This window comes from Salvelinus fontinalis, chromosome 14 (genome assembly GCF_029448725.1).
Source record: "Salvelinus fontinalis isolate EN_2023a chromosome 14, ASM2944872v1, whole genome shotgun sequence".
NCBI lineage: Eukaryota > Metazoa > Chordata > Actinopteri > Salmoniformes > Salmonidae > Salvelinus > Salvelinus fontinalis.
Genome location: NC_074678.1, coordinates 34,734,450 through 34,878,628, shown reverse-complemented (window position 1 = coordinate 34,878,628; position 144,179 = coordinate 34,734,450). Strand labels below are relative to the sequence as shown.

At 44.9% G+C, this 144,179-nt stretch overlaps 6 protein-coding genes, 1 non-coding gene and 2 pseudogenes across 11 annotated transcripts in view; 5 read left to right on the top strand and 4 right to left on the bottom strand.

Moving 5' to 3' along the window:
- The first annotated feature begins 22,823 nt into the window (after positions 1-22,823).
- LOC129810732 (cilia- and flagella-associated protein 144-like) lies at positions 22,824-30,366 on the top strand (annotated as a pseudogene).
- On the bottom strand, positions 26,118-31,226 carry LOC129810731 (probable rRNA-processing protein EBP2). The gene is made up of 9 exons (XM_055861529.1): positions 31,017-31,226; positions 30,801-30,884; positions 30,483-30,658; positions 30,243-30,366; positions 28,277-28,366; positions 28,095-28,170; positions 27,832-27,961; positions 27,503-27,698; positions 26,118-27,348 (listed from the first exon to the last, which is right to left on the bottom strand). The coding sequence occupies exons 1-9, from the start codon at positions 31,143-31,145 to the stop codon at positions 27,301-27,303; spliced, it is 1,053 nt and encodes a 350-aa protein (XP_055717504.1). The 5' UTR covers positions 31,146-31,226; the 3' UTR covers positions 26,118-27,300.
- LOC129869317 (cilia- and flagella-associated protein 57-like) lies at positions 31,161-72,199 on the top strand (annotated as a pseudogene).
- LOC129810730 (uncharacterized) lies at positions 61,328-71,938 on the top strand. Its single transcript, XM_055861528.1, has 2 exons — positions 61,328-61,725; positions 63,804-71,938. The coding sequence occupies exon 2, from the start codon at positions 70,374-70,376 to the stop codon at positions 71,592-71,594; it is 1,221 nt and encodes a 406-aa protein (XP_055717503.1). The 5' UTR covers positions 61,328-61,725; positions 63,804-70,373; the 3' UTR covers positions 71,595-71,938.
- Positions 72,200-72,214: 15 nt separating the features above from the next.
- LOC129869316 (transmembrane protein 125) lies at positions 72,215-72,895 on the top strand. Its single transcript, XM_055943661.1, has one exon. It carries the CDS (start codon positions 72,215-72,217, stop codon positions 72,893-72,895), a length of 681 nt encoding a protein of 226 aa, XP_055799636.1.
- Positions 72,896-80,336: 7,441 nt separating this feature from the next.
- Positions 80,337-116,512, bottom strand: LOC129810729 (AP-1 complex subunit mu-2-like). The gene is made up of 12 exons (XM_055861527.1): positions 116,290-116,512; positions 106,648-106,804; positions 106,255-106,322; positions 102,861-102,991; positions 95,514-95,661; positions 93,697-93,823; positions 89,839-89,981; positions 89,686-89,757; positions 89,260-89,418; positions 85,715-85,840; positions 82,734-82,809; positions 80,337-82,282 (listed from the first exon to the last, which is right to left on the bottom strand). Exons 1-12 carry the CDS (start codon positions 116,329-116,331, stop codon positions 82,260-82,262), a joined length of 1,272 nt encoding a protein of 423 aa, XP_055717502.1. The 5' UTR covers positions 116,332-116,512; the 3' UTR covers positions 80,337-82,259.
- Positions 88,659-88,734, bottom strand: trnas-uga (transfer RNA serine (anticodon UGA)). Its single transcript has one exon. It is a non-coding gene; the product is annotated as a tRNA-Ser (tRNA).
- Positions 116,513-116,712: 200 nt separating the features above from the next.
- Positions 116,713-122,843, bottom strand: c14h1orf210 (chromosome 14 C1orf210 homolog). Of its 2 annotated transcripts, none has more exons than XM_055861525.1 (4): positions 122,701-122,843; positions 118,777-118,901; positions 117,759-118,269; positions 116,713-117,572 (listed from the first exon to the last, which is right to left on the bottom strand). In XM_055861525.1, the coding sequence occupies exons 2-4, from the start codon at positions 118,885-118,887 to the stop codon at positions 117,160-117,162; spliced, it is 1,035 nt and encodes a 344-aa protein (XP_055717500.1). In that variant the 5' UTR covers positions 118,888-118,901; positions 122,701-122,843; the 3' UTR covers positions 116,713-117,159. The 2 variants fall into 2 exon arrangements, with proteins under 2 accessions (XP_055717500.1, XP_055717501.1); XM_055861526.1 differs by lacking the exon at positions 122,701-122,843 and adding an exon at positions 122,346-122,630.
- A 16,709-nt stretch (positions 122,844-139,552) lies between these two features.
- LOC129810724 (tyrosine-protein kinase receptor Tie-1-like) overlaps positions 139,553-144,179 on the top strand; it is a 19,211-nt gene continuing 14,584 nt past the window's right edge. For all 4 annotated transcript variants that reach the window (XM_055861517.1, XM_055861516.1, XM_055861515.1 and 1 more), the window contains exons 1-4: positions 139,553-139,846; positions 143,061-143,369; positions 143,566-143,676; positions 143,815-143,970. In XM_055861517.1, the coding sequence (XP_055717492.1) occupies positions 139,804-139,846; positions 143,061-143,369; positions 143,566-143,676; positions 143,815-143,970 (619 nt within the window). In that variant the 5' untranslated portion in view covers positions 139,553-139,803. The remainder of the gene's footprint in view (positions 139,847-143,060; positions 143,370-143,565; positions 143,677-143,814; positions 143,971-144,179) is intronic.

Here is a 144,179-nt window from a genome sequence, read left to right as displayed (position 1 = left end):
TTGCTACTATTTTCATTGTATAACCACGTTTTTTTATGGCTAAATATGCACATTTTCGAACAAACTGTATATGTATGTTGTAATATGATGTTACAGGAGTGTCATCTGAAGAATTCTGAGAAGGTTAGTGAAAAAATTAATATATTTTGGCGATGATACGATATCGCTCTCTTTGGCTAGAATCAGTGCTCGGGTAACGTTTGCGTATGTGGTATGCTAATATAACGATTTATTGTGTTTTCGCCGTAAAACACTTAGAAAATCTGAAATGTTGTCTGAATTCACAATATCTGTGTCTGTCCATTGCTATGTGCTGTGTATTTTTAAGAAATGTTTTATGATGAGTAAATTGGTAATACACGTTGCTGTCTGTAGTAATTCTAGGAGCTTTGGTGAGATTTGTGATGCTGGCTGCAATGGCAAACTATGATTTATACCTGAAATATGCACATTTTTCTAACAAAACCTATCCTATACCATAAATATGTTATCAGACTGTCATCTGATGAGGTTTTTTCTTGGTTAGTGGCTATCAATATCTTAGTTTAGCCGAATTGGTGATAGCTACTGGTGTTGAGAGAAAATGGTGGACAAAGAAAAATGGTGATTTTTGCTAACGTGTTTAGCTAATAGATTTACATATTGTGTCTTCCCTGTAAAACATTTTAAAAATCTGAAATGGTGGCTTCATTCACAAGATCTGTATCTTTCATTAGGTGTCTTGGACTTGTGATTTAATGATATTTAGACGCTACTATTTAATTGTGACGCTATGCTAGCGATGCTAATCAGTGTGTGGGGGGGGGGGGGGGGTCCCGGATCCGGGGTAGAGGCTCGTTAGAGGCTAGACTAGACACTGCCCCATAAACATACAAAACCCCTAGACAATACAAAACACATACATCCCCATGTCACACCCTCACCTAACTAAAATAATAAAGAAAACAAAGATAACTAAGGCCAGGGCGTGACACCTAGTTACAGTTTTGACTTAAATCGGCTTGAAGATTTATGGCAAGACTTGAAAATGGCTGTCTAGCAATGGTCAACAGTCAACTTGACATAGCTTGAAGATTAAAAAAATAAACAATGCCAAATATTGTAAAATCCAGGTATGTAAAGCTCTTAGAGACTTACCCCAAAAGACTCACAGCTGTAATCGCCACTAAAGGTGCTTCTACAAAGTATTTACTCAGGGGTGTGAGTACTTCTGTAAATGAGATATTTCTGTATTTAATTTTCAATAAATTTGCAAACATTTCTAAAAACGTATTTTCATTTTGTCATTATGGGGTATAGTGTGTAGATGGGTGAGACAAAAAAGTACATTTAATCCATTTTAAATTCAGGCTGTAACACAATGTGGAATAAGGGTATGAATACTTTCTGAAGTAGAGAACACCCATGTGAAGAGAGTCAAGGCCATACAGTGCTCTGTAAGTCACCCTTTCAACCTTCATTCCCCGGGCTGCAACCCCTAAACCTCAGCTCCACTGTACCTTTTCAATAAGGAGAGAGAGAAGGAAAGAGAGATGGTATGGGAAAACAGAGGGGAGAAAGATAAATTGAGAAAGAGAGAGCCTGAAGGCCCCTGGCGTAACTCAATATACCCAGTGCAACATTTAAACCAACCTAACCTAAACACACCATCTCTCTCTCTCTCTCTGGCAGTAGCAGTATTAGCGCTGAGACCCCACAGACAGAAGTAGTCTTAAGAGGCAGAACGTGGCAGAACACATGCCTGAACAAAGCAGGCCACTTGAGCTGAGTGAGTCTGTAAGTGGAAGGGGATATTGCAGTAACGTGATCCTCCAAATGGGGTTATGAGAAGAGACAGGGAGTGAACGGCACCGTCTCCCTCCGCCTCCCCCCCCCCCCCCCACTCACTCCATCCCTCCCTTCCTCTGTCCCTCTCTCCCTCCGCCCCTCACTCCTTCCCCCCCACTCACTCACTCACTCACTCACTCACTCACTCACTCACTCACTCCATCCCTCCCTTCCTCTGTCCATCACTCCTTCCTCCCTTTCTCCCTCCCTTTCTCCCTCTCTCCCACCCTCGCTCCCTCTGTCTCAGGTAGAATCCATTTCTTTACCAAAGGAGGGATCTGTTCTTATCTCTCTGTTCCTGCAGTCGCCACCTCGGTTTGGGATCAGCTCAAACTGTCTCTGTTCTCTACACTCTCTATCTGTCTTTGTGTCAGGCTCCAGACATCACTACACAACTCTGGACAAACACAGCTGACTTCTACACACAGTTAACATGTACACACATGCACTCTTGCTGATAACAGGTCAGTGAGGCGCTGACTGGATGGCTTGTGCTCTGAAATGTTTGCATATTGCTATTCTGTGGCGTGCTGATGATTGGAAATATATTTGAAAAAGCATGTCATCATAATGTCCTTTTTGAACGTTTTGTTTGTTATGTAGTTATGTCTGCTGGGGTAGACCATCAACGATGACATCTGTTATATTGGCCATGTTCTTGGTCCAGCTTATATTGTGTTATGCATTATACAGAGGATTCAAACAGCAAGAGACTATTACACTTTACTGGACACTTTAAAAGAGATACAAGTCTGACATGTGAGACGCCTCTGATCCCTATATCTAGCCGTCTTTTGGACAGCACGACGGCTACTGCTGCCAATACAGCTGATCCCTGGCCCAAGTGGACTGGGACACAACACATGTACTGATAGAGCACATGGAGGGAGATGCATCTACAGAGCTGGTATGTACTGAGGGGCTCGAGATCACATGAACACTGAGATCTAGATGAAGGCTACTACTGTACTCTCCTTAGCAGATAACCAGCTGGCGACCGATGGCTCGTTGCCACTAAAATTCAAGGGGGAAAAACTAAAAACGAGCCGGGCCATGGCCACCTCTGATGCCTGCATCCAAGCTCACTTTACGAAAGAGTTCATTGCCAGCTAGTCATTTTCTGACACTTTTACAGGAGAGTTGTCAGGGGTCGCACTGCTAAGCCATGGCCAGGTGAAAAGTGTGATGATTGGTTGTTGGCAGTCGCCACGGCATCACAAGAGCTGGCTGCAGACCAGAGCTTCATGTAAAACCTTTCCTATTAGGAGTGTGTGTGTGTGTCCATGTGTGTCTGTGTGTGTGTGTGTGTGTGTGTGTGTGTGTGTGTGTGTGTGTGTGTGTGTGTGTGTGTGTGTGTGTGTGTGTGTGTGTGTGTGTGTGTGTGTGTGTGTGTGTGTGTGTGTGTGTGTGTGTGTGTGTGTGTGTGTGTGTGTGTTCATGCATGTTTCCCAATATGCTGTTCAGGAAATTGTGCCAGTCAGCACTTCCTTCCCAGTAGGAGTGTGATGAGGAACATGACCTAACAGCATGGCACTCCTCTCGTCTGCTTCCAACCCACACTAACACATACCCACGCACACATACCCACGCACACATACCCACGCACACATACCCACGCACACAACCCACGCACACATACCCACGCACACATACCCACGCACACATACCCACGCACACATACCCACGCACACATACCCACGCACACATACCCACGCACACATACCCACGCACACATACCCACGCACACATACCCACGCACACATACCCACGCACACATACCCACGCACACATACCCACACTAACACATACCCACACTAACACATACCCACGCACACATACCCACGCACACATACCCACGCACACATACCCACGCACACATACCCACGGACACATACCCACGGACACATACCCACGCACACATACCCACGCACACATACTCACGCACACATACCCACGGACACATACCCACGCATACATACCCACGCACACATACCCACATACTCATGCACACATACCCATGCACACATACCCATGCACACATACCCATGCACACATACCCATGCACACATACCCATGCACACATACCCATGCACACAGACCCATGCACACATACCCATGCACACATACCCATGCACACATACCCATGCACACATACCCACGCACACATACCCACGCACACATACTCATGCACACATACCCACGGACACATACCCACGCACACATACCCACGCATACATACCCACGCACACATACCCACATACTCATGCACACATACCCATGCACACATACCCATGCACACATACCCATGCACACATACCCATGCACACATACCCATGCACACAGACCCATGCACACATACCCATGCACACATACCCATGCACACATACCCATGCACACATACCCATGCACACATACCCATGCACACATACCCATGCACACAGACCCATGCACACATACCCATGCACACATACCCATGCACACATACCCATGCACACATACCCATGCACACAGAGCTGCTAGGAATTATACAACAGTGTTGGACTGAGATCTCTGAGATCTCAACAAGTTTGTACTATATAAAAGATTACAGTGGAATTAGATTGAAGATGAGTGTGTGTTTGTCTCCACACCATAGTTCTGACATCTGAAAGTGATGTTGCCAGGGGCTACAAAGCGAGATGAGCAGAGAGACAGTGTTGAAGACCATGAAGGCTGTGTGAAGATGACAGAGGGAGAGCAACCTACAACCCATCCTCGATATTCATCTGCTCAGATAACTGTATGATGGACAGGCTCCATTTTGATGTTTTGTGCTTGGCTTTTCAAGGCACACAGAGAGGACTGTATGTAGTTCTAATGAGGAGTCTGGGGGGCCGTTTTCAGTTAATAAGTACATCAATCTCTCTTTAATCTGCTCAGAAAGCAAACGAATCCAACAATAGCGGTGTTGCCATCCCTCACTCTACCCAGACACTTTATCGATAGGCCCTTTGATTGAAGTCCAAATGGTGTTTGTAGTTGTTATTCTCTCTCTGGCGTTTATTTTCAGTGCAGCCTCTGAAAACCCTCAAGGTTTTTCATCTTTTGGTCCTTTTGTTAGAGGGATGATCCTGGGATCCACCTCTCCACTCTCAGACTTCCCTCGCCTCCATTCCCTCCCTTCCACCCTCACCCCCTCACCCCATTAGAAACCGAGAGAGACCAGGTCAGGTCCCGACTGATTGTCAGCAAACACCCCCCTCCCTCTCAGAGGTAACTCTATCCCTCTTTTGTCACCTGCTGTAAGTGGTAGCTGCAGACAGACAGGCGTGACATCTAGTTGGCCTGTCACTGCGAGTCTCTGTGTGTGTGAGTCATTTTTCAACATCTTACATAAATTCAACTTTATTTAACGTGGTGGCTGCTTTCCAATCTCCTGCGAATGGAGGGCAAGCTTTTAAGAGATTACACACCTGGTGCTTAGGAGGAGAACAAAACAGAACCAGTTACAGCCAGAACAGGTAACTGCCAATATAAAGGAAACGCCAACATAAAGTGTCTTAATAGGGCGTTGGGCCACGAACCACTAGAACAGCTTCAATGCACCTTAGATTCTACCAGTGTCTGGAACTCTATTGGAGGGATGCGACACCATTCTTCTATGAGAAATTGTGGAAAACTGTCTCGGGCGCGTAACAATTACAAACACCATTTGGACTTCAATCAAATGCTAACTAGTAGTGTGTGTGTATTTATCTCAGTCTCCAGATGTAAACCCAATTGAACACTTATGGGAGATTCTGGAGCAGAGCCTGAGACAACGTTTTCCACCACCATCAACAAAACACCAAATGATAGAATTTCACTTATACACACACACACACACACACACTTAAACCCCCTATGCTCCTTTGAGACCTCTCTTTCAAAGTCACTGAGATCCCTACGCATGTGGGCTGTTAATTGTTTAATTATCTTCAGAACCACACCTGCGTTGAAGCACCTGCTTTCAATATCTTTTGTAACCTGCACACTGAAGTGTTTCCTCCTTCTCTCCTAGGTGAGAAGATCATCTGTCTCATAACTGGGTGAGTCACATTCCATGAGTCCTTTACTATATAATGTACTGTAGGTTTGCCAGCTACTAGTTAGCATCACTAACTAACTGAGCACTATCGCTGGATACATAATAGATATAGATCTCTCTCTCTCTCTCTCTCTCTGACCTCAGGGTTGTTTTCTGCTGTCCTGACTTCCTGTCACCTGTGAGGTATGCCAGGGCGTGTGGCCAGGACAGGGCAGGGCCCAACTGATGTGGATCCCCTACCCAAACAAAGACCACTCTGACTGGTCAGGAATGTGACATGGACGACGACCCTGTCCGTCTCTCATCAGCAGCACTATTCACGAGAGGAGAGGCATGGTGTCATTAGTCCAGAGTTAAAACAAATGGGAAAAAAACCTGAACAAATTCTCAGACACTCTTAGAAATTTGGAGCTTCAGTATACATTTAGTCTGAGAAACAATCAGTGTTGATTTAATGGGGGCTTGGGTAGTCATTAATATCATGAGAAGGATCATTCAATTTCCAAATGAACTGGATTCATGGGCCATCGCACTTTGTCAGGCTACATATAGCAATATCCTCAAAACACACATTTATAACATTCTTTTGACATCTTTTGAAATGGTAAAAGTAGCATGCTGCTTTTTGTCTGAAATAATCTGTTATTTTTGCTTCAAAGAATCTGATGAAAATTGGCACATAAAAAGTAATGTGACCTCATAGAGAGAGGATTGCTCTATGTTGTGTCAACATCTCTCCACAAGCTACTGGTTCCCAGTTGTGCTGCTACTGGTCTGGTCCGCAGCTGTGCTGCTACTGGTCCCCAGTTGTACTGCTACTGGTCCCCAGCTGTGCTGCTACTGGTCCCCAGCTGTGCTGCTACTGGTCCCCAGCTGTACTGCTACTGGTCCCCAGCTGTACTGCTACTGGTCCCCAGCTGTACTGCTACTGGTCCCCAGCTGTGCTGCTACTGGTCCCCAGCTGTACTGCTACTGGTCCCCAGCTGTACTGCTACTGGTCCCCAGTTGTACTGCTACTGGTCCCCAGTTGTACTGCTACTGGTCCCCAGTTGTACTGCTACTGGTCCCCAGTTGTACTGCTACTGGTCCCCAGTTGTACTGCTACTGGTCCCCAGTTGTACTGCTACTGGTCCCCAGTTGTACTGCTACTGGTCCCCAGTTGTACTGCTACTGGTCCCCAGCTGTACTGCTACTGGTCCCCAGTTGTGGTGCTACTGGTCCCCAGCTGTGCTGCTACTGGTCCGCAGCTGTACTGCTACTGGTCCGCAGCTGTACTGCTACTGGTCCCCAGTTGTACTGCTACTGGTCCCCAGCTGTACTGCTACTGGTCCCCAGCTGTACTGCTACTGGTCCCCAGCTGTACTGCTACTGGTCCCCAGCTGTACTGCTACTGGTCCCCAGTTGTACTGCTACTGTTCCCCAGCTGTACTGCTACTGGTCCCCAGTTGTGGTGCTACTGGTCCCCAGCTGTACTGCTACTGGTCCCCAGCTGTGCTGCTACTGGTCCGCAGCTGTACTGCTACTGGTCCGCAGCTGTACTGCTACTGGTCCCCAGCTGTACTGCTACTGGTCCCCAGTTGTACTGCTACTGGTCCCCAGCTGTACTGCTACTGGTCCCCAGTTGTACTGCTACTGGTCCCCAGTTGTACTGCTACTGGTCCCCAGTTGTGGTGCTACTGGTCTCCAGCTGTACTGCTACTGGTCCCCAGCTGTGCTGCTACTGGTCCGCAGCTGTACTGCTACTGGTCCGCAGCTGTACTGCTACTGGTCCCCAGTTGTACTGCTACTGGTCCCCAGTTGTACTGCTACTGGTCCCCAGCTGTACTGCTACTGGTCCCCAGCTGTACTGCTACTGGTCCCCAGTTGTACTGCTACTGGTCCCCAGCTGTACTGCTACTGGTCCCCAGCTGTACTGCTACTGGTCCCCAGCTGTACTGCTACTGGTCCCCAGCTGTACTGCTACTGGTCCCCAGTTGTACTGCTACTGTTCCCCAGCTGTACTGCTACTGGTCCCCAGTTGTACTGCTACTGGTCCACAGTTGTACTGCTACTGGTCCACAGTTGTACTGCTATGAGAACATTCAAAATATACATAATTTTTAGTCTCCCTCGGGCAGGCTTTCTGGGATATGAATTAATTTGGATGATGTTCTGCCAAACAAATGAAAAGGTAGGATATGCCTTCAACCCATTTCCAAAAGATTATGATCTGTGACCCATTCTCTCATTCTACACCTCCATCCCTCCCTCTCTACCTCCCTCCATCCATCCATTCCTACATCCTACCGTTCTCACTACCTACCTGCTTCCATCTCTCTCTCTCTCTCACACTCTCTCCCTTTCTGCCTCTCTCCCTCCCACTTTATCACTCTCTCTCCATCCCTCCTGCCCTCTCTCTCTCACAAAATGGATCCCTCCTGGACAGTAATCTGGAGTGCAGGCTGTTATGAGGACAATGAAGCCTCATGGAAGGGTGGGTTTAACTCCTGTCCTGGGTGGTGTTGTCTTCACCAGTCACTGAGACATTACAGAGGTGTTGTCTTCACCAGTCACTGAGACATTACAGAGGTGTTGTCTTCACCAGTCACTGAGACATTACAGAGGTGTTGTCTTCACCAGTCACTGAGACATTACAGAGGTGTTGTCTTCACCAGTCACTGAGACATTACAGAGGTGATGTCTTCACCAGTCACTGAGACATTACAGAGGTGTTGTCTTCACCAGTCACTGAGACATTACAGAGGTGTTGTCTTCACCAGTCACTGAGACATTACAGAGGTGTTGTCTTCACCAGTCACTGAGACATTACAGAGGTGTTGTCCTCACCAGTCACTGAGACATTACAGAGGTGTTGTCTTCACCAGTCACTGAGACATTAGAGGTGTTGTCTTCACCAGTCACTGAGACATTACAGAGGTGTTGTCTTCACCAGTCACTGAGACATTACAGAGGTGTTGTCCTCACCAGTCACTGAGACATTACAGAGGTGTTGTCTTCACCAGTCACTGAGACATTACAGAGGTGTTGTCCTCACCAGTCACTGAGACATTACAGAGGTGTTGTCTTCACCAGTCACTGAGACATTAGAGGTGTTGTCTTCACCAGTCACTGAGACATTACAAGGTGTTGTCTTCACCAGTCACTGAGACATTACAGAGGTGTTGTCTTCACCAGTCACTGAGACATTACAGAGGTGTTGTCCTCACCAGTCACTGAGACATTACAGAGGTGATGTCTTCACCAGTCACTGAGACATTACAGAGGTGATGTCTTCACCAGTCACTGAGACATTACAGAGGTGATGTCTTCACCAGTCACTGAGACATTACAGAGGTGATGTCTTCACCAGTCACTGAGACATTACAGAGGTGATGTCTTCACCAGTCACTGAGACATTACAGAGGTGTTGTCTTCACCAGTCACTGAGACATTAGAGGTGTTGTCTTCACCAGTCACTGAGACATTACAGAGGTGTTGTCCTCACCAGTCACTGAGACATTACAGAGGTGTTGTCCTCACTAGTCACTGAGACATTACAGAGGTGTTGTCTTCACCAGTCACTGAGACACTACAGAGGTGTTTTCTTCACCAGTCACTGAGACACTACAGAGGTGTTGTCTTCACCAGTCACTGAGACATTACAGAGGTGTTGTCTTCACCAGTCACTGAGACATTACAGAGGTGTTGTCCTCACCAGTCACTGAGACATTACAGAGGTGTTGTCCTCACTAGTCACTGAGACATTACAGAGGTGTTGTCTTCACCAGTCACTGAGACATTAGAGGTGTTGTCTTCACCAGTCACTGAGACATTACAGAGGTGATGTCTTCACCAGTCACTGAGACATTACAGAGGTGATGTCTTCACCAGTCACTGAGACATTACAGAGGTGTTGTCTTCACCAGTCACTGAGACATTACAGAGGTGTTGTCCTCACTAGTCACTGAGACATTAGAGGTGTTGTCCTCACCAGTCACTGAGACATTACAGAGGTGTTGTCCTCACCAGTCACTGAGACATTACAGAGGTGATGTCTTCACCAGTCACTGAGACATTACAGAGGTGTTGTCTTCACCAGTCACTGAGACATTAGAGAGGTGTTGTCCTCACCAGTCACTGAGACATTACAGAGGTGTTGTCTTCACCAGTCACTGAGACATTACATAGGTGTTGTCCTCACCAGTCACTGAGACATTACAGAGGTGTTGTCTTCACCAGTCACTGAGACATTACAGAGGTGATGTCTTCACCAGTCACTGAGACATTACAGAGGTGTTGTCTTCACCAGTCACTGAGACATTACAGAGGTGATGTCTTCACCAGTCACTGAGACATTAGAGGTGTTGTCTTCACCAGTCACTGAGACATTACAGAGGTGTTGTCTTCACCAGTCACTGAGACATTACAGAGGTGATGTCTTCACCAGTCACTGAGACATTACAGAGGTGTTGTCCTCAAAAACACAAACAAATTCTTTGCCAGTCACCGTCCGGAAATACATTATTGGTGCAGGTGGGAAGTGAGGTGTTAGAGCAGAGAGAGACGTTAACCGAATCGATGAGGTGCTCATGCAGTCATACACACACACACATCCTTGAGTGCCCTGTGTGTCCGGCTCTCTCCTCTGATGTGTCTAGCTAATCTTCTCTGATTGCAAGCGAGGCACAGAGAATCAGCAGCCTCCACACTCCCTGATTCACTCCATGAAGATGACAATGTGTAGTCAGGAGGGCAAATATGATTAAAACATGACTACATAGTGGAGGGCAGAGGACCACCCTGGACAGTACACCTGACTGAGTCAGCTCACATCCCCCACTACTGCCCCCCGGTGGAAGAACCATGCTACTAACCGTCAGCAACCAGACAGCCTCCAACATTTATGAAAGCACTTTTGCCTTTGTGACCAAAACATTTACTATAGTCTGCAAGGGAAGACTATAAAGTAACGTTGGTCAGATATCTATTCTACAACAAGGTCTGTCCTAATCTGTGCAGCTCTAATCTGCTGCATTCAAGCAGTGAGAAAGTCTGAGAAAGTCTACTACTACTGAGACACAACAGGGAGATTAGAGAGGAGCAGGGGTGACACAACACTAAGATGTGATCTGTGTAAAGCTTTCCCACGACAAGGGTGTCTCCACTGAACCTTAGGGATCACACAGCACCATCCGCTGTGTGTGTGTGTGTGTGTGTAAAGCTTTCCCACGACAAGGGTGTCTCCACTGAACCTTAGGGATCACACAGCACCATCCGCTGTGTGTGTGTGTGTGTGTGTAAAGCTTTCCCACGACAAGGGTGTCTCCACTGAACCTTAGGGATCACACAGCACCATCCGCTGTGTGTGTGTGTGTGTGTGTAAAGCTTTCCCACGACAAGGGTGTCTCCACTGAACCTTAGGGATCACACAGCACCATCCGCTGTGTGTGTGTGTGTGTAAAGCTTTCCCACGACAAGGGTGTCTCCACTGAACCTTAGGGATCACACAGCACCATCCGCTGTGTGTGTGTGTGTGTGTAAAGCTTTCCCACGACAAGGGTGTCTCCACTGAACCTTAGGGATCACACAGCACCATCCGCTGTGTGTGTGTGTGTGTGTGTAAAGCTTTCCCACGACAAGGGTGTCTCCACTGAACCTTAGGGATCACACAGCACCATCCGCTGTGTGTGTGTGTGTGTAAAGCTTTCCCACGACAAGGGTGTCTCCACTGAACCTTAGGGATCACACAGCACCATCCGCTGTGTGTGTGTGTGTGTAAAGCTTTCCCACGACAAGGGTGTCTCCACTGAACCTTAGGGATCACACAGCACCATCCGCTGTGTGTGTGTGTGTGTGTGTAAAGCTTTCCCACGACAAGGGTGTCTCCACTGAACCTTAGGGATCACACAGCACCATCCGCTGTGTGTGTGTGTGTGTGTGTAAAGCTTTCCCACGACAAGGGTGTCTCCACTGAACCTTAGGGATCACACAGCACCATCCGCTGTGTGTGTGTGTGTGTGTGTGTAAAGCTTTCCCACGACAAGGGTGTCTCCACTGAACCTTAGGGATCACACAGCACCATCCGCTGTGTGTGTGTGTGTGTGTGTAAAGCTTTCCCACGACAAGGGTGTCTCCACTGAACCTTAGGGATCACACAGCACCATCCGCTGTGTGTGTGTGTGTGTGTGTAAAGCTTTCCCACGACAAGGGTGTCTCCACTGAACCTTAGGGATCACACAGCACCATCCGCTGTGTGTGTGTGTGTGTAAAGCTTTCCCACGACAAGGGTGTCTCCACTGAACCTTAGGGATCACACAGCACCATCCGCTGTGTGTGTGTGTGTGTGTGTAAAGCTTTCCCACGACAAGGGTTTCTCCACTGAACCTTAGGGATCACACAGCACCATCCGTTGTGTGTGTGTGTGTGTGTGTAAAGCTTTCCCACGACAAGGGTGTCTCCACTGAACCTTAGGGATCACACAGCACCATCCGCTGTGTGTGTGTGTGTGTAAAGCTTTCCCACGACAAGGGTGTCTCCACTGAACCTTAGGGATCACACAGCACCATCCGCTGTGTGTGTGTGTGTGTGTGTAAAGCTTTCCCACGACAAGGGTGTCTCCACTGAACCTTAGGGATCACACAGCACCATCCGCTGTGTGTGTGTGTGTGTAAAGCTTTCCCACGACAAGGGTGTCTCCACTGAACCTTAGGGATCACACAGCACTATCCGCTGTGTGTGTGTGTGTGTGTGTAAAGCTTTCCCACGACAAGGGTGTCTCCACTGAACCTTAGGGATCACACGGCACCATCCGCTGTGTGTGTGTGTGTGTGTGTAAAGCTTTCCCACGACAAGGGTGTCTCCACTGAAACTTAGGGATCACACAGCACCATCCGCTGTGTGTGTGTGTGTGTGTGTAAAGCTTTCCCACGACAAGGGTGTCTCCACTGAACCTTAGGGATCACACAGCACCATCCGCTGTGTGTGTGTGTGTGTAAAGCTTTCCCACGACAAGGGTGTCTCCACTGAACCTTAGGGATCACACAGCACCATCCGCTGTGTGTGTGTGTGTGTAAAGCTTTCCCACGACAAGGGTGTCTCCACTGAAACTTAGGGATCACACAGCACCATCCGCTGTGTGTGTGTGTGTGTGTGTAAAGCTTTCCCACGACAAGGGTGTCTCCACTGAACCTTAGGGATCACACAGCACCATCCGCTGTGTGTGTGTGTGTGTGTGTAAAGCTTTCCCACGACAAGGGTGTCTCCACTGAACCTTAGGGATCACACAGCACCATCCGTTGTGTGTGTGTGTGTGTGTGTAAAGCTTTCCCACGACAAGGGTGTCTCCACTGAACCTTAGGGATCACACAGCACCATCCGCTGTGTGTGTGTGTGTGTAAAGCTTTCCCACGACAAGGGTGTCTCCACTGAACCTTAGGGATCACACAGCACCATCCGCTGTGTGTGTGTGTGTGTAAAGCTTTCCCACGACAAGGGTGTCTCCACTGAACCTTAGGGATCACACAGCACCATCCGCTGTGTGTGTGTGTGTGTGTAAAGCTTTCCCACGACAAGGGTGTCTCCACTGAACCTTAGGGATCACACAGCACCATCCGCTGTGTGTGTGTGTGTGTGTGTAAAGCTTTCCCACGACAAGGGTGTCTCCACTGAACCTTAGGGATCACACAGCACCATCCGCTGTGTGTGTGTGTGTGTAAAGCTTTCCCACGACAAGGGTGTCTCCACTGAACCTTAGGGATCACACAGCACCATCCGCTGTGTGTGTGTGTGTGTAAAGCTTTCCCACGACAAGGGTGTCTCCACTGAACCTTAGGGATCACACAGCACCATCCGCTGTGTGTGTGTGTGTGTGTGTAAAGCTTTCCCACGACAAGGGTGTCTCCACTGAACCTTAGGGATCACACAGCACCATCCGCTGTGTGTGTGTGTGTGTAAAGCTTTCCCACGACAAGGGTGTCTCCACTGAACCTTAGGGATCACACAGCACCATCCGCTGTGTGTGTGTGTGTGTGTGTAAAGCTTTCCCACGACAAGGGTGTCTCCACTGAACCTTAGGGATCACACGGCACCATCCGCTGTGTGTGTGTGTGTGTGTGTAAAGCTTTCCCACGACAAGGGTGTCTCCACTGAAACTTAGGGATCACACAGCACCATCCGCTGTGTGTGTGTGTGTGTGTGTAAAGCTTTCCCACGACAAGGGTGTCTCCACTGAACCTTAGGGATCACACAGCACCATCCGCTGTGTGTGTGTGTGTGTAAAGCTTTCCCACGACAAGGGTGTCTCCACTGAACCTTAGGGATCACACAGCACCATCCGCTGTGTGTGTGTGTGTGTAAAGCTTTCCCACGACAAGGGTGTCTCCACTGAAACTTAGGGATCACACAGCACCATCCGCTGTGTGTGTGTGTGTGTGTGTAAAGCTTTCCCACGACAAGGGTGTCTCCACTGAACCTTAGGGATCACACAGCACCATCCGCTGTGTGTGTGTGTGTGTGTGTAAAGCTTTCCCACGACAAGGGTGTCTCCACTGAACCTTAGGGATCACACAGCACCATCCGTTGTGTGTGTGTGTGTGTGTGTAAAGCTTTCCCACGACAAGGGTGTCTCCACTGAACCTTAGGGATCACACAGCACCATCCGCTGTGTGTGTGTGTGTGTGTGTGTAAAGCTTTCCCACGACAAGGGTGTCTCCACTGAACCTTAGGGATCACACAGCACCATCCGCTGTGTGTGTGTGTGTGTGTAAAGCTTTCCCACGACAAGGGTGTCTCCACTGAACCTTAGGGATCACACAGCACCATCCGCTGTGTGTGTGTGTGTGTGTGTAAAGCTTTCCCACGACAAGGGTGTCTCCACTGAACCTTAGGGATCACACAGCACCATCCGCTGTGTGTGTGTGTGTGTAAAGCTTTCCCACGACAAGGGTGTCTCCACTGAACCTTAGGGATCACACAGCACCATCCGCTGTGTGTGTGTGTGTGTAAAGCTTTCCCACGACAAGGGTGTCTCCACTGAACCTTAGGGATCACACGGCACCATCCGCTGCGTGTGTGTGTGTGTGTGTAAAGCTTTCCCACGACAAGGGTGTCTCCACTGAACCTTAGGGATCACACAGCACCATCCGCTGTGTGTGTGTGTGTGTGTGTGTGTGTAAAGCTTTCCCACGACAAGGGTGTCTCCACTGAACCTTAGGGATCACACAGCACCATCCGCTGTGTGTGTGTGTGTGTGTAAAGCTTTCCCACGACAAGGGTGTCTCCACTGAACCTTAGGGATCACACAGCACCATCCGCTGTGTGTGTGTGTGTGTGTGTAAAGCTTTCCCACGACAAGGGTGTCTCCACTGAACCTTAGGGATCACACAGCACCATCCGCTGTGTGTGTGTGTGTGTAAAGCTTTCCCACGACAAGGGTGTCTCCACTGAACCTTAGGGATCACACAGCACCATCCGCTGTGTGTGTGTGTGTGTGTGTAAAGCTTTCCCATGACAAGGGTGTCTCCACTGAACCTTAGGGATCACACAGCACCATCCGCTGTGTGTGTGTGTGTGTAAAGCTTTCCCACGACAAGGGTGTCTCCACTGAACCTTAGGGATCACACAGCACCATCCGCTGTGTGTGTGTGTGTGTAAAGATAAATGTACTTCTACTATCACCTGTCCTGCTGGCTCCAGTGTGAGGGTTGTATTTAGCTATAGATGGATATACCTGCATGGCACTGGATGTGTGGGTAGAGGTGCCCTGCTCTCCCTAACACAGGTAGAGAAGAGGGACTGGAAAATCACTCTCTCACTCAGCACACACACACTCACTGGGGTGGTAACACAGAGTGTATGTGGAGATGTGTGTGATAGAGCATTATCTTGGTGTATGTGGAGACAATAGAGCGTGAGAGGCAGGCTGTGTTCATAGTTATGTTCAGATTGGTGTTGTGGTTGACTGGCAGCCACAGACAGGGCTCAGCTCAGGGCTCCAGGTACACACAGAAATAACTTTATCACGGTCTTCACTGGAGACCATCTGTACAATACACTGTCCTGCATGGGCTCTCTTCTCCACTGGCTCATGAGTAGGGTTAGTTAGAATCTGTCAAGACATTTTTTTTAATGGTACCTTTACAGTGTCTGCATATTTATACGAGAAAAAATCTATTTGTGTTTTATGACAGCATTTGGTTGAATACATTTCTAAAGGCATTTTCTAAATGTCAATTGCCTGTAGATGTAGGTTGTAATGGATATAGCGCATAACATACTCCTATATTGTAATGAACACAAAGGGAGACAGAGAGCTGGTTTCAAGCGCAGGGCGCAGCAGGTGTTTGTTGTAAAGGACCACAGGAGGCAGGTAGCTGGGTCCAGGGGCAAGCAGAAGGTCATACACAGGAGGAGGCAGGTAGCTGGGTCCAGGGGCAGGCAGAAGGTCATACACAGGAGGAGGCAGGTAGCTGGGTCCAGGGGCAGGCAGAAGGTCAGACACAGGGGCAACAGTACAGGCAGGGAAAAGGCTAGTAACGTTGTCCGGGAGATCAGGCAATAGGTAGATAACTGGAAATCCGATAGGCTAAAGTACAGGCAGGGAATAGGCAAAAGGCGTCGTTAGTGAGGCAGGCAAAAAACTATCATACATGGGAGGAGTAAATCACAGGGGAAAAACCCAGAGCCCTGAAAGACGTGTGTCACAAAACAAACAATACCTCACAGTGATGGGGTGCAAAGAACTGAACTAAATAGTGTGTGATGATGACATACAGGTGTGTGAACAGGTGATTGGGACATGGAGTGAGCTGCTTTCAGGGGATCTAGTTGTTTGAGTGTGAGAGCTGGAAGCAGACGTTACATATATAACATAACATACAGTACTCCTATATAGCATAACATACCCCACTATAGCATAACATACCCCTCTATAGCATAACATACCCCGTAGCATAACATACCCTGTAGCATAACATACTCTGTAGCATAACATACCCCTCTATAGCATAACATACCCCTCTATAGCATAACATACCCCTCTATAGCATAACATACCCCTCTATAGCATAACATACTCTGTAGCATAACATACTCTGTAGCATAACATACTCTGTAGCATAACATACTCTGTAGCATAACATACCCTGTAGCATAACATACTCTGTAGCATAACATACCCTGTAGCATAACATACCCCTCTATAGCATAACATACCCCACTATAGCATAACATACCCCTCTATAGCATAACATACCCCGTAGCATAACATACCCTGTAGCATAACATACTCTGTAGCATAACATACCCCTCTATAGCATAACATACCCCTCTATAGCATAACATACCCCTCTATAGCATAACATACCCCTCTATAGCATAACATACCCCTCTATAGCATAACATACCCCTCTATAGCATAACATACCCCTCTATAGCATAACATACCCCTCTATAGCATAACATACTCTGTAGCATAACATACTCTGTAGCATAACATACTCCTCTATATTACAGAAAAAACATCCATTTATGAAAAAGAAAATCCATTTACGTTTCAAACATGCTATTTGATTAGATATTATTTTTTACCGTTCCCTTTGATTCTCATCCACAACCACTTATGTTCCAAAGGTCATGTTAGAGTAATTAAAAGTTACACAGGAAGTTCATTAAAATGTCCGTTCTAAATTCCATCTCTAGTGGATTCCTCTTCCCCCTCAGTTAGTAAATATCAGCAGAGTTCATTAGTGGTCATACCTAAGTGGATTAGATAGAGTGTGAAAGAATAAACACTGGTTCTTGTTTGTTCTGTGTTGGATTAATCAGAGAGAAAATGGCTGAATTATACATTGCGTGAAGTTTAATTAGCAGGCTAGTTGGAGGGAACTTTGTAATTAGAACTCAACCTCGTGAGGAAAGGTCAAAAGTCGTCGGTTGCCATGGCGCAGAGTAGGCCTGTCTACTACAGAAAGGTGCTGCGCCACGGCATCGGCAAGCTTCCTGAATATTCAGCTGTTATTGGCTTTGATACTGAGCCACGTTCAGGGGGAAAAACTCTCTCTATTTTGCTCACACACCAGTTCTAAAGGAATTATATGGTGTGTATAGTTGCCATAAAAATGTGATGTTCTTTTCCATGACCTTTCTGAATAATAACTATATTCAAACAAGGGAAAATCATTTGAAATGCTTCCATTATGGCCAGAGGATGTTTACTACATCAGAATGCTACCCTGACAACCTAAAAATGCCCTCTCTCTGTTCTCCAACCCAGAATGCAAAGGGGGAAGAAGTGTCTGTCTTGAAGTTAACGTGGTGGGACATTGTGATAGGAGACAGAGGGATATGATTGACATGATAAGCCCGGGGTTCCTCACACACACAGAGACAGTCGCACACGCGAGCTCGCACACACATGCACCAACGCACATTCACACACACACACACATACAGACACACAAACAAAATCACACACTGAAGCCTACTAACCTGCCTGTAGACATTCCCAATAACAACTCCACACACTAACACTAGCTGATACTCTGCAGGAAGCTATTCCATGTTATTACTTATTTTCTATTATTTTTCCTTAAATCAGGTTCCAACATGGGAAGGCAGAGTAGCAGAAGATCTCCAGCATTATTAACCTGTCTCTTTCCATGAGGGAGGCAGTGGCACGGCGCAGACAAGCGCAGAGACACACAATGCTCAGAAGTCGTCAGACGGGGAGAGGGGGAAACAAAATGATTGCCTCAGAGCAGGCCAGATGGGAGAGGAACGAACGAAGGAAGACTGGAGGAAGGGAAAAGAAGTGAAAGGGAAATGAAATAAAAGACCTTATGTGAGGAGACAAGTGCAGGTGCTCCACAGCAGTGAGATTGCCATCACTGCTTTCCCCAGGGAGCCACCCAATGAAATGTGCCATTTACAACGGGAAGCGTGTGTGTGTGTGTGTGTGTGTGTGTGTGTGTGTGTGTGTGTGTAAGTATACTTATTGGGACCAGAAGTCTCCAGAAGTATAGTAAACTAACAAAAATGGTAGGGTTAGGAGCTAGGTTTTGGGGTTAAAGTTAGGGAAAATAGGATTTTGAATGGGACTGAATTGTGTGTCCCCACAAGGTTAGTACATATGGCAGGCTAACTCAAGCCCAGTTCTGCACATTGTGAAAACCTCAATTCGGGTTTCTACAGCACTGTGCAGCCAGTTAGCAGTGACTGTACTCTCAAAGTTTCCATTACTGTTAAATATGCATATCTGTCAACCCAGTAGACGACATCAGCAACACAAAGACGCTCCCTTCAACAGATGGAGATGGGGAGTAGCTGAACACTAAAGTACTCCAAGTATCACCTGCCTGTGTCTGCCTGCCTGACAAATGTAAGAACATTCTGAAAAAGAAAGATTGATAACCACCCTCAAAACCTAGTAGGCCTATAACATAAACCCAAGACAAGACAAATGGCTCCCTATGAAAACCCTAAATCAATATATAACACTACAACAGCCTCAGAATTAAATCAACAGCAGTCCCAAAAATAAGAAAAAAAACTCAGACACAAATAATTATTGACCAAGCAATAATTTCAGGCTATTGCAGCCTGGTCGCATAGACTAGACGCAACATAGTAAATGTAAATTCGGGACATTCAAATTAGTATGATATGTTACGTTTGATATGGTTACATAAGACAGAAGGACAAACACAAATTAATACATACCATACAAAACATAACATATCATACTATGTAACATTTACCCAAGTCCAGGTTGGCTAAATGTACAGTTGAAGTTGGAAGTTTACATACACTTAGGTTGGAGTCATTAAAACTCGCTTTTCAACCACTCCACTAATTTCTTGTTAACTATAGTTTGTTTTGGCAAGTCGGTTAGGACATCTACTTTATACATGACAAGTAAGTTTTCCAAGAATTGTTTACAGACAGATTATTTCACTGTATCACAATTCCAGTGGGTCAGAAGTTAACATACACTAAGTTGACCATGCCATTAAACAGCTTGGAAAATTCCAGAAAATTGTGTCATGGCTTTAGAAGCATCTGATTATTTATTTTTATTTTTTAAATTTAACCTTTATTTAACCAGCTAGGCCAGTTGAGAACAAGTTCTCATTTACAACTGCCACCTGGCCAAGAAAAAGCAAAGCAGTGCGACACAAAGACAGAGTTACACATGGGATGAACAAAAGTACAGTCAATAGCAATAGAAAAAAGTCTATGTACAGTGTGTGCAAATGGCGTAAGGTGGTAAGGCAATAAATAGGCCATAGTAGCGAAGTAATTACAATTTAGCAAATGAACACTGGAGTGATAGACGTGCAGATGATGATGTGCAAGTAGAAATACTGGTGTGCAAAAGATAGGCTAATTGACATAATTTGAGTCAATTGGAGTTGTACCTGTGGATGTATTTCAAGGCCAACCATATGGACTCAGTGCCTCTTTGCTTGACGTCATGGGAAAATCAAAAGAAATCTGCTAAGACCTAAGAAAAAAAATTGTAGACCTCCACAAGTCTGGTTCATCCTTGGGAGCAATTTCCAAACGCCTGAAGGTACCACGTTCATCTGTACAAACAATAGTACGCAAGTATAAACACCATGGGACCACGCAGCCGTCATACCGCTCAGGAAGGAGACGCGTTCTGTCTCCTAGAGATGAACGTACTTTGGTGCGAAAAGTGCAAATCAATCCCAGAACAACAGCAAAGGACCTTGTGAAGATGCTGGAGGAAACAGGTACAAAAGTATCTATATCCACAGTAAAACGAGTCCAATATCGACATAACCTGAAAGGCCGCTCAGCAAGGAAGAAGAACGCCATAAAAAAGCCAGACTACGGTTTGCAACTGCACATGGGGACAAAGGTTGTACTTTTTGGAGAAATGTCCTCTGGTCTGATAGAAAAATAGAACTGTTTGGCCATAATGACCATGGTTATGTTTGGAGGAAAAAGGGGGATGCTTGCAAGCCGAAGAACACCATCCCAACCGTGAAGCACAGGGGTGGCAGCACCATGTTGTGGGGGTGCTTTGCTGCAGGAGGGGCTGGTGCACTTCACAAAATAGATGGCATCATGAGGGATGAAAATTATGTGGATATATTGAAGCATCATCTCAAGACATCAGTCAAGAAGTTTAAGCTTGGTTGCAAATGGGTCTTCCAAATGGACAATGACCCCAAGCACACTTCCAAAGTTGTGGCAAAATGGCTTAAGGACAACAAAGTCTAAGTATTGGAGTGGCCATCACAAAGCCCTGACCTCAATCCCATAGAAAATTTGTGGGCAGAACTGAAAAAGTGTGTGAGAGCAAGGAGGCCTACAAACCTGACTCAGTTACACCAGCTCTGCCAGGAGGAATGGGACAAAATTCCCCCAATTTATTGTGGGAAGCTTGTGGAAGGCTACCCAAGTAAAACAATTTAAAGGCAATGCTACCAAATACTAATTGAGTGTATGTAAACTTGTGACCCACTGGGAATGTGATGAAAGAAATAAAAGCTGAAATAACACACACACACTCTACTATTATTCTGACATTTTACATTCTTAAAATAAAGTGGTGATCTTAACTGACCTAAAACAGGGAATTTGTACTAGGATTAAATGTCACAAATTGTGAAAAACTGAGTTTAAATGTATTTGGCTAAGGTGTATGTAAATTTCCGACTTCAACTGTATATACATATATATTTTTTTGCGACTGCACTTGAGGAAATGTTCAAAGTTCTTGAAATGTTCCATATTGACAGACCTTATTGTCTTAAAGTAACGATGGACTGTCGTTTCTCTTTGCTTATTTGAGCTGTTCTTGCCATCATATGGACTTGGTCTTTTACCAAATAGGGCTATCTTCTGTATACCACCTCTACCTTGTCACAACACAACTGATTGTCTCAAGCGCATTAAGATGGAAAGAAGTGGATCATGTAAAGATTAAAACCCCAATAGCGTTTGATATAGTACCTCTAGCTAGATCTCAAACAAGCACACTTGGTTTAAATTGATCGGAAAACTTGTTCTCTGATGTTTTTCAATTGCCAACGGTGAAGTAAATTGGTTTAATGGAGGCCTACAAGCAGTGGTGTTGTGCTGCTGGAGTGCAAGGGAGCGCCTCAATTGTTATATTTTGAGAATAAAAGTAGCTGTTACAAATATTTCTGGAAAATGATTTCTGAAGCTGAATCATCACATAATGATGAATTGGTAGTTTACATAACAGAAGCAAATATAATAGCATAGCATAGTAGGCCTATAACGTTAACGTTACACCATCCACAGGGATGCTGGCCGATGTTGACCCTAATGCTTCCCACAGTTGTGTTAAGTTGGCTGGATGTCCTTTGAGTGGTGGACCATTCTTGATGAGCACGGGAAACTGTTGAGCGCAAAAAAAACAGCAGCGTTGCAGTTCTTGACACAAACTGGTGCGCTGGTACGGACTACCCCGTTCAAAGGCACATTTCACCGGTAAAACGTGAAGAACTATCATTCATGATTGACAGTGATGGCCTATTTTGAAATGAGGTACGCCTAACTTGGTGTTCGAGGTTATTAAAAATATATAATTTTCTTGAAACAATATGTGTGGGCTTAGACAGACGTTGCAATTGGAGGATGCATTTTATGCATATTCTATAATAATAGTAAATAGTTTACATCTGTCGGTACAACATTTTATTGAGAAATGCGGTCCTGCACCTAAAAAAATAGCATTACACCACAAGACAGAAATAATGTACTCTCTCCGCTATCAGGGCAAGAGCACAGTACTACAGCCCCTGGAGCTCTGCACAGATATAAAAGCAATTTAATTTCATCCATGGCTGTGACTGATATAAAATGAGTACTGTGCGCCCTCGTGTGGCCACTAAGTACCCGTACATTCTATCTGGGCTTCTGTTTATGGTTGCTAGGCAACGAGAACAAAATAATTTTTGCTAATGATACACTTTGTATTTCGTGTCGTGGGCTGGTTTGCTATAAAGCTGCACACTACGTATCGTCTCTCGTCTTTTTTCTGTATTGTATCCGAATTTATACAAACCAGGATGGCATCGGCTAAGCAGTCAAAAGAAAAGGATCCTGCGGATATTGTTAATCAGAACGCAATTCACATCGAGACCATAAAGAGAATAAGAGCCAAAAAGTGTACACGCTATTTAGCATCAACCCGTACAAAATATGTAAGCACATTCCACCTCTGTAGAAAGATGTGTGGACTAATGTGAACGAGGAGGAATTTCATGATGAATTATGTGAACGAGGAGGAATTTCATGAACAACCACTTTTTCTCATCTTTCACTTCTCAGTTCACATTTTGACTGACAAACCTGTGGCAGGCAACAAGACACACGACAAAGTGCAGGAGGACCGTAAGTATGCCTAATAGCTCTTCAATGTTATAAGATGCTGGCCAGTCTGTTAGATCAGGGTTTCCCAAACTGTCCTGGGGCCCTCCGTGTTCACGTTTTGATCTTTACCCAAGGACAGCTGATTAAAATAACCAACTCGATTATTTGAAATAGCTGTGTAGTGCGGGGGGAAAACAAAACGTGCACCCAGGACAGTTTGGGAATCACTGTCTAAGATTGTTTTATCCCCCAGCTGCTTTCCTAATGGCCCTCCACAGGGCTTGTTTAGGAGCCAACCAAGAAATACACCCCCCCCCCCCCCCCCCCCCAAACTGAGAGCCAGGAGATAGGCTGGATATCCAGACCTCTGGTAAGAAACCCCTCTTTGTGAGTGATGATCAGGAAAATAGCTACTTTTCAAAATGGTTTGGCAAGTTGTCCCCTTTACTCCCAGGTATTTGTTGTAACAAGTTGTCATGTCCCCTGTCTGAGTGTCCTAAGCCTGTTGTGGCACTGTTACAGCCCTCTAAATTAGCTTTTCTGCCCTGAGATTGTTTCAGATCGCAGCGATAGAAGACTGAACTGGTCACGGCAGAACTCCGAGATCACCAAGTACATGGATGCAGCATGGCGTCTGAAAGAACAGACCCAGAACCTGGGTTAGATCTACAGCCTACCAGACTGAATTGTGATAAGAGACCAATGAACCAGGTTTACTGGATACATTTTTTTATGGAAACACAGCTATGAAGAATATTACTTTACTGTCCAAAGGAAACACAATGTAACTGGTTGCAGGCAGACCTAATGTAATTAAGCAATAAGGCCCAAGGGGGTGTGGTATATGGACAATATACCACAGCTAAGGGCTGTTCTTGTGCACAACCTGTAGCCATGGTATATTGACCATGTACCACAAACCCCCAAGGTGCCTTAATAACCTCTACTTCATCACCCTCCCGGATCCGGGATTCTCCTCATCAAAAAAGCTGAGTAGCATAGCCTAGCCTAACCGGACAGGGATATCATATAATATAATTTCCATGAAATCACAAGTCCAATACAGCAAATGAAAGATAAACATCTTGTGAATCCAGCCATCATTTCCGATTTTTAAAATGTTTTACAGCGAAAACACAATATGTATTTCTATTAGCTAACCACAATAGCCAAACACAAAACCGCATATTTTCACCATGTTTCCACCGCATAGGTAGCTTTCACAAAACCGACAAATAGAGATAAAATTAATCACTAGTCACTAACCAAGAAACAACTTCATCAGATGACAGTCTTATAACATGTTATACAATACATTTATGTTTTGTTCGAAAATGTGCATATTTGAGGTATAAATCATAGTTTTACATTGCAGCCACCATCAAAAATAGCCCCAAAGCAGCCAGAATAATTACAGAGAGCAACATGAAATACATAAATACTCATCATAAAACATTTATGAAAAATACATGGTGTACAGCAAATGAAAGATAAACATCTTGTGAATCCAGACAATATTTCCGATTTTTTAAGTGTTTTACAGCGAAAACACAATATAGAATTATATTAGCTTATCACAATAGCCAAACACACAAACGCATTTATTCACTGCAAAGGTAGCTTTCGCAAAAAACAGCAATAGATATAAAATTAATCACTAACCTTTGGACAACTTCATCAGATGACAGTCTTATAACATCATGTTATACAATACATTTATGTTTTGTTCGAAAATTTACATATTTAGAGCTGCAAATCGTGGTTATACATTGTGAATACGTAGCAACATTTCCCCAGAATGTCCGGAGATATTTTGGACACTCACCTAATCTGACCAAAGAACACATCATAAACTTTACATAAAAATACTTGTTGTATGGCAAATGAAAGATACACTGGTTCTTAATGCAACCGCTGTGTTAGATTTTTTTAAATAACTTCACAACATACAGCTTGGTTTATTGTGAGACAGCGCTCACCAACACGGCGGAGAATAGACATCAACATATTACACAGAAATACGAAATAACATCATAAATGTTGTCTTACTTTTGCTGAGCTTCCATCAGAATGTTGTACAAGGAGTCTTATTTCCAGAATAAATCGTTGTTTGGTTTTAGAATGTCCATTTCTTGTCGAATTCGCACCACAATGCTAGCCAAGGCTGCTAACATTCCCATTCTCTCTTGGCCCAAAGAACGTAAAACTCCAAAAGTCCCAATAAACGTTGAATAAACTGATAAAACTCGGTTGAAAAAAACCTACTTTATGATGTTATTATCATATGTATCAAATAAAATCAGAGCCGGAGATATTCGCCGTGTATACCGAACGCTTTTCAGAAGACAATGTCGAGGTCCCTCGCGCGCCGTCGAAGACAAAGAAATACCGGACCTGTCACTTCAAAAGCTCTTGTTCGGCCTCAGATCAAGCTAGACACCCCATTCCACCTTCCACTGCCTGTTGACATCTAGTGGAAGGCGTATGAAGTGCATGCATATCGATAAATAAAAGCCAGTTGAATAGGCAGGCCCTGAAACAGAGCCTCGTTTTCAGATTTTTCACTTCCTGTATGGAAGTTTGCTGCTAAATGAGTTCTGTTTTACTCACAGATATAATTCAAACAGTTTTAGAAACGTGAGTGTTTTCTATCCAATAGTAATAATAATATGCATATTGTATGATCTAGAACAGAGTACGAGGCCGTTTCATTTGGGCACGATTTTTCCCAAGGTGAAAACAGCGCCCCCGTATTGACAAGAAGTTTGCTATTATAAACTGGTTACCAACATAATTAGAAGAGTGAAAATAAATAGTCACACCCGTGGTATATCAGACCGTATACCACGGCTTTCAGTCAATCAGAATCCAAGGCTCGAAACACCCAGTTTATAACAAACAAGAGAGAAACATGAAGCAGCATACTAATCAATTATTCAAGTTAAACAGATGCAGGTGTAGCCTGGTCCCAGATCTGTTTGTGCTCTTGCCATCTCCATCAGTTATTGTCAAGCAAAACTCAGCATGAAATTAGCTGGTATAATAGCACAAACAGACTGGCACTCAGGCTAGAGAAGGGGTTATTCTTGCCTAAAATGTGCCAACTATTGTCATACCGGCAACAAATGAAGAGAACCTGTTTGCAGAAGAAACATTTACCCAGATCTATAGAAAGTAACACATTGGCCCACTACACATTAATAATATTGATACATGGAAAAGGCCAAACATGACAGCTGTTCAATATTAGAAATGTCACATCACTAAAGGTAGTGAATCAGAGGGTCAATAAGCAGACCTGCAAAGTGTGCATTTTACAAAAACCTATCAAGTATTTACTCAAACTAGATGACATACATTTGTGGAAGTGGCTTCATCATCGTTTTCACTTTCAGCAAATCGTTTCACAAACGTAGACGCCTTAAAACAATGTATAAAGATCTCCTTTAAAAGATACATGGATTTATTTTACTGACGATAATAAAAATGTCATTGTACGTTGATGTCCATATTCATGTTAGGGGTTTAAACCATTAAAAAAAACATTGCATTTGGCATGTTTGGTACCGCTCTGTCCGGTTTTCATATGGAGACATTCTAAAGCTTACATGCAGCCATGTCCACATCTTGTAGCCTTGGTGATACTCTAGGAAGGACATGGTGTAGCCTTGGTGATACTCTAGGAAGGACATGGTGTAGCCTTGGTGATACTCTAGGAAGGACATGGTGTAGCCTTGGTGATACTCTAGGAAGGACATGGTGTAGCCTTGGTGATACTATAGGAAGGACATGGTGTAGCCTTGGTGATACTCTAGGAAGGACATGGTGTAGCCTTGGTGATACTCTAGGAAGGACATGGTGTAGCCTTGGTGATACTCTAGGAAGGACATCTTGGGAAATCATCACACAAAGGGCCTCCACATCAGTCCACTGCCCCAAGGGCTCCATGAAGGGTGGTGTGTGTGACCAAGAAGAGAAAGAGAGGACTTCTCTCTAATATTACTTCCGTCCAGAAGTTGGGATGCAGTGTGCAAAGACCGAAGACAACACACACCTCTTTAGGAGCGACCCTTCATCTTCTTGCGTGCATTCTTGCCCAGTCGTTTCTGAAGAAATAGAAGAGAAAAAACAAGGACCAAAATGACAAAATAACTAACTTTTTTCAATAACAAACAAAATGTACCAACACTATAAACACAATATTTGAATTCAAAATGTGATGTTGTATGACCCAATCATGGTTGTCTGTCAGTGACTTACAGTCCCTCCTTTGGCGGGGCCCCTTCCGCCTGGTCCTGCTTTGCCTCCTTTCCCTCCCTTTCCTCCTTTCCCATGAGCCACCTTGGCTCTGAACCCTGACACATCGTTGTGGCTGTCCTTGGTGTTCCACTTGGTTCCACTTTTCTTCCCGCCAAAGCCAAACCTCTGGTCTTTATACTTCCTCTTAGCATTGGGCCTGTCAAGTCAGAGACTTCAGTTTTAGTCCAAGTACATATAGATTTGGTATAAAAGCACTGAATACAATGAATATAGGTAGGTAGTTGAATAAGCATTGTGAACAACATTCCCATGTCTGTGCGGCATCTTACCCTTTCTTGTTCATGGCCTTTTTATCAGGTGTTTGGCCACCGGCCCCTTTCCCTGCACCTCCTTTAGCTGGAGCACCTCCTTTAGCAGTCTTCTGATCTCCTTCCAGGAAGTCCAGTTTGTCAGTCATGCCTACGAGAGGAGGGTGTTCACCGTTATGAATCACATTTAGCAGATGTCACCCAAATCAACTTACCAACCAAAATAGTGCAAACAAGATGGGTGACTTGGGTGGTGAACAAAACATGTGGAACTGAGGACCCACCTTTTTGATACCTCTTCACTGCAAACATCATGGCCTTCTTCTCCTTCTGTCTCTTCTGAATAACTTCTACTTGTACCTACAACACCAATTTCATAAGATCACATTCACCAAGAGGACATAATAAAATAGTCAAATTCCAGTGAGACCCCCACTGCTGTCGTATAAGATGAATGGAGACTGACCTTCTTGCCATACTTCCTTTGTTCTCTTAGTTTCTTGGCCTTTTCCGACTTCTCCATCATGATCTGCTTCGTGATGAGTTTCTTCCTGATCTGTAGGAAAAGATAAAGGATCGCAGTATTCATGACCACACCAGTGTTTCCGTGACAGTCAACCAGATTTGAAATTGCTGGACAAATGTGCATATTAAATAGAATCTCAGTTGGATGCCAGCCACGTGTAGGGTAAAGCGTAATTCATGGTCCACAGACAGTAGGAGTCGATAGTCCGCCGCCCCATTGTGACATACTTAGCTACACTGCTCTGAGACAAACAGCCGCGAGGGACGAACAGCCCGAATGTGCACATCCCTACAATTCCCACCAAATGCGTCTCCGGTACGCATCCTTTATTCATTAGAATGCATTGACAGTTGGACAAATTGCTTGAACTGCTCTGAGAATTAGAAAAGTATGAAAGCCAACAGTCCAATATTCTAGAACACCGCTGTGCGTAAGCATACACAATTTGGACTATGTTAAATTCGTAATGCTTTGTTAGGAGTGCCCACTGCCGATTCATTGTGACCGCCATGGAAATTACTGCAATTATAATACAAGAAATGATAGCCTACCAAGTGCATGTTGGCTCCTTGCACAAAGCATGTCTCCCTCCATCCATTTAGCGTGCCAATATCCTCTGCTGCGGAGTCAATTTATTTTTCCACTTGTCTGTGCCCCCATCCTTGGTAAAGTAGCTAGTTAGCTATCAAGCAAGCGTCACAGTTTTTAGCATTTTTAAGCCAACTACTCGACCAGGCATTAGATCAGTGCAATACTCCTCCTTGGTGGACTAGGTATGAAAAAGTTCTCTTTTATGAAGAGTAATATAACAAAACGTTATAAAATACCAAAACACTTCTCCCCTGTGTGCATACAGTTGTGTCCGTCAACATTGTGGTGATACTGATGGTTTCTCGGGACTGATTGCTTCTACGGTTGTGGCTACAAAGTACAACTATGGGAATAGTAGTGACTTTACGTAGTAGGTTAGGAGAATTAGGTCAAGGTTAGGGAAAGGGTTATGCTTAGCTAAAATACTGCAGCTGTACTCCATCTAGCAACAGCCTTAAAATCCATCTGTTCTGAGAATCCACCAGTATTACAACACCACTACCATGATACAATGTTGCAAGTTCCTTAGAGAGCACAAGTGCAAGACAGGTTGTCTTCTAATTGAATAATTGGTCTGAACCAACCTCCAACACATAGCCAATGTGATTTACAGAGGATATTTATTTTCATCACAATACCTTTTGCAAATCAATGTTTATTTGTTTTCATGCACGTATCTACCAAAAGCCTGCAAAAGCATTGACCACTCCCTTTGTTTTAAAACTGGCTGTTTATTATCTATGGTCACTTTACCTACATGTACAAATCACCTCGACTAACCTGTACCCCCTGTATATAGCCTCGTTATTGTTAATTTATTGTGTTAGTTTTAATTTTTTACTTCAGTTTATTGAGTAACTGTTTTCTTAACTCTATTTCTTGAACTGTAAGTTCTATTTCTTGAACTGTAAGTAAGCAGGTAGCGGCTTACTTACAATGGCTACCCGGGGCAGCAACCGAAAGGTTTGAAGATCGAATCCCCGAGCTGACCAGGTAAAAATCTGTCATTCTGCCCTTGAACAAGGCAGTTCCTAGGCCGTCTGACTTGCCTAGTTAAATAAATGTTTACACACACACACATATATATATATACACATACAAAAAACTTTCAGTGTAAGGTTGTTATACTCAGCAAATAAAAGTGACAAATAATATGTGATTTGAATTACTGGCTAAAGGAATAGCTGGACAACATTACTATTCAACAGTTTGGGTGTCAGAGAGATCAATCCAAACCTGATGCAATTCAGCCACATACATATAAAGACAGATGGCAAGATCTCTCTGGGAGTAAGGCCAGATCAGGACATCCTACCTTCTGCATTTGCTGGTCTGACTTGGCCATCTCTGCAAAGTAGTCCTCAGGTCTCTTGGTGGCTATCTTCAGCTTCAGTAGCCGGGGCATCGCTTCCAGAACAGCTTCTTGGGCTTGACGGTAACTGGAAGAGACCAATGAAAGAGAGGATATGTTTTACAATTGCTATGACTAGGACAGCACCATGACAACAAATGATCTGTCCACTGATATGAGCCTGTATGGACATTAGACACTCACAAGAACATCTCTCTCTGGAAGTCGTCATCTGGGTTGATGTCTTCGCTGGCCTTGTTGTCGAGTCTGCCCTCTGACTTGGCAACGACGTCATCAGCGGGGAGATTGACCATGTCCAGCCTCTCTATCCAGGGTAGTGTGTTCTTACGAAAGTCAGCTAGGCATTGTTTCAAACCCGCCTGTCCACAACCACGAATCAAATATGGATCATATTAGAACAGCCAATCATGTGTGACTTATGAGTCGAATAAAGCATGAATGAGAGAGAGATTGACAATGGTGGCTTTCTGGTCGCAGACACGTGCGCATGTCAACACTCACCACATTGTTGACAATCTTCTTTGGTTCTTGTGTTGTAAAGTTCAACCCAGGCTTTAACAATCCCTTTGCGAATGCATCTTGAAGCTAATGAAAACGAAAAACACAGCACAGTTACGCCTTGTAAAGCACCTACACAACGTTAACGGATACATTGTTAGTTAACTAGCTAGATAACCTGGCTAATGTTAGCTAGCACGCTATAAAGTACCCGGTTACCTCTCCGTCAGATAATTCGCTGTCCTCCTCAGACGTCTCACCTAACTGCTCGTCATCTTCAATAATATCCATGGTATTGTTAACGAGAATGATTGGATACAAACAGTGATTTTGTGGACCAAATACCATAAAATCCGTGCTCACATGGAGCTGTTCAAGTGAGAAGGAATTGGCCTCTGTAAAGGGTACACCGAAAATGTCTTCCGGTGAAACACCCGCCCCGAAGTAATCAAAGGTTCCTATCCGAAGTTTTATTTTGCAGTTTTTACAGCTCTCTCCACCCGTGGGCACAGGGAGAAAAAGACAACCTGGGGCTGAAAGAACTCCAAACAGATGTCACAAACACATTGTAAGAATGACCATATTGTACAGTTTTCAATTTAAAAAAATACTTTTTACAGTGCAAAGGGAAATGATGAAGAGTCCCTTCCTCAGTTGCCTCGGGTTACAGTCATCACAGTGTACTCCAAAGGCCTGCTCGGCCAGTCCTGGGACTGTGTGTCTGTTTGAGAGAACCGACGATAAGGACAACTACAGGAAGACCAGGGAGATAAGGGTAAGAAAGCTTTCACCTTGCTTTGTTTCCATCACTCTTTCCAGCAATATGTTGTATAGAACTAAGCTCATTATTTGTGTGTGTGTGTGTGTGTGTGTGTTTTATTTTAAGAGTTTTATTCCAAAACACTATATATCCATTTTCAGAAATGTTGGTAAATTTTATTTTATTGTTTAAAGAAATTATGAAAGAGATTGGTGTGCCTTTTCACTATCTAATCATGGCATGGGGTTGTTCAATGACAGACATGTATTTGTTTAAATCTATAATGGTGTATGGTTTCACTTCAGAGAGACAAATAATCATGTTTTTTGCTAAATGCTACATATTCGTCTCACTCTCAGAGAAATAAGTAGTACTGCTAGGTTTTACACAGTCAAATGTAACAAATAACTACATTTTTATTAATACATTTATATTATATTTGGCATTTTAGTCATTTAGCAGATGCTCTTATCCAGAGCGACTTACAGTAAGTGCATTCATCTTAAGATGGCTAGGTGAGACAAGCACATATCACAGTTAAATATACAGGATACGAACATTCCATTCCAGCTAAACAGTGGATACATAGTGTTTAGCAAAAATTTAAAAAAATCATACACATCTAAAATCTTGGAATTAAAATTCTGAGAACAGTAATACTTTACACACACATTAAGTTACCCATAAGCAAGCATTTCTGATGAAGAAACACAAATGGGAAAAATTGATGGACATAGCATTTTGGAAATAAACTGTCCCATCCAGATCCCCCCAGACCAGTGCAGCCACGAGCCCAGCCAGGCAGAGCAGCAGCAGATTGTCTCTCTGGTCATCAGTCCGTCAGAGGAGACTGTAGTGACCAGTACAGACCGGGGTCAGCTCTACATTATCACCCCCTGTCCTCTGCTGAGATGAGTAAGGTGGAGCAGGCTCAGTTTGAGTTCCTGTCCTATTCCTTCCACTCCTTGTCTATCACTGGTCTGTCCATATGTATCTGTAAGCCCTTCATCACTACCCGTTCCCTGGACCAGTCTGTACGCATCTGGAACTTCGAGACCAAGTAAGAGTTAGTCTCACTGGCCTCACTATCCCTTTAAGAAAATCTGGACTTGATGTCAAATCTGTGGGATCGTCTCAGATCTCAGCTTGTTTTCTATTCTCAATGGTAGTTATATCTGAGGACGTTTCTTTCATGTCTAGTGTTTTTTTTAGACTCTCAGCCCTTATTCAGGTCCGTCTCCCTCTCCCTCTCCCTTCCCCTTTAGCCTTTTATCAGGTCCGTCTCCCTCTCCCTTCCCCTTTAGCCTTTTATTGGGTCCGTCTCCCTCTCCCTTCCCCTTTAGCCTTATATCAGGTCCGTCTCCCTCTCCCTTCCCCCTTAGTCCTTTATCAGGCCCGTCTCCTTCTCCCTTCCCCTTTAGCTTTTTATCAGGCCCGTCTCTCTCTCCCTTCCCCCTTAGCCTTTTATCAGGCCCGTCTCCCTCTCCCTTCCCCCTTAGCCTTTTATCAGGTCCGCCTCCCTCTCCCTTCCCCCTTAGTCCTTTATCAGGTCCGTCTCCCTCTCCCTTCCCCCTTAGCCTTCTATCAGGTCAATCTCTCTCTCCGTTCCCTTCAGCACCCTGGAGCTGTTTAAGGAGTCCCAGGAGGAGGCGTTCAGCATTGCCCTGCACCCCTCTGGCCTGTTTGTCCTGGTGGAATTCTCTGACAAGCTGAGGCTCATGAACCTGCTCATAGACGACGTCAGGACCTTCAAGGAGTTCAACGTCCGAGGCTGTAGAGAGGTCAGAATTAAGAATTCTCAATGCCAACAGTTGCTCATTGTAGATAGCTGAACATCACTGGCACTCAAACATTCATTTCTAGCTATTCCTACTCTCACAGTGTACTGTATGCTTTGCCTTTCAGTGTGCCTTCAGTCACGGAGGACACCTGTTTGCTGCAGTGAATGGAAATGTCATTCATATCTACTCCAGCACCACCTTCGAGAACGTCCTCAACCTCAAGGGACACAAGGGGAAGGTGAGGGTCGCTGATGGTTTACTGCATGATTTATCATCAGAGTCAGGCTATTCATAATGACTGCCAACACTTCCAGTAAGCCTCGCCTCAGGCCAACAGTTCTAGGCCATGTGAGCTGGCCATGAAAAACCTTGGCCATAGTTATAGCTTTGAGTTTTTCCTTGTTAATTCTGTTGTTAATTTATCTATCTCGAAAAACTCAAGGTGGCAGAGATAACAGAGGTGACTGCGAGGATGGTATGTTAGAGTCCTACTTTATGTGTCTCCATCTTCAGGTGCACTCCATAGTCTGGAGTGGTGACGACAGCAGGCTGGTGTCGTGCGGGATGGAGGGGGCTGTGTACGAGTGGAACACCCTGACCAGCAAGTGGGAGTCTGACAGCGTCCTCAAGTCCTGCAGCTACACCGGTGTCACCGTCTCCCACGACGCCAAGACTATCTTCGCCGTGGGGACCGACTGTACCCTGAAAGAGATCCAGGACTGTCAAGTTAGACCTGAAAACAGTAGCATATGAAATGTTTCTTCCTTTTAGAAAGTTGTTTCTGGCCAATATGCTTCTGTTTCTGCTTGGACTTTTTGGTCAATTGCTGATGTAAAAAAAGAAGAAAAAGATGAACATTTGTTTGAAATATTACATGCTCTGACAACTGTGTATTAATTTTTAAATATAGTCAGTTAAATGTTGGTATAAACTTCTATGAGGACTTTCTTCCCGATAGCGATAATATAGTTTTAATAATTGAGGGGAGCAGTTAGATCTAATTAGCCAGTTTTCCTTATTCTCACTAGGCATATGTTTTCCTTGAAAGTGGTGTTGATGGTTTTGAGGGGATATTTTATTTCAAAAATCTTAATTTCATATTTTTTGTTGGTGTCAGTTTCCAGCTGTCTTATATGAAGTTCTGAAAGGGAAAGTATAAAAATAAGAACGCAACATGCAACAATTTCAAAGATTTTACTGAGTTGCAGGTCATGTAAGGAAATCAGTCAATTACAATAAATTCATTGGGCCCTAATCTATGGATTTCACATGACTGGGAATACAGATGATGCATCTGTTGGTCACATATACCTTTAAAAAAGAAGGTAGGTGCGTGGATCAGAAAACCAGTCAGTATCTGGTGTGACCACCATTTGCCTCATGCAGTTCGACACATTTCCTTCGCATAGAGTTGATCAGGCTGTTGATTGATCAGGCTGTTGATAGTGATCTGTGGAATGTTGTCCCACTTCTCCTCAATGGCTGTGCGAAGTTGCTGGATATTGGCGGGAACTGGACCACGCTGTCGTACACTTCGATCAAGAGCATCCCAAACATGTTCAACAAACATGTCTGGTGAGTACATGCAGGCCATGAAAGAACTGGGACCTTTTCAGCTTCCAGAAATTGTGTGCAGATCCTTGCGACATCGCAGTGCATTATCATACTGAAACATGAGGTGATGGCGGCGGATGAATGGCACAACAATGGGCCTCAGAATCTCGTCACGATATCTCTGTGCATTCAAATTGCCATCGATAAAATGCAATTGTGTTCATTGTCTGTAGCTTATGCCTGCCCATACCATAACCCCACCACCACCATGGGGCACTCTGTTCACAACGTTAACATCAGCAAACTGCTCGCCCACACACAACGCCGTACACGTTGTTTGCCATCTGCCCGGTATAGTTGAAAACGGGATTCATCCGTGAAGAGCACACTTTTCCAGCATGCCAGTGGCTATAGAAGGTGAGCATTTGCCCACTGAAGTCTGTTACAACGTCAAATTGTAGTCAGGTCAAGACCCTGGTGAGGAGGACGTCTTGAGAAGCATGCAGATGAGCTTCCCTGAGAAGGTTTCTGACAGTTTGTGAAGAAATTCTTTGGCTGTGCAAACCCACAGTTTCATCAGCTGTCTGGATCTCAGACGATCCCGCAGGTGAAGAAGCCAGATGTGGAGGTCCTGGGCTGGTGTGGTTACACGTGATCTATGGTTGTGAGGCCGGTTGGACGTACTGCCAAATTTTGTAACACCATGTTGGAGGAGGCTAAGGGTAGATAAATGAACATTCAATTATCCGGCAACAGCTCTAGTGGACATTCCTGCAGTCAATTGAACACTCCTTCAAAACTTGAGACATCTGTGGCATTGTGTTGTGTGACAAAACTGCACATTTTAGAGTGGCCTTTTATTGTCCCCAGCACAAGGTGCACCTCTGTAATGATCATGCTGTTTCATCAGCTTCTTGATATGCCACACCTGTCAGGTGGATGGATTATCTTGGCAATGGAGAAATGCTCACTAACAGGGATGTAAACAAATTTGTGCACAAAATTTGAGAGAAATAAGCATTTTGTGCATCTGGAAAATTTCTGGGATGTTTTATTTCAGCTCATGAAACATGGGACCAACACTTTACATGTTACATTTATATTTTTGTTCAGTGTAAATAGAGTTTCCCATCTCTGTCATAATGACCGGAGCAGAGAAGAGAGCCCATTAAATTCACACTCTGCTGTTAGTTCTCCTCATTCTGAGTGACGGTCATCTTTCTGACAGTCTACAAAACCAGTCAGGAGAGACGATAAAGGCCCCTTGAGTTATTGTCAGATGCTGGAGCTTTGAAAGAAACTCTAACAATCATACATTTTAGCCAGTCTTTCTGAATAGGTCAGTGGTTTGTTGGATGCCACCCAGCCCTTCCCCAGCAGGCTATTTGCCATCCAAATGGTGGTGAAATAAACAAAAATTTCACTGACACACAGATGTAGGATCTTCATTTGACTAGTATTGTGTAAGCAAAATAATCCTGCAGCAACAGGATTTGAAAGTTTAGTCCATAATGTTGCTTGGCCGGTGGTTAGGCTATTAGCAGGTCAACATGAGGCTACATGAAAAGTGGAATACTGTTAATATAACTGTGTGTTAGTTTGGATTTTCAGTACATTTATGTAAATCACAAAGCTTATCTGCATTGTCTGGAAAATTCACTGGACAATTCTCAGTAAGAAAATAGTGATCAAATTAAGATCTGTAGTATCCACTTCAATAAATGAGTCCCTGGGGGTAATTTAGCTATGCTTAAACATTACATGTACACTTCTGGATGAGGCTGGCACAATAACTTTAATGTTATTCATGAATGACAACAACACTTTACCTCTGCTGTAATCCTTTCTTGCCATCCCTTGATAGTAGCCTTTATATTCACATCAATTTCCCAGGAGATCACCTACGCTGAGGAGATCCTCATCACCAAGTCACACCTGGAGGAGAAGGTACAGAGATGTAGGATCTTAATTTGAGCCAGTTTGCTATAGCAGGAAAATAATTAACAGGAAATGTGAGTTATTACATGGATATAATAAATTGACATTTTTGTCAGGGTTGATAAATTTTTAATAGGGGAAAATCAAGTCTGAAATTTCAAAGTGGAAATTACTAAATTCAGAAGCCTTATAAACCTCAAATAAAAAAATGTCCTGCGTTGCAGTTAAGTTTTCCTGCAACAGGGTGATCAAATGAAGATCCTACATCTGTAGGACACCCATGGGGACTGTTGGGTTGGCGCCCCCCCTTGGTTTGTGCTGTGGTGGAGATCTTTGTTGGCTATGCTCGGCCTTGTCTCAGGATTGTAAGTTGGTGGTTGGGGATGTCCCTCTAGTGGTGCGGGGGCTGTGCTTTGGCAAAGTGGGTGGGGTTATATCCTTCTTATTTGGCCCTGTCCGGGGGTATCTTCGGATGGGGCCACAGTGTCTCCTGACCGCTCCTGTCTCAGCCTCCAGTATTTATGCTGCAGTAGTTTGTATCGGGGGGCTAGGGTCAGTTGGTTATACCTGGAGTACTTCTCCTGTCTTATCCAGTGTCCTGTGTGAATTTAAGTATGCTCTCTCTAATTCTCTCGTTCTCTCTTTCTTTCTCTCTCTCTGAGGACCTGAGCCCTAGGACCATACGTCGGGACTACCGGGCGTGGTGACTCCTTGCTGTCCCCAGTCCGCCTGGCCTTGCTGCTATTCCAGTTTCAACTGTTCTGCCTGCGGTTATGGAAACGCCACCTGTCCCAGACCTGTTGTTTTTCAACTCTTAATGATCGGCTATGAAAAGCCAACTGAAAATTATTCATGATTATTATTTGACCATGCTTGTCACTTATGAACATTTTTGAACATCTTGGCATAGTTCTGTTATAATCTCCACCCGGCACAGCCAGAAGAGGACTGGCCACCCCTCATAGCCTGGTTCCTCTCTAGGTTTCTTTCTAGGTTTTGGCCTTTCTAGGGAGTTTTTCCTAGCCACCATGCTTCTACACCTGCATTACTAGCTGTTTGGGGTTTTAGGCTGGGTTTCTGTACAGCACTTCGAGATATTAGCTGATGTACGAAGGGCTATATAAAATAAACTTGATTGTAGCGTTACACTGACTTGATACATGGGGTGGGGGTGGTTACCTTATTGTAGCTTGCACAGGAGGTTGGTGGCACCTTAATTGGCGAGAACAGGCTCGTGGTAATGGCTGGAGCGGAATCAGTGGAACGGTATCAAATACATCAAACAGGTGGTTTCCAGGTGTTTGATGCCATTCCATTTGCACCGTTTCCGGCCATTATTATGAGCCGTTCTCCCCTCAGTAGCCTCCTGTGGTAGGTTTGCAAGAGCCATGCAGTTGCTCATCCTAAAACCTGATTATTCACATTCTCCCTGTCCTTTCCTCTTTCCTCTCCTTATGCCTCCCTTTCTCTCTTCTACTCTCCTCTTCTTCTTATACTCTCCTCTTCTTCTCTCCCTCTCTCTGTACCATCTCTCTTTCTCTCCCTCCCCATCCCTCCTTTCCTCCATAACAGAACCAGGTTATGCTGGAGCTGAAGACCCGTGTGGAGGAGCTGAAGATGGAGAATGAGTACCAGCTCCGTCTGAAGGACGTGAACTACAACGAGGACATCAAAGAGATGTCGGCTAAGTTTGTCGAGCAGATAGAGTCGCTCAAGACCAGGAGACAGGTGAGACAAGGCTTCAAACATAATTAGTTACCTACCTTAATTAAGTTAAGTAAAGAAAGTACTAGTACATGTGATATAATTACCTGAGTGAATTAGAGCAATGAAGATACATTTAGATGGTAAATTGGCTCTGAGATAAACAGATTAATACAGTAAATGATAAAAATGATTAATCTGATGAAAGACTTATGTTTACCTTGTCCCAGATAACTCGGAGGACTCTCCAGGTTCGGGAATATTCCTGTCTTATATCAGCTCGCTTGCTCTCTGATGGGAGGTGTATAAATATTTGAGTGTCCTTAAAAACATGATCCAAAGTGTTAATTTCAGGCAGCGCTGGTAGGGATATTTAAGACCAACCAGACGCTGGTTTTAGTGGTAACACAGTTGGTTAAGGCATGAATATTGGCAGCGGAAACGCAGCCTATCCAGCCGTGATGCACACTGCCCATAATACGCATGGAACAAGAGTAGCCTAACATGCTTTTGGTGCCTGTATACGTATTTGGAAACATAAAAAACAAATGTTTTTTCACATTTCGTTTTAAAATTTGGTTAAAAACCGAGCATAGCCTCCCCTCCTCTCAATTAAGTTTTTTTTGTCCTGCCCAATGCAATCACAAAGTAGTCAAGACTGTCGATAAAGCGTTTGGCTCTTAATCACCAAAGCTTTATTAAAATATAAAGATTGAGAGGGGTAAAACAGTGAGCTGACATTGTCAGCATGCCCACATTATTTTAGCCATGCAGGTCCTGTTTTGGAGGTGTGTAAAACCCCCTCCATGATGTAGGCTACGTGTCCATGTCCATCATGAAACCAGAGATGAAAACCTCAGTAAATATCAGTGAACCCCGTATTCAGAAGTCGTCTGTAACCTGTAACAATTTCTTGTTTTCCGTTTCATATGCTCAAAACCCAAGCACTCCCTTAGGCCTACTATAACGAGGGCTGGGTCAACAGCAATGCCTGTCTTTTTTGCTCCTGCCGTTTTTATGAAATCATTGCATTTTACATGTATTTATTGTTTTTTAATTTTATTACAACCAATCTTATTAGAATGATTCAACTTCCTGGTTTTATGGTTACAACGTCTGTGGCGCGCATGCAATGGAACTTCTGGAGATGTGTGAATGTGATGTGATCTGTAAGATGGTTACAATTATGTTCATAAAACATAGGCTTGTTTGGGAGCAGTATAACAGTGAGGGGATATTCTCCCTTTCTTTTTATATGGAATCTTTGTCCAGCTACTGTGAAAAGTTTGGATGTGCGTAAAACCCTCCATAGTCTGCATTGTTTTAATATTATATGCCCACGGGGAGAAATTGTGGTGTGTGTAAGTGTTTTTATAACAAGTTGTTGTTTTGTTTGGAATTTTATTATAATTATTTGTTCTCTTTTTAGGCTCTATCAATAATGAATTGAATCGTGTTTATTGACAATGTTTGTCATGTCCCTGCTCAGCCATAATACAGTGTACAGTAGTAGCCTCTATATCAGTGTGAATGCTATTGAAGACATGCAATTACTTAGAACAATGTGAACGGCATAGTTAACATATGTCAAAGATAGGTCTACATTTTGTTATTTCGTTGCTGTAAGCCATTTAACAAACTATAACGGACTAACATTGGAATTGGAGTTGATTCCAAGGCAATATATAAAAGACAGTAATTACACAATTGAAACAACCACATACAGTATATCGCTATGGAGCACATTCTGGTTGGCCAGTGAGGGGCCAAGCCTCGACACAACCACAACTTGTTTATTCAACAACCCCCAGCCCTTTCGCGCCAACGCCAGCAAGTGCGCCGATAATTTTGATAGTGAAAATAGCAAAAATATTTCTGACCCCCCCCCGAACCTATAGCGCTACCGCCTGCACTTAGATTTACCATTATATTAAGTTTGTTAAAATAGAGCCCTGAGTCTGTTTACTACAGCTCAATATATACTGAACAAAAATATAAACACAACATGTCAATTTCCATGACCACAAAAAGCTTATTTCTCTGAAATGTTGTGCACACATTTGTTTACATCCCTGTTAGTGAGCATTTCTCCTTTGCCAAGATAATCCATCCACCTGACAGGTGTGGCATATCAAGAAGCTGATTAAACAGCATGATTATTACACAGGTGTCCCCACCACCTTGTGCTGGGGACAATAAAAGGCCACTCTAAAATGTGCAGTTTAGTCACACAACATAATGCCACAGATGTCTCAAGATTTGAGGGAGTGTGCAGTTGGCATGCTGACTGCAGGAATTTTCACCAGAGCTGTTGCCAGAGAACTGAATGTTAATTTCTTTACCATAACGCTGTTTTAGAGAATTTGGCAGTACTTCCAACCGGCCTCACAACCGCAAACCACATGTAACCATGCCAGCCCAGGACCTTCACATCCGGCTTCTTCACCTGCGGGATCGCCTGAGACCAGCCACCCGGACAGCTGATGAAACTGTGGGTTTGCACAACAGAAGAATTTCTGCACAAACTGTCAGAAACCGTCTTAGGGAAGCTCATCTGCATGCTCGTCGTCCTCAACAAAGTCTGACTGCAGTTCTGGCTCGTAACCAACTTCAATGGGCAAATGCTTACCTTCGATGGCCTCTGGAACGCTGGAAAGTGTGCTCTTCACAGATGAATCCCAGTTTCACCTGTACCGGGCAGATGGCAGACAGCATGTATGGCGTCTTGTGGGCGAGTGGTTTGCTGATATCAACGTTGTGAACAGAGTGCCCCATGGTGGCGGTGGGGGTTATGGTATTGGAAGGCATTAACTACGGACAACGTACACAATTGCATTTTATCGATGGCAATTTGAATGCACAGAGATACTGAGGTCCGTTTACGTGCCATTCATCCGCCGCCATCACCTCATGTTTCAGCATGATAAAGCCCAACCCCATGTTGCAAGATCTGTACACCATTCCTGGAAGCTGAACATGTCCCAGTTCATCCATGGCCTGCATACTCACCAGACATGTCACCCATTGAACATGTTTGGGATGCTCTGGATCGACGTGTACGACAGCATGTTCCAGTTCCCGCCAATATCCAGCAACTTCGCACAGCCATTGGAGAGGAGTGGGACAATATTCCACAGCCTGATCAATCAACAGCCTGATCAACTCTATGCGAAGGAGATGTGTTGCGTTTCATGAGGCAAATGGTGGTCACACCAGATGCTGACTGGTTTTCTGATCCACACTATTGTAATGGAGTGCGTAACTGGCTGCAGGGAAGTCAGGCGCAGGAGAGCAGAAATGGGTAGCAAACGGAGCCCTTTATTGAGGTGAACAAAACATGGCACTCGGAAAACTAAACACACACGGGTTACAATAACCCAGCGCAAACCAGCCTGGAGTACACATACATTTACATATAACAATTCCACACACAGACATGGGGGGAAACAGAGGGTTATATGCAAGACGAGTAATGAGGGAATGCAAACCAGGTGTGCGGGAAAACAAGACAAAACAAATGGAAAATGAAAGGTGGATCGGCGATGGCTAGAAGACTAGTGACGTCGACTGCCGAACGCCGCCCGAACAGGGAGAGGGACCGACCTCGGGCGGAAGTCGTGACAACTATCTTTCCTTTACGGTATCTGTGACCAACAGATGCATATCTGTATTCCCAGTCATGTGATTAGGGCCTAATGAATTTATTTCAATTGACTGATTTCCTTATATGAACCGTAACTCAGTAAAATCTTTGAAATTCTTGCATGTTACGTTTTGTATTTTTGTTCAGTATGTACGCTGTAATACTTTTAACACGTTTAAACTTTCAAAAGTGTTTAGCTCTCATAATGGTATGCACTGACTTACTTTGCCTTGTAAGAGCCAGCCTTGATAAGAGCCACTGCTAGATCGATACATGGAAATGAAAATTGAAAGTGGCACTGTCTGGGCTGGCTTAAGGTGAACACCTCGGTGAGGTTCATATGTAGATACATCCCTCTCGCTTCACCTCTCTTCAGGTCTCCTGTCAGATCTTGAAGACGGAAAGAGGAAAGACGGAGTCAGCCAATCAGGAAGCCATGTTCGAGGTGACGGAGAAACACTCCAAAGAGCTGCAGGCTCTGGGTGAGTTCTGTTCTTTATTTTATTTTATTTATTTTACCGTTATTTTACCAGGTAAGTTGACTGAGAACATTTTCTCATTTGCAGCAACGACCTGGGGAATAGTTACAGGGGAGAGGAGGGGGATGAATGAGCCAATTGTAAACTGGGGATTATTAGGTGACCATGATGGTTTGAGGGCCAGATTGGGAATTTAGCCAGGACACCGGGGTTAACACCCCTACTCTTACGATAAGTGCCATGGGATCTTTAATGACCTCAGAGTCAGGACACCCGTTTAACGTCCCATCTGAAAGACGGCACCCTACACAGGGCAGTGTCCCCAATCACTGCCCTGGGGCATTGGGATATTTCTATCTATTCTGTTCTATTATATTTTGATCTATTATATTCTGTTCTATTCTAGCTATTCCATTCTATTCTGTTTTATTCTTTTTTCACTTCTTGTCCATCTATCGGAAAAGTTGCCTCTAAGTTGAGAGCTATGAGACTTGAATGACTCCCATTTCAGTGTGTACATTGACAGCAGCACCTGATAGTATTAAAGAATAACTATCTTCAAAGTAATGGACTCGGGACGTCGGGTTTGATATGAAAGCTTCTTTTAGTAATAATTCTTGATCACGTTACATTTAACAACTTTAGATTCTACAGAGCAATGCCAGTAAGATGCTAGCGCAAAGTGGCCAAATAATCACCTGTTAATTGCACTTAACTAGCGCGTTCACTCTCTACTTCCTGTCGCAAGGCATCCTGGAACTTGCAGTCAAAAGCGTAATTCAATACTAACCAATACAATTACATACGTAAATAACTGTAAAGAAATATCTTTAGATACAGCTCAATGAATTAACTTAAACATTAACTCTGTAACACATTAAAGTTACAACAAGTATTGACTGTTGGATCCAGTGTCCTCCTCATATCCTCTCTGACTCTTGCTGCCCCCCCCCCCCCCCCCCAGCTGATGCTGGAGTATTGGAAGTACCAGGATGGAAGAGAGCAAGGCTGCTGACCTGGAGGATCTCACCCTCCACTATGAGGGGAAGCTGCATGAGAAGCTGCTGGGTTTGGAGCAGGTAGGAGATATAACGTCAAAGGGCTTGTTAGGGGATGTTTGTAGGTGGGATTTGGGGCTTTATATAAAGAGTCCTTACAGGTAGGGTCCTGTTTTTTCCTCACGAAAACCTTCCTTTGTGTTAGGACCCTGAGTTTTCCCCTGACCAGTTCTTTGTGTTAGGACCCTGAGTTTTCCCTGACCAGTTCTTTGTGTTAGAACCCTGAGTTTTCCCTGACCAGTTCTTTGTGTTAGGACCCTGAGTTTTCCCTGACCAGTTCTTTGTGTTAGGACCCTGAGTTTTTCCCTGACCAGTTCTTTGTGTTAGAACCCTGAGTTTTCCCTGACCAGTTCTTTGTGTTAGGACCCTGAGTTTTTCCCTGACCAGTTCTTTGTGTTAGAACCCTGAGTTTCCCCTGACCAGTTCTTTGTGTTAGGACCCTGAGTTTTTCCCTGACCAGTTCTTTGTGTTAGAACCCTGAGTTTTCCCTGACCAGTTCTTTGTGTTAGGACCCTGAGTTTTCCCTGGTCAGGGCATGTGGTCAGGAACAACTCTTGGCCTCCCTCCCTTCACACTCCCCTTCCTCCCTTCTCCCCCTTCCTTCTCTCTCTCCCTCTCTTCACACTCCCCTCCCTTCCTTAATTCCCTCCCTCCCCTCTCGCCCTCTCTCCCTTCACACTCACACTCACCTCCCTTCCTTACCTACCTCTTTCCTCTCTTTCCCTCCCTCCCTCCTCAACTCCCGCTCTTCTCTCCTCCCTATCCTCTCTCCTCCCTATCCTTTCGCCTCCCTCTCTCCTCTCCTCTCCTCTCTTTTCCTCTCCTCTCCTCTCCTCTCTCTTCTCCTCTCCTCTCCTCTCCCTATCCTCTCGCCTCCCTCTCTCCTCTCCTCTCCCCTCTCTTCTCCTCTCCTCTCCCTCCCTGCTGTGACACTGATTGGAAATGAAGGGACAAATTAATCTGGGAGTGGCAGGTTCTCCGTGGAGGACGTCCGCAGAATCTTTAAGGAAATGTGACGTCAACTCCCATCACCGCTAAAGGAGGTGTGAGACGCGGGGCAACGCAGGGCCTGCTTAATCACTTTATTATTTCACTCTGAATGGAATAGTGAATTCATCTTAGAGAGAGAGACAGAGGGGTGGGGTTGGGTGGGGTTGGGGGGGGGGGAAATTGATGTGAATATAAAGGCTACTATCAAGGGATGGCAAGAAAGGATTACAGCAGAGGTAAAGTGTTGTTGTCATTCATGAATAACATTAAAGTTATTGTGCCAGCCTCATCCAGAAGTGTACATGTAATGTTTAAGCATAGCTAAATTACCCCCAGGGACTCATTTATTGAAGTGGATATTACAGATCTTAATTTGATCACTCTTTTCTTACTGAGAATTGTCCAGTGAATTTTCCAGAAAATGCAAATAAGCTTTGTGATTTACATAAATGATACTGAAAATCTGAAAATCCAAACTAACACACAGTTATATTAACAGTATTCCACTTTTCATGTAGCCTCATGTTGACCTGCTAATAGCCTAACCACCGGCCAAGCAACATTATGGACTAAACTTTCAAATCCTGTTGCTGCAGGATTATTTTGCTTACACAATACTAGTCAAATGAAGATCCTACATCTGTGTGTCAGTGTAAAGGCAGTCATTGTTGTTCTCCCCCTTAGACGAGGAGGAGCATGGATAGGACCAAGATGCGGATTGAGGGAAATAAGCCATCTTTTAATGAAAACAGCAAAACAATACACTACAAAACAACAAATGAGACTAACCTTCAACTGTCCTGTGAGGACACAGGAACAAACACCCACAAAAGCCTACTGCCTATGGCTACCTTAAATCTGGCTCCCAATCAGAGACAAATGAATGACAGCTGTCTCTGATTGAGACCCAATCTAGGCAGCCATAGACATAACTAGACAACCTAACAAACACTATCCCATACACATACAACACCCATGGACTAACCAAACACACACAACATACAATGCCCACCCCAACTCACGCCCTGACCAACTAAACATAATCAAAATAACATAAAAATAGGTCAGGAACGTTACAGAACCCCCCCCTCAAGGTGCGAACGCCGGGCGCACCAGCACAAAGTCCAGGGGAGGGTCTGGGTGGGCAGTTGACCACGGTGGTGGCTCAGGCTGAGGGCGAGGTCCCCACCCCACCATAATCAATCCCCGCTTCTTTATCCCCCTCCCAATGACCACCCTCCCACTAACACCACCTAAATGAGCGACCAGCACCGGGAGAAGGGGCAGCACCGGGACAAGGGGCAGCACCGGGACAAGGGGCAGCACCGGGACAAGGGGCAGCACCGGGACAAGGGGCAGCACCGGGACAAGGGGCAGCACCGGGACAAGGGGCAGCACCGGGACAAGGGGCAGCACCGGGACAAGGGGCAGCACCGGGATAAGGGGCGGCAGGTCCTGGCCGAGGGACTCCGGCAGGTCCTGGCCGAGGGACTCCGGCAGGTCCTGGCCGAGGGACTCCGGCAGGTCCTGGCCGAGGGACTCCGGCAGGTCCTGGCCGAGGGACTCCGGCAGGTCCTGGCCGAGGGACTCCGGCAGGTCCTGGCCGAGGGACTCCGGCAGGTCCTGGCCGAGGGACTCCGGCAGGTCCGGGCTGAGTGGCAGCTCCGGACTGTAGGGCAGCTCCGGACTGTAGGGCAGCTCCGGACTGTAGGGCAGCTCCGGACTGTAGGGCAGCTCCTGACTGGCGGGCGTCTCTGGCAGCTCCTGACTGGCGGGCGTCTCTGGCAGCTCCTGACTGGCGGGCGTCTCTGGCAGCTCCTGACTGGCGGGCGTCTCTGGCAGCTCCTGACTGGCGGGCGTCTCTGGCAGCTCCTGACTGGCGGGCGTCTCTGGCAGCTCCTGACTGGCGGGCGTCTCTGGCAGCTCCTGACTGGCGGGCGTCTCTGGCGGCTCCTGACTGGCGGGCGTCTCTGGCGGCTCCTGACTGGCGGGCGTCTCTGGCGGCTCCTGACTGGCGGGCGTCTCTGGCGGCTCCTGACTGGCGGGCGTCTCTGGCGGCTCCTGACTGGCGGGCGTCTCTGGCGGCTCCTGACTGGCGGGCGTCTCTGGCGGCTCCTGACTGGCGGGCGTCTCTGGCGGCTCCTGACTGGCGGGCGTCTCTGGCGGCTCCTGACTGGCGGGCGTCTCTGGCGGCTCCTGACTGACGGACGGCTCTGGCGGCTCCTGACTGACGGACGGCTCTACTGGCTCGGGACAGACGGGCGGCTCTAATGGCTCGTGGCAGACGGCTGACTCAGACGGCGCTGGGCAGACAGATGGCTCAGACGGCGCTGGGCAGACAGATGGCTCAGACGGCGCTGGGCAGACAGATGGCTCAGACGGCGCTGGGCAGACAGATGGCTCAGACGGCGCTGGGCAGACAGATGGCTCAGACGGCGCTGGGCAGACAGATGGCTCAGACGGCGCTGGGCAGACAGATGGCTCAGACGGCGCTGGGCAGACAGATGGCTCAGACGGCGCTGGGCAGACAGATGGCTCAGACGGCGCTGGGCAGACAGATGGCTCAGACGGCGCTGGGCAGACAGATGGCTCAGACGGCGCTGGGCAGACAGATGGCTCAGACGGCGCTGGGCAGACAGATGGCTCAGACGGCGCTGGGCAGACAGATGGCTCAGACGGCGCTGGGCAGACAGATGGCTCAGACGGCGCTGGGCAGACAGATGGCTCAGACGGCGCTGGGCAGACAGATGGCTCAGACGGCGCTGGGCAGACAGATGGCTCAGACGGAGCTGGGCAGACGGGCCGTTCAGGCACCGCTGGGCAGACGGCAGACTCTGGCCGGCTGAGACGCACTATAGGCCTGGTGCGTGGTACCGGAACTGGAGGTACCGGGCTGAGGGCACGCACCTCAGGGCGAGTGCGGGGAACAGGAACAGGGCACACTGGACTCTCGTGGCGCACTCTAGGCCTGGTGCGTGGTACCGGAACTGGAGGTACCGGGCTGAGGGCACGCACCTCAGGGCGAGTGCGGGGAGAAGGAACAGTGTGTCCAGGGCTCTGGAGACGCACAGGAGGCTTGGTGCGTGGTGCCGGAACTGGAGGCACTGGGCTGGAGACACGCACCATAGGGAGAGTACGTGGAGGAGGAACAGGGCTCTGGAGATGCACTGGAAGCCTGGTGCGTGGTGTAGGCACTGGTGGTACTGAGCTGGGGTGGGAAGGTGGCGCCGGATATACCGGACCGTGAAGGAGGACACGTGCTCTTGAGCACCGAGCCTCCCCAACCTTACCAGGTTGAATGGTCCCCGTAGCCCTTCCAGTGCGGCGAGGTGGAATAGCCCGCACTGGGCTATGCAGGCGAACCGGGGACACCACCTGTAAGGCTGGTGCCATGTACGCCGGCCCGAGGAGACGTACTGGAGACCAGATACGTTGGGCCGGCTTCATGGCACTCGGCTCGATGCCCAACCTAGCCCTCCCAGTGCGGCAAGGTGGAATAGCCCGCACTGGGCTAAGCACGCGTACTGGGGACACCGTGCGCTTTACCGCATAACACGGTGTCTGACTAGTACGACGCCCTCTTACTCCACGGCAAGCCCGGGGAGTTGGCTCAGGTATCCAACCCGGCTTCGCCACACTCCCCTTTAGCCCCCCCCCAAGAAATTTTTGGGTGAGCCTCTCAGGCTTCCAGCCGCTCTGCCTTGCTTTTGCCTCATAAAACCTCCTCTACGCTTTTGCTGCCTCCAGCTCCGCTTTGGGGCGGCGACACTCCTCTGGCTCTGCCCAGGGTCCTTCTCCGTCCAGAATCTCCTCCCAAGTCCATTCCTCTTTTCCCCATTGCTGTAGTTCCTTTTCTCTCTCCTCAATCCGCTTGGTCCTGTTGTGGTGGGTGTTTCTGTAAAGGCAGTCATTGTTGTTCTCCCCCTTAGACGAGGAGGAGCATGGATAGGACCAAGATGCGGATTGAGGGAAATAAGCCATCTTTTAATGAAAACAGCAAAACAATACACTACAAAACAACAAATGAGACTAACCTTCAACTGTCCTGTGAGGACACAGGAACAAACACCCACAAAAGCCTACTGCCTATGGCTACCTTAAATCTGGCTCCCAATCAGAGACAAATGAATGACAGCTGTCTCTGATTGAGACCCAATCTAGGCAGCCATAGACATAACTAGACAACCTAACAAACACTATCCCATACACATACAACACCCATGGACTAACCAAACACACACAACATACAATGCCCACCCCAACTCACGCCCTGACCAACTAAACATAATCAAAATAACATAAAAATAGGTCAGGAACGTTACAGTCAGTGAAATTTTTGTTTATTTCACCACCAATTGGATTGCAAATAGCCTGCTGGGGAAGGGCTGGGTGGCATCCAACAAACCACTGACCTATTCAGAAAGACTGGCTAAAATGTATGATTGTTAGAGTTTCTTTCAAAGCTCCAGCATCTGACAATAACTCAAGGGGCCTTTGTCGTCTCTCCTGACTGGTTTTGTAGACTGTCAGAAAGATGACCGTCACTCAGAATGAGGAGAACTAACAGCAGAGTGTGAATTTAATGGGCTTTCTTCTCTGCTCCGGTCATTATGACAGAGATGGGAAACTCTATTTACACTGAACAAAAATATAAATGTAACATGTAAAGTGTTGGTCTCATGTTTCATGAGCTGAAATAAAAGATGAGACGGAGAGGCGGCGAATGGCATACGGAGTAGCTCTTTAGATTGGTCCTGACTGGGATCATTGAGGATGTAGGTTACTACAGGTGCATAAGCAAACACCCAACAATGGGATTATCCATCTTCTTCACAGATGCCATGCTAGGATGACCTCTGTCCTCTGACCTCTGTCTGTGTTGAGGTAGAGCTCCCTTTCATGCCCTCTTTATCTCTCTCTATATCTCTCATTCTGTCTCTTGCCATCTGTCTTGTTTTGTTATATTTCTTATCCCCACTCTATCCTTTCACCTCTCTCTATCTCATTCCCCCTCTTTCTTCCCATCTTTCTTGCCTTGCTATTTTCCACATCTTTCTCCCTCCTTCTTTCTGTATCTCTCCCTCTCCTTCCTCCCCTCTCCCTCCTCCCCCTCTCCCTCCTTCTTTCTGTATCTCTTCTCTTCTCCTCCCCCTCTCCCTCCTTCTTTCTGTATCTCTCCCTCTCCTTCCTCCCCTCCCCCCTCCCCCTTCTTTCTGTATCTCTTCTCCTCCCCCTCTCCCTCCTTCTTTCTGTATCTCTTATCCCCCCCCCTCCTTCTTTCTATATCTCTTATCCTCCCCCTCTCTGTCCTCCCCCTCCTTTTTTCTGAATCTATCCCTCCTCCCCCTCCCCCTCTTTCTTTCTGTATCTCTTCTCCTCCCCCTCTCCCTCCTTCTTTCTGTATCTCTTCTCCTCCCCCTCTCCCTTCTTCTTTCTGTATCTCTTCTCCTCCCCCTCTCCCTCCCTCTTTCTTTCTCTATCTCTTTCTCCTCCCCCTCTCCCTCCTTCTTTCTGTATCTCTTCTCCTCCCCCTCTCCCTCCTTCTTTCTGTATCTCTTCTCCTCCCCCTCTCCATCCTTCTTTCTGTATCTCTTCTCCTCCCCCTCTCCCTCCCTCTTTCTTTCTGTATCTCTCCCTCCTCCCCTCCCCCTCCTTCTTTCTGTATCTCTCCCTCCTCCCCCTCTCCCTCCTTCTTTCTGTATCTCTCCCTCCTCCCCCTCTCCCTCCTTCTTTCTGTATCTCTTCTCCTCCCCCTCTCCCTCCTTCTTTCTGTATCTCTTATCCTCCCCCCTCCTTCTTTCTGTATCTCTTATCCTCCCCCTCTCTGTCCTCCCCCTCCTTTTTTCTGAATCTATCCCTCCTCCCCCTCCCCCTCTTTCTTTCTGTATCTCTTCTCCTCCCCCTCTCCCTCCTTCTTTCTGTATCTCTTCTCCTCCCCCTCTCCCTTCTTCTTTCTGTATCTCTTCTCCCCCCCCTCTTCCTCCCTCTTTCTTTCTCTATCTCTTTCTCCTCCCCCTCTCCCTCCTTCTTTCTGTATCTCTTCTCCTCCCCCGCTCCCTCCTTCTTTCTGTATCTCTTCTCCTCCCCCTCTCCCTCCTTCTTTCTGTATCTCTTCTCCTCCCCCTCTCCCTCCCTCTTTCTTTCTGTATCTCTCCCTCCTCCTCTCCCCCTCCTTCTTTCTGTATCTCTCCCTCCTCCCCCTCTCCCTCCTTCTTTCTGTATCTCTCCCTCCTCCCCCTCTCCCTCCTTCTTTCTGTATCTCTTCTCCTCCCCCTCTCCCTCCTTCTTTCTGTATCTCTTCTCCTCCCCCTCTCCCTCCTTCTTTCTGTATCTCTTCTCCTCCCCCTCCCCCTCCCTCTTTCTTTCTGTATCTCTCCCTCCTCCCCTCCCCCTCCTTATTTCTGTATCTCTCCCTCCTCCCCCTCTCCCTCCTTCTTTCTGTATCTCTTCTCCTCCCCCTCTCCCTCCTTCTTTCTGTATCTCTTCTCCTCCCCCTCTCCCTCCTTCTTTCTGTATCTCTTCTCCTCCCCCTCTCCCTCCCTCTTTCTTTCTGTATCTCTCCCTCCTCCCCCTCTCCCTCCTTCTTTCTGTATTTCTCCCTCCTCCCCCTCTCCACCTTTCTTTCTGTATATCTCCCTCCTCCCCCTCTCTTTCCTTCTTTCTGTATCTCTCCCTCCTCCTCCTCTCCCTCCTTCTTTCTGTATATCTCCCTCCCCCCCTCTCCCTCCTTCTTTCTGTATCTCTCCAACTTTAAACTCTGTCTTGACTTATTTCCCTCCCCTCCCTCTGTAGTGTCAGGAGGAGTCTCGTATCAAGGGGATGGAGTTTGAGGAGAGCAGGAAGCAGATGGAGGAGGATGGAGACAGGGAGATCCAGGACATCAGGATCCGCTATGAGAGGTGGTTGAAGGACGAGAGGGACACCAACATGAGCATGAAGGGAGACACCGGCATCATGAAGAAGAAGGTAGAGACATCATCTTCTCACCCCCTCACCTCCCTCCACCATCACAAGCTCTCAAAAGTTTCCTTGATTCCTTTTGTCCTCTCCCTGCCTTCTTCTCACAACATAAGTGGGATACGAGGAGAGCATTGGAGGAAGATCAGAGGTTCCTCTCCTCAGATATTCTCCAATGCTCTCCTCATTTTCCTCAGACATTTTGATATGGAAGTGTGAAGAGGATGGAGAGAAGAGGACGGGAGGGAGAGGACGGGAGGGAGAGGACGGGGGGGAGAGGGACGGGGGGAGAGGAGAGGACAGAGAGGAGAGGACGCAAGATTCCCCGCTAGTCTCCATCCAACTCCCATCCTTCACACACTCCCTATCCAACCCTCTCCCACCTAGATCCTGCCTGCCTGCCCTCTCATCACAGTGGTACATCATAATTACAGCCAATCAGACGCAGCATACGGCCTGCTGACGGCGAGCAGGGCCTGCCCATGTGTCCATAGTTAGGCTCTAATGTGCTCCCTCCGCTTGCTCACTCAATATCACAGGGAGGATGTTAAGTCAGATCCTGTGTGTAGATTCTGCAGTCCTATGGCCCCATTCTGTCTGTCGGCTGTCTTTTCTTGTCTTCTCAGATTTTTTTTGTCTCCTTCCCTTTCTCCCTAGATCAGGTTAGGCTGTTTTTACTATCCAATATGGTACTGCATGTGGAGGCTTTATTGTTGGTTATGGGAAGCTATAAAGAATATGACCATTGTGTAAGTCACAATGAGTTATGACGATGGTGACTGATGACATCCCCCCCCCACACACACACACACCCACGCACACACACCCACGCACACACACTGCAGTTCAGCAGCCTGCAGAAGAATATAGACGACAGGGGCGTGGAGAAAGACATCCTGGCCCTGAAGAAAGAGATCCAGGAGAGGGATGACACCATCCAGGATAAGGTGAGAGGGTTGCTGCTGGGCTGAGGGGGTACAGCCAGATGCCATGGCATGGAGAGGGTTAGGTTTGTTCCAAAAGGAGCCAGGCAGGAATGATACGTTTGCCTCCATGGTATGCAGAAACATGGACGGTTACTTGACTGGATGCCATTGAAACTGTTGAAACACTAAGGAAGGAAACAAGTCAGTTTTATTGATGGACCGCTACTGTTTATGAATGTAGTTGACTTTGTTCAAATGTTCTTCTCTCATAATCGAACACAATCAATTTATACACTATTACATATTGTCCGTAAAAGCTGTTCTCCCCCATACATCCATTATCCTGAGTCCCAGTCCCAGTCCTATGCATCACACCAGACAAGGTGACTTTGAGACTGTGAGACTCCTCCCCTTCTCACAGCACTGAACCTTGAGTGTGAAGGTCCAATAATGAATAATCCCACTGCATCAACATGTGGTGGAGCAGGCCACCGTTTCAGGCACCGACTCAGACACTTGCTCTGCGAACACAAACTCACGTACGCATACCACACTGCATCCCACTGCTGACTTGCCTCTGAAGCTAATCAGGGTTGGTCCTGGATGGGAGACCAGATGCTGCTGGAAGTGGTGTTGGAGGGCCAGTAGGAGGCACTCTTTCCTCTGGTCTAAACATTTTTTTAGCCCATTGCCCCAGGGCAGTGATTGGGGACATTGCCCTGTTGCAAGGTGCCGTCTTTCGGATGGCACGTTAAATGCATGTTCTGACTCTCTGTGGTCACTAAAGAGCCCATGGAAAAAATGTCCACTCTTTAGAGAAGGGGTGTTAACCACGGTGTCCTGGTAAAAATTTCCAATCTGGCCTCAAACCATCATGGCCACTTAACCAGTTAAAGAACTGATACAGGAGGAGGAAGTTTTACCTCATGGGTCTGCTCTTTCATCTCCTTGATGTGGTTCTCTCTGGGCTCGATCTGTTTCTTCAGTTCTTTGATCTTGTAGTCCAGAACAAACGAAAATTTCTCCAGCTCGTGGTTCTTCTTTTTCAGGTCGTTTATGCATTTCTCCTACACATGGATAAAGGACAAGACAAGACAAACAGGCCTCAGATCAGATCATGGATGTGTTTCTCTTACACAGGAACAGGGACAAGACCTTAGCCTGCTGATCACAGATATGTTGTGCTGTCTTGCCAACTCATGTGGTCTTTGTCACGCAACAACCATAGAAGTTGACAAGACAAACAGGCCTCAGATCATTACTTAGAGCCCCTAACCAACAATGCAGATGAAAAAAATACAGATAAGAATAAGAAATAAAAGTAACAAGTAATTAAAGAGCAGCAGTAAAATAACAACAGCGATACTATATACAGGGTACAGAGTCAATGTGCGGGGGCACCGGTTAGTTGAGGTAATATGTACATCAAATCAAAGTTTACTTGTCACGTGCGCCGAATTCAACAGGTGTAGACCTTACAGTGAAATGCTTACTTACAGGCTCTAACCAATGGTGCGAAAAAAAGAAGAAAAAAAAAAGGTGTGTGTGTGTGTGTGTGTGTGTGTGTGTGTGTGTGTGTGTGTGTGTGTGTGTGTGTGTGTGTGTGTAAAGAAATAAAACAACAGTACAAAGACATTTGAAAAAAAGAGTAGCAAGGCTATATACAGACACCTGTTAGTTAGGCTTATTGAGGTAGTATGTACATGTAGGTATGGTTAAAGTGACTATGCATATATGATGAACAGAGAGTAGCAGTAGCGTAAAAGGAGGGGTTGGCGGGAGATGGGACACAATGCAGATAGCCCAGTTAGCCAATGTGCGGGAGCACTGGTTGGTCGGGCCAATTTAGGTAGTATGTACATGAATGTATAGTTAAAGTGACTATGCATATAAGATAAACAGAGAGTAGCAGCAGCGTAAAAGAGGGGTTGGGGGGGGGGGGGACACAATGCAAATAGTCCGGGTAACCATTTGGTTACCTGTTCAGGAGTCTTATGGCTTGGGGGTAAAAACTGTTGAGAAGCCTTTTTGTCCTAGACTTGGCACTCCGGTACCGCTTGCCATGCGGTAGTAGAGAGAACAGTCTATGACTGGGGTGGATGGGGTCTTTGACAATTTTTAGGGCCTTCCTCTGACACCGCCTGGTGTAGAGGTCCTGGATGGCAGGCAGCTTTGCCCCAGTGATGTACTGGGCCGTACGCACTACCCTCTGAAGTGCCTTGCGGTCGGAGGCCGAGCAATTGCCGTACCAGGCAGTGATGCAATGCTCTCGATGTTGCAGCTGTAGAACCTTTTGAGGATCTCAGGACCCATGCCAAATCTTTTTAGTTTCCTGAGGGGGAATAGGCTTTGTCGTGCCCTCTTCACGACTGTCTTGGTGTGTTTGGACCAATCTAGTTTGTTGTTGATGTGGACACCAAGGAACTTGAAGCTCTCAACCTGCTCCACTACAACCCCGTCGATGAGAATCGGGACGTGCTCGCTGCTCCTTTTCCTGTAGTCCACAATCATCTCCTTAGTCTTGGTTACGTTGAGGGATAGGTTGTTATTCTGGCACCACCCGGCCAGGTCTCTGACCTCCTCCCTATAGGCTGTCTCGTCGTTGTCGGTGATCAGGCCTACCACTGTTGTGTCGTCAGCAAAGTTAATGATGGTGTTGGAGTCGTACCTGGCCATGCAGTCGTGGTTGAACAGGGAGTACAGGAGGGGACTGAGCACGCACCCCTGGGGAGCTCCAGTGTTGAGGATCAGTGTGGCAGATGTGTTGCTACCTACCCTCACCACATGGGGGCGGCCTGTCAGGAAGTCCTGGATCCAGTTGCAGAGGGAGGTGTTTAGTCCCAGGATCGTTAGTTTGGTGATGAGCTTTGAGGATACTATGATGTTGAACGCTGAGCTGTAGTCAATGAACAGCATTCTCACATAGGTGTTCCTTTTGTCCAGGTGGGAAAGGGCAGTGTGGAGTGCAATAGAGATTGCATCATCTGTGGATCTGTTTGGGCGGTATGCAAATTGGAGTGGGTCTAGGGTTTCTGGGATAATGGTGTTGATGTGAGCCATTACCAGCCTTTCAAAGCACTTCGTGGATACGGACGTGAGTGCTACAGGTCTGTAGTCATTTAGGTAGGTTGCCTTTGTGTTCTTGGGCACAGGGACATGTAGGTAGAGTTATTAAAGTGACTATGCATAGATGATAACAACAGAGAGTAGCAGCGGTGTAAAAAAAGGGGGAGGTGGGCAATGGAAATAGTCTGGGTAGCCATTTGATTAGGTGTTCAGTAGTCTTATGGCTTGGGGGTAGGAACTGTTTAAAAGCGTCTTGGACCTAGACTTGGCGCTTCGGTACCGCTTGCCGTGCGGTAGCAGAGAGAACAGTCTATGACTGGGGTGGCTGGAGTCTTTGGCACTTTTTAGGGCCTTCCTCTGACACCGCCTGGTGTAGAGGTCCTGGATGGCAGGAAGCTTTGTCCCACTTTACACTGACTGACTAGACAATCATTTAACTGCCATGTAATAACTCATAGAATATAACATGGCATGATGCAATGTTGCCATGTAACAGATTTGTTAGGTTGTTTAAATAAGCCATGAAATCAACCCATTCTCTTTATAGTCTTTGGCTTGAGTTATTTGTCCAGTTCAAATACATTCATAATCCTCTTCCAACTTTAATGTCCCATGAAATTGAATATAAAATGTCACTTCCATAGTTCAACAATACAAGCTAGTTAGTGAACCAAATCTAATGTTCAAGCTTAACTTCTGGGAGGCATCTTTAATGTTCAACTGTATCATCGTTAGTGACGACGAGCGTTAGAACAACAGTTGCCACGGCTACTCTGCTGAGTGTGAATTTTTATTCATGAAGAGAAAGGATAGGAGGATGGATCTGTGTTTGAACTGAACTGGGGCCTCCTCTTTTGATGCGGGGCCATTTTGTTATAATTTACTCTCTGTCCAATTAGCTATTTAAAAGCGTTTTATCTTGAGGGCGGGTGAATGTGTGTGTGAGTGTAGAGGAAGGGAGGGGGGGAAGGGGGTGTAATCTTTTCATAGATAGCATCTGTGACATTTACACATTAAAGACAGTTATCAATTATTGTCTCTATTCAGTCTGTATGGCTGAAGCATTACATAGAGCACGGTAGAAATGTTAAGGTCATTTCCTATTGAGCCGACATCTGCAGCGTTTACCATGAATGCAGTCTCTGCTGACGTGGGAACATTGCCTTTACATTTCAATAACGCTGTAGTGCTGAATTTCCACGATCCGGATTGAATAGTTCCCTAAGTGTCCCTCTGCACACTAAGGCTGTGGTCCAAACGCTTTATTTGATTGTATTTATTTCACCTTTATTTAACCAGCTAGGCCAGTTTGAGAACAAGTTCTCATTTACAACTGCGTCCTGGCCAAGATAAAGTAAAGCAGTGCGACACAAACAACAACACAGAGTTACACATGGAATAAACAAACGTACAGTCAATAACACAATAGAAAAAGTCTATATACAGTGTGTGCACATTGTTTCACTTAAAAGACACACCCTATCCCCTTAGCCCTCAAATTAGGTGGACACCTCTGATGACGTATCATGACGTCTGACGAGTATACACTTGCAGGGCAAGGGGCGAGGGAGGAAGGAATGATTTTTAAATGGACCGCCCTCCAAGATGGCGACAGGGATTCCCCCAAGGGCATAAGGCAAGGGTAAGTGGAGGAGGGTGTGTCTTTTAAGTGTTTGGACCGCAGCCTAAGAGACAGAGTTAGAAGATGATGAAAATGGTTGTCTCCTCTCTCAGAACACGTTAAAATATGGACATGCTCTTTGGAGGGATATAACATCGCAAATCAATTGCGCTAACAGCCCCATTCTTTGTTCATGCCTTGTTTATGCAGGGTCACAACATGTCAACATGTAACCTTATGCGAAAAAAAGAGAGGGGGATAGTTTATTTTTTGAAATATTTAACCCTTATTTTACCAGGTAAGTTGACTGAGAACACATTCTCATTTACAGCAACGACCTGGGGAATATTTACAGAGAAAAGGAGGGGGGAGGAATGAGCCAATTGGAAGCTGTGGATTGTTGAATTCGTTAACCATCGCTGAAATGTCTCTTGAGTTGGTACAGTTGAAGTCGGAAGTTTACATACACTTAGGTTGGAGTCATTAAAACTCGTTTTTCAACCACTCCACAAATTTCTTGTTAACAAACTATAGTTTTGACAAGTCGTTTAGGACATCTACTTTGTGCATGACACAAGTAATTTTTCCAACAATTGTTATTTCACTTATAATTCACTGTATCACTTATAATTCACAATTCCAGTGGGTCAGAAGTTTACGTACACTAAGTTGACTGTGCCTTTAAACAGCTTGGAAAATTCCAGAAAATGATGTCATGGCATTAGAAGCTTCTGATAGGCTAATTGACATCATTTGAGTCAGTTACATTTACATTTACATTTAAGTCATTTAGCAGACGCTCTTATCCAGAGCGACTTACAAATTGGTGCATTCACCTTATGACATCCAGTGGAACAGCCACTTTACAATAGTGCATCTAGATCATTTTAAGGGGGGGGGGGGGGGGGGGGGGGGCAGAAGGATTGCTTTATCCTAGGTATTCCTTGAAGAGGTGGGGTTTCAGGTGTCTCCGGAAGGTGGTGATTGACTCCGCTGTCCTGGCGTCGTGAGGGAGTTTGTTCCACCATTGGGGTGCCAGAGCAGCGAACAGTTTTGACTGGGCTGAGCGGGAACTGTACTTCCTCAGTGGTAGGGAGGCGAGCAGGCCAGAGGTGGATGAACGCAGTGCCCTTGTTTGGGTGTAGGGCCTGATCAGAGCCTGAAGGTACTGAGGTGCCGTTCCCCTCACAGCTCCGTAGGCAAGCACCATGGTCTTGTAGCGGATGCGAGCTTCAACTGGAAGCCAGTGGAGAGAGCGGAGGAGCGGGGTGACGTGAGAGAACTTGGGAAGGTTGAACACCAGACGGGCTGCGGCGTTCTGGATGAGTTGTAGGGGTTTAATGGCACAGGCAGGGAGCCCAGCCAACAGCGAGTTGCAGTAATCCAGACGGGAGATGACAAGTGCCTGGATTAGGACCTGCGCCGCTTCCTGTGTGAGGCAGGGTCGTACTCTGCGGATGTTGTAGAGCATGAACCTACAGGAACGGGCCACCGCCTTGATGTTGGTGGAGAACGACAGGGTGTTGTCCAGGATCACGCCAAGGTTCTTAGCGCTCTGGGAGGAGGACACAATGGAGTTGTCAACCGTGATGGCGAGATCATGGAACGGACAGTCCTTCCCCGGGAGGAAGAGCAGCTCCGTCTTGCCGAGGTTCAGCTTGAGGTGGTGATCCGTCATCCACACAGTTGGAGGTGTACCTGTGGATGTATTTCAAGGCCTACCTTCAAACTCCGTGCCTTTTCGCTTGACATCATGGGAAAATCCAAAGAAATCATCCAAGACCTCAGAAAAAAAATTGTAGACTTCCACAAGTCTGGTTCATCCTTGGGAGCAATTTCCAAATGCCTGAAGGTACTGCGTTCATCTGTACAAACAATAGTACACAAGTATAAACACACCGTCATACCGCTCAGGAAAGAGACGCTTTCTGTCTCCTAGAGATTAATGTAATTTGGTGCGAAAAGTGCAAATAAATCCCAGAACAACAGCAAAGGACCTTGTGAAGATGCTGGAGGAAACAGCTACAAAATATCTATATCCACAGTAAAACGAGTCCTATATCGACATAACATGAAAGGCCGCTCAGCAAGGAAGAAGCCACTGCTCCAAAACCGCCATAAAAAAGCCAGACTACGGTTTGCAACTGCACATGGGTACAAAGATCGTACTTCTTGGAGAAATGTCCTCTGGTCTGATGAAACAAAAATAGAACTGTTTGGCCATAATGACCATTCTTATGTTTGGAGGAAAAAGGGGGAGGCTTTTCCTACATCATTGATACTTATTTAAACCGCCTGCCAACTTTTAGCTCTCTCTTCATGTAGATGGAAATTATTACTGTGTCCATATAGATAAGAGTGGATCAGGGTTTAGATGAGTGCTATAGATCAGCTGTATGAGGGAGTATATAGACATCAATGCTATGGGCTTCCTGTACTCTGTAGATGGAGCAGGAGCTGGATACCTTCCACAAGAAGAACGCTCAACAGGAACTGGACATCGCTGAGCTGAAACTCAAACTCACCACCACCGACAAGGAGATGCACAAGGGACTGCAGAAGGTATGTAGTGTGTGGGGGAGAGGGATACCATTTTACTTTGAGTGCATGGCAGGTGTTTATATTTGTGTTTTTATTCCCTGAAGAGGAAACTGGCCAAAGACTGCGTGGTTCACCATGCAGACAACGTCAAGATCATGCAGGTGACAGACAAGACTTTTCATAAAGGACTGTTGGAGTGCCGCACACAATAGTCCTAGAATTAGTGACCACAACTTTATTATACACCGCAAATCTATAGGCTGTTTGTTCTGTACTATTCGTTGACTGATTGGTTGATTCATTGATTCATTCATTGATTGTTATAGGAGAATGCGACTCTGATCAGAGAGATCAACGACCTGAGACAGGAGTTGCGTCTGGTGCGTTCCCAGGTCCACGACAAGAGTCTGATAAAACAGGGCAAGAAGCAGACCAACACTCTCAAAGGTGACCTGTTTCTCTCTTATCTGGACTGATTTACAGTAAAGACAACTGATTGCAGCTTTCATTGGAAAGAGTCTGTAGGATAACTTTTACCATGTGGGACAACCACCTCACTTCATGACGTTTATATTCATAGAGGTGCTTGAGGTTCTCTGTTTCATCGGTAAGTTTTTTTTCCTAGTTAGGTCACTTGAAAAACTCCTATTTCTAAATTATCCGCATCTAAAGTAGCTGCTCAGTGAGCTGACCTTGTCTCCGCCCCCAGCGCTGCTGTCTCCCAGGGCCAACCCCAGTAACATGGTGGTCCGTCTGAACCAGGTGGGGGACCGCATCGTTCAGCTGCAGCGCCTGGAGATTCACAGGCTCAGGGAGGAGATCCAGGTCCTGATGAAGATACACCCTTATAGTCCCCCCTCCACCGCCAAGCTACCCTCCCTCCAAATCAACTCTATACCCCCTTCAGACCCCCCTCCACCGCCAAGCTACCCTCCCTCCAAATCAACTCTATACCCCCTTCAGACCCCCCTCCACCGCCAAGCTACCCTCCCTCCAAATTAACTTATAACCACACCCAACCACTCCATCCAAACCAATTTCTAGCGACTTGAAAATAAAAAGGAGAGCAATTAATATTTGAGTGTTAATATAGCATAAATATATATATTATAAATGAGATTGGAATTTCCAAAAGTGAATGGAGGGTGTTATTGGCAGGGTCAAATCAAAGTAGTGTCAGACTGGAAATTATGGATTTTTTATGACAAACTATTAATTAACAAGAACAAATGACATTGTTGTGCATGCAAAACATTCTACTCCTATAGGCTTGTCAGTAGGCTAGCATATTTGTTTTATTAATGCGAGTGCGTGCGTTTTTACGGGACCTGTTTGTCAACTGGTAGGATATTCCTTCTTATTATCACCATAATAATGGGAAGTGGCAAAAACGGTAAGCCTATCATTCTCTAGACTTTACAAAGTACTGGGAAATCTATTTTGTCTGTCTGCTAGGTGCTATCCCAACGGCGCACACCCCCTTCATGAGAAGTGTTTATAATTTAAGGCTGGCGCGCGGGCTTTCCCCATGGGACGCCAGCGAAAGGTCGCGCGCTGCTCTGTAGCCTACGGATGCGCTTTCCCCTCCCAACCGGCGTCGCCTCTGCGTGCGGTGACCACACCTGCAACCGGGAAAGTCCGCTAGACCTGCGCACGGTTCAGTGAAAGCGAGAGGCACACACAATCACCATCGGAGGCTCCACATCGGAGAAAGGTAGTCAGTCTAGTCAGGATTATGTTGATTATTGAGACTATACTGTTTCAAACCGTCCTTTCACGCACCTCACGCACCAAACGCGCGGCATATGGTTTGGATTTGGAAATACCTCCCGGCGCAGGAACGAAGATTTGTGGAGTCGTTCCGTTTCGGGGATGAATAGCGACAGGGAATGTGCCAGCACCACGCACAGGTAAACAGCATATAGACAGAATACAAATGCTAGACAGTGCATGGATCACACACTCGATTTGATGAAGCCGAGCCACCTGAAGGTGACTAGGCTATATAACTTTCTTGACATTGTTCCACCTCTTATAGTTCGGTTCTAGGCTAGCTACTTATTTGAATTATCAAGCAAAATATTTGAGCTGAATATAAATAGCCTAGTTTACTGTCATAACGTGTCATTATGACAGTGTTACGTATGACAGCCATAGGTAATGTGTTGCTGTATGTTTGGTGCCATAGGTAATGTGTTGCTGTATGTTTGGTGCCATAGGTAATGTGTTGCTGTATGTTTGGTGCCATAGGTAATGTGTTGCTGTATGTTTGGTGCCATAGGTAATGTGTTGCTGTATGTTTGGTGCCATAGGTAATGTGTTGCTGTATGTTTGGTGCCATAGGTAATGTGTTGCTGTATGTTTGGTGCCATAGGTAATGTGTTGCTGTATGTTTGGTGCCATAGGTAATGTGTTGCTGAATGTTTGGTGCCATAGGTAATGTGTTGCTGAATGTTTGTTGTAACCATGTCACCATACTGTTGAGACAATCATCCCATAGAGCCAGAGTAGGCTACATTGGAGAGTTTAGCTCACTGCAGTTGCCACATTGAATACAAATAGCTCTTTGTATTTTCTTAAAGACTCAAAGCATATTTTCTGATAGATATCTCCCATGAAAGGACAGTGAAGCTCAACATTTTTTAATTTGTCAACATTTAGTAGTGGGAAATTGGTCACTTACTTGGTCCACCCCCTCATAAAGGTATTAATTTCCAGAAGTTTAATCATGGTTATTAGCTGTTTGACTGAAATTTGAATTCATTTTTTCGAGTCTGACTTGACCCTTGACCATAAGAGATATTAAACATTGCATTAAAAAACAGTAATGTATTTAAAAACAAAAACATACTCCTGACTATTCTTACATCCATGATGCAAATAACACAATTATAGTTTCATATATTTTCAGACACATTTTGGTGAAACTGTAAAGACTGAAATAGCTGAATAAATAGGAACTTTTATTGCCAGACAGAATGGGTGTAACAGGTTTTGTAGAAGACTGAACTGTTCAGTTTTTTTTTATTTATTCAGGCCAACCAGGATTTCCTATACTGTAACTAGTTCCTGCTAATGGCCGCAATCTCTAAACACTGCTGTAGCTATTTCCACTTGTATATACCATACAAAACTAAAGTCACTGATGTTGTGAAAAATCCATCTAGCATATTCTTGTGTAACAGTAAATAACTATATCTAGGAGTGACCTCTCCATTGTAGTTCCCTGCTATCTCATGATCTACATACATAACATAGTCTCACCAATAAACTAAAAGGCGAGTGAGGGAAGGAGTGAGTGTGTGTGAGTAAGTGCATGTGTGTCAGCAGAGGCTGGTGAGGGGAGGATGGCTCATAATAATGCCAGGAAACCATGTGTTTGATGTATTTGAGAGAGCACAAGAGAGAGGGTGAGTGTGAGAGAGAGACAGAAGGTGAGAGAGAGAGAGAGAGAGTGTGGAACCCAGCCCTGTGAGGATCAGGTTCTATCTGGAACCCAGCCCTGTGAGGACCAGGTTCTATCTGGAACCCAGGCTCCTGTTTCTCACAGAGCAGGGATGTTTGAATATGTTGAAGGCCACCTCCGAACCCATACTAAAAAAAGAATAATAATAAAAAATGGCGAACAACAAAAGGTAAACATGTTTATTGTCGTCAGCAGAATGGAGCGAGGCAGGGGACGCGAGTGCATGTTAATTGGTGATTTGATTAGGGTTTTAATATTGGAGCTGTGCTCAATAAAGGCAGGCAGGCTCAGGCTGGCCACTACAGAGGGGAGTGTACATCTGAGGGGGCAGCTATAGGAGAAACTATCAGCAAAACCACACCAAGGACAGGAAACAGTCTGCATTCAAGGGAGGAAAATACTGTATGCTAATGAAAAGTCAAGTACAAAAAAATGTCAGACTCGGTTTAGATAATGTTGTGTTGGTGCTCTGTTTCTTTTTTCAATTCTGTTCTTATCTATTCTATTCTTCTTTCCATCCAGTTTTTGACTGATGCAGGCAAGCTACTGTAGAGCCAGGTGTCTGAGGTCTCGGCAGGGAGTCAGTGCAAGCTGAGAGGGGTAGTGACATCACCGTCAACATCACTAGGTCCTGCTGAAGAGAGATTGAAAACAACATCAGGAACAGGGAGAGGTGGGGGGAGACACGTGTTTCCTAGTTGTATTAGTATTTGCTATCAAGCACACAGTCCACAATTAAAATAGCATTAAGCCCAACTGAGTTGCTGAGTCTGCCAATTGTCCCCTCACCGTGCCTGGCCACAGAGAGGGTCCCGAGGCCCCTGACTGGCTGGACTGTGACAGAAACATAGACACTGCCTGAATAATGAACCATTCAGAACCTCTCTCTCTCTCTCTCCACCCGCCACGCCTCCATCCAGCCCTGCCTAGCCTCATCCCCAGACGCCTGCCTGCCTCAGGCCCCTAGCAGCACCAGCCTCCCGGCCCCCATGGAGCTTGGCACTGATGCCCAGCGCAAAAACAGATGGTGCCAACCCTGACCCCTCTCATCACCCGTGGAGACCACCCATTGACAGGAACAGGAAGAGGAGGCACTGTTGCCACGGCAACTCCTGGCCACACATCCTCTCCAAGGGCCTCAGTTAACACATTCACACAACAGGACCTCGGCGAGGACCCCGTTTGTGTCATAGTCAGCTAACTCATTGCCTGTGAGACTACAACACAACCAGACTTTTTTCTGTAGGCGTCCCATTCCATGCCTGCTTGGCCTGTATGTGAATGTGCTGATGGACCAGTGCAGGAACGTGACATCAGTTTACTGAAAGCCAATGAAACTCCATCCTGTCGGGGACTGCTCCTCTTTCCCTGCTGGCTGGCCTGGGCTCTCAGGCCTGTATTAATTATTAAAGGGACCCCTCAGTACTGCTGGTAGCTCTAAAGGCCTCTTTAAACACCTGCTGATTGGAGGGAGTGGTGTGTCGGTACAAACACTGCAGAGAGGAAGTAGGGACAAGCCGTTTGAGCCGTTTGACTGCAGATCAAAGCAAAGCCTCTGCAACTGTCTGGCCCCCTTGGCTTTCATCTCCTCCTGTCAGAAGTAAAACAACTACCATTTTGTTTATTTTTTACTGGATATTATGTTATGTGAACCCGTTAATACTTGATCTACAGACTGATTATAATGTCAAATTCCTATTTTAAAAGAACAGAACTTCAAGATAAAATGAGACACTAATGACTTGGTGGGATGAATTCAGCAGGGCCAAATAACATAGGGAATAGAGTGTCCATAAAGCATAGCTCCTCTGTCGAGTCGACCAACAGACCGACCTTTTCAAAAACTCTGAACCAAAAAGAGGTCTTAGTAACTGATTCTCAAGGTTTACGATTATCTGTGGGATTTCATCATCATTATCACAGAGAATTTGCATAACTGAAATATGCTGCTCTGCATATAACCGTCATCAACCTTGCTAGGTGCTCCAGACGTTTGGGGGAAGTCATTGTCTGCCTCTGTGCCTGTCTGCTAAATACAGAAGAGATAGACTAGAGAATAGCTCACACAGAGGAGCAGATGATGAAGGTATTTATGATGAGGCCTCTGGTATCTGAGTGATGTGAAGGAGAGGTCCTATCAGCTCTGATAAGAGAGCAGGCAGAAAGCCTCTAGAGAGGAGAATGAGAGAGACTGCGTGTGCGTTAGTGCTGAGCGATTAGTGCTTTTTGAAGTCGGTTCGGTTTAAAACAAATAATCACGTTTTTCAATTTTGGTTTCGATAAATACAAAATATTCGTTTTTTTAAAATTAATTATGAAAAAAACAAATTTTTGAGCTTTTGAATTGAAATTCCAAAGCCAAATATTGAGATCAATCAATTGTCTCTAACACAGAATAAAGCAATGAATGAGCCCCATGATGTGACTGCCAATTACTGCTTAGCACTTATTAACAATAATGAATTCACATTACTATATTACTACATTTTTTAATTTAATTATTTCATTTCTTAAGGTTGTCATCTCATCTCTGCTCAGGCAGTAGCAGCCAGACGACCATCTAGCATTATCCCTGTGCTCACCAACGAGCCGTGCTCCCCAACGAGCCAAGCTCCATGGCCTTAGCTAGCGAAAAGGGTAGCCCCTGATCATTGGGTTGCCACAGCTGCCCACGCTGCAGAGCTGTCTGCTACAACTGTCAATCGTTTAGTAAAGCCATACGTCCCAAACTGTCTGTCTCTGTTGTTGCTGTGTTGTACATTCCTCTCTCATGCGGTCTGTGTGCAGCTCCAGGAAGAATAGGCTAAATAGATTCTGGTAATTGTAGTTTAACAGGGTTGGGGAGTAGTGAACTACATGTAGTTCAATTAGGAATTTTGCAGTAGCTTGGTGGTGGTTGAGCTAAATTCAAAATCTTGGTAGTGTTTTGAGTAGTTAAATGTTTTGCGGTGTAGCTAACTACTGAAACTACACACTACTTTTTTTGAAAAAAATAAAATATGGGTGAAGTAAGCAAGAATACATTTTTCATTTTTAATTTTCACTTGAAATATAGTTGTGTTTAATAGCTATTTTCACAAGCATGTGGTGAATTTGATACATTTTTTGTACAAAACGCCGAATTAGTCAGTTGTAACTTTGTACATTCATTTTGTTTGTAGACATCTTTCACCACACAACCATTGATCCCAAATATAAGGTTACTGTGAAATATAATGAGTATATAACGACACAAGGCGAGATTCAGATGCAGACACAGGAGGCAGATGGTTCGAGTCTCTGGTATTTATTTAACAACGAGGGAGGCAGGTCGAGAGTTCATAACCAGCTCCAAACGGTACAGGGCGGCAGGCATGCTCGAGGTCAGGGGCAGGCAGAATGGTCAGGCATGCTCGAGGTCAGGGGCAGGCAGAATGGTCAGGCATGCTCGAGGTCAGGGGCAGGCAGAATGGTCAGGCATGCTCGAGGTCAGGGGCAGGCAGAATGGTCAGGCATGCTTGAGGTCAGGGGCAGGCAGAATGGTCAGGTAGGCAGAATGGTCAGGCAGGCGGGCTCAGTGTCAGGGCAGGCAAAAGGTTAGAACCGGGAGGACTAGAAAAACAGGAGCTTGGAAAAACGCTGGTTGACTTGGAAAGACAAGACTAACTGGCAACAGACAAACAGAGAATACAGGTATAAATACACTGAGGGTAATAGGGAAGATGGAGGGGGGTGGAGACAGGACAGGTGAAACAGACCAGGGTGTGACAGAGTACATTGGTTTTATCACCAAAACATAAGATAAGGATATCTTCTGATTTGAGCTGTTTTAACAACCAGTTAATCCAATAGCAAAAAGTGCTAAAATGCACGTCTCAAAATTGCCCTTTTGAGGTGCTGAAAGTAAAATGCTACAGTACTGTAATTTACAGTACATTACACTGTTTTGGGCTATACACTTGCACTACCCATCAAAATGTACTGCATCACATTTCCATAATTTCTATCATCAGTGTGATCATTGAATACATCTTCAACAATCATTGATGCAATTGTATTTATTTATATATATACACAGTGCATTCAGAAAGTATTCAGACCCCTTGACTTTTTCCAATTTTGTTATGTTACAGCCTTATTCTAAAATTGATTAAATCGTTTTTTTCCCCCTCATCAATCTACACACAATACCCCATAATGACAAAGCAAAAACAGTTTTTTTTTTACATTTTAGAAAATGTATAAAAAAACAAAAAAAGGAAATATCACATTTACGTAAGTATTCAGACTGTTTACTCTGAACTTTGTTGAAGCACCTTTGGTATCAAGCCACGAACAGGGTTATCCTGGAAGAAATCTTGCTTCAGTCTGCTCTGACAATGTTCCCCAACTCTGAGGATTGTTTTTTCCAGCAGGTCAATGCTCCATGCCACACAGCCAGGTCAATCATGGTGTGGATGGAGGACCACCAGATCAAGACCCTATCATGGCCAGCCCAATCTCCAGACCTGAAGCCCATTGAAAACCTCTGGAATGTGATCAGGAGGAAGATGGATGGTCACAAGCCATTTAACAAAGCAGAGCTGCTTGAATATTTGCGCCAGGAGTGGCATAAAGTCACCCAACATCAATGAGAATGACTGGTGGAGAGCATGCCAAGACGTGTGAAAGCTGTGATTGAAAATCAGGGTTATTCCACCAAATATTGATTTCTGAACTCTTCCTAAGTTAAAACATTAGTGTTGTTTAAAAATGAATATAAACTTATCTTATTTGCATTATTCGAGGTCTGACAACACTGCATATTTTTTGTTATTTTAACCAATTGTCATTTTTTGTTAATAAATGCTCTAAGTGACTATTTTTAGTTGGAATTTGGAAGAAATGTTGTAGGTAGTTCATTGAAAACAACATTTTTATTTTACCCAAACACATACCTATAAATAGTAAAACCAGAGAAACTGATAATTTTGCAGTGGTCTCTACATGATACTATATATCTACATGATACTATGCTATATACTACATGATCAAAAGTACTCGTTGAATGTCTCATTCCAAAATTAGGGACACTAATATGGAGTTGGTCCCCCTTTGCTGCTATAACAGCCTCCACTCTTCTCTGTAGGCTTTCCACTAGATGTTGGAACATTGCTGCTATCACAGCCTCCACTCTTCTCTGTAGGCTTTCCACTAGATGTTGGAACATTGCTGTGGGGACTTGCTTCTATTCAGCATGAGAGCGTTAGTGAGGTCGGGCACTGATGTTGGGCGATTAGGCCTGGCTCGCAGTCAGTGTTCCAATTCATCCCAAAGGCATTCGATGGGGTTGAGATCAGAGCTCTGTGCAGGCCATTGCGCATGGTGATCTTAGGCTTGTATGTGGCTGCTCGGCCATGGAAATCCATTTTATGAAGCTTCCGACTAAAAGTTATTGTGCTGACATTGTTTCTGGAGGCAGTTTGGAACTCGGTAGTGAGAAATTATTTTTACACGCTGCTCGCTTCAGCACCCGCCGGTCTTGTTCTGTGAGCTTGTGTGGTCTACCACTTCTCTCCTGAGCTGTTGTTGCTCCTAGAAGTTTCCACTTCACAATAACAGCACTTACAGCATTGACAGGGACAGCTCTAGCAGGGCAGAAATTTGACGAACTGACTTGTTGGAAAGGTGGCATCCTATGACGGTGACACGTTGAAAGTCACTAAGCTCTTCAGTGAGGCGATTCTACTGCCAATGTTTGTCTATGGAGATAGCATGGCTGTTTGCTCGATTTTATACACGTGTCAGCAACGGGTGGGGCTGAAATAGCCGAATCCACTAATTTGAAGGGGTGGCCACATACTTTTAGCCATGTAGTGTAGTTTGGATGTAGTGAACTGCTTTTTCAAAGTAACTCTTAAGTGAACTATATTTTTCTTAAGGGTAGCTTAATGTCTTTCAGTGTGAGGTAATTGGTAGCTTGGCAAACTATATTTTCAGAGTAGCTTCCCCAACTCCGGTAGGTAATTACCACGTTTTCTGCGCTGAACTAGGTTGAATATTTGCCTATTGAAAACTCCCTACAGCATCTCAGAGTTCGTTCTTGATTTGATGTCTCTCGTGCTTGATAGGATTTCTCACTAGAGAAATGGCACGCTGAGCTCACAAGAAAACCAAACTAAATGGACTCGGTTTGGATTACGTTGGGGAATTCAAGTAATTGAACCAACGTCAATCAAATAGTTGTTTAATAATCAGAAAATGTTTTTGTTAATCGCTCAGCACGTGTGTGTATGTGTGTGTGTGTGTGTGTGTGAGAGAGAGAGAAAAGAATGTGTGTTTTGGTATAAGAGAGAAAAGCCAATTATATATGTGTGTGTTTCTATTGTTTTCATCCAGCTCATATGTCACCTCAATTACTGCCTTCTATTCCTGTTATACCGTCAGTGGCATCAGGTGCAAACCTGCTGGGATTTAATTAGTGACTCAACAACACAAACACTGTACCCCCCACATACACACACTGTACACCTCGTATACACATCCACCTCATAATTATGAACTGAAACGGCGGGAGTCCAATATACACAATGCACTCTGTTATTTAGTATCCCTTCACTTCACACCTAATGTGAACACCTTATGACTCAGCTGTACTGTGTGTCATATCTCAGTGTGATGACCCCTGTGTGTTGATGAGGACTCAGCTCAACCTGCTGCTTGGAGGCTCAGACACACTAGTAGTGTTCTGTTTGTGTCAGCAGACTAGACCAGGTCTGTTAGAGGACAGTTGTAATTCCTGTCAGAGAGCTGCTGGTGCTCTGTGCTCGCCTCGCTCAGTGCCTCGGCTCGCGCTATTGACTTTGATTAGTAAAGGGGCTGTCAGACTTTTAAAGACAAGCTGTCTGTGCCCTGACCTTGAGAGTCGCTGGGACTACAGGGACAGCCCATTGATAAAAGGAGTCATACTTGAGCCCTGTTGTGAGAGGGGCTGTAGTCAGCGTTGCGATGCCATCTTAGAAATATCGTAGGCTAGTTTAGCCACCTCCTCGTAGGACCAATTTGTAAGTCGCTCTGGATAAGAGCGTCTGCTAAATGACTTAAATGTAAATGTAAATATCACCTCGCAGGGGAATGAACAGGAGGTGGCACACAACACAGGACGAGAGCTGGGCGGCTAAACTAGCCTACGAGGAGTTGGCTAAACTAGCCCACAAGGAGGTGGCTAAACTAGCCTACGAGGAGTTGGCTAAACTAGCCCACAAGGAGGTGGCTAAACTAGCCTACGAGGAGTTGGCTAAACTAGCCCACGAGGAGGTGGCTAAACTAGCCTACGAGGAGTTGGCTAAACTAGCCTACGAGGAGTTGGCTAAACTAGCCTACGAGGAGTTGGCTAAACTAGCCCACAAGGAGGTGGCTAAACTAGCCTACGAGGAGTTGGCTAAACTAGCCCACAAGGAGGTGGCTAAACTAGCCTACGAGGAGGTGGCTAAACTAGCCCACAAGGAGGTGGCTAAACTAGCCCACGAGGAGGTGGCTAAACTAGCCCACAAGGAGGTGGCTAAACTAGCCTACGAGGAGTTGGCTAAACTAGCCCACAAGGAGGTGGCTAAACTAGCCTACGAGGAGTTGGCTAAACTAGCCCACAAGGAGGTGGCTAAACTAGCCCACAAGGAGGTGGCTAAACTAGCCTACGAGGAGTTGGCTAAACTAGCCCACAAGGAGGTGGCTAAACTAGCCTACGAGGAGTTGGCTACTAAACTAACCTACGAGGTGGCCAAACTAGCCTACGAGGAGTTGGCTAAACTAGCCTACGAGGAGTTGGCTACTAAACTAACCTACGAGGTGGCCAAACTAGCCTACGCGGTGGCCAAACTAGCCTACGCGGTGGCCAAACTAGCCTACGAGGAGGTGGCCAAACTAGCCTACGAGGAGGTGGCCAAACTAGCCTACGAGGAGGTGGCCAAACTAGCCTACGAGGACGTGGCTAAACTAGCCTACGAGGAGTTGGCCAAACTAGCCTACGAGGAGTTGGCCAAATTAGCCTACGAGGAGGTGGCCAAATTAGCCTACGAGGAGGTGGCCAAATTAGCCTACGAGGAGGTGGCCAAACTAGCCTACGAGGAGGTGGCCAAACTAGCCTACGAGGAGGTGGCCAAACTAGCCTACGAGGAGGTGGCCAAACTAGCCTACGAGGAGGTGGCCAAACTAGCCTACGAGGAGGTGGCCAAACTAGCCTACGAGGAGGTGGCTAAACTAGCCTACGAGGAGGTGGCTAAACTAGCCTACGGGGTGCTGATCTACATACAGGAGTACACCAGAAAGATGCTAGGCCACTATCAGCTGCTAATCTAATAAACACACACTCAAACATAGAAACACACTTCTATTTCACTTTATTTGTCTCTGTCACACACACACGTCTAAGAAGGGAGAGAGGTTTTCAGGTTGCATTTTCAGCATTATGTTTTGAGTCAGTTCAAACGCCTCTCTCTGCAGGATACCTCTGTTATATGGCAGGATCTTTCATGTTTAGAGCCCTGCTTTAAAGATGGCATATTCAGCAACGTGTCTGTGTGTGTCTGTGTATACATGTGTACATGTGTCTGTGTGTGCGTGCGTGCGTGTCAGCAGGTGGCTCTAATGTCCCTTGTCTCTCCTCTCCCCAGGTATCCATCCGGCTGCATTTGGTCCCTGAGCTCTGAGGGTTCAGTGACAGGACATCCTCTCAGAGTGCAGTGGACTACCTGATGGGCCCTGTGATCCACCAAGAGGACCTGTAATCAAGTGAGAAGGAACTGTGATCCGGTGAGGTGTCCAGTAATCCATCTGCTGTGATGCACTGAGGACTCTATTGAGATCCACTCAAGGTTTCCAGAGAGAAAGAACAGTGTTCCACTGAGAGTTCCAGTGATATAGCTTGTGTCCTGGTAGAGTTCTCTGGTGAGCGTGTCTGTCAGGCTGGGAGGATCAGGATGCCAGAGCTGGAGGACTTCCCTCCGTCACGGGGTGGCCAGCTGGCCGGTCCCGACCCTGCTCAGATCCAGCGCAGTGTTCTGGATGAACAGGTGGAGCTGTGGTGGTTCCGGGACCCAGCCAAGTCTCTGCTGTGCTACTGTGTGGCGGTCCTCCTCATCCTGGGCTGCGGCCTGGGTGGCGTGCTCCTCCTCTCCACCACCACCAGTTTCTCCAGTGACTGGCGCATGGGAGCGGGCATGGCCCTGTGTCTCTTAGCCCTGGCCGTCCTCCTCAAACAGCTCATGAGCTCGGCCGTGCAGGACATGAACTGTGTGCGGAGTCGCAGGCGGATCGATATCCTTAAGAGCGGAGGGCTGTCGGATCTGTTAGTGGTGCTTATTACGGGGCTGTGTCTGGTGGTCTGTGGGGCTGTGCTGCTGAAGCTGGCTTTGGAGCACCACATGCCCCAGCCGGGCGTGGCCCTGAACGATATGTACATTTCTGGGGTGGTGTTGTTAGCTGGAGGGGGGGCAGCGGTAGTGGGGGTAGGGGTGTACACAGGGGTGGTGATGCTGCTGGAGAGGACCAGGCCGGGCCAGAGGTTTAGGGACAGGGCTGTGGGGCTGTTCACTATCTCTGGACGACACATGGACCAGGCTAGGAGGGAGACCACCTCTAGCCTGGCTAACCTCATCTGACCTGACCACCAGAGACATGGGATGGGACAGGTAGCCCAGACAGGAGATGACTGCGACACTCATATGGCCCAGATCTGATCTGTGGGAGATGCGCACTGGGGGAGGGTTGGAGCTTATTGGCCAGCTCTGGTTTGAGGTATGTGGCCTTGTAGTTTCTGGGCCACGTTTGTTCTGAATGTGGGCCACATCCACCTTGCTGTCAGGGAGGGACCAATGGACATCACTTTTGAAAATGGCATTTTAGCACAATGGCCTTCTTGGAAAGCCACTATATGTTCAATGAGTTGTTGATTACCACAGCAATGGACTTTTGCAGGATCATGAAATAGCATGAGGAATACAGAGCTGTGTCAACACATTCTATTTTTATGGTTCAAGCATGGACCATTTTATGAGCCCAGCAGAGCACCATTCTATGATGTGGAATGAAGAGAATACCAGTGACTGCACAGACACCGGACACTGAACACAGTGCAGAAATAATGATTCATAATGTGTCCAATGTAATAATAATAATATCATCCACTACAAAGCAGCAGGTGAAAAAGCTGCTGTAAGGAATAATCATATCATAGAATAATGTACCCAGCATCTCCAAACTTAATCAAAGTGATCAATGACACATTTTGTCACCTTTTCATGTCACAGGTTTACAGCAGTGTTGGGTGGTCAAAGGCCTCCATAAGCAAGCTGTGTCATCACTCACTTTGCAACGCTTACCAAGAATCTGAGGAGAACGTCCTGCATTGTTGCCATGGTTAAAGGGTACAATGTGGTTTCATTAAACAAAGCGTCTATGTGCTTGGATGCTGTTCTTGGATTTAAGTTGCTGTGTGTTTGTGTGTGTGTGTCTGGCCCTCGCACCTCCTTATCAGGCAGTGCATGTGAGCGGCCTGTTGCTCAGAGACAATAGGGGTCACTGAGGCGGCCATTGTTGTTGTACTGATGGTTGGGCACTGGGACAATGGACAGGCTGTGGATCGTAAAAGGGCTGGCATCGCCCAGTACGGCTCACCCTTACCACCCTCTCTCTCTCACACACACACACACAGCATCGGCAGTGACTGTGCAATGAGCCAGTACAGCGTGCAATCCCTAATTGACAAGGGACTGTTCTTGGTCTCTGCTGTGCACTGCTATGCAGGACATGCCTTCTAGGTGGTGCCAGGTATGTTTGTGTACGTATGATAGAGAGACGACAGCCACAAACAGTGATGAGAGAGAAGCCAGACAGTGAGAGAGAGAGAAAGAGCTACAGACATGTTCAACGTGAGCTCCTGATTTATTTCAGTTTTTAGAATGAGAAACACTCAAATCTAAAAAATAATTAAAGACAAGACGTGACGAACAACAACTCTATTCAATCAGAATAGAAAAAAGTCACTTTGCGCCTCAAATTAAGAAGTCTTGACTTGCTAGCTAGCTACACCACAAAAACGTAGCCAGCAGGCTAACAAGCTAGCCAGAACAAACCTAGCAAGGGGAGTTAATACAACTACATCAAACGACCAAACTGAGTGAGTAAACCAAAAAGGAGCACGGACTCTAACTTTAAACATCTTCTGTTTTTTCGGTGTGAAGATTTTTCACTTTTTTTGCCGGTTTCTGAGCTAAATTAGAGCTAGCTAGCAACAGCAGCAGACAAACAAAACCGGTTGCCAAGGCAACGGTGCAGCAAAACAGAGCAGCAGTAGTAGCAGAGCCCACAGGCACCATGTTTCCACTCCCCCTCAGCGCTGAGTCCATTCTCTACCCTCCAGAGGCCAAAAATGACAAGGAGGAAAGCTTTTAAACAAAAACTACTAAAGGGGAGGCCAGAAACCCTTTTCGCAGATCTCTACAAAAACGGTAATGTGAGTAATCTCATCTTTCTCCCTGACCAACCAAATGCATGGCGCTCAGCAGTCTGCTCTCACTACCCATCCATAAAGAAAGAAAGAATCTGTAATGGGTGGAAGCTGAAAGTCAAATAGAAAGACGACCCTGACAGCGCCATGATAACAATTAACCTCTACAAGACTGGGACTGTCATGGTGCAAAGTAACCTTAGGCTGTTTGAAACAGACTTTCAGACCATCAAGGAGAGAGAAACTCCACCAGCCACACCATCACCCCCACTCTCCCCACCCAAAAAGGCACATCCAGCACCTCTCTTCCCACCATAGTGGAGGACACGCCCAAGGAGGAGAGCGACCCCCTCAGTGCAGAGCAGGCTCAGGCCCTCCTCACCACCATGGCTGCCATGAGGGATGAGTTCACCAAACTGGAGGGCGAGGTGGTCCTGCTCAGGGAGAGCGTGAGCAAACAGCAACCAGACATCCACACCTTAGAATAGCTCCTAACCAAGGTGTTAACAGAGCAGGACAGCAGCCTTGCAGGACAGCTGAAAGAGGTTCAGCAAGAGAGAGACAGACTCAAGAGAGCTGGCTGATCTACAAAGGAGGTGAGAGAGCTCCAAAAAGACAGGCAGAGCAGTACAATCTGACCACACTAAGAGAGGAGCTGCAGGAGAGAAGGAGAACAGAGGACAGGCTGCAGGAGAGAAAGAGGACAGAGGACAGGCTGCAGGAGAGAAAGAGAACAGAGGACAGACTGCAGGAGCAGCTAGATCACCACTCTATGACCTGGCCTCACACAGCAGATGAGCCCACCTCAACCAGCCAGGCCTCCCCAGCCCTGCCTGCTGCACACCTCACCCCAGCCCACAGAACAGCCTCCCACTGACAGCAGCACCGGCACCGACCAGCCACACACCAGCTCCAACACCCACCAGCCCCCACTCTACCCCCTCCAGTCCAGAAGAAACACTGGCTGACATGGTCCTGTTGATGGACTCAAATGGGAAGTTTGTTCAGGAGAATAAACTTTTCCCTAGACACAAAACGAGAAAGATGTGGTGCCAACAACACAGTGCCATGGAGCTGCTTGATAAGGCCCAGCTCGGGTCGCCAAGCCACATAATCATACACACCGGAAGCAACGACCTGCATGCTCAGCAGAAGAGGGTGGCGACTTCACTACTCGGAGTGATTGAGAAGGCCTCCGCAATCTTCCCCAACTCAAGAATCATAGTGTCAACCCTTCTACAGAGGAAGGACTTCCACCCTGCCACAATCCAAAGAATAAACGCCAGCCTCTCCCAGGACTGTGCCTTGCGACCCAATGTACACCTGGCCCACCATCCCACCCTCCATCTGGACTGTCTCTATGACCATGTTCACCTGTACAGGGAGATAGTCCCCATCCTTGCCAAGACTCAAGGACGTTGCTTTAAACCGCAACCCAATCTCTCAAACCAGGAACAGCGGAGCAATCTCCATCCCACCGAGATAACACCCCGGACCAGAACTCTGGACCCCCCAGCCACGGCCACAGCACCACCAACCTCAATGCCCACCACAGCCAGCGCAGCACAGACCCACCCAGACGAGGCCTACCACCCCCCACCGCAGACCCACACCTGGAGGAGCCAAAACCCTGCAGACAGAGCTATGCACAGTCAGTGAGAGGAGCAACTGGCCCAGCCTCCACCAATCAAATGAGTGACATTAAACAAATGCTGAGTATTTTATGCTCACGTGATTGGCCGAGGGTCATGGTAAGATGAGCACAAGAACTCCACCATCCTCACACTACATCCACGCAAGTCGCATGACACAAATGCTATCTTAAATGATAAACAAATAATATTTGCATAATAAGAGTTTACGTTAATTGAAAAATCCTATTTTAATAGTTCTTGTTGGATTGTGAGTGTAAATCATTTTGAAGGGAAAGAAAAAACAGTTATGAAATCTTTTTACATTGCATGTTGGAATTTACAAGGCTTGAATTCCTCTGCTTTTGGGCTAAAGAGCAGAAAGCCAGATTTCCTGAAAGAAATTGATGATGTTGATATTCTAGTACTACAGGAAAATGGTGCAGAGGTGATGTTTCCACTGGCTGTCCACTAGGTTATAGGGAGATAATTGTACCATCCACCAACTTAAAAGGAATCACAGTGCAGTGACTCAGGGGGAATGCTAATATGGTATAAATCTGAACTAACTAATTCAATTGAATTGATCAAAACAGGAGAATTCTTATCTGGTTAAAAATCAACAAAGAGGCTATCTTAACAGATAAAAACGTCTTCCTCTGTGTCTCATATTTTCCCCTCAGAGTCACCTTACTTCAATGAAGAGAGTTTCTCCATTCTAGAGGGGGAGATTAGTCACGTTCAGGCCCAAGGCAACGTACTGGTCTGTGGAGACCTGAATGCTAGAACAGCAGAAGAACAAGACACTATTAACAGTCATGGGGACAAACACCTACCAGGAAGCAACAACCTTTCCCTCCCCACATACCCCCACAGAAACAACTATGACAAAGTGAAAAACAAAAATGGAGTACAGCTCCTGAAGCTCTGTCGATCACTGTGTCTGTACATAGTCAATGGTAGGCTAAGAGGGGACTCTTTCAGTAGGTACACCTACAGCTCATCCCTTGGCAGCAGTACTGTAGACTACTTCCTCACCGACCTAAACCCAGAGTCTCTCAGAGCCTTCACAGTCAGCCCACTAACACATCTCTCAGACCACATTAAAATCACAGTGTATCTGAGAAGAGCGAAACCCAACCATGAAGCATCACGGCCCAATAAATTACATGGTACAAAACAGGCCTATAGATGAAGTGCAAACAGTACAGAAATCTACCAAAAAGCAATTAGTAGCCAAAATGGCTAATCTAATGAAGCATAAGAGCAAACCAAAAAGAATAGATCATGAAAATGGGTTGATAATGATTGGAGAAATCTCAGAAAGTTATAAAAAAAGGGAACCAGACAACAAAAATATTCTCCGTCAATATGGGGAAACAGTGAAGCAATACAAACACACCCCAAGAACAAAAAAGGAACAGCACATTATAAACCAGCTGGATGTAATTGAGGAATCCATAGAATCAAACCACTTCTGGGAGAATTGGAATAAATTAAACAAACCTCATCATGAGGAATTGGCTATCCAAAATGGGGATATGTGGAGAAATCACTTTGCCCAGAACAACAATATATACAAGAAAAATTACAAATCCTTGAATCAGCAGTCAGACTATCAGAATCCTGTGGATACCCCAATTACAGAAGACATTTTTTGGGGAAAACTATGCACTCTCCAACCCAAAAAGGCCCGTGGAGCTGATGGTACTTTAAATGAAATTATCAAATATACAGACCACAAATTCAAATTGCTATACTCAAACTCTTCAACATTATCCTCACTACAAATATTTTCCCCAATATTTGGAACCAAGATCACACCAATCTATAAAAATGGAGACAAATTTGACCCAAATAATTACAGAGAAATTTGCATTAACAGCAACTTGGGGGAAATTTTCTGCAGTATCATAAATAGCAGACATCATTTCGTACAAATGTACAGCAGACCACATTTACACCCTCCACACTAATAGACAAACAAGTAAACCAAAACAAAGGCAAAATATACTTGTGTTTTGTAGACTTCAAGAAAGCATTTGATTCAGTTTGGCAGGAAGGTCATTTTTTATAAACTAATAGAAAGTGGTATTGGAGGGAGAACATGATGTTATTAAATCAATGTACACTAAAAACAAATGTGCGGTTAAAATTGGCAACAAGCAAACAGACTTCTTCTCTCAGGGACTTGGAGTGAAACAGGGCTGCCCAATAAGTCCAACACTATTTAACATCTACATTAATGAATTGGCAAAAACATTAGAAGAATCGGCAGCACCTGGTCTCACCCTCTACAACACTGAAATCAAGTGTCTACTGTACGTAGATGACCTGGTGCTGCTGTCTCCCACTAAGGAGGGTCTGCTGTACGCAGATGACCTGGTGCTACTGTCTCCCACTAAGGAGGGTCTGCTGTACGCAGATGACCTGGTGCTACTGTCTCCCACTAGGGAGGGGTTACAGCAGCATCTAGATCATATGCACAGGTTCTGTCGGACCTGGGCTCTGAACGTTAATCTAAAAAATAACTAATATAATGATATTCCAAAAAAGATCTGGAAATCAGGATGACAAATATAAATCCTATTTGGACACAGTTCTATTAGAACACACCAAAAACTACACGTATCTAGAACTAAATATCAGCAACACAGGTAGCTTTCACATGGCTGTGAATGAGCTGAGAGACAAAGCAAGAAGAGCATCCTATGCCATTGAAAGAAACATTAAAATTGAAATTCCAATTAGAATCTGGCTCAAAATGTTCCAATCAGTTATAGAACCAATTGCTCTATATGGCAGCGAAGTATGGGGTCCGCTGTCTAATAATGAATTTACTAAATGGGACAAACATCCAATCCAAATACTGCATGCTGAGTTTTGCAAGAATGTATTACAAGTGCAAAGAAAACCTTCAAATAACGCATGTAGATCAGAATTGGGCAAAAAAAAACTCCTTGCTCGAATAGATAAAGAGCCATCAAATTTTACAACTATTCCATCACACAGCTACAATGTCAAGAGATGAAAAAAGAGAAGAGTCCCCTCAGCCAGCTGGTTCTGAGGCTCAGTTCACAAACCCAAACCAACCCCATAGAGCCTGAAGACATCACTCAGAAAATCTGGCCCAACCAAATCATCACAAAGCAAAAATAAAAAATGTATCACCTATTGGAAAGACACCACAAAAAAATCTAAGTAAACTTCAATGCTATTTGGCTCTAAACAGACAGTACATGGTGGCAGACTTTCTGAACACTGTGACTGATAGAAAACTGAGGAAAACACTCACTAGGTACAGACTCAGTGATCACAGTCTGGCTATAGAGACCGGTCGTCACAGACAAACCTGGCTGCCCAGAGAGGACAGGCTGTGCTCACTCTGCTCCAGAGGAGAGGTAGAGACAGAGGTGCATTTCCTATTACACTGTGACAAATACTCAGAACTAAAGATAATTTTTCTTTCCCAAAATTATCATTCAGTAGAAAGAATTTGAAACTCTAAAAGATGAAGGAAAAATAAAAAATATTTATTGGGTGAAAAGCCAAAAGGTGCAGTTTTGGCAGCTAAATATGTGTCCTCCTGCCACAACCTGTGAAAAGTGTAATGTCAATAATATTTCCAATTTAGTTTTGTTTTGGCTTTCATACCATGTCATGTGGCTTCTCAGTCATGTTGAGACTGGTCTACTACCATTGTTTTAATGTATTGTTATTCTCATTAATATTGTTGTTGTAGTTGCTGTTAATGGTAATCCCATTTCCACTACTACTATTATTATTGCTGTTGGTCCCACCATTTTTGCTATATGTATACTTTGGCAATGTAAATCATTAATCTTGCCATGTCAATAAAGTCTATTGAATTGAATTGAGAAAGAGAGAGCCCTCAGGTCCAGTTCCCTGACTTTCATTTGATAACATCTCACTGATAGAGATGGAAATAACCAGTGAAGATAGTAAGGTACAAAGTTATTTACTTCTATCTAGATCCCTTTGTCCCCCATTGACATACAGAGGTTAATAAATAAGATATTAATAGATTGTGTTTTTCAATCATTAAAAACCGCACTGGAGAGAATATATGGCAGAGTGTAGTCATATTTGTCCTGTTCCTCATAATCAACCATTTTACATGGATGGTTTAATATGAGATTATCAGACCTGGGTTCACATACTATTTAGTATTAAGTATTTAGATATGTTTTATTTGAAAAAACAAGTAGTTGAATATATTTGGAAATACACTTGGAAAGTATTTTAAAATATTCAAATAGACTGTCTCAAATATACTCCCATGCATCTATCCCAGGTATTTGAAAATAGTATTTTGAAAAAAAGTTTTGATTCACCACATTTGAAAATACTCAAATATACAGAAAATGTGTATTTAAATAACAAATACTCAAATAAACATGTATTTGAAACCAGGTCTGGATTTCATACAGTAGGCCTACACACAGCAAACCAGAGCTATTCCCCTGGCAGAGAGAGAACCAGAGCTATTCCCCTGGCAGAGAGAGAACCAGAGCTATTCCCCTGGCAGAGAGAGAACCAGAGCTATTCCCCTGGCAGAGAGAGAACCAGAGCTATTCCCCTGGCAGAGAGAGAACTAGAGATATTCCCCTGGCAGAGAGAACCAGAGCTATTCCCCTGGCAGAGAGAGAACCAGAGCTATTCCCCTAGCAGAGAGAGAACCAGAGCTATTCCCCTGGCAGAGAGAGAACCAGAGCTATTCCCCTGGCAGAGAGAACCAGAGCTATTCCCCTGGCAGAGAGAGAACTAGAGCTATTCCCCTGGCAGAGAGAGAACCAGAGCTATTCCCCTGGCAGAAAGAGAACCAGAGCTATTCCCCTGGCAGAGAGAGAACCAGAGCTATTCCCCTGGCAGCGAGAGAACCAGAGCTATTCCCCTGGCAGCGAGAGAACCAGAGCTATTCCCCTGGCAGCGAGAGAACCAGAGCTATTCCCCTGGCAGAGAGAGAACCAGAGCTATTCCCCTGGCAGAGAGAGAACCAGAACTGATATGAGGGCTGGTGCATTGCACGCACAACAGACTTCTGTAACCATACCAACCAATAGCTGCTTTGGAAAAGTTGGGTGTATGTTTGGTGGGGACACATTGACATAGATATGTCCACTTTGTTTCCTATCTAAACAACATTCTCTTCATTTCGGACCACCTGTATTATTGGTTTACTTATTTTGATCATGGCTTTTTCTCAAGGCGATAAATGTGTCTGTATCACAAGACTGTTAGAAACACTACATAATTGTAATTTGCACACAGAGAATTCCTTCAGTCTTTTCCTCGTAGTTGTCAGCTGAGTACAAGCACATGTCTAGGAACTGTGACGACAATATGGTAATACACAGCTGCTGATATTATGCAGGCCTATTCATTATCTTAGTGTTCATCTCATTGGACACAGTGGGGATTATATGCTTACAGCTGGCCCCAAGATAACATGAACTGCTAGCATCCACACCAACCAGATATCATTTTATATCAGTGCTGTACACAGGTTTCAACATTCACACTTCAGAGATCATAAATGTCCTGAATTCTTCCAGCTTTAAGAAGAAAATACAACTATACAAATGTTTACAATGTGACCAATAAGAAAACCACTAGGTTCATTATTCTAAAGAGATAAAAAGATGTTTCTCCAGATTATGTAACACAACAAAGGTCGAAGGTGACAACAGTCGAGTTCTGAAGGGAAATTGAGTCTTGAAGGTCCTCATGTCTGCAAGATGACTACTTGGTCCTTTGAGAATTGACAGTGGTGAAAGTTGTTCCCCTTTCCTTGTCCTCTGTTGTCCCTCACTCCCAGAGAGAGGGAGAGAGTGACGATCTATTCGTCTAGCAGCAGGCTCGCCCTTAGTTTGTCCGGAGTTGATAATCTGCCAAGAAGAGAAGACGTAACAGCAATACATTAACACTCTTCTAACCATCATCACATTATCCCTGTACTGTGGCGTCACATTAACATTCAAATTAGCATTGGGGCTCTGGGTGACACGTTGGGGTCAGGGTAGTAGTTATTATGGCTTTACAATAACTTTAGTCTTTCACTTTTCACCCCCCCCCCCCCCCTTATCAATAAGTCAACACTGCTCTCTCTCTCACTATTTCTCTACCTCTTTCCCTTCCTTTCACTCTCTCTCGTTCTCTCCCTACCTCTGCTGATCACAATGAAAAGGTGATCGCCACCTTGGCATGCAGAGCAGTGTCGCAGAGAACCTAATGGCAGTAAGGCATCATTCAAATCCCCCTTGCCCCAGCTTCAGGAGAGAGGTAATAGATATGATAGCTGGGTTCACTGCCGGGCCGAATGGTGTGTGTGTGTCTCACCTCCACTCTGCGTTATATAGCGTACCCAGGGTAAGGCCTCATAGCCACTTTTCTCAATGATCTTCAGATAGCGTACCTGTGGAGGAGCAAAGAACAGTTTCAGCACATACACCACACACACCTACCGGGGCCCCGGCCCGCCCTTTGAAGGAGACCCGCACCGACAGAAAGTTCTCTCTGAATTTTTTTCCCGTTAATTTAATCTAATTGTCATAAGGTTCCATGACTTTGTCCACACAGTGTATCTGTACACACAAAATACATTTTGATGTTTTTCATTACATTTTGGGTGTTTTATTTAACTTTTGTACACCTGTGGTGTTCCCGGTCAAAAATGACCGGTCATTAAAAATGAATTGGTGAGACTACAATTAGTGTATAAAATTGAGTTCAGGCACATGCCCATTCATCAGATGGACACACTTCCTCTCCCAGACCCCCACATGCATGTGTGTTTGAGCACACCCCCCCCCCCCTCTTCTTGGCTTCCATGGCAACCCCAAACGGGAACCTTTCCCAATAGAATCTTTCAACCACAGGAACCACACCTGTTGGCATTCTCACAAACAATCACAACATTGTTTCAATAATATTTGGACTTTTCTTGCAGCTCTGGTATATAAAGCTTTTTTGAGGCCTTGCTCACAATTCATTCTGTGGCAGCAGAATTTTTTACTCAAAAACGAGTTGTATGAGCTCAGGTCAATGAGGCCTACAGGCCATAAATAGCAAATAGAAGTTCAAAACTTGTAATGTTCACAAGATCTTAATTTGATAAAAAGATCGAACACAACATTAGTGATAATATATGTATTATTATTATTATGGATTTATAATCATCAATAATGGGGCGGTATTTTGGACCGGGAACACAGAATGAATGAACATGAAACGAACACAACAGGAGGGTTAAAGCAACCGAGCGAAACAGCGCCCCTCTGTCTCAGTATGTGTAGACCATGTATCTGATACTGTGTGGACCAAAAGAGTAAGGCATGTCATACTATTTCTGTCCAGACAGCATCAGACACATTTATTTTATTTTTTATTTCACCTTTATTTAACCAGGTAGGCTAGTTGAGATAAAATTCTCATTTACAACTGTGACCTGGCCAAGATAAAGCAAAGCAGTGCGGCACAAAAAACAACACAGAGTTACACATGGAATTACACATGGAATAAACAAACATACAGTCAATAACGCAATAGGAAAAAAAAAACATGGTCTAAACATAATGAGACAGAGGGAAACCATGTGTTTGATGCATTTGATACCATTTCACTCCAGCCATTACCACGAGCCCGTCCTCCTTAATTAAGGTGCCACCAACCTCCTGTGATGCAGACCTAAGCTTGTCATCTGCCTTCCCGCCTTTAGGACAAAGACTCCCATTGTTAGGGTGGAGACATCAGCATCTCCTCATTACATACAGATCTCAGGTTTCAGCCTCTTGCGAATTGGAAAGGAAAGTTGGCAGGTACACAGTGCCCTGTTAGGATGCTGGATTGCCCTAAAGTAAATTGATGTTTGGCCAAAATGATGTATTTACTCCTGTAAATAAAACCATTCAAAATACTTCACAGGGGAGCATGACTTAGCCACAGAGGATCATTAGCTTATTTTAGAAAAATAGCTGTGGATTGTTTTAAAATCACCAGTGAGTTTGGGAAGGCCGCAATATGGCTAGTGAACGTAACAATAGATCTAGCTGACTGAGTTGCAGCTGTCAGTGAAAAGGGTCTAAAATATGTGTGAAAATAATGTGTCTTGAGTATAATAAAAAATGTTGCATCAATTGGCGCAGCGGTCAAAGGCACTGCATCTCAGTGCTAGAGGCGTCACTACAGACCCTGGTTCGATTCCAGGCTGTATCTCAACCGGCCGTGATTGGGAGTCACATAAGGCGGGGCACAATTTGCCCAGCGATTTGTCCGGGGTTAGGCCTTCATTGTAAATAAGAATGTGTTCTCAACTGACTTGCCTAGTTAAATAAAGGTTAAATTAAACAAATGTAAAAGAAGTGGATGGGTGTGAGGCGAAGATATGGCGCTATATATCTGTAGGAAAGTGCACATTTGGCAATGTTGATTTTCTGATTGTCTTAACTCACCACATACACCACTAATAAGCTGAGTTTCAAAGTAATTGTTTCTTTGCCTCACACAAGTCAACAAAGTCAGTTTTATTTACATTTTTTACATCCATTGCAATGATAATTCCTCAGTATTTGAAAAATCTTTCCAACACCTTGATAATTGCCAAGACTCGGTGTGAAAGAACAAAATATCATGATCTGATGATCCCATATATCCAGTGGAAATTTAATTTACTTTAAAAAAAAAAAACAGCTTTAGGCCAATGCATTTCACTTAGTTGACGATGGACGTTAAAGGCCTACTGCTGCATTTGCCAATAAGCTATCTCTGATTTCTATGCTCTCGTTTCTTTAGCTGCCAATTGATCACAGTATATTAAATGTGCCCATATGGCAGAGGCTAGTGCTCTCGCCATAGTTGAATTTGAAATTGTACATTTGTATCATTTTACTTCAGTTTTTTATGATTAACCACCTGACTATGATATTGAGAACCAAAAAACTTTATTGTTGTAATGAAACCTTTCCACGAAAATGTGCATATATAAAAATAATCATAACTGGCACCCAGATGGGTAAAAATGGTAGGATAAATTGTAAGCTTCCCCAAACTTTAAACTCACAAGCTGCCTATTGCATTTCCTATTACACCCCTTGAAAAAATTGTAAAACGCAAGCGCGTGCACACAGGGGTTCCCGTAAAAAAAACATGAATACCTATGGAAATCAAAGGCCCGTCCAACTGATTCGTTCTGGGGCACGCTCTGACACACGCACCCGTGAGTCAGCTCCTTCCAGCCTGTGTGCACTATTCGATGGAACTCATACCTGGCTCTACAAGGGTCCACTTTGATAAACATAGATTTAAGGGATCGGTTAGCTTACCTGGATACCAGATACAGTGAAATAGGGGATCTCAAAGTTGACAGTGATGGGCCTTCTCCCCTCCAACTCAGTACTCTCCACACTAGGCAGACCAAAGTGAGCCCTCATCATGTACTCTTTCCCCCCCTGTTCAAACAGAGAAACACACACAGGTATGAGGTTTATTGGAAAACTGGAGCATTTCTCTTCGTTAAAGTTCTTTGTTATGTTGTGAACTACACTACATTCCCCATTTTGCTGCTATAACAGCCTCCACTTTCTGGGAAGGCGTTCCACTAGATGTTGGAACATTGCTGCGGGGACCTGCTTCCATTCAGCCACAAGAGCATTAGTGAGGTCAGGCAATTAGGCCTGGCTCGCAGTCGGCGTTCCAATTCATCCCAAAGGTGTTCGATGGGGTTGAGGTCAGGGCTCTGTGCAGGCCAGTCAGTCAACTTCTTTCACACCAATCTCAACAAAACAATTCTGTATGTACCTCGCTTTGTGCATGGGGGCATTGTCATGCTGAAACAGGAAAGGGCCTTCTCCAAACTGTTGCCACAAAGTTGGAAGCACAGAATCGTGTAGAATGTTATGTATGCTGTAGCGTTAAAATTTCCCTTCACTGGAACTAAGGGGCCCGAACCATGAAAAACAGCCCCAGACCATTATTCTTCCTCCACCAAACATTACAGTTGGCACTATGCATTCAGGCAGGTAGTGTTCTCCTGGCATCCGCCAAACCCAGATTCGTCTATCAGACTGCCAGATGATGAAGCGTGAATCATCAATCCAGAGGACGCGTTTCCACTACTCCAGAGTCCAATGGCGGCGACCTTTGCACCACTCCAGCCGACGCTTGGCGTTGCGCATGGTGATCTTAGGCTTGTGTGCGGCTGCTCGGCCATGGAAACCCATTTCATGAAACTCCTGACGAACAGTTATTGTGCTGACGTTACTTCCAGTGGCAGTTTGGAACTCGGTAGTGAGTGTTGCTTCAGCACTCGGCGGTCCCGTTCTGTGAGATTGTGTGGCCTACCATTTCGCGGCTGAGCTGTTGTTGCTCCTAAACGTTTCCACTTCCCAATAACAGCACTTACAGTTGACCAGGGCAGCTCTAGCAGGGCAGAAATTTGATTAACTGACTTGTTGGAAAGTTTGCATCCTATGACGGTGCCACATTGATAGTCACTGAGCTCTTCAGTAAGGCCATTCTACTGCCAAATGTTTGTCTGTGGAGATTGCATGGCTGTGTGCTCGATTTTATACACCTGTTAGCAACAGGTGTGCCTGAAGTAGCCGAGTCCACTAATTTGAAAGAGTGTCCACATACTTTTGTATATATAGTGTACTTTATAGTGCACTGTAAACCGAACAAATGGCCCGTTGAAGCCAAACCCCTCCCTACCTGATCTTATCACAATAAAGCTAGCCAGGCCATGCAGTAATATTAAAACACTCCTCACGTCTGTACTGGTGCAGGATACATCAACAGTGCACTTCCTTGTTAGGTAAACAACTACAAGATGACCTGAATGGAGGTACAAATCACATGATTGTGGGAGCACCTCCTCTAAGAGTATGAATTAGGCTGTTTGAGAAGGTTGGAATCCCAAGCAACCTGCCAACACATAGTTTGAAGTACAATACCAACACAGCTACTGTAGTAGGTCAAAGCTGTGTGGTGGAAAACCTTGGTAGAGCATGGTTGGAATAGTCATTGTGGTGCTCATGTGAATTTCCTTTCTTTTTCAGCTTCAGACCAATGCCTACTTCTCACTTAAAAAACATATTTTTTTGTTTTTAATAAACACAGTCTCCTGCGACACATCACCAATACCACCTCCACACACAGTTGTTTGTTTAAACTGTCCATGCGGCTCTTTTGTTCCTCAGAGACAGGAAGGATGTGGTTTTACAGCAGCAGAGAGAGTTGACAGAGTCATGCTGAATGTAATGTTAATAGTTAGGCCATGGGGTTGAGTAAAGAATGCTTGTCAGTCTTTATCAATATGAAGTGTTTTCTGTAGCTGTTATCAGACATAACTATTCTAACCTCCCCGTGATTCTTCTGGTGGCGGTGTAAAAACATCAGAAAATGTGCTGCTTCCTGTGAGAATACTGTAGCCTCTCCCGGGTGGCGCAGTGGTCTAGGGCACTGCATCGCAGTGCTAACTGCGCCACCAGAGTCTCTGGGTTCGCGCCCAGGCTCTGTCGCAGCCGGCCGCGACCGGGAGGTCCATGGGGCGACGCACAATTGGCATAGCGTCGTCCGGGGTAGGGAGGGTTTGGCCGGTAGGGATATCCTTGTCTCATCGCGCTCCAGCGACTCCTGTGGCGGGCCGGGCGCAGTGCGCGCCAACCAAGGGGGGCCAGGTACACGGTGTTTCCTCCGACACATTGGTGCGGCTGGCTTCCGGGTTGGAGGCGCGCTGTGTTAAGAAGCAGTACGGCTGGTTGGGTTGTGCTTCGGAGGACGCATGGCTTTCGACCTTCGTCTCTCCCGTGCCCGTACGGGAGTTGTAGCGATGAGACAGGGTAGTAATTACTAGCGATTGGATACCACGAGAAAATGGGATAAAATTTAAAAATAAAAAAATAAATAAAAAAAAGAGAATACTGTAGCCTTCAGAATCTGTTAATGGATAAGACCGCATGTTTACCATTTAGTTACTATTTAGTCAATAACAGAGGAGGCTGGTGTGAGGAGCTATAGGAGGAAGACGGGCTCATTGTAATGGCTGGAATGGAATCAATGGAACGGCATATGGAAATCGCGTTTGACTCCGTTCCATTTACTCCATTCCAGCTATTACAATGAGCTCGTCCTCCAATAGCTCCTCCCACCAGCCGCTCCTGGTCAATAATTACCCATAGTATGGTTTTGAAGAGTACAACTGTGTGAGGGTGGATTGAACAAAATAGTATCTTAAACACATGGCTACTGTTACATGGGTGGTATGAGTGGTCCCAGCGGGAATCGAACCCACGACCCTTGGTATTTCAAGCGCCATGCTCTACCGACTAAGCCACACAGGACCTATGCTATGGATTTCACATGACTGCATCTGTTGGTCACAGATACCTTTAAAAAAAAATGGCCTCACAATGGACCTCAGAAGTTGGTGGCAGCTTATGGTAGAGAAATTAACATTAAATTCTCTGGCAACAGCTCTGGTGGACATTCCTGCAGTCACCATGTCAATTTCACGGTCCCTCAAAACTTGAGACATCTGTGGCATTGTGTTGTGTGACAAAACTGCACATTTTAGAGTGGCCTTTTATTGTCCCCAGCACAAGGTGCAGCTGTGTAATGATCATGCTGTTTAATCAGCTTCTTGATATGCCACACCTGTCAGGTGGATGTATTATCTTGGCAAAGGAGAAATTCTCACTAACAGGGATGTAAACAAATTTGTGCACAAAATTTGAGAGAAACAAGCTTTTTGTGGGAATGAAACATTTCTGGGATCTTTTATTTCACCTCATGGAATATGAGACCAACACTTTACATTTTTGTTCAGGGTAGTAATGTTTAGTCCATCTCAGTGACGTTAGCTACTTACAGGGAAGGATTTGATGTTCCACTGCACCACGCTCTTCTCAGGAAGATACTTGCAGCTGCCTGTGCTCGTCTTGAATTTGGGCGAGTCGGCATCGCTGGGCACAGGTACCATGATGGCCACATTGTTGGCAGTGGAGCGACTCTTAAACTGACTCCTGGCCTGTAGGGTGGAGGTGAAAGGTCAAAAGGTTACCAGCAGAGACGTGCAATGCTAGTGATGGATTGAAAGGATACAGTCATCAAGAAGAAACACAGAGGTTATTGTATGAAGACTTCCTTGCTCAATGATTAACTCATAGCATCTAAAGTTAAAGGTTGAGGAAACAGTCCCAACCCAAACATTGTCCCACATTGCAGCCAGGGTTCATAGGAAAGCCAATGTTGGAGCCATGCTAAAACACAGCGGATGATGGTGGACATCCTTTACCTTAACCTTGATCTCCACTCGGCTGTGGGAGAACTTCTCAATCACACTCTCAATCCATATCAGAGGCTTCACCTGGCAGACAGAGAAGAGGAGAGAAGGTTAACATGGAGGAAAGGAGACGTGTGTGTGTGTGTGTGCGTGTGTTCTGCTGACCGTGGTGTTGAGGCGGTAGGACATGAGCTCGGACTCTCCATCAGGGGGGATGAAGGAGATGGTGCGGTCGTTCTCGAAGCGGGACAGACGGACACATTGATGGAACTTGACATCCTCCAGCTCTACCGTCTTACATTTCTCTCCTGACAGGACAGGTAAGGGGGCGGGGTTATTGTAAAGGCTATGTCCTAATACACAACCTCTGACAGGTGCAAAATATCCATAGCAGTCCATAGAAGTTTTCCAGTCTCAGTTCAAGTGCTGTACAGTCTTATTATCTCGGATACTAAATAGTGTCCTGTAGGTTCCATTGTCATCCTTCCTGATCAGAAAACACACAGTGACACTGTACACACCACTGTTTCTTCTGCGTAGGTACTTTATAAAGAGTTCAATCGATCATAGCTGTTATAAGAGAAAGTTTTGGAAGAACATCCACTTCAGGAGTGGGTTAGAAAACAATGACCTGGCAATGTGGCTGTGTACTGTGGTGAGCAAGCCTAATGTTCCCGTTGTTTTCCTGAATACATAGAAAAAGGCCCAGCAGAGCTGCTGTTAAAAGCTCTTCATGACTCTGGGCCCCACATGAACCCAGGTAGAATGAACCCTGTCCACACCAAGATGACTGAGTTTGACCGAGTGTGTGTGTGTGTGTGTGTGTGTGTGTGTGTGTGTGTGTGTGTGTGTGTGTGTGTGTGTGCGTGACATTTCAATGTAAAGCCCCATCCTCCAGGGAGAGCTAGCGTCTAGTCTTTGGAGATCAGAGACCTAGCAGGCCTATCAGATCATTACATCCCAGCAGGTTAGCCCTTTGGAGCGCTACTCTCCCCAATATACTGTAAGTATGGTCCCCCTGGTAGCATCATTACTGAGAGATTGTGGAACGGTCAAAAAGGAGGCACAGTCGGTCATGTTCGGGCTCTAAGGGGGTGGAGGGAGAGAGAGATGCCAGACGTAGAAGGGTTTAGGTTATCTCACTGTCCCCTGTGGTTCACAATCTCCCGAACATGGCAACAGAACAGTCATGTGTCCATATCACAGAAATTAATCCTGTGTTTTATTCGTTTTCACAATTTGATCTGTTTCAGCTCTCATATCTCTCAAAGCCTACTTCAAAACTCTCCCTGTAAGCTGTAAGCTCATGTGATTTTCTTTCCTTTATGTATCATTAGCATGATTTCCCTATACCCAGATTTGACTGCCCTGACTCTCCAACAGTAGCTTCTTTATGTGTAGTGACATTAACAGGCTTTGACCAGAAGAGGGTGCTGTTTAACCCACACAAGGCTGTTTACATGTAGCAAGCCAGGACAGACACATTAATTAAATATCACTTCGTAATCAAAACACACCTTTATGGTTCAGAATTACTTGTCCCAAATTTAGATTTTAGTAGGATCCCTTGAGGGCATACATACATATGCATGTTATGCAAAAACAAAGTGCAATATACATTTTGGGAGAATAGTTCATGTCACTTCTTCCTTTGATTATGGGAAAGAGAAAGGGGGATACCTAGTCAGTTGTCCAACTGAATGTATTCAACTGAAATGTGTCTTCTGCATTTAACCCAAACCCTCTGAATCAGAGAGGTGCAGAGGTGCAGCCTTAATCCACATCCATGGTGCCCAGGGAACAGTGGGTTAACTGCCTTCCTCAGGGGCAAAATTACAGATTTTTACCTTGTCAGCTCGAGGATTCAACCCAGCAACCTTCCGGTTACTGGCCCAACACTCTAACCACTAAGCTACCTGCCGCAATTGTATTCATTTTTATTTATTTAACTAGGCAAGTCAGTTAAGAACAAATTCATATTTTCAATGACGGCCTAGGAACAGTGGGTTAACTGCCTTGTTCAGGGGCAGAATGACAGATTTTCACCTCGTCAGCTCGGGAATTCGATCTTGCAACCTTCCAACGCTCTAACCACTACGCTACCTGCCACCCCAATAGGGAGAGTGCAGAAGCACATTTTGCATTCTCATGTTTATCTATCCATTATTTGTAGGAGTATTTTTATTTTCCAGACATGCCACTTCACTTCCAGGCCGTAGGCTGCATGTGAGGAGCCATCCATCTTTCATCTGCCGAAAGCAGCAGTAGCCTGGGGGAGGGATTAGCACCGGGGCCAGACCAGGGAAGAGTAATCCACCAGACGCCCCACAACCAGGGCACATGAGGGGGGAGACCAGGGACGGAGAATGGGGGCAGTGGAGGCAGAGGGGTGGAGGTAGGGATGGGAGGCAGGAGGTATGGAGTTAGTTGGGCAGGATTGGGAACAAACTAAGATATTGAAGGGTGAGGATTTGGGCATGGAAGGTAATTGTCCATATTACCTGTGACCACATCTCTCCAGAGATGAAGAGTCCAATTATTTGGGTTGGGGACCTTGCACTGGCTATGATTGTCCTTACCTTTTGGTGTGTGTCTGTGTACTTGTGAGTCAGTTTGTGTGTATACTGTGTACAGCATAGCCACGGGAAGATATTGAGTTGGGTGTATAAAAATCCCTTTATAATAACGTATTCTATTATCCTATTTGCCTAGTGGCATATAGTTCAGAAGAAGACTTTTTAGGATGGGGCAAAAATCTTAGCAGGGTCTGGAAAATATGGCCTTTTACAAAAGTCTCATGAAATGCTTTTATAACACTGCTAGCTTAGTTTAAAGTTTTTTAAACTCTAAGCACAGATAGGACATTAATTATGCAAACACATCTCTTTTTTTATTGTGGCATGGCGTCAGTGAGATTCAAAACCTGATCTTCTGCTCTCTATACATGGAATTAGTCCACTGTGCCACTAGCATGGAGCTAGCATGCCATGTTTTCTTAACTCATACATAGCTGTTCATTTTTGTCTATTCAAACAGACCCCATTTCAAAGGAAACAAGCACTCATTAAGATCAGGTGTGGCCAACACACATAGCATTCTTAGAACGTTCTTTGAATGTTACTAAAGTTTTCTTAATGTTTTGAGAACAGGACTTTAAATTGCACCGTGAAGAAACCTGCAGAAAATGTTATACTAAAATTCCAACAGAAGAACGTTTTTTCTTAACGTTCTCTGAACAGTTTGAGAACATTACTTTAAAACGAACCATGACAAAACCTGTAGGAAACGTTATGGGAAGGTTGTATGCAAAATAACCATTGGACAATCACGCTCTCACCAAGCTCTAAGAAACATATGGTTTTCAGAACGTTATGTGCTAGCTGGGTTCTATGGATTCTATTTCTATGGTCACAATGCAACAAACTGTTTATTTGAAATCAAAGACTCAATCATGGACACTCTTACTGACAGTTGTGGCTGCTTTGTGTGATGTATTGTTGTCTCTACCTTCTTGCCCTTTGTGCTGTTGTCTGTGCCCAATCATGTTTGTTCCATGTTTTGTACTGCTAGCATGTTGTGTTGCTACCATGTTGTTGTTATGTTGTGTTGCTACCATGCTGTGTTGTTGTCTTAGGTCTCTCTTTATGTAGTGTTGTTGTCTCTCTTGTTGTGATGTGTTTTGTCCTATATTTATATTGTATTTATTTACATTTTTAATCCCAGGCCCCAGTCCCTGCAGGAGGCATTTTGCCTTTTGGTAGTCTGTCATTGTAAATAAGAATTTGTTCTTTACTGACTTGCCTAGTTAAATAGATGTTAAATAAAATAAAAATAAATAAAAAATGTTGGTGCATGTGCTGCCCAGATTCAGTCAGTGTTCAGACAGGAGTAATTATTCAATTTTGAAAACATTATTTAAATGTATTGTGTGTGGGGGGGGGGGGGGAGGAGGAGGGTACTGCAGCACCCCTACTGCCCACGGCTATGGTGTACAGACATTATACTGGAGGTGTTTATACTCACGTCCTGTGATTTCAAAGAGCACCTTGTCGTTGAGGCCCAGTCTGAGTTCAGGCATCCCAGACAGGACCACCTTGAGCTTGATGCTGCCAACGATCTCACTACGCAGGACACTGCCGGTAGCACTCACCTACAGAGATGGTTACAGACAGGGAAAAATATGAATCACAAAAACTCTGATTTTGACAAGGAGCAATCAAGGATGGCAGGTTTATATGAGGTTAAGGAAGATGTTTGAGACTGAAGATGATAAAGTGGCTTGTCACAAAAAGGGAGCTCAGAGATCTAGCTATCCAGTTTGATGATAATGTGGCAATAGAGGCCCATCAGACCTGCTCTTCCTTACAATCAGTTATCAGCCATGTCTCTGACTGTGACCCCTGGGATACATCAGGGGCTCAGGGGGCTGGTTACATGCCAAACCAAAAGGTTGTGGCCACATGGGTGTCCCGGTGTAACAACGTTAGCACAGAAACCTGAGGATTGTTGTAAGACAGGAAATTGGAGGAAAGTGGAGAAATGATATCTGGAAGAACCTTCTCTGACATACAGCTCATTCTAAATAATGATCACTCTAAATATGTATCCAACTATTAGAAATCAAATTTGAACAAAAATGTATCTATCCTGGGTACGCAGACCCGCCGCGGCCCCTCATGATGATACGTTTTTTTGTGGCCCCCACCTCCATCAAAGTTTCCCATCATTGGTATACAGTAAAAGGTCTCTACAGTAAAGTGTATGACTATGAACTCTTTACCTGGGAATGTTTACCTTTACTCAAACATTTTCCTGGTTTAGGGTAAAGGACCAATGCAGCCATTTTGATCTCAATATCATTTCTGAGTTACAATTAAGTACCTTACTGGGATTGTTTTCATTTAAAATGGGCAAAAGGAAAAAAATTGCTTCTTAGCAAAGAGCAATTTCTCAAGCAACATTTTTTTCTAGGGCTGTCTGGGAGTGGTGTGAGTGGGGAGGGGAAAGTGCAACAGGTAGCCTTGCGTTAGAGCATTGGGGCAGTAACCAAAAGGTTGCTGGTTCAAACAACGTGAAAAACCTGTTGACAACGTGAAAAACCTGTTGATGTGCCCTTGAGCAAGGCACTTAACCCTAATTTGCTCCAGGGGTTCCGTACTATGGCTAACCCTCTAAAACAACACATTTAAATTAGCCTTTTAAAATTATACATTTGGATTAGCTAACACAACGTGCCATTGGAACACAGGAGTGACGGTTGCTGATAATGGGCCTCTGTATGCCTATGTAGATATTCCATTAAAAATCAGCCGTTTACAGCTGTAATAGTCATTTACAACATTAACAATGTCTACACTGTATTTCTGATAAATTCAATGTTATTTTAATGGACAAAAATGTGCTTTTCTTTCAAAAACAAGGACATTTCTAAGTGACCCCAAACTTTTGAACGGTAGTGTATATAAAACACAGGGAATTCTAGTTTTTGACTGGACTGGGCCTTTAATCTATTGTATGTTCGTCTTACCCTGCACACAAATCAGTTATGCCACACAAAGCCAGACCAGCCGTTTTATAATCATACTACTGTCCCAACTAGTCACTCTCATTTGTTACCTGTCATCAGTACTCTATACAGTTAGATCACACATTCAAAGGGTTAAAAGATGTGTGGAAACTTATGGCTTGGCTAGTGTTCTTTAATAATTATTGTTTACTAGAGGTGTCCCCTGTTGTTTTTCTATTTAGCAGTTTCTTACTGTGGAGTTGCCATGACTTTATCTTCACAGTAAACAGGTAGAATAGTAACAAAACGAGATCCCATTAAAGAGGCTTCTTACCAGTAGGTTGACGGACTCGATGACGTCCATGAACACCTCGTTCTTCCTGTACTTGATGCCCTCCGACCTCCAGGACACAGCGTTGGTGACGGTGGCGGGGGGGCGAGGGGCGCCCACATCCAGTTTGTGACCCTGTTGGGTGATGTACCTGCAGAGAGGGGGACAGGAGAGGAGAGAGGGACAGAGGGACCGGGGAGAGCAGAGAGGAGACAGAAGATAGGGGGAGAGAGAGGACAGATACCATGTAGGCTTGTTCAGAGGGGGACAAATACAGGCATCACTACCTCACTTTCCACTTAGGTGCAAAAACAGAGGAGCACAAGATGAAAAGGAACTCTAGGAAGGACAGTGGAAGTTATTTTATGAAGATATTTGTTTTCTAGGTGATATCATACCTTGTATTTATTCATTAATGATGAAAGAGCTTATGATACCCCAGAATAGAAAGTTAATTTTATTAAACCTCTTGACTGGAGTAGATAGATTATTGAAAGGATTTGTCTTGGGTTGTGAGCTTGGTAACCATGGTTGTAATTGGAACAAGGGGGTTTACATTGTAATTGTAACCAAAAGACTCAGACTGCGCTAAACTAAACTCTGAGCTCAAATCATTATTTTGTACCTATTGTACATCTTGTGTGCTCATTAAATCGGTACAATCTACAATTGCTAAAAGCAATCAAGTTGACCTCATAGACTGTCAGGCCTTGCACCCATAGCTCCGCGAGAGTGGTTACATGTCACTAGCCCGATCCCATTGTGCCTTTAAACACAGCAGACCTTGTATGACTATCGTCTAATTCTGGCTGTACTATCAGTACCGTATGCTGCAGTGCTGAGTTGTACAACAGGCAGAGATATATGTATGTGTAATGTTTACTGTTAATTTTTATTGTTTATTTCACTTTTGTATATTATCTACCTCACTTGCTTTGGCAATTTTAACACATGTTTCCCATGCCAATAAAGCCCCTTGAATTGAATTGATGTACTGTCCTGAGAGAGGCTTGTTGTCCTCCAGGGAGGACTGGGTGTCTGAAGGGAGGATGTGATGAGATGGGGTGTGGGTAGGAGGAAGATGATGTACCTCCAGTATGCAAACGTGACCATCTGTGGGACACCTGCCCTTGTCTCTCTTTATATCTCACTGACAAACAACCAAGTGACAGACAGCAACACCATCTACTTCCTCAAATACGCGCACACACACACACACACACACACACACACACACACACACCTGTAATCCCCCCTGGTAGATCTCTTCTGCCTGCATCTCTCCAAGCTCCCCCTGGGGTAATGAGACAGATTGATCCATTCTCCACCATGGACCCTTCTGATGCTTGCCGACTTTTTCTCCTCCACTAAACCGTCTCTGGGCTCGTCAGAAACCCCCTCTCTTTTACTAAACCTTCTCTGGGCTCGTCTGAGAAACCCCCTCTCCTTTACTAAACCTTCTCTGGGCTCGTCTGAGAAACCCCCTCTCCTTTACTAAACCTTCTCTGGGCTATGGCACCGAAAGATGATCCCCAAAATTGACCAAGAAATGACAAAACACTGGTTTGATTTCACCACCGCACTGTGTTTTACGCCTCCTCATGCAGGGAGATCATTTCATCTCAACGCCTCATCTCAACGCCTCATCACGACTCACAGAGAGTGGAAAGACATGAAAGACAAGTGGGCTTGTTTTGTTTGGTCCTGATTCTTCTCAGAAATGCTAATGAATCTATCCGAGAGCAGAGTTGGCGGCAAATCGACAGATTAGCATAAGAATGTCATGTCAGTCATACTACGAAACAACACACACAAACACACTCATTGCCTCACACACACGCAGGGGAAGAAAAGGGAATGGTTGGCAGGTCAGGTGGGTAGTGTTTTAAGGGGGGGAGGTTGTGGAAGAGCCTGATTGGGGGGAGAACAGGGCGAGGATGGAAGAACGCCGGGATGAGGTGGGGCGGGGGGTCTCCTTGGTAAAACGAGGATCAGAACAGAGCTCGTCTGTCTGGAGTGTCGAGTGCAGCCAGCTGACGGTGGTATTGTGTGTGTATGTGTGTGTGTGTGTGTGTCAATGGAAGACGGTCTAGCGATGATCAGCCCTATTCAGGCCCATGGACACAGACAACACAGACATCACACTGATAAAGGCCTCATCAAACCTCAAGGCAAAATCTTCACATGTCTACATCAGACAGTCACCATATTATCACAGTAAACAGTCTGTTTGAGCAATTAAAAATACTAAATTATAGTATGATGTTACAAGCAGGCTTTCAATTGTAAGTGTAAGAAGATGTAACTCTTGAAGCTAGGGGGCATAATTTTTATGTTTGGAAAAATAACGTTCCCATTGTAAGCTGCCTATTTCTCAGGTCCAGATGCTAGAATATGCATATAATTGACAGAGTAGGATAGAAAACACTAAAGTTTCCAAAACTGTCAAAATATTGTCTGTGAGTATAACAGAACTGATTTTGCAGTCGAAAACCTGAGGAAATCCAACCCGGAAGTGACTTCTATTTTGAAAAATCACTGTTCCATTACCTGCCTTTCATCAATTTAAAGGGGTATCAACCAGATTCCTTTTCCTGTGGCTTCCTCAGGGTGTGAACAGTCTTTAGACATAGTTTCAAGCTTTTATTTTGAAAAATGAGCGAGATTTATCAAAACGCGTCAGTGGATACACGGATATCCCTCCATTAGTTGTTGCTCGTTCCTCTACATTTTCTTTCTCTCCCGTATTGAATAGTTTACAGTCCGGTTGAAATATTATCGATTATTGATGTTAAAAACAACCTGAAGATTGATTATTAAAAACATTTGACATGTTTTTACAACCTTTACGGATACTATATGGAATTTTCGTCAAGCCTTGATGACTTGCCTAAGGCTGTGAAATACTGAACATAACAAGCCAAACAAATGGAGGTATTTTGATATTTAAAACATCTTTATCAAACAAAAGGAACATTTATTGTGTAACTGGGAGTCTAGTGAGTGCAAACATCCGAAGATCATCAAAGGTAAGCGATTAATTGTATTGCTTTTCTGGCTTTCGTGACCAATCTACATGGCTGCTAGGTGTTCTTACTGTTTTGTCTAGTGATCGATAAACTCACAAATGCTTGGAGTGCTTTCGCTGTAAAGCATATTTTCAAAATCTGACACGATAGGTGGATTAACAACAAGCTAAACTGTGTTTTGGTATATTTCACTTGTGATTTCATGAAAATAAATATTTGTAGTATTTTTTTTTAAATTTGGCGCTCTGCAATTCAGCGGTTGTTTCCCGCTAAAGGGATCCGTGCGCCAAGAAGTTAAGGAGACATATTTAGCCCGTTGCCGTGGTAGCCTGGCCCTAATTAAGTGAATGCTGAACCTTCTGCCAGAACATGGCACCTTTCCCAGGAGCAAAATAGGAAAACAAATTCCTGTTAACGAGCTAAACCCTCTGAATCCTGTAGGCTATTGTATACTGTCACTAGCCTGGATGCAAGTATGCTGGCAAGCCATCTATTAGAAAGGTGTGCAGACAGAGGTGTTGACTGACTGACTCCACTCACTCTTTAGCAGAGAAGAAAACACAAATATAAAGTATTGTTAACAAGCCAAAGCATTTGGACCCTTTATACTGTAGTTTACGTAGCACTGTGGTAGTATGTTGGATATCAGTCTGTTGCATATCATTCTGTTGGATATCAGTCAGCTGGATATTAGTCAGCTGGATATCAGTCAGTTTGGTACTATGTTGGATATCAGTCTGTTGGATATCAGTCAGCTGGATATCAGTCAGTTTGGTAGTAAGTTGGATTTCAGTCAGTTGGATATCAGTCTGTTTGGTAGTCAGTTGGATATCAGTAAGTTTGGTAGTCTGCTGGATATCAATCAGTTTGGTAGTATGTTAAAGAAAACACAAAAATGAAGTATTGTTAACAAGCTAAAGCGTTTGTACCCTATATACTGTAGTTTACATAGCACTGTGATAGTATGTTGGATATCAGTCAGCTGGATATCAGTCAGTTTGGTACTATGTTGGATATCAGTCTTTTGGGTATCAGTCTGTTGGATATCAGTCAGTTTGGTACTATGTTGGATATCAGTCTGTTGGATATCAGTCTGTTGGATATCAGTCTGTTGGATATCAGTCTGTTGGATATCAGTATGTTGGATATCAGTCTGTTGGATATCAGTATGTTGGATATCAATATGTTTAGTAGTCTGTTGGATATTAGTCTGCAGGTCATCAGTCTGCAGGTCATCAGTCTGCAGGTCATCAGTCTGCAGGTCATCAGTCTGCAGGTCATCAGTCTGCAGGTCATCAGTCTGCAGGTCATCAGTCAGTTTGGTAGTATGTTGAAGAAAACACAAAAATAAAGTATTGTTAACAAGCTAAAGCATTTGTACCCTATATACTGTAGTTTACATAGCACTGTGATAGTCTGTTGGATATCAGTCAGTTTGGTAGTAAGTTGGATTTCAGTATGTTGGATATCAGTACGTTTGGTAGTCTGCTGAATATCAGTCTGTTGGATATCAGTCTGTTGGATATCAGTATGTTGGATATCAGTACGTTTGGTAGTCTGCTGAATATCAGTCTGTTGGATATCAGTATGTTGGATATCAGTATGTTGGATATCGGTCTGTTGGATATCGGTCTGTTGGATTTCAGTATGTTGGATATCAGTACGTTTGGTAGTCTGCTGAATATCAGTCTGTTGGATATCAGTCTGTTGGATATCAGTATGTTGGATATCAGTATGTTGGATATCGGTCTGTTGGATATCGGTCTGTTGGATATCGGTCTGTTGAATATCGGTCTGTTGAATATCGGTCTGTTGGATATCGGTCTGTTGGATATCAGTCTGTTGGATATCAGTCTGTTGGATATCAGTCTGTTGGATATCAGTCTGTTGGATATCAGTCTGCTGGATATCAGTCTGCTGGATATCAGTCTGTTGGATATCAGTCTGTTGGATATCAGTCTGTTGGATATCAGTCTGTTGGATATCAGTCTGTTGGATATCAGTCTGTTGGATATCAGTCTGTTGAATATCAGTCTGTTGAATATCAGTCTGCTGAATATCAGTCTGCTGAATATCAGTCTGCTGAATATCAGTCTGCTGGATATCAGTCTGCTGGATATCAGTCTGTTGAATATCAGTCTGTTGGATATCAGTCTGTTGAATATCAGTCTGTTGAATATCAGTCTGTTGAATATCAGTCTGCTGAATATCAGTCTGCTGGATATCAGTCTGCTGGATATCAGTCTGTTGGATATCAGTCTGTTGGATATCAGTCTGTTGGATATCAGTCTGTTGGATATCAGTCTGTTGAATATCAGTCTGTTGAATATCAGTCTGTTGAATATCAGTCTGTTGGATTTCAGTCTGTTGGATTTCAGTCTGTTTGGTGGTCTGTTGAATATCAGTCTGTTGGATTTCAGTCTGTTTGGTGGTCTGTTGAATATCAGTCTGTTGGATTTCAGTCTGTTTGGTGGTCTGTTGAATATCAGTCTGTTGGATTTCAGTACGTTTAGTAGTCTGTTGAATATCAGTCTGTTGGATTTCAGTCTGTTTGGTGGTCTGTTGAATATCAGTCTGTTGGATTTCAGTACGTTTAGTAGTCTGTTGAATATCAGTCTGTTGGATTTCAGTACGTTTAGTAGTCTGTTGAATATCAGTCTGTTGGATTTCAGTAAGTTTGGTGGACTACAAAGAGTCCGCAGAATTTGCGATCAGGAAACAGACTACAGTGTCAAATCTGCTGAATTGGAGAATCGCTTTTTGGATCGGGGCTACAGCATTCAGGTCCTGAAAGATGCAGGTATAAGGGCTGGATTACTTGACAGAGAGAACTTGTTACGAAGAGGAGTGCCTCGTGATACATCAGAGAGAGTGTATTTTGTTACAAAATACAGCACTGAAGCAGAGAACATTAAAAGAATCATAAAAAATAATTGGGGAATCATCCAAAGTGATACACTACTACGCCAAGTCTTTCCTGAACCACCAGTCATAAGCTTTAAGAGATGTCCTACCCTAAATGACAAATTAGTCCACAGTTATCTTCCGGGTGACTCTCAAAAAACTTGGCTTGAACACAAACCCAAGGGCTCTTTTAAATGTAACCAGTGCAACCATTGCAGTAATATTGCACAGAAAAAGTATTTTGTTGACACAGCTTCTAAAATGGAGCATTACCTCAAGCATTTTATTAACTGCAAAACCACTCATGTCATCTATAGATTAGAATGTCCACAGTGCAAGGTGTTCTACATTGGACGGACAAAGAGACGCCTTCAAGATCGCTTGGCGGAACACAAGTACGCGATACGGGTAGGCAATGAAGACTACCCCATGGCAAGGCACTACAAGTCCTTACACCATGGCAACCCTGCCTCCCTACAAGCTATGGGTATTGATCATGTTCCGGCCTCTATTAGAAAAGGGGACCGTCTTAAACAGTTAAACCAAAGGGAAAGTTTTTGGATTTACAAACTACAGGCCACTAAGTACCCTGGTTTAAATGAAGATATGGATTTCTCACCCTTCCTGTAGGGTCGTGATGGGTCCATTTGCTGTCATCTAGTGGACATTTTGCTCTATTGCCCTCAGCTATGTTTGGACTGTTGTTCATGTTTTGCTGTGGTCTGGTGTACTGTGGAATATATTGCTTTCTTGTTCTGGACACTTCTCCCAGTCATGGTTAGGGTTGGAACTGCCTCTCTGGGTGTTCTGATGCTTCTAGCTTGGAGTTGTATGCTCATGATAACATAGCTACAGTATTTCACCTTTTCATGTGTATATTATTGCTTACTCGGTGTGTCCAATTTGGTAACCACTCCCTCTTCTAATTAGGGCTAATTGGAAAAGCCTTTCTAAAGAGGACATTGTATTCTCCTTTTTCTGTACTCCCTGACGAAGGCCATGCAGCCGAAATGCGTCGTTTTTAAACAACTTTGTTTCTATTGAACATGCCATACTAATAAAGGCATTTTAATTAATTATATGAAGAGTGCCTTGGTCCTCCTTTCTTTTTGATGACCAATTTACACCTTTTACCAAAGAGCACCTTCTATCTACCAAAATATACTATAGTGTATCTTAGTAGCGCTTCCCTTCCTCCTCTTTCTACAAGTTTTGTGGTCTGTTGGATATCAGTAAGTTGAATATCAGTCTGTTGAATATATGTAAGTTTGGTAGTCTGTGGATATCAGTCTGTTGGATATCAGTCAGTTTGGTAGTCTGTTTTAGTATTGCCACTGTATTACAGTCTGAAATGTCAAGCCAATCCTACCAAGACAGACTGCAGTATTGATTGACTGGTACTCAGTCCAATACTCACTCTTGCAGGATCTTGCTGTCTGTGGTCTGAGGGAAGCCGAAGTCCATGACCTCATCCATCAGCTCATACACCGTCACAAAGTTGTCACGGATACTCTCCTCCTCCAGCTCCTTAAAGTACTCCTTAAACACCTACAGATGGGTACACAGACAACTTATTACATATACAATACAATAGGATTGCATTCAATTGGTTGAATACAAGCAGTGTACTCCAGTAGGTACAGTTGAAGTCGGAAGTTTACATTCACCTTAGCCAAATACAGTTAAACTCAGTTTAAAGGATCACCACTTTATTTTAAGAATGTGAAATGTCAGAATAATAGTAGAGAATTATTTATTTCAGCTTTTGTGTCTTTCATTACATTCCCAGTGGGTCAAAAGTTTACATACACCCAATTGCTGTTAAATTGTTAAACTTGGGTCAAACGTTTCAGGTAGCCTTCCACAAGCTTCCCACAATAAGTTGGGTGAATTTTGGCCCATTCCTCCTGACAGAGCTGGTGTAACTGAGTCAGGTTTGTAGGCCTCCTTGCTTGCACACGCTTTTTCAGATCTGCCCACAAATGTTATATAGGATGAGGTCAGTGCTTTGTGAGGGCCACTCCAATACCTTGACTTTGTTGTCCTTAAGCCATTTCCACAACTTTGGAAGTATGCTTGGGGTCATTGTCCATTTGGAAGACCCATTTGATTCAAGCTTCAACTTCCTGACTGATGTCTTGAGATGTTGTTTCAATATATCCACATACTTTTCCTCCCTCATGATGTCATCTATTTTGTGAAGTGCACCAGTCCCTCCTGCAGCAAAGCACCCCCATAACATGATGCTGCCACCCCCATGCTTCACGTTTGTGATGGTGTTCTTCGGCTTGCAAGCATCCCCCTTTTTTCTCCAAACATAACCATGGTCATTATGGCCAAACAGTTATATTTTTGTTTCACCAGACCAGAGGACATTTCTCCAAAAAGTACGATGTTTGTCCCCATGTGCAGTTGCAAACTGTAGTCTGGCTTTATATGGCGGTTTTGGAGCAGTGGCTTCTTCCTTGCTGAGCGGACTTTCGGACTATGTCGATATAGGACTCGTTTTACTGTGGGTACAGATACTTTTGTACCCGTTTCCTCCAGCATCTTCACAAGGTCCTTTGCTGTTGTTCTGGGATTGATTTGCACTTTTCACACCAAAGTACGTTCATCTCTAGGAGACAGAACGCAACTCCTTCCTGCGCGGTATGACGGCTGTGTGGTCCCATGGTGTTTATACTTGCGTACTATTGTTTGTACAGATGAACGTGGTACCTTCAGGCGTTTGGAAATTGCTCCCAAGGATGAACCAGACTTGTGGAGGTCTACAACTTTTTTTCTGAGGTCTTGGCTGATTTCTTTTGATTTTCCCATGATGTCAAGCAAAGAGGCACTGAGTTTGAAGGTAGGTCTTGAAATACATCAACAGGTATACCTCCAATTGACTCAAATGACGTCAATTAGCCTATCAGAAGCTTCTAAAGCCATGACATAATATTGTGTAATTTTCCAAGCTTTTTAAAGGCACAGTCAACTTAGTGTATGTACACTTCTGACCCACTGGAATTGTGATACAGTGAATTCTAATTGAAATAATCTGTCTGTAAACACCTGTTGGAAAAATTACTTGTGTCATGCACAAAGTAGATGTCCTAACCGACTTGCCAGTACTATAGTTTGTTAACAATAAATTTGTGGAGTGGATGAAAAACTACTTTAATGACTCCAACCTAAGTGTATGTTAACTTCCGACTTCAACTGTACTGTACAGTCGTGGCCAAAATTTGAGAATTACACAAATATTAATTTCCACAAAGTTTGCTGCTTCAGTGTCTTTAGATAGTTTTGTCAGATGTTACTATGGAATACTGAAGTATAATTACAAGCTTTTCATAGGTGTCAAAGGCTTTTATTGACAATTACATGAAGTTGATGCAAGGAGTGAATATTTGCAGTGTTGACCCTTCTTTTTCAAGACCTCTGCAATCCGCCCTGGCATGCTGTCAATTAACTTCTGGGCCATAGCCTGACTGATGGCAGCCCATTCTTGCAAAATCAATGCTTGGAATTTTGCAGAATTTGTGGGGTTTTGTTTGTCCACCCGCCTCTTGAGGATTGACCGCAAGTTCTCAATGGGATTAAGGTCTGGGGAGTTTCCAGGCCATGGACCCAAAATATCGATGTTTTGTTCCCCGAGCCACTTAGTTAACCCTTTTGCCTTATGGCAAGGTGCTCCATCATGCTGGAAAATGCCATTTTCATCACCAAACTGTTCCTGGATGGTTGGGAGAAGTTGCTCTCGAAGGATGTGTTGGTACCATTCTTTATTCATGGCTGTGTTCTTAGGCAAAATTGTGAGTGAGCCGACTCCCTTGGCTGAGAAGCAACCCCACACATGAATGGTCTCAGGATGCTTTACTGTTGGCATGACACAGGACTGATGGTAGCGCTCACCTTGTCTTCTCCGGACAAGCTTTTTTTCCGGATGCCGCAAACAATCGGAAAGGGGATTCATCAGAGAAAATGACTTTAACCTAGTCCTCAGCAGTCCAATCTCTGTACCTTTTGCAGAATATCAGTCTGTCCCTGATGTTTTTCCTGGAGAGAAGTTGCTTCTTTGCTGCCCTTCTTGAAACCAGGCCATCCTCCAAAAGTCTTCGCCTAACTGTGCGTGCAGATGCACTCACACCTGCCTGCTGCCATTCCTGAGCAAGCTCTACTAGTGGTGCCCCGGTCCCGCAGCTGAATCAACTTTAGGAGACGGTCCTGGCGTTTGCTGGACTTTCTTGGCCGCCGTGAAGCCTTCTTCACAACAATTGAACCGCTCTCCTTGAAGTTCTTGATGATCCGATAAATGGTTGAGTTAGGTGCAATCTTACTGGCAATATCCTTGCATGTGAAGCCCTTTTGGTGCAAAGCAATGATGACGGCACGTGTTTCCATGCAGGTAACCATGTTTGACAGAGGAAGAACAATGATTACAAGCACCACCTTCCTTTTGAAGCTTCCAGTCTTTTATTTGAACTCAATCAGCATGACAGAGTGATCTCCAACCTTGTCCTAGTCAACACTCACACCTGTGTTAACTAGAGATTCACTGACATGATGTCAGCTGGTCCTTTTGTGGCAGGGCTGAAATGTAGTGGAAATGTAGTGGAAATGTTTGGGGGGGGGGGGGATTTAGTTCATTTGCATGGCAAAGAGGGACTTTGCAATTAATTGCAATTCATCTGATCACTCTTCATAACATCCTGGAGTATATGCAAATTGCCATCATACAAACTGAGGCAGCACTTTGTGAAAATTCATATTTGTGTCATTCTCAAAACTTTTGGCCACGACTGTATATCAGTAAAGCACACACTCACCTCCACCATTTTGTAGAGGAAGGAGTAGACCAGGGCTGCATTGGCATTCTTCTTGGTCATTGCCACCACTGAAGAATAACTTAAGAATATACTAAAACTGTTGAACAGAAAAGTAACTGGGCCACTGCTGTGTTAAAATATTTTTCACATGGAACTTTTACAACCACAACTGAGATGGTTGACTCATAAGATTAGTTGTTCCCAGCATTTCCCTCTAGTTCAGAATAACATGAGATGTACAGATAAAGGACATGCAGTGAGGGTGTGAACTGTGAATTGTGTGATGTGCCAGAAGCAGAGACAGTCGTCCTGAGCATGGTAAGAGAGACAGAAGCTTGGTAACCAAGACGGCCTGACTGAGCAGTAACAGGAATTCCTGTTTGGACAGGATACGGTAGAGGTTTCTGTGTTTGATCCACAGGAAGTGGGCGGAGCCGTGTGTCACCAGGGGCGAGGAGTCTGCATCCTCCTCCATCCTCATCATAATGGGCATGAAGTGGTCGACCTCATTCATGTCCATGTTTCCCATGTAGTTACGACTGATCAACACCTACAGGGAAAACATATAACAGGGTGAAGATTTGTAAATAGGGTAAAGCGTTGCACACCAATATAGTTATGGCATATCAACACCTGAAACCACACGACACAGAGGGCATTGTAACACATTAATGAAATTCATTTTCATTTTCAATTCAATTCATCTTTTTCTAGATAGGATAGTTCACTCGGCACTGTCGGCAGCAATTCTCACTGTTATCCAGGGAGTCCATAGAGGCAGTTATGCAACGGAAGAAATTCCAAAAGATCAAACATGGAGCATATGCCCTTCCCCTTGTTGTGAAGGCTCAGCAGTAAGCTGTGGAAGATGTACAGTAAATGAAAGGAGCAACAGCCTCTGCCGGGAGGCCTCTGTTTACAAACATAAAATAACTGACAACTAATCTGGGATCACAATGTCCAATGACAGCATTGTGCAAAATAAATATATCTCTCTCACACACCACAAGATACACTGGAGTGGCCTGAGGGAACACTCACTCACACACACCCTTTCATTTCAACACCAATAACAAGATGAGTCAGCATTGTGAGTCGCTGGGCTGGACCCCTCACACTCTGATAGATCAAAGCATATGTTTGAAGGATCTCACACACTGAAGCAGACCTGGGATAACTAGTTTTAGCTATGCTTTTCTGGAGAAACAAAGGATGTGACCAGAACTATTTGAATACAGATCCCAAGAAACTACTTATTTCTAAAACCATTTCAATACAGACCTGAGAAAGCAACTACATGTTTAAACTACTTGAATAAAGACCTGAGAATGTAACTAAACTCAGCAAAAAAAGAAACGCCCCTTTTTCAGGACCCTGTCTTTCAAAGAAAAATAATTTGTAAAAAATCCACAGATCTTCATTGTAAAGGGTTTAAACACTGTTTCCCATGCTTGTTCAATGAACCATAAACAATTAATGAACATGCACCTGTGGAACGGTCGTTAAGACACTAACAGCTTACAGACGGTAGGCAATTAAGGTCACAGTTACGAAAACTTACGACACTAAAGAGGCCTTTCTACTGACTCTGAAAAACACCAAAAGAAAGATGCCCGGGGTCCCTGCTCATCTGTGTGAACGTGCTTTAGGCATGCTGCAAGGATGCATGAGGACTATAGATGTGGCCAGGGCAATACATTGCAATGTCCGTACTGTAAGACGCCTAAGACAGCACTACAGGGAGACAGGACGGACAGCTGATCATCCTCACAGTGGCAGACCACGTGTAACAACACCTGCACAGGATCGGTACATCCGAACATCACACCTGCGGGACAGGTATAGGATGGCAACAACAACTGCCCAAGTTATACCAGGAACGTACAATCCCTCCATCAGTGCTCCGACTGTCCGCAATAGGCTGAAAGAGGCTGGACTGAGGGCTTGTAGGCCTGTCGTAAGGCAGGTCCTCACCAGACATCACCGGCAACAACGTCCCCTTTGGGCACAAACCCACCAAAGCTGGAACAGACAGGACTGGCAAAAAGTGCTCTTCACTGACGAGTCACGGTTTTGTCTCACCAGGGGTGATGGTCGGATTCACGTTTATCGTCGAGGGAATGAGCGTTACACCGAGGCCTGTACTCTGGAACGGGATCGATTTGGAGGTGGAGGGTCCGTCATGGTCTGGGGCGGTATGTCACAGCATCACCGGACTGAGCTTGTTGTCATTGCAGGCAATCTCAACGCTGTGCGTTACAGGGAAGACATCCTCCTCCCTCATGTGGTACCCTTCCTGCAGGCTCATCCTGACATGACCCTCCAGCATGACAATGCCACCAGCCATACTGCTCGTTCTGTGCGTGATTTCCTGCAAGACAGGAATGTCAGTGTTCTGCCATGGCCAGCGAAGAGCCCAGATCTCAATCCCATTGAGCACGTCTGGGACCTGTTGGATCAGAGGGTGAGTGCTAGGGCCATTCCCCCCAGAAATGTCCTGGAACTTGCAGGTGCCTTGGTGGAAGAGTGGGGTAACATCTCACAGCAAGAACTGGCAAATCTGGTGCAGTCCATGAGGAGGAGATACACTGCAGTACTTAACGCAGCTTGTGGCCAAACCAGATACTGACTGTTACTCTTGATTTTGACCCACCCTTTGTTCAGGGACACGTTATTCCGTTTCTGTTAGTCACATGTCTGTGGAACTTGTTCAGTTTATGTCTCAGTTGTTGAATCTTGTTATGTTCATACAAATATTTACATGTGTTAAGTTTGCTGAAAATAAGCGCAGTTGACAGTGAGAGGACGTTTCTTTTTTTTCTGAGTTTACATGTTTAAACTATTTGAATACAGATCTGAGAAAGCAACGATTTGAAACAAATATGTGAATACAGATGTTAAGAAGTGACTACTTTTCTGAAACTATTGGATTGGTTGCCTTCAATTTTTAGCAGGGCTGTTTCTGGAACTGCATGTTGAAGATAGAAACAGAATAAATAGAGTACACACAATCTACTATACTATTCCAATCTATCTGACAGTCATATTTGATCTACACAATACATTTCTATCTGAACATTTTGCTCCAGGTGTACATAATCAATTCAAACCAATTATATTTTGTACAGAAACTAATTATATTTCGTACAGATAATTATAAACAAGTTGTGACGCTCAACTACTGTATGAATCTTTCAACATGCCACTGGAAAGGTAGAAAAAGCTGCAATTGATTTTATGATACCTGAAAATACTGCAGCGTAATACAAATCCATTTGCAAATAGCAAGTTGGATGCTTAGCAAAAACAACTTCAAACCTCTTTGTCGATCTGAGGGTAAGTGTTCTTGTTTCAAACATACACTATACCATCTTTAAAGGGATAGTTTGTATTCTGAACAAACCATTATTTTCCATCTACCTTGGCTGTAGTTGATTTCAAGAAGGCAGTTTTGGGATATTTAGTTTCCTTTCGACACTTATTAGCAGTATTCTGTTACTGTTTTGAAGCTGCATAAATGATCTACTCTAATGTTGAGGTGATTACAAAACCTCATTACATTCTAGGCTATATTAAGATTCATATCTAAGAGCCCTCCAAACCATGTGCTTATGATCATATATTTCAACTAACTCAACAGGTGTAGTTTTTGATTCTTCAAATATTTGGCAGCCATCAAATACATATTTTGGGGTTTTCAAATAGCTTGCATATTTCCAAATACCTTGTCAAATATTATGTTTTTCTGTATTTGAATATCAAAGAAAATAGTTGCCTTTTTAGTTGACTTCCTTGAGTATTTGAAAAGTTGATATTTTCATATAAAATACAATGTTCTTTCCAGGTCTGCACTGAAGATGACCCTCTGTCACACAGGAAACTCCTCACACAGTGAAAGGATATGGACAGGCTCTTCCTCTTTCTTTAGCTACAAAAGGATGGTGGAATCCCAGACAGACCAACAGACAGTTCAAAGCTTGTTGCATTTAAAGAGGAGTCTTGACGCACATGCAGGAAACACCAAAGCTACCTGACTGTTAAGAATGTAGAGGTCAGTGTTCAACTAATACCATTTTGAGAATTAAAAATAACATGTTTGGCTACTGATTAAAATGTACAGTAAACTGCCATGACGGTTCAAGGAAATGATAAAGTACAAATATTGTTAAAATCCATTGTCACTATCCCTTCATCAACACCTCCCCCTCTGTGTTAATCAAACCCATTGTCACTATCCCTTCATCAACACCTTCCCCTCTGTGTTAATCAAACCCATTGGCACTATCCCTTCATCAACACCTTCCCCTCTGTGTTAATCAAACCCATTGTCACTATCCCTTCATCAACACCTCCCCCTCTGTGTTAATCAAACCCATTGTCACTATCCCTTCATCAACACCTCCCCCTCTGTGTTAATCAAACCCATTGTCACTATCCCTTCATCAACACCTCCCCCTCTGTGTTAATCAAACCCATTGTCACTATCCCTTCATCAACACCTCCCCCTCTGTGTTAATCAAACCCATTGTCACTATCCCTTCATCAACACCTCCCCCTCTGTGTTAATCAAAAGCATGTATCAGAACATGCCATGGCAAGTTCATCATTCCATGTTTAAATCCACAGACACTTTGTGCAGTCATCGTGAGCTAGCAGACCTCACTCCAGCCACCTTTTTTTCTTTTTTTCATTAAACCACTTTAAATTAGGAATTATTTGATAATTTCCTCGTATTTGATTTACTGTAACTAAGTACTGATGTTCTACCTTTGACCTGTTTAACTGCCAGTATCAAATGTCTGCCAGTGTTGACTTATGTGGTTAAAGTTTGACGCCACACTAATGTAGCTATGATTCTGTAGCCTCTGATGTGGTCTTCTCGGGCTGGTGTTTACAGATCATTCTCCCTGTTGCAACTTGTAATTAAACCAGATTGACTATATCTGTGACCTCTCTTTTATTCCCCTTAAAATCCCCTTTGCACAGTTTCTCTGAAACATGACATTTGTGTTATGCTAGCCTAGACTCCAGCCATTAAAGGACATTGGTCTGGTGGCGTGAGACTATTCTGCTAACTTTAAATGTGAACCTACAGACACACAGCAACTCTCAGAGTTAGGCAGTGCCTCCTGCTACAGTGAAACAGATCTGAGAGACTGCTGCAGTGATGCTGTTACCGTTTGAGATTGAACGAGAGACATGTCTGGAAAGCTGAAATCAAGCTTGGTTCACCTTCAGTCCCATTGTTGGCTGACAAACGGTAAAACACACTGACTGGCTGTAATGAGGGCCCTTAGGCCTGCTTCACACACACATCCCCTTAACTATAGGACAATTCTGCCAGGGGAAGATTGTTTGGTAACAGGATACTGGTCATTGTTAATGAGGCATTGTTTACAATCGATATGAACTACTGTCTGTATGATCTTCAGAGGCTGACGACACATCTCAATTAAGATAAACAGACTAGCGATCGCTTAGGGGCAGTCTCAAAGGGCACTCTTCCTATGTGACTCACTACTTTTGACCAGAGTCTACATTAGGAATAGGGTGCCGTTTGGGAAAACCAGCTCAGTCATTTGGAGGTAAACAACCATGGAGTATCTATCAAGCTACCAGAGGGTCTCCAAAAAACTTGCCTTTTACCTCTGAGAAGGACAGGGTTTGACAATCAAGCACACATGGCAACTCAATATTTAATCCTGAGAGATCTACAGTATCTATACATCGTGTAGTTTCACACATATTGAGACAGAAAATGTGCACTTTAAAAGTAGTGTACACTCATCCAGAATTGCAGGTGCAGGGTATACAAAGTAAAGAATAGACACTGCACCCCGATGAATGCTCCCGCTGTTTAAATTTGCGAGCTGGGGAGATTTCATCAGGGTGCTGGTGGCCATTCTTTAACTTTCCAGTGAAGTCAGAGTACTAAACAAAGCAGCCATTTATCAGCATAACAATATATTTCAAAGACAGAGATTGTGAAACATTTACTTGAACAGTACAGCATAAAGCTACATTCATAACATCTCACTACTACAAACAAGTGTGTTGATACACTGCCTGTATACAGCCACTCTAGTCTCCAAGAGACAGACAACCAGTGTGTTGATACACTGCCTGTATACAGCCACTCTAGTCTCCAAGAGACAGACAACCAGTGTGTTGATACACTGCCTGTATACAGCCACCCTAGTCTCCAAGAGACAGACAACCAATGAAACAGCTACATTGGAAGCATGTCTGTTTGCCCTCCAGCCAGGGAGCAGCTGGAGCTTCCAGTACAGTCCAGCCTGGGTCAGAGGTATTGGATTGCTCCCAGGGCAAAGAGAGAAAGGCTTTAATCAGCACTATCAGGGATGCAGGCAGGGGCCTATGAGATGGTAATCTTTCCCCCTGTGGCCTATGAGATGGTCATCTTTCCCCCTGGGGGCTATGAGATGGTAATCTTTACCCCTGACACCTTCAGGCACTGGTGGGGCCTTTTGTCCTTTCTCCAAAATATTATTAACATGACCATCCAAATAAGGAAAGTCAGGTTTGGTGTGATAAGACTATACTCTGAGGTCCGTTCAGTTCGCCTGAACGTTTGCTACGCTATGGAATGGTTTGTACTGAATGACATGTTTCTCCAAAACATTCTTGTAAGTTTGAACAGACATTGAGGTATGTTTTCTCCTGTTTGGTGGGTGTGGCGCGGTGTGGCTTTAAGCAATGAGTGACTTATTTAAAGGACAGTGGCCATGCTGACAGCGTCCAACAACCCAACCGTTTACGTTCAGTTGAACGTTCCAGAACATAAAAACGTACTGAACGCAGCCCTGCTGTCTGAGCTGGCTTGAGGTACTCCAGACTTTATTAATGGTTTGTTTCTATGCAAACAACTCTCCATGAATAAGCCAATGAATGTAGGCTATTATTGCATGTTAATGATATATATGTTAGTAAATTACACAGTTAGCAACTTTGTAAACATACTTTAAACATAAGTTTAATTAAACATAAGTTTAATAAGAAATATGAGCACAGAACAAGAGAAAACGTTGCCTGACCAGTCTGGCAGGTAAAGCCTAATATTGAATAGGCATGGTGCACTTTGGTGTTGCAGAACAAGTTTGACCAGGAATGTTTCTATTCACAACACCGGCACTACATTCATTAGGTCTTCCAAACGAAACGAGGAGGTTCCCTACCGGAATTTGTCCAACTGAAACGTTTTGCAACAGATTCGGGGTAATGAATACACCTCAGCGATGTCTTCACTACGAACCAAACATATCCAAACGGAACTAAACGGGGGGGGACCTACCTACATTTGTCCAATAGAAACTCAAATTTTCGGACTACTGACTGCACTGCTGCTACACCGTAACCTCCCAGACAACAGTCCATCGTCTGCTGTGAATGGTTGTTTGTGAATGCGCTATAATTTGACACTAAATTATTTCCAATTTTAGAAGAGGCACATATAAACCATCTGGGGTTCAGAGATCGCTGCAGTAGATTGCTATTTCTCTGACAACAAACGTGAAATATATAATGGATCCGATCATAAAGTGGAATGCCAATGTGGCCAGGGAGCAGCTGGGGCTTCCAGTACAGTCCAGCCTGGGTCAGAGGTATTGGATTGCTGTGCCTACTGTGCAATGCCTACTGTGGTATGAGGGCAGGTTTCCCAGGTGTATTCGACAAAAGCAAGGTCGCGAAAAAAAAAATCTGAAGATCAACAATATTTGTATGGGTTTGAAATGGGGTGAATTTTGGTCACGGAACAAAAATATAAAAGTGTCAAGTGTTGGTTGCATGTTTCATGAGCTGAAATAAAATATCCCAGAAATTGTCCACACACACAAAACGCTTATTTCTCTGAAAGTTTGTGCACACATTTGTTTACATCCCTGTTAGTGAGCATTTATCCTTCTCCATGATAATCCAGCCACCTGACAGTTATGGCATATCAAGAGGCTTACTAAGCACGGTCATTACATAAGTGCACCTTGTGCTGGGGACAATAAAAGGCAACTCTAAAATGTGCAGTTTTGTCACAACACAATGCCACAGTTGTACAATTGGCATGCTGACTGCATGAATATTCACCAGACCTGTTGCCAGAGAATTGAATGTTAATTTCTCTACCATGACGTTGTTTTAGAGAATTTGGCAGTATGTCCAACCGGCCTCACAACTGCAGACCATGTGTTTCCACACCAGCCCAGGACCTCCACATCTCTCTTCTTCACCTGCGAGATCGTCTGAGACCAGCCACCCGGAAAGCTGATGAAACTGGGTTTCCACAACCAAAGAATTTCTGCACAAATTGTCAGAAACCTTCTCTGGAAAGCTTGTCTGCATGCTCATCGTCCTCACTAGGTTCTTGACCTGACTGCATTTCGGCGTCGTAACCGACTTCTGTGGGTAAATACTCACCTTCGATGGCCACTGGCACACTGTAGAAGTGTGCTTTTCATGGATTAATCACAGTTTCAACTGTACCAGGCAGACGGCAGCTAGTGTTTATGGCGTCGTGTGGGTGAGCGGTTTGCTGTTTGTCAATGTTGTGAACAGAGAGTCCCATGCTGTCGGTGGGGTTATGGTATGGGAAGGCATAAGCTACGGACAACGGACACAATTGCATTTTATCGATGGCAATTTGAATGCACAGAGAAACCGTGATGAAATCCTGAGGCCCATTGTCGTGCCATTCATTCGCCGCCATCACTTCATGTTTCAGTACAGCCCCATGTCGCAAGGATCTGTACACAATTCCTGGAAGCTGAAAATGAAATGTCCCAGTTCTTCCATGGCCTACATTCTCACCAGACATGTCACCCATTGAGCATGTGTGGGATGCTCTGGATCGACGTGTACGACGACGTGTACGACATCGTGTTCCAGTTCACTCCAATATCCAGCAACTTCGCACAGCCATTGAAGAGAAGTGGGACAACATTCCACAGGCCGTAATCAACTGCCTGATCAACTCTATGTGAAGGAGATGTGTCACGCTGCATGAGGCAAATGGTGGTCACACCAGATACGGACTGGTTTTCTGATCCACACCCTTACTTTTTTTTAAAAGGCATCTGTGACCAACAGATGCATATCTATATTCCCAGTCATGTGAAATCCATAGATTAGGCTCTAATGAATTTATTTAAATTGACTGATTTCATTATATGAACTGTAACTCAGTAAAATATTTTAAATTGTTGTACGTTGTGTTTATATTTTTGTTTAGTATATAAGCTCCACTCCACATTTAATTCTAAATTTCTACTGCTTGCTAAATATTTTGTTTCAACAAAAAATGTATTTGCAGGATAAGGATTGGCCTGACTTTCAAGAATGCCTAAATTGCTATGCCTCGATTTCCTGGTTGGTTGGCAAGTTTCTCCATCCAATTATTTCAGATCTAAAAGAGTGCAACTTTCACCATGGTCAATTATTGTATTCTATCCATTCGGGCTTTCGCGGGCTACCTGAGACATTAAACGGATAGGGAGGGCAAACAGGCTGTCGCCCATGTATTAATGCGCAATTTGCCTAAATGGGTAATCAAAACACATCAATCACTAAAAAAAATTGTCGATTTCTTTTTTTAGGTGTGACGTCATTACGTCCAGCTGTTTTCATCGTCACAAGATAGTTCAATAGAAACACCTTAGCAGACAATTGTAGAATCTATTTTCTATGCGAACTTTCTTAAATGTCTACAAAAAAAATGACTGGACAAGCTATTGGAAACATAGCTAGTGACGAATTCTGAGAAACAAATACATTTAGTTGTAAATATTAAAAGATAAACAAGTATGTAATTTTACTATAGCCTTCCCTACCGCGCTTTCATTTTCTTATGTGCGCTTTTACGCATGGATTTCTGCGCTACACTGGCAGATGCAGGCGCTGTTGATCGATGTCTAGCCTCGTCGCGAACTAGTCTTCCTTAAAACCGCAACAGCAACGCAAGACTAATCGATGTCAAACTATAAACTTATCCGCCAGTGCCACGTAGACTGTCAAGTCTCAGCTTACCTTTCCTTTAAGGTCCAGGATGAATATAGCAGACGCCGACATCCTGATAAACTAATAGCACAAAAAATATAAATGTTTTGACGTTGAATATCCCTTACAACATTTCATTCAGTGCATCGACCATCGCGCGCTGTTGTCTAATGAACGCCACTGCTCTTTCCGGGTAGTATTTCGTCGTCAGACCTGTCAAGCAGCTTTCAACGCAACAGAGCATGCAAAACCAATCCTACATCAATTATTAGGTCTACATATGGTATCGATTCTCTTCTATTCTGCTTAAGTTATGCATAGGCCACTATCAGGCGTGTTTGTCTATTGTATTATATAAAGCATTGCTATACATTATCATAGATCGACGCATATGCCTAACTGTTTCAAGATAATTGTATGTATTTTTCTACAGAAAGAAAAACAGGTACGCTATTGAAATTGAAAACGTTTTATTTTATCTACAAATGTAACAAAATGGAGTGCAGGCACACCCAAACAACATCAAATTCATTGGTAAAACTGAGTTGGAACTTAGAAAAATCTAACTCAAAAACAAATTGATTGATTGATTATTTGACCCACTTTAAATAATCATTTTCTAACAAAGTCCGTACAAACAGCCAGCCCAATTTTGAAATCCATTGAAAGACACAGGCAAAGGTGCACTATTGCGGAGCTAAATTGAGTTATTGCTTATGTCAGTTTTGTATTAATCTGTCTCTGTGACTGTTTTTTCCCTCCAAAGATGATGGAAATAGACATGCTTATGTTTAATATCTGCATTGGCCCCAATCAGTGTCCAAATAGGCTAGTGACCTCTCTCTCACTCTCTTCCCTCTCTCATTCTCTCCTCTCTCTTTCCACCTTCCCCCTTTCTTCCTAGCCAATGGTAAAGTCCATCCCATCCTCTTCCTCCTCTTCCTCCACTTCAAGTGCCCTCTTAGCCCTCTCCCTCTCGCTGGCTTGTATGTAGTTATCCTCTATGAAGCCATCATCATCTTCCTCATCCTCTATGTCCATCTCTCCCTGGGGGACAGGAGCAGGGTGGGGGCTCTGTGCCTGTCCCCCATGGTTGTACATAGAGAAGCCCACCTCCAGACTGTTGGGGTCACACTGGCTGGCTGTGTCCTGCTCGGTCAGGCGGGTGTGGCGATAGCTGGCTAGGTAGCGGCGGACCAGCTGGCATTTGGCCAGGCTGGCGATGAGGAGGGAGAGGGAGATGGCCGTCACAAGGACTGCCACCATATATTGCCAACTGTGGGAGGGGCGGCTCTGACCAGGCGACTCTGTGCCTGTTAGGCGAGAGGGGAATAGGTTTTACTGTTCAAATCACTATTATGAATTATATCACAGCTATAACCGCCAAGACCGCTTGAGTAAGCATCAAAGCTGCTATGACAGCTGATAATTATATGATGACTTAACTACATATAAATTAGATGATATGAGGCAGAAGTAAATTGTTATGAGATCCTTACCATTAGCTGTAGTCATTGTGTTAGTTGGAGTTGTGGTGGGATGTTCACGGTCATTTGTCAACAGTTTTCTATGAGATGGTCTTCTGATTCCTGTCGACAAATCATCAGAGCCACGCTCAAGCTCTTGGTTCCCATGGAGATCCAGGATGGATATAGTTACTATATCTCGAGTGGAGACAGACAGGGGGACTTGCAGTCTGTTGTGCCCCAAAAACAGCTTCCCTAAACTGGGTAAACCCTGCAGAGCTCCAGCCTCTATGGAAGTCAATTGGCAGCCACTGAGGTCTAGTGTATGCAGGGAGGGGAGGCTGCAGAGGTTGTCTTTCCCCAGCAGAGGGAGGTAGTTGCCTGAGAGATTGAGGGTAACCAGCTTATCCAACCTCTGTAGTTGTCTGAGGTGTTGAGGGTTAGTTAAGTTGAGGTGGTTCTGGGAGAGGTCCAGTGTGGTTGCATTGTCCCATATCTCTGTTGGAATATGAGCCAGTTTCCTCCAACTGCAGTTAAATGATGCCTTGGGGAAGAGATGGACAAGATTGGTCAAGCCAACCCTTCCCATATTGTGGTTGCCATTTAGCAAGAATCAAGAGGTGTAAAATGAACTTTATGATTTTTGGAAGTTTCTCCCTAAAGCCATTATATGGGTGAATAAAAAAATGTGGTGTTAATGAATTAATTAGGAGTCTTTGCAACTGTCTGGTGCTGATAAATAAATATTCCATGTAACTTTAAAAAGAAAGATAAAGAAAACCATCTCATATATAACAAATAAAGTTGTGAACAACAAATCAATTCGCTCAAAGAGAGCCTTAATCTTGACATAATTCTTATGTTGATATCCTGTAACGAATCAGACTTCACTCCCAGAGGTAACATTATCTTATTATCAACAACAGGAAAAATGTCTCAAACAGGAAATTCCCCATAGTGTTTTCCTCACGTGACTGCTTGGAACTGAACAACGGCAAGAAAAAGAGGAGAAGAAAACGGGGAGAAGAAGAAAGCTGTGTGTCTTTCTTACCGTGCCAGTATTGACAGTACACTGACCAACAGTGCGACTCTGAAGCATGCTCCCGCTAACTGTTCCCCAGAAACACAAAACCACACACAGGCCGTGGCCCCAGGACCCCATGGTTCCCCCGCTTCCTGTAGGAATCACAGATGGACAGACAAAGACTAAGTATTAATCAGACTGACAAATGAATCACAACTAGAACTGCATTGAAATATGATAACCAGATAACCAGAACTCAATTGAGAAATAATAACCAGAACTGCATTGATAAATAATAACCAGATAACCAGAACTCAATTGAAAAATAATAACCAGATAACCAGAACTCAATTGAAAAATAATAACCAGAACTGAATTGAAAAATAATAACCAGAACTGCATTGAGAAATAGAAACCAGAACTGCATTGATAAATAATAACCAGATAACCAGAACTGAATTGAGAAATAATAACCAGATAACCAGAACTGCATTGATAAATAATAACCAAATAACCAGAACTGCATTGATAAATAATAACCAGATAACCAGAACTGAATTGAGAAATAATAACCAGATAACCAGAACTCAATTGAAAAATAATAACCAGAACTGAATTGAGAAATAATAACCATAACTGCATTGAGAAATAATAACCAGAACTGCATTGATAAATAATAACCAGATAACCAGAACTTAATTGAGACAAGTGTTTTAATTGATACTTTATCCTCTGGGAATTCTTTCTACATCTTGTTTTATATGTTTATAACCCCAAATAAATTCAAATGTATTCACTATGCCCTGACTCATAGGGCCTGTGACCTTACTGACATAGGCCCCCAACAAGGTATAGTTATGTGACCTGCCCAGGAAAATGACTGGCCCTAAAACACACCAGAATCGTGTTGAAAACATAAACAGTTTTTTGACATAACTAAAACCAGTGACCTCTTATGCTCTTCTTTAAGCAAATTTGCTAAATTTACATTTGTTTGCATGCAGTGTTGACTCATTATGTTATATACAGATCCGCGGACTCATTGCACATTCTGAAGATTGTCTATTGGCATGTTCTCACAAAGACAAGAGTACCAGTTTAGTGTTCCTACATGTATTGTACATTTTCTATGCAGGTGTGTGTACAAACTTTCTATACAATAAAAAGTTGATTTAAAGCATTTAGTTAAAGACTGAAGAGCTCTTTCACACACTTTAACAATATATTTTGTTCTGCAGATTGCTCTTATGTTGTTCTTCTCACATCTGTGACTGTGTATCTTTCTTCTCTCTTTGTTTTTTAATCTGATCCCGGCCTGTTTGTAGAGTCCTCTTGGCACCAAAGAGATTTTTCACAGAGGGGGCCTACTGGCTGGTCGCTCTGCCATTAGGCTTCTTCTCCTCTCCTCCTTCTGCTATTAAGCTCAGCATGGTTGGCTGTAAAGACCCGAGTGGGGATCTCTTAATCTCTTCCTGTCCTCGCACAGTAAAGGCACAACGACACCACGCCTGGGAGCTATGGGAAGCCCAGGAGCCCACAAGAGGCTATGTGTGTAGTAGCCCACTGGACACAGACGTCAGTTCAAAGTCTTGTTTTAATTTACATTAGGTTGAGTTGTCAACAAACGTGAATTCAACATAAAATCAACAAAACATTTCACAATGTCATTGGATTTAGGTTAAAAATACGAAATTCTCTTATGTTGATTACTTTTTCAAATCCAATCAGTTTTCCATGTTGATTCAACGTCATCACATTGAATGTTTTGGTTGAAATTACGTAGAAACAATGTTGATTAAACCAGTTTTTGCCCTGTGTGTGTGTGTGTGTGTGTGCATGCATCTGCATGAGTGTGTGTACTTTATGTTTAAGGGTACGCTTTGAAAGGGGCTCCTTGACCAGCCCGCCACACACTCCCGTCCTTGCAGCCCAATGCCACATCTTTCTGTTCTGTAATGGGTTGCCCGGGTCCTGTCCCTTTTCTCCCTCTCCTTCCCCACTCCTTGTTCTCCTCTCTGGATACGGAAGTGACACACAAAGCAGTCCTTCGTCTGACCTCCTGGTGACACTTTGTGGTGCCAGTGAGGTGAGGAAGCCTTCTTCCCCCTCCTCAGTCCTCATCCATGGTTCAAGATAGATATCTTTGTCATTGGTTTCAGCGAATATTTTGCGCGGGAGCTAAGTGATGCCATTGTTTGTCAAGAATAAAGGATATGGTTTGATCATACAGGGATTTGAAAACAGCTGGCAGAGAGGGAGGTTAATTGAGGGAGATGTTTTAGACACATGCAATGGGTACCTGCTACTCGGGATAGGGTGGTATACACAAAAATGTTTTTTCTAAGTTGGTCTTTACTTTTAAACCCTCTTGAGTCGATGTCCGTGCCCCCGTGGATATCTAATTATCATAATAATAAAAAACATAAATATGTGCCAGTTTAAGCTAGAGATATCTGTTTTGTTGCATTTGATGCGTCTCAATAACATTCTATACGATTCTGTGCTTCCAACTTTGTGGCAACAGTTTGGGGAAGGTCCTTTCCTGTTTCAGCATGACAATGCCCCCGTGCACAAAGTGAGGTCCATACAGAATTGGTTTGTCGAGATCGGTGTGGAAGAACTTGACTGGCCTGCACAGAGCTCTGACCTCAACCCCATCAAACACCTTTGGAATGAATTGGAACACCGACTGCGAGCCAGGCCTAATTGCCCAACATCAGCGCACAACCTCACTAATGCTCTTGTGGCTGAATGGAAGCAAGTCCCCGCAGCAATGTCCCAACATCTAGTGAAAAGCTGTTATAGCAGCAACAGGGGAACCAACTCCATATTAATACCCATGATTTTGGAATGAAATGTTCGACGAGCAGGTGTCCACATACTTTGGGCCATGTAGTGTATATGTGGAGACTGTTTCATGACAAAAATAAGGGGTTAAAATGCATGTACAAATTTAAATAAAACGTTTCTGAGAGACATAGGACAGATACTTCAGAACAAACTTCCTTTAGATTCTTTGGGGCACTATCTGTTTTTCCATGTGGTGAATGTGTTATTCAATTTGTTAATAATTCCAGGCTAATACCAGGAAGGTCAAATTAACATTTTCATCACATAATGTTTTAATACTGTATTATTTTTTTATACTTCAAGTGGTCTTAAAATTCAAAATCAAATAGCTAATGATCCTTGGTATGACCTTCTTAAAACAATTCCATATAGCTTACTAGAACCCTCCCCCGGCTTAGACAGGGCTTAGACTGTTGTGGGTTAATGAGTTTCACATCTGCAACTCTGTTAATCCCACTGCAAGTCATAAACAAAGCAACTGGCAATAGGCACAATCCTTTCTAACATTTGTTTAAAAGCCTACACAGTGTCAGCAATAGAGCAAAGCAACTTCTAGAAACAAATACACCAGAAACTAATATCTTTAGCTTTAGAGGTTAGTGGGATCAAAGAGTAATGCATTTGACAGACCTTTAGCTTCCTGCGTCTCCTTGTTAATGTAACTAGACCTCACCACATCATCCTCCCCGAATGAACAATGTTTTACATTATTATCAAGACGTTGGCTGTCAAAGGTTTAGCCTTACCTGATGAAAACAGCGAACGGCGGGTATCAACATGTGGGCACGACTGCCTGGCTGAGCAACATGCATCTATATATCCATTTCTCGCTCATTCATCCACTTTCATGGTATTATATCTCGTAATAGTCGTCAAAACATAATTACTGATATACTGTAGTTGAGATTGATCAAAAGGTTGTTTGCATTTGGTTATTATACTAGTATGTCATAGAAATATACCAACATACTGTATTACCGTAACCACAGTACTAAATGATCAATAAGAGAATCGGGAGGTCATATGATCTCAATGTTGACAAATAGAAACAGCCCAAAAGGTTAACATTTAGAGAAAATCCGCTCATTAGAAGTGTCCTACCTGGTCAGCCTGGTCCGTATGTACCTGAAACCCAGGTAACAATATGTCCTCTTCCTTATAGCTCACATTAATGCAGCATTGTCACTGTAAGTTTGTATTTCGCCTTTGCTATAAAATGGAGGCATGTTGTGCAAAGGTTGAAAGGGGTGCGTTCACCTCAGTCGTGTTCTGAAGGACTTAGGTTAATGAGTAACTTTGTAACTACATAGGTGAGCTCGCCTCTCCCTCCTACTTTCCCTTGCCTTTATCCAATGGTACTACACGAGACCTGATCAGAGTCGATAGTCAATTCAATAACAACGTGGTGCTATAAAATGACATGCTTTGTCCTCCCTTATGTTAGAATGTTTATACACAATAGTAGTCAGTATCACACAGAACACTGTTCCTGTTATCTGGATTCACAGCTGAGAACCCATGTTATTTACACATCAATACACATTCACATTTACACATCACATAAGCTTACTTTTACACGGACATAGTCTATCCACAGTCAGGATATGATATAGCACAGATGCTACTGCATATTTAATAAAGCGCACCCCACAGACACATTTTGCTTTGTTCTTATAAAACCACCCTATCTCTCAAAACGTCTGGATCTGAGAGAGGGAAACAGACAAGATACATGTGAAGCGTTTCTTGTTTACTTAAGATGTTTGGGCCTTGAGGGAGAGAGAGCGGCCTTCTGCAACCCTGGAAGGAAAAGAGGGGGATCCAGAAAACAATAGGGCCACATCCTGTCCTGCTCCCTGCGCCGAACCTGCAGTATGCACTCCAGGCCTCCAATCCTCTTGTGCTTCTAGCACGTTCCTAAGAGGCCTCGGCTCGTTAGGGGAGGCAGATGGCAGGACAGCAGGGTCATATTCATTAGGCGCCAAACGGAGGGACTACCTGAACTGGTCTAATAATAAATACTTGCTTTTGACTTCTATTGCAAAACAATTTGCTACTGTGTGCCCTAATGAACATGACCCTGCAAACTGGCCACTCAGCAGTAAAGGAGTCGTGGGGTTTCCCACCCGTACCTCCAGGGACTCCTGCTGTTTGTCCCAGTGGTATGGTAGTTGAGGTCAGTGGTCAAGCTCCCTCTGTAAGACAGCTGTGATGGCCTCGCTGCCTCTGTAAAGCAGGGGAAATAACAACACGTGTAAACAGTACAGTATATTACAATGGAGAGGGGGACAGGGAGAGGCTAGGACACAAACAATCCAGCAGACAGTCTGGGCTGGGTTTTTTATTGGCACTTAGAATGTCATTAAGAGACTTCTGTTTGTCACTGTTCAGCCTGGTCTCATAGACTAGATGTAACATAGTAAAAGTAAATCCGGGACACTGAAATTAGTTTGATATGTTACTGTTGGTATGGTTACAAGCCAAAAACAAAAGGAGGATGGTATGCCACGGTGGATTGGTGGGTGTGTAATGCAAACGTCCAGCAACCCAAAGGTTGCGTGTTTGAATCTCATCACAGACAACTTCAGCATTTTTACTAATTAGCAACTTTGCCTAAACTTTTTAGCTACTCTGCACCTACTAGCATGTTAGCTAACCCTTCCTCTAACATTATCCCCTAGCCTAGCTAACGTTAGCCACCTAGCTAACGTTAGCGTTAGCTGCCTAGCTAACGTTAACGTTAGCCACAGCAAATTTGACTTTGTAACATATCATACAAAATGGAGGGAGACTGATTTAAATTTACCATGCTACGTCCAGATTGCGCTGTCTGGATATTACATTGGCTCCCACATATTACACAATAGGTGAAGACACATAATCTTCTTTATTTTTTTTATTTTAGGTGCCTAAGGTCATAACTGCTAGTTTTGTTACATTTCAATTGCTTGAATTCATTATCCAAAAGCCAGTCTGGAGTTTGGAAAGACAAATTTAGAACTTTGACCTTTGTATTCAATTGCAAGAACATTCACTTTCTTTTTGAGGTGGAAACTGTGGGCTCTGTGAGGAAAGTGATTTGTCCAAGTGATGTGTTAATAAATTATTTATATCACTTCAGTGTTTGACTTGGGTTCTTCACCCAGTGTGTGAACTAGCAGGCTATAACAATAGTCTGATGCAGAGTAGAAACCCACTGGGAAGCATTGTGGGACACAACAGTACCCACACATAGGATTGAGTGGACTCACGCTTCGTAGGACTGGGTGGCCCTCAGATATAAAAGAGCTTTAATCCCCCTTCTGCGTAGTTACACAATAGGAAAAGAGATCTGTATCTGCATCCCTATAGTAAACCCCACAGCAGTTGTTCATGTACTGTAAATATACAAGGTGAAGGGTATACTTTAGGGGTGTGCCCTTGAACCGTTGGGAATTGAACCTGAGCCACCTCATACATCCTGATGATACACATCTAGGTAGCTTGTCAAACAGTGAAACACAAGGCACATCAGGACATCAAACAGGCTTCTGCAGGAAACTGCCCATTAGATTAGATACCAGAGCAAGGACTGTCTGTGCATCAGCACGCGTCACTATTAATACAACACACTCTCCTCAGATCGCTGGCTTGGTTGGAAGCACTCCATGATGGGTCGGTGGCGACCGTCCACAGCTCCAGCTGTTTTCCCCCAATGGCTGATCAGAACTATAGTCCCTGCTCCAGCTGTTTCCCCCCACTGGCTGATGGGAACTATAGTCCCTGCTCCAGCTGTTTCCCCCCACTGGCTGATGGGAACTATAGTCCCTGCTCCAGTTGTTTTCCCCCACTGGCTGATGAGAACTACATAGTCCCTGCTCCAGCTGCTTTCCCCCACTGGCTGATGGGAACTATAGTCCCTGCTCCCTGGGCCGTGGGCAGAGGGCTGAGCAAATACCCCGAAGCCAGACAGGAGACACATAGGCTTTCCTGTCTATGCCTTTGCTCCAGGCTGCCTCTGCCTGACAAGGCTGCACGCTGGGTGATTCCTGCCCCACGCTCCAGCCACTTCCTGAACACATATCAGCTCCAGCAGCACCACTTCCTGTGCTCAAGCTGACGAACAGAGCTCATGGTTTTGTCTCTCTCACTCTCATTCTTTAGCTCTTTGTCACTCTCACTTGCTTGCTGCTCATTTCATCTCCCTCGTGGGAACATCAGACATGCTTTTCTCTCCCGTTTTAATCTTCTCAGTCTTTGTTTTGTGTCCTTGGAATACATCTGTGTTTTCTTGATAAAAGAATCATGCTCTGTCTTTGTCTTCTTCTCTGGTTTGTGTATATACTGTACCTCCTCCTAAATGTATATACCGTACCTCCTCCTATATTTATATACAGTACCTTCTCCTGTATTTATATACCGTACCTCCTCCTATATTTATATAAAATGATGTGGATATATTGAAGAAACATCTCAAGACATCAGTCAGGAAGTTAAAATTTGTTCGCAAATGGGTCTTCCAAATGGACAATGACCCCAAGCATACTTCCAAAGTTGTGGAAAATGGCTTAAGGACAACAAAGTCAAGGTATTGGAGTGATCGTCACAAAGCCCTGACCTCATCCTATAGAAAATTTGTAGGCAGAACGGAAAAAGCGTGTGCGAGCAAGGAGGCCTACAAACCTGACTCAGTTACACCAGCTCTGTCAGGAGGAATGGGCCAAAATTCACCCAACTTATTGTGGGAAGCTTGTGGAAGGCTACCTGAAACGTTTGACCCAAGTTAAACAATTTAAAGGCAATGCTACCAAATTCTATTTAAGTGTATGTAAACTTCTGACCCACTAGGAATGTGATGAAAGATATAAAAGCTGAAATAAATCATTCTCTCTACTATTATTCTGACATTTCATATTCTTAAAATAACGTGGTGATCCTAACTGACCTAAGACCTGGAATTTTTCCATATCCATAGATTAGGGCCTAATTAATTAATAAAAATTCAATGATTTCCTTCTATGAACTGTAACTCAGTAAAATCTTTGAAATTGTTGAATGATGTGTTTCTATTTGCACCTCAACTTTCATAGTTTGATCTGTTGATTTTCCATAAGGTCAACAGGGGAGTTCTGGGTGGTGTGTGTGTGTGTGTGTGTGTGTGTGTGTGTGTGTGTGTGTGTGTGTGTGTGTGTGTGTGTGTGTGTGTGTGTGTGTGTGTGTGTGTGTGTGTGTGTGTGTGTGTGTGTGTGTGTGTGTGTGTGTGTGTGTGTGTGTGTGTGTGCCTGCATGTTTTTGAAAGTTTGTGCGTGTTCCTGAAAGTACATGCTTTTGAGCGTGTATCAGCCTCCTGAGGTTGAAGAGGCGCTGTTGTGCCTTGTTCACCACACTATCTGTGTGGGTGGACCATTTCAGTTTGTCAGTGATGTGTACGCCGAGGAACTTTCCACCTTCTCCACTGCTGTCCCGTCGATGTGGATAGGGGGGTGCTCCCTCTGCTGTTTCCTGAACTCCTCGATAATCTCCTTTGTTTTGTTGACGTTTGAGTGAGAGGTTATTTTCCTGACATTTTTTTGTATATGCAGACATGAGTGTATGGTCTGTGTAGATTCAGGTATGTACAGCAGGAACGACCGACCTCTGTGCCCTGCTCCACAGGGAAGCCCCTGTTTGGTGCTCTTTTGCCCTGGAACTATGGGTCAACCCTGTTCGAGAGCTGGTGCAAGACCAATGGCTACCCATCTTCCCCTGCGCCATCCTCCCCCCTTCCTCATCCTCACTCTCATCCAATCATCTCCCCTGCCCTACCCTCAAACCATTCTCCCCCTCTGCTTCACCCTCAACATGGGCAGCAGCTGGGGGCTGCCACAGGCTTTATGAGGACCATGTTGTCTTTCCAGATCAGGACAGACAAAGGGAATGAGGGTACGGCTGGAAACATGGCACTCAGTTCCAAGCACATGGACCAATAATGTCGGGCCAATTTCCACTCAACTGACACACATGGAGAGGGTGTAGAATGGTTTATTATGGAGAGAAGCCAGTATGAATCCATTGTACTGTGTCAGTCCTTTTAGAGATCACTGAACTGAAGATATACACTTTCATGTTGATTGATTGTATCAATTATTACTAATGTGTGGGTGGCAATGGGTTGTGGAGTAAATGTACTGCCAATTACTTAATTGGAAACATTTGAAACAAGTTAAATAAGCTGTCTAGTAAGTCAAGCGGAAGAAAAACACGAATACATCTTGTGTTTCTACAGCAGGGAAAGACTGGGTGTCACGTTCCTGACCTATTTATGTTAGTTGTTATGTGTGTTAGTTGGTCAGGACGTGAGGTTGGGTGGGCATTCTATGTTTTCTGTTTCTGTGTTGGTTTTGGGTTGCCTGGTATGGCTCTTAATTAGAGGCAGGTGTTTGGCGTTCCTCTAATTAAGAGTCATATTTAGGTAGGCGTTGTCACAGTGTTCGTTGTGGGTGATTGTCTCCTGTGTCAGTATGTATGTTCGTGCCACACTGGACTGTAGCGTTTGTTTGTTTCGTTTCGTTTCGATGTCGTCTGTTTCCTGTACGTAAGTTTATGTTTAGTTATGTAAGTTTATGTTCAGGTTTCGTCAACGTCGTTTTCTTGTTTTGTAGTTTTGAAAGTGTTTTGTTTCGTTTCGTGTTGCCATCGTGTTTATAATAAAGATGGCTTATTTCCCAAATGCTGCGTTTTGGTCTGAAGATCCTTCTCTCCTCACCTCATCCGAGGATGAGGAGAGCACCAGACGTTACAGAATCACCCACCACGCTAAGACCAAGCGGCAAGGGAAAATTAAACGGAGTAAGGGACAGGAGAGAAAGGAGCAATGGACATGGGACGATGTTTTGGACGGAAAGGGTTGCTACACTTGGGAGGAGATCCTGGCTGGGAGGGATCGCCTCCCATGGGAACAGGTGGAGGCACTGAGGAGAGCAGAGGCTACCGGGGAGAGGAACCGGAGCTATGAGGGAACGCGTCTGGCACGGAAGCCAAAAAAGCCCGTAAGTAATTCCCAAAAATTTCTTGGGGGGGGGGGCTAGGAGGTAGTGGGCCAAGGGCAGGTAGGAGACCTGCGCCCACTTCCCAGGCTTACCGTGGAGAGCGGGAGTACGGGCAGGCGCCGTGTTACGCAGTAGAGCGCACGGTGTCTCCTGTACGAGTGCATAGCCCAGTGCGGGTTATTCCACCTCCCCGCACTGGTAGGGCTAGATTGGGTATTGAGCCAGGTGTCATGAGGCCGGCTCAACGCGTCTGGTCTCCAGTGCGTCTCCTCGGGCCGGCATACATGGCACCTGCCTTACGCATGGTTTCCCCGGTTCGCCTACATAGCCCGGTGCGGGTTATTCCATCTCCCCGCACTGGTCGGGCAACAGGGAGCATTCAACCAGGTAAGGTTGGGCAAGCTCAATGCTCAAGAGTGCCAGTACGCCTCCACGGTCCGGTATTTCCGGCACCACCTCCCCGCCCCAGCCTAGTACCTACAGTGTTTACACTACGCACTAGGCTACCAGTGCGTATCCTGAGCCCTGTTCCTCCTCCACGCACTCTCCCTGTAGTGCGTGTATCTAGCCCGGTGCCTCCAGTTCCGGCCCCACGCACTAAGCTACCAGTGCGTCTCCAGAGCCCTGTACAAACTGTATCTTCTCCCCCTACTAATCCTGATGTGCTTGTCCTCAGCCCGGCGTCACCAGTGCCGGTACCTCGCATCAGGGATAGAGTAGGCTTTGAGAGTACAGTGTGCCCTGTCCCTGCTCCCCGCACTAGTAGGAAGGTGCTTATCCTTAGCACGGTGCCTCCAGTTCCGGCACCACGCACCAGGTCTACAGTGCACCATATCCGGCCAGAGCCATCCGTCTCCCCAGCGCCATCTGAGCCATCCGTCTCCCCAGCGCCATCTGAGCCATCCGTCTCCCCAGCGCCATCTGAGCCATCCGTCTCCCCAGCGCCATCTGAGCCATCCGTCTCCCCAGCGCCGTCTGAGCCATCCGTCTGCCATGAGCCTGCAAAGCCGCCCGTCTGCCATGAGCCTGCAAAGCCGCCCGTCTGCCATGAGCCTACAGAGCCGTCAGCCAGACAGGAGCCGCTAGAGCCGTCAGCCAGACAGGAGCCGCTAGAGCCGTCAGCCAGACAGGATCTGCCAGAGCCGCCAACCAGACAGGATCTGCCAGAGCCGCCAACCAGACAGGATCTGCCAGAGCCGCCAACCAGACAGGATCTGCCAGAGCCGCCAACCAGACAGGATCTGCCAGAGCCGCCAACCAGACAGGATCTGCCAGAGCCGCCAACCAGACAGGATCTGCCAGAGCCGCCAGCGAGCCATGAGCAGCCAGAGCCGCCAGCGAGCCATGAGCAGCCAGAGCCGTCAGAGAGCCATGAGCAGCCAGAGCCGTCAGAGAGCCATGAGCAGCCAGAGCCGTCAGAGCGCCATGAGCAGCCAGAGCCGTCAGAGCGCCATGAGCAGCCAGAGCCGTCAGAGCGCCATGAGCAGCCAGAGCCGTCAGAGCGCCATGAGCGTCGAGAGCCGTCAGCCTGCCATGAGCGTCGAGAGCCGTCAGCCTGCCATGAGCGTCGAGAGCCGTCAGCCTGCCATGAGCGTCGAGAGCCGTCAGCCTGCCATGAGCGTCGAGAGCCGTCAGCCTGCCATGAGCGTCGAGAGCCGTCAGCCAGCCATGAGCGTCGAGATTCGTCAGTCAGCCATGAGCTGCCCTTCAGCCTAAAAAGGCTAGATACCCAGAACTGCCCATCAGTCCAGAGCTGTCTCTCTGTCCGGAGCTGCCTTTCAGTCCGGAGTTGCCCCTCTATCCTGATCTCCCTCTCTATCTTTATCTACCTCTATATTCTTATCTATCCCTCTGTCTTGATTTATCTCTCTGTCCCGGTGTTGTCCTTATTGGGTATGTTATTAAGAGGATTTTGTGGGGGAGAAAAGAGGGTGGACATTCTTGGAGGGAGGAAGCTAGGATGGATTATGGTGGGGTGGGAACCGCGCCCGGAGCCTGAGCCACCACCGTGGTTAGATGCCCACCCAGACCCTCCCCGAGTCCTTGTGCTGGTGCGTCCGGAGTTCGCACCTTGTGGGGGGGGTACTGTCACGTTCCTGACCTATTTATGTTAGTTGTTATGTGTGTTAGTTGGTCAGGACGTGAGGTTGGGTGGGCATTCTATGTTTTCTGTTTCTGTGTTGGTTTTGGGTTGCCTGGTATGGCTCTTAATTAGAGGCAGCTGTTTGGCGTTCCTCTAATTAAGAGTCATATTTAGGTAGGCGTTGTCACAGTGTTCGTTGTGGGTGATTGTCTCCTGTGTCAGTATGTATGTTCGTGCCACACTGGACTGTAGCGTTTGTTTGTTTCGTTTCGTTTCGATGTCGTCTGTTTCCTGTACGTAAGTTTATGTTTAGTTATGTAAGTTTATGTTCAGGTTTCGTCAACGTCGTTTTCTTGTTTTGTAGTTTTGAAAGTGTTTTGTTTCGTTTCGTGTTGCCATCGTGTTTATAATAAAGATGGCTTATTTCCCAAATGCTGCGTTTTGGTCTGAAGATCCTTCTCTCCTCACCTCATCCGAGGATGAGGAGAGCACCAGACGTTACACTGGGTTTGTGTATCAGATGGCCATAGAAGGGATACAGCTTTAGTCAAATTAATGTCAATTTTTTCTGCATTTTAGCTAACCCTAACCCCTTTCCTAACTTAATTCTCCTAACCTGCTATGTTAATTCTCTTAACCTGCTACGTTAATTCTCCTAACCTGCTCCGAAAAGTAAAATCTGACGTTATTTTGACCGAAAGCTGGAGGAGCCCTTCTAGCCATGACCATACCAGACATGATAGCGTGCCAAGCTGTATCTGTAGGACTCAATACATTTGTGTGGCGAGAAGAAGACTGCTGAGGAACAGAGGAAATGGGAAGGATGGAACATGGCAGAGCATTGTTTCCATGGGGACTTCACTTGATTCTGGTATTTATTGTTATTTATTAGCATCTCCAACAGCCACTGCAAAAAGCATCAGCTACTCTGATGACATAATACAGAGTACAGAGCATTACTAGTTAAGGACTGAAATACATCAATTTAAAACGTCACATATAGCTTATATATCATCATACACACAATATCTAGGTCCTATACATAGTACAGTGCAAATTACAATACAAGATATATAAAATGGCTGTGTGATTCATGAGGAGTGTGGAGTGTTTCAATTCCTAACTTAATTCTCCTAACCTGCTATGTTAATTCTCTTAACCTGCTACGTTAATTCTCCTAACCTGCTCCGAAAAGTAAAATCTGACGTTATTTTGACCGAAAGCTGGAGGAGCCCTTCTAGCCATGACCATACCAGACATGATAGCGTGCCAAGCTGTATCTGTAGGACTCAATACATTTGTGTGGCGAGAAGAAGACTGCTGAGGAACAGAGGAAATGGGAAGGATGGAACATGGCAGAGCATTGTTTCCATGGGGACTTCACTTGATTCTGGTATTTATTGTTATTTATTAGCATCTCCAACAGCCACTGCAAAAAGCATCAGCTACTCTGATGACATAATACAGAGTACAGAGCATTACTAGTTAAGGACTGAAATACATCAATTTAAAACGTCACATATAGCTTATATATCATCATACACACAATATCTAGGTCCTATACATAGTACAGTGCAAATTACAATACAAGATATATAAAATGGCTGTGTGATTCATGAGGAGTGTGGAGTGTTTCAATTGAATGTTAACTGTTTTATCATTGCACTTTATTTTAAGGTTGTCACACTGACAGGATCATGGTGTGTGTGTGTGTGTGTGCGTGTGTACGTGTGTTTACGTCCATGCAAACACAGTGGGGTTTTCTGGGCTCATAGTAGCCAACATAAATGAATTCATATGATTTTAGGCCTTGAGGCTGACATGTGCTACAAACTAGCAAGCTACTATGCACTTCCTCTTATGATAACCCTGTATCCTCCTCCCAGAATCCCAGCGGCACTTGCTGACCTGACCTCATATCCCTCTGCTGACTGTCACACATCACTTCACTCAGTGTCGTCCCATCTGACTAACTCTAAACACAGCACCATTTTCATCTCTGATGATGGCGACGGCCGGGTGGATGCTGTTTATTATTACATAGAGCTGTGGCAGGCGTGGGATTTGCTGAGCGGCTTATTCCACTGACCGCCCGGAGGAGGGAATGGTGACAAGGCGTGCGAGATGACAAGTGTCTGGACCTGGCTGTCACCAAGCACCAGGACACACACAGATATGCACGTATGCACGCACGCACACACACACACACACACACACACACACACACACACACACACACACACACACACACACACACACACACACACACACACACACACACACACACACACACACACACACCACTAGAAGTCTTCTTGGCTTGTTGTTCAGCCATACAGATGACATACAGCGTTCTGACTGAGAGCAGACACATGTTTCCGTAGTTTTCACCTCGTTATCTCTGGGGAAGTTAACACATTATATTACACATCGAAGGGGGTTTAACATAAGGTAATCACACTGATTGCCCTCTGACCCACTCCACTCACCTCTCAAGAGTCTCGACCCTGTAATGTATTCACTGGCTGCCCTGGAGCCCCCAGGGGTCTGGATTGGGGTCCCATGGGTGGGGTTCCTCCACAGACAGGGGAGGAGGGAAGGGGGGTAGGGGGGTAGGGGGTCTCAAGGGGCCAGAGAGGTGTACACTGCATCCCTAACCCGGCTCACATGGGCTTGCAGGAGTGGGTCAGTGTTTATGGAATTCTGCCAGCTCCTCACACAATGGGTGGAAATGGGAATTTAATACAAACTTTCTCACAAAGTCTCACTTCCAGTCCCACTCCCAACACCCACCACCCCACTTCACACCAGGCACGGACTGGGACCAGAAATCGGTCCTGGAATTTCTAACACACCTGCAATTTTTTGGCCTTTTTTCCAACCATACCGGCTCATCTTTTTCCTTGAGGCAACCATACCGGCCCATGTTTTTCCTTGTAGCAACCGTACCGGCCCATGTTTCTACTTGAGACAACCATACCGGCCCATGTTTTTCCTTGTAGCAACCGTACCGGCCCATGTTTTTCCTTGTAGCAACCATACCGGCCCATGTTTTTCCTTGAGGCAACCGTACCGGCCCATGTTTTTCCTTGTAGCAACCATACCGGCCCATGTTTTTCCTTGTAGCAACCGTACCGGCCCATGTTTTTCCTTGAGGCAACCGTACCGGCCCATGTTTTTCCTTGGGGCAACCGTACCGACCCATGTTTTTCCTTGAGGCAACCGTACCGGCCCATGTTTTTCCTTGTAGCAACCGTACCGGCCCATGTTTTTCCTTGAGGCAACCATACCAGCCCATGTTTCTCCTTGTAGCAACCGTACCGGCCCATGTTTTTCCTTGTAGCAACCGTACCGGCCCATGTTTCTCCTTGAGACAATCGTACCGGCCCATGTTTTCCCTTGAGGCAACCATACCGGCCCATGTTTTTCCTTGAGGAAACCGTACCGGCCCATGTTTTCCCTTGAGGCAACCGTACCGGCCCATGTTTTTCCTTGAGGAAACCATACCGGCCCCATGTTTTCCCTTGAGGAAACCATACCGGCCCATGTTTTCCCTTGAGGCAACCGTACCGGCCCATGTTTCTCCTTGAGACAACCATACCGGCCCATATTTTCCATTGAGGCAACCATACCGGCCCATGTTTTCCCTTGAGACAACCGTACCGGCCCATGTTTCTCCTTGTAGCAACCGTACCGGCCCATGTTTCTCCTTGTAGCAACCGTACCGGCCTATGTTTCTCCTTGTAGCAACCGTACCGGCCCATGTTTCTCCTTGTAGCAACCATACCGGCCCATGTTTTTCCTTGTAGCAACCGTACCGGCCCATGTTTCTCCTTGTAGCAACCGTACCGGCCTATGTTTCTCCTTGTAGCAACCGTACCGGCCCATGTTTCTCCTTGTAGCAACCGTACCGGCCCATGTTTCTCCTTGTAGCAACCATACCGGCCCATGTTTCTCCTTGTAGCAACCGTACCGGCCCATGATTTTCCTTGTAGCAACCGTACCGGCCCATGTTTTTCCTTGTAGCAACCTTACCGGCCCATGTTTTTCCTTGAGGAAACCATACCGGCCCCATGTTTTTCCTTGAGGAAACCATACCGGCCCCATGTTTTTCCTTGAGGAAACCATACCGGCCCATGTTTTCCCTTGAGGAAACCATACCGGCCCATGTTTTTCCTTGAGGAAACCATACCGGCCCATGTTTTTCCTTGAGGAAACCGTACCGGCCCCATGTTTTTCCTTGAGGAAACCGTACCGGCCCCATGTTTTTCCTTGAGGAAACCATACCGGCCCATGTTTTTCCTTGAGGAAACCATACCGGCCCCATGTTTTTCCTTGAGGAAACCATACCGGCCCATGTTTTCCCTTGAGGAAACCATACCGGCCCATGTTTTCCCTTGAGGCAACCGTACCGGTCCATGTTTCTCCTTGAGACAACCATACCGGCCCATATTTTCCATTGAGGCAACCATACCGGCCCATGTTTTCCCTTGAGACAACCGTACCGGCCCATGTTTCTCCTTGTAGCAACCGTACCGGCCCATGTTTCTCCTTGTAGCAACCGTACCGGCCCATGTTTCTCCTTGTAGCAACCGTACCGGCCCATGTTTTTCCTTGTAGCAACCGTACCGGCCCATGTTTTTCCTTGTAGCAACCATACCGGCCCATGTTTTTCCTTGTAGCAACCGTACCGGCCCATGTTTTCCCTTGAGGCAACCATACCGGCCCCATGTTTTTCCTTTGGGCAACCATACCGGCCCATGTTTCTCCTTGAGACAACCATACCGGCCCATATTTTCCATTGAGGCAACCATACCGGCCCATGTTTTCCCTTGAGACAACCGTACCGGCCCATGTTTCTCCTTGTAGCAACCGTACCGGCCCATGTTTCTCCTTGTAGCAACCGTACCGGCCCATGTTTCTCCTTGTAGCAACCGTACCGGCCCATGTTTTTCCTTGTAGCAACCGTACCGGCCCATGTTTTTCCTTGTAGCAACCATACCGGCCCATGTTTTTCCTTGTAGCAACCATACCGGCCCATGTTTTCCCTTGAGGCAACCATACCGGCCCCATGTTTTTCCTTTGGGCAACCGTACCGGCCCATGTTTTTCCTTGTAGCAACCGTACCGGCCCATGTTTTCCCTTGAGGCAACCATACCGGCCCATGTTTTTCCTTGTAGCAACCGTACCGGCCCATGTTTTTCCTTGTGGCAACCGTACCGGCCCATGTTTTTCCTTGTAGCAACCGTACCGGCCCATGTTTTTCCTTGTAGCAACCATACCGGCCCATGTTTTTCCTTGTAGCAACCGTACCGGCCCATGTTTTTCCTTGTAGCAACCGTACCGGCCCATGTTTTTCCTTGAGGCAACCTTACCGGCCCATGTTTTTCCTTGAGGCAACCGTACCGGCCCATGTTTTTCCTTGTAGCAACCGTACCGGCCCATGTTTTTCCTTGAGGCAACCGTACCGGCCCATGTTTTTCCTTGTAGCAACCGTACCGGCCCATGTTTTTCCTTGTAGCAACCGTACCGGCCCATGTTTTTCCTTGAGGCAACCTTACCGGCCCATGTTTTCCCTTGAGGCAACCATACCGGCCCATGTTTTTCCTTGAGGCAACCATACCGGCCCATGTTTTTCCTTGAGGCAACCATACCGGCCCATGTTTTCCCTTGAGGCAACCATACCGGCCCATGTTTTTCCTTGAGGCAACCATACCGGCCCCATGTTTTTCCTTGAGGCAACCATACCGGCCCATGTTTTTCCTTGAGGCAACCATACCGGCCCATGTTTTTCCTTGAGGCAACCATACCGGCCCATGTTTTTCCTTGAGGCAACCATACCGGCCCATGTTTTTCCTTGAGGCAACCATACCGGCCCATGTTTTTCCTTGGGGCAACCGTACCGGCCCATGTTTTTCCTTGGGGCAACCGTACCGGCCCATGTTTTTCCTTGGGGCAACCGTACCGGCCCATGTTTTTCCTTGGGGCAACCATACCCGCCCATGTTTTTCCTTGAGGCAACCATACCGGCCCATGTTTTTCCTTGAGGAAACCATACCGGCCCATGTTTTCCCTTGAGGCAACCATACCGGCCCATGTTTTTCCTTGTAGCGACCGTACCGGCCCATGTTTTTCCTTGAGGAAACCATACCGGCCCATGTTTTTCCTTGAGGCCCCAAGTATTAGCCAGATAACAATCGTTTTGCAAAAATTATATATATACTAATAATTAGGTGCCCACTAGGGTAAAAATGGACCAGACCATATGGCATTTTGCCCGAAATGCCAGATGACCAGTCCGCCCATACCCGACATCCAACCACCTCTAAAACCCCAACAAAATGTCCAAAAAGTACTAAAACACGGAGGGGAGTGTGCAGCTGTAAATTCACCTCTACTGTTTGACATTTTCCCACAGACCAGATTTGTCCGCTTGATTTTGAGGTTTGGTGTTTCAGTTCAGATTATCTTCAAGCAATAACACTGTAATACAGTCACAGTGCAACATGCAACACAATGAAAGCCGGTGGTCAGCGTATCCTACTGCTCTTTACATTAACAATAACAGAAAACATCATCATCATGTGATGTGATCCAATGTAAACACCATAAATACATAAACCTCTTCTGATCGTTTGCTCTCCCATTGATGACCTTGTGTGAGGTACACATATTGTGTTTTGACCCTAGCGAGGGGAGGTGGGCTGGTTTGTCTGGCGGTGTCCTCTAAAGCAAGTCAACAAACACCGCTCATAATTACCTCAGGACAACAAATAGCTCTCTGGACAATGAGCCATGTCTGAGGAGTATCAAGCCACGTCCTGAGCCCCACCCTACAATATCCACACACACACACACACACGCACAAACTAATGCATCGGCGGGCAGGCACTCATGCGCTCAAATGCATGCACACACACCCTGTCTCAAGCTTCTTGACGCCTCGCTGCACCCAGCAGCCACAGTGACTATGTCGACACAGTATCCAGTCTTTTCCCCTGTGTGCTTCCTCTCTCAGAGTCCACTCACTCTGCAACCACCAAGATGTCTGTTTGTTTCTGCATCTGTCTGTCCATGTGCTCTACCTTCCATCCATCTTTGAGAACAGGGAGAGTATTTGAGAACAATAAAACGTTTTGCACCACGGCCAAGTTGGATCTCCTCCAAAAAACTGGTATGAAACTGATTTGATTCATTTCCTTCTGAGAAAAAGTTGTGCAATTATTTGTAATTCATTCTGGGAAGAAATTGTATAAACTCAGCACTGATGCAAACAAAAAAAGTGTGGAACTCTTGTGTCCCTGACAGAAAGTGTAGTCAGTGTGACTGATAAGATGAGTCTCTGTCCTCATTGTCATGTGTGATGAGTCAGTCCTGTGTGTGGAGTGTTTGTGACCCTGTGTAGAGGAAATAGGAAGGCCTTCTCAAGGTGATGGTCTATTTACAGTATCAGGGACAGGGAGGTCACCATCATAGAACCACAGACTAAAACAAACCTGAGCCAACACTGGGAAGTGCCCTCCGTTTGGCCTGTATCAAAACATTCTGACCTGGAGACATAACAATAGTCTCCTGCTCTGGACACCTCATCAAAGTATTTTTGTCATTTTTCTATTATGATTATGCTATTCAATGGTACGGTGAAATGTTGTGTCCTCACCTATTTTGAGCAGTTTCATGCAATCACATAAGACAAGCGTAACAAGTGAGTTGTAGATTATATCAGAATTGTATTTATCTGAACCAAGCCCTCAAATCCCTCAGAAATACACTCCATTTTAAGCAAATCTTGAACTCTCTTATCGAAAACAGGAAGCTTTGAACAATAAGACGTTGAGTCAACTTCAGTTGTCTGAGGGCATCAGGAAACGTAAAGAAAACATTAAAACAACCATTTCAAAGCCCGCCGTCCTGAAATAAGAGAAGTGAGTGGTACTTAAACTTCTCTAAATGAGTATAAAAAAGTGAGACACGGGACCTAATCCATCTGATTACAGCTGTAATGATAGAATAGCAGAGACTCAACAAGCAGACTGTTCATAATCATTTCCTCAGGCTGGTTGGAACAATGAAGGAGAGGCCAAATGACCACCAGCTGCAGGGATCACAACTAACTTACTGGGGGGAAAGAACACAGCTATTACATTACCCATCTACTATTATTACATAGATCTGACTGTGGCCTTTCAGAACATATCTGCAGCTCGAGAAAACTCTGTGTGCGTAGGCCTACTATTACTACCATGCAAAAGGCAGTGTCAGCATTTAGGGAAGCTAAAATGCTGAAGTTGTCTGTGTTGCGATTCGAACACGCATCCTTTGAGTCGCTAGAGGTTTGCGTTATACATCCACCCCGACCAACCACCTTACTTTCGTTTTTTGCGTTAAGTAACCTTTTGTTTTATGTAACCATACCAAACGTATACATATACTAATTTCACTGTCCCTGACTTACATTTACTATGTTATGTCTAGTCTATGAGACCAGCCTGGGGCAGAGAGATGTAGAATATGTCTGAGGGAAATAAAAAACACATGCACATCTAAATGCATTAAAACCAACCATTCTTGGGCATCGTCAAAACTGTGCAAATACATAAAACAACGACGACATTTGTTGCAGGATAATTTTTTAAAATGCTATTTTTTAGGCCTACGTGAATTATTGACTTGGCTAACAACGAATTTGGTGGAAATATAGAAATTGATTGGAAAACGAATTTACATTCTATGACAAGTAGAAAGTAGTCCACAAACTAATGCAAAACTCTGCAACTCCTGAAATCAGAACCAAGGCTTTTGGAGAGTAACGACCTCTTTCCCCTCGTGACGCTCTTCCTTCCTCTCCTCTCCCACCCAGAGTCAGAACGCTCAGATGGGATCTGGAGAATGTGACATGATCTGGAACACTCATAGGGAAAGAGATATCACTGCGGGGATTACTTTACTGTTAAAAGCAGTTACTGGAATTGATGGAAATGCGCAAAGACACGCGCGGTTCTTTGGCACGCTGGGGACCGCCGCCCGGAATGTAGAAGTGTCCGCTTTTAACCGAAGAATTGGATTGGAGAAACCACTGCTCATTTGTGATTTGCGGTTTTGAGGATTACAATTATGATTGATATCTTGTACTTGTTGTGCCTCATACCTGTGTCAGGTAAGTGGGGGGGGGGACAAGCTTATTCTGATCCATTCAATTTTAAACCCTAAATAAATTGTATCCTAAAAACACAGTAATACCCCTTTCACACACAGTCAAAGATCACACAAATGTACAATGCCTGCCTGTTTTTGGCCAAGGTAAAATTAGTTTTATACTGGATATTCAGTGGATATTCTCTCATCAATAGCTATTGAACCAAGCATGCCATGACTATGAAGATGGTATATTCTGAAAGGGGTGGATGGAGAATAATCCACACCATAAAAAATGTATATACAGTTGTCGGAAGTTTACATGCACCTTAGCCAAATACATTTAAACTCAGTTTTTCACAATTCCTGACATTTGATCCTAGTAAATATTCCCGGTCTTAGGTCAGGATCACCACTTTATTTTAAGAATGTGAAATGTCAGAATAATAGTAGAGCGAATTTTATTTCAGCTTTTATTTCTTTCATCACATTCCCAGTGGGTCAGAAGTTTACATACACTCAATTTGGTAGCATTGCTTTTAAATTGTTTAACTTGGGTCAAATGTTTCAGGTAGCCTTCCACAAGCTTTCCACAATAAGTTGGGGGAATTTTGGCCCATTCCTCCTGACAGAGCTGGTGTAACTGAGTCAGGTTTGTAGGCCATTGTCCATTTGGAAGACCCATTTGGACCAAGCTTCAACTTCCTGACTGATGTCTTGAGATGTTGCTTCAAAATATCAACATAATTTTCCTCCCTCATGATGCCATCTATTTTGTGAAGTGCACCAGTCCCTCCTGCAGCAAAGCACCCCCACAACATGATGCTGCCACCCCCGTGCTTCTCGGTCGGGATGGTGTTCTTCGGCTTGCAAGCATCCCCCTTTTTCCTCCAAACATAACGATGGTCATTATGGCCAAACAGTTCTATTTTTGTTTCATCAGACCAGAGGACATTTCTCCAAAAAGTACGATCTTTGTCTCCATGTGTAAGATGCAAACCGTAGTCTGGCTTTTTTATGGCGGTTTTGGAGCAGTGGCTTCTTCCTTGCTGAGCGGCCTTTCAGGTTATGTCGATATAGGACTCGTTTTACTGTGGATATAGATACTTTTGTACCTGTTTCCTCCAGCGTCTTCACAAGGTCCTTTGCGGTTGTTCTGGGATTGATTTGCACTTTTCGCACCAAAGTACATTCATCTCTAAGAGAAAGAACGCAACTCCTTCCTGAGCGGTATGATGGCTGTTTGGTCCCATGGTGTTTATACTTGCGTACTATTGTTTGTACAGATGAACGTGGTACCTTCAGGCGTTTGGAAATTGCTCCCAAGGATGAACTAGACTTGTAGAGGTCTGCACTTTTTTTTCTGAGGTCTTGGCTGATTTCTTTTGATTTTCCCATGATGTCAAGCTAAGAGGCACTGAGTTTGAGGGTAGGCCTTGAAATACATCCACAGGTACACCTCCAATTGACTCAAATTATGTCAATTAGCCTATCAGAAGCTTCTAATGCCATGACATGACATTTTCCAAGTTGTTTAAAGGCACAGTCAACTTAGTGTATGTAAACTTCTGACCCACTGGAATTGTGATACAGTGAATTATAAGGGAAATAATCTGTCTGTAAACAGTTGTTGGAAAAATGACTTGTGTCATGTACAAAGTAGATAACCTAACTGACTTGCCAAAACTATAGTTTGTTAACAAGAAATTTGTGGAGTGGTTGAAAAATGAGTTTCAATGACTCCAACCTAAGTGTATGTAAACTTCCGACTTCAACTGTATATATTACGATTTCGGATCTCAATCTTCAATAGCTCTTACACAAAGCGTGGCATGACCTTGACACAGGTGGAGGATGGAAAAAATCCACAGCTTTGGGATATATATATATTTTTTTCTGGCTTTCATTTTTAAATTGTTATTAATTTAGCCAATGCTCTTATCCAGAGCGACTTACAGGCGCAATTACGGTTAAGTGCCCTGATCAAGGGCACAGCGTCAGTTTTCCACCTAGTCGGCTCAGGGATTTGAACCAGCAACCTTTCGATTACTGGCCAAACACTCTTAACCACAAGGCTAAGAACTCCATGTTTGAAATACAGACAGCCCCCAAGGTTGAACAACATCCCCCATCCCTCTTCGCTTCCTAATTTACCAGTTACCCACTGACATGTATAAAAGGGGTATGTATACATGCAAGGAAGTGGTAAATAAGGGGCTGTTTGAAAGGGGCCCATATAAACATTGCCTGGTATTTTTTTTACAGGTAACATACTACACCTTCTGTCTGAAATAGGTATAAGCTACATTACTCAAGGTGCTTATTAGATGTTGTAATCATTTCCACTGAATGTTTATGCCCCAGAAAGAAGGCTATAACGTAGGCTATGCAAGGCAACTGTAATTTAGATTTCTGAACATCAGAATTGATTTGACACAACAAGTTATGGGCTACTATAAAAGTTCAATGGGAGTGCAGAATGCATCCTCCTAAGAGAGCAGGAGCTCATCCCTGTTTCCTTCTATTGTTCCGTGGATCAGGGCTCAAATGCCACAGAACAGGAATGTTGGCGGATTTATGTTGCACCATTTCTGTGCCACCATATATGATGTGTTTTCTGATTTGGCTCCTAATGATTTATGTTGCACCATTTCTGTGCCACCATATATGATGTGTTTTCTGATTTGGCTCCTAAGGATTTATGTTGCACCATTTCTGTGCCACCATATATGATGTGTTTTCTGATTTGGCTCCTAATGATTTATGTTGCACCATTTCTGTGCCACCATATATGATGTGTTTTCTGATTTGGCTCCTAAGGATTTATGTTGCACCATTTCTGTGCCACCATATATGATGTGTTTTCTGATTTGGCTCCTAATGATTTATGTTGGTTGCACTGATTCTAGGTCAGTTTGTAACTGAAATATGTCCCCAGGTTGTAGCGTTATGCCCTCAGGCCCTTAAATTCTAATCTGGACCTCGAAGCCAGTTCCATTGCTTTTTTCCCCCATTCTTAATAATCTGGTAGAACAGAACACCAGCAATAGCCCGGACCTCGTAGGGTAAGATTTAAATACCCCTGCCCTAAGGTCTAGTACTGTTTGTTTGGGTTAGAATGAATTAACAGATTTTTATAACATCAATAGATTACTACAGTAGTTTCCCTTTGTTGTTTTATCTCATAATAGTGTAGATTACTGTATCATGTGAGCGATGCCATCTCGTCCGTACAGGTGCGGTTACAGACCTGACGATGATCTCCAACGCCGAGGCCTCCACCCCTCAGCGCTTCTCCATATCTTGCCTCACTGGGGAGCGGGATGCAGCAGAGTTAGACCTGGACATCAAGAAGGACAACAGCATTCTCATCCTCCCCTCACCGTCCCGATACAGCGTCAAGAGGCCCAAGACCAAGGAGGTGGTGGCCAATGAGTTTGTTGGTATAGTGGACCAGACGGGCATCTTCTATTGTCATGCATCAAAGAGAACTAGTCCTACTAGAAACCTGGTCACAGTCACTCTCATCAACAACTACAGCAAAGGTAAGGAAGAGGCTCTCAGTGAAAGAGAGTGTGTGTGTGTGAGTGTGAGTGTGAGTGTGAGAAAGAGAGAGAGAGAGAGAGAGAGAGAGAGAGAGAGAGAGAGAGAGAGAGAGAGAGAGAGAGAGAGAGAGAGAGAGAGAGAGAGAGAGAGAGAGAGAGAGAGAGAACACATCTTCTTCTGTATTGCTCCTTCCAGGTCTTTTTGTCCCAGCCCACCTCACAGTGACGACTAACAGAGGGGACACAGTCCACCTGGCCATGCAGGTCCTCAGCTCCCAGAGGAGAGATGTCACCTGGAAGTACAATGGTGAGTTACGGAGGGAGGGAATAGATTCATCTAAATGAGAAAATGACATGGCAATAGAGCCAATTGCTTGATTCATTGATTAATGATGTTAATGATATCTTGTCCTATGTGCTGACTCATACTGTGTTCTATCACCAGGAAACTATTTCTACATGACCCACTGGGGTGATGTGTCCAACAGTACGACCGTATTAACCTTTGAGGACGTGACTCGTGCCCACGAGGGCATCTACAGTGCAGGCTTCGTGGGAGACAGTCCCATCAATGGAGCCTGGATGAGGCTGATTGTCAGAGGTACAGAAGGGGTGTTCATATTAAACACACACACACACACACATACACAAATTGACTCGTTCATTTTAGTAGTTAGTTTGACCTGCTAGTGCTGGCCGCAATGAGTCCTACAGCAGTATTAATACATTCTCTTCCGGCTCGGTGTAAGATGGTGTAAGAATGACTGCAGGTCATTGATTATTGAACGTTATGATGGACACAGCTTTGTA

What these genes read in the sequence shown, in the direction of transcription:
- LOC129810731 (XM_055861529.1), bottom strand. Translation starts at nt 31,145, where the DNA reads ATGGTATTTGGTCCACAAAATCACTGTTTGTATCCAATCATTCTCGTT. An exon ending in AGTGAAGAGGTATCAAAAAG is followed by an intron (nt 27,962 to 28,094) that starts GTGGGTCCTCAG and finishes CTCCTCTCGTAG; the next exon opens with GCATGACTGACAAACTGGAC. An exon ending in GCCCCGCCAAAGGAGGGACT is followed by an intron (nt 27,349 to 27,502) that starts GTAAGTCACTGA and finishes CTATTTCTTCAG; the next exon opens with AAACGACTGGGCAAGAATGC.
- LOC129810730 (XM_055861528.1), top strand. Translation starts at nt 70,374, where the DNA reads ATGAACAGGAGGTGGCACACAACACAGGACGAGAGCTGGGCGGCTAAA.
- LOC129869316 (XM_055943661.1), top strand. Translation starts at nt 72,215, where the DNA reads ATGCCAGAGCTGGAGGACTTCCCTCCGTCACGGGGTGGCCAGCTGGCC.
- LOC129810729 (XM_055861527.1), bottom strand. Translation starts at nt 116,331, where the DNA reads ATGTCGGCGTCTGCTATATTCATCCTGGACCTTAAAGGAAAG. An exon ending in GCTCTTTGAAATCACAGGAC is followed by an intron (nt 89,982 to 93,696) that starts GTGAGTATAAAC and finishes CTGTCCTGTCAG; the next exon opens with GAGAGAAATGTAAGACGGTA. An exon ending in TCACTGTATCTGGTATCCAG is followed by an intron (nt 82,810 to 85,714) that starts GTAAGCTAACCG and finishes GCTCCTCCACAG; the next exon opens with GTACGCTATCTGAAGATCAT.
- c14h1orf210 (XM_055861525.1), bottom strand. Translation starts at nt 118,887, where the DNA reads ATGGGGTCCTGGGGCCACGGCCTGTGTGTGGTTTTGTGTTTCTGGGGA. An exon ending in GTACTGTCAATACTGGCACG is followed by an intron (nt 118,270 to 118,776) that starts GTAAGAAAGACA and finishes CTCTTCCCCAAG; the next exon opens with GCATCATTTAACTGCAGTTG. An exon ending in CACAATGACTACAGCTAATG is followed by an intron (nt 117,573 to 117,758) that starts GTAAGGATCTCA and finishes CTCGCCTAACAG; the next exon opens with GCACAGAGTCGCCTGGTCAG.